This window comes from Indicator indicator, chromosome 6 (assembly GCF_027791375.1).
Source record: "Indicator indicator isolate 239-I01 chromosome 6, UM_Iind_1.1, whole genome shotgun sequence".
Lineage (NCBI taxonomy): Eukaryota > Metazoa > Chordata > Aves > Piciformes > Indicatoridae > Indicator > Indicator indicator.
In genome coordinates, this window is record NC_072015.1 from 9,674,102 (window position 1) to 9,818,280 (window position 144,179).

The 144,179-nt window shown below is 42.5% G+C and overlaps 2 protein-coding genes and 1 non-coding gene across 4 annotated transcripts; 1 reads left to right on the top strand and 2 right to left on the bottom strand.

Moving 5' to 3' along the window:
* Window positions 1-7,682: 7,682 nt before the first annotated feature.
* Window positions 7,683-48,122, bottom strand: GMPR (guanosine monophosphate reductase). 2 transcript variants are annotated; one of them, XM_054381746.1, is made up of 9 exons: window positions 48,036-48,122; window positions 42,896-43,015; window positions 42,177-42,260; window positions 40,342-40,515; window positions 33,701-33,782; window positions 31,336-31,442; window positions 25,822-25,864; window positions 19,231-19,390; window positions 7,683-7,863 (listed from the first exon to the last, which is right to left on the bottom strand). In XM_054381746.1, the coding sequence occupies exons 1-9, from the start codon at window positions 48,120-48,122 to the stop codon at window positions 7,683-7,685; spliced, it is 1,038 nt and encodes a 345-aa protein (XP_054237721.1). The 2 variants fall into 2 exon arrangements, with proteins under 2 accessions (XP_054237721.1, XP_054237722.1); XM_054381747.1 differs by lacking the exon at window positions 42,177-42,260.
* A 27,623-nt stretch (window positions 48,123-75,745) lies between these two features.
* Window positions 75,746-75,818, top strand: TRNAK-CUU (transfer RNA lysine (anticodon CUU)). The gene has a single exon. It is a non-coding gene; the product is annotated as a tRNA-Lys (tRNA).
* Window positions 75,819-97,265: 21,447 nt separating this feature from the next.
* MYLIP (myosin regulatory light chain interacting protein) lies at window positions 97,266-115,945 on the bottom strand. Its single transcript, XM_054381701.1, has 7 exons — window positions 115,859-115,945; window positions 114,590-114,780; window positions 101,711-101,896; window positions 100,783-100,980; window positions 100,279-100,443; window positions 97,989-98,409; window positions 97,266-97,650 (listed from the first exon to the last, which is right to left on the bottom strand). The coding sequence occupies exons 1-7, from the start codon at window positions 115,943-115,945 to the stop codon at window positions 97,561-97,563; spliced, it is 1,338 nt and encodes a 445-aa protein (XP_054237676.1). The 3' UTR covers window positions 97,266-97,560.
* Between the last annotated feature and the right edge of the window lie 28,234 nt (window positions 115,946-144,179).

Genomic DNA, 144,179 nt, shown 5'->3' on the forward strand with positions numbered 1-144,179 from the left:
AAAGGGGAGCTTTGCCTCATCCCTTGGCCTGAGCATCCCTTGCAGCGAATCCCCGCACCTGGGAATTTTCATTCATCCCCAGGCGCACACGAGATCACCACTGGCAGGCATAAATGCTGAGGTGAAGCTGAAGGAGGAGATTGAGCCGCTGCTTCTGCACGGCGTCCACTTTGCAATAGTAACTGACAGTTGTTTTCCTTTTGTCTTTTTTCTTCTCTTGTTTCTTCCTTCCTCTCTCTTACTTTCTCTTTCTTTCTTTCTTTTCTTTTTTTCTTTTTTTTCTTTCTTTTTCTTTCCTTTCTTTCTTCTTTCTTTTTCTTTCTTTCTTTCATTCTCTTTCTTTCTTTCTTTCTCTCTTTCTTTCTCTCTTTCCTTTCTGTCTTTCTTTCTTTCCGTCTTTCTTTCTTTTTGTAGCAGGCCTGTTTAGTTTACAATGAAATGCATACAATCACCAAGAAATTAGTCAGGGCAAAGAAAAATAAAACAAGAACCTCTTTATAGGTATTTCTGAAAAAATATCTATCTATCTAATCTATCTATATATCTATATATATTAAATGACTGTTCCTTATAGTGCTTAACTTAGGCATTGTTTCAGTTTGTTTGGGCCACATCATGGGGAATTTTGAGTTTGATGTCACTTACCTTGAGTCCTCTGGTCAAGACCCAAATCGGAGTCGCTGTTGACCTATTTTACCATTTCATGCGCTGCCCTCGGGCTCGCTTTCCCTCGAAGATGCAGACCTCGGGAGGAGGGGGGTGGGGAACACATGTTCCTGTTTTGATTCCTTTAATTCCTTTGTCCCGCTGTCACTTTGTTTGACCTGTTGTTTCTGTCATTTTCTCACTGTGGGGAAGTGACATCACTACTCTCATTTCCCTTAAATCAAGGAACATTTAGAAACCTTTCACACCTTTTACTCAGGGATGGGGCTGGCATATGTGTGGTACACTGATGTGACCAGAAGCAGCACTTTTACTGCTCCGGAGTAGGGATGTACAATGTTACAGACAAGTTTGGATTTCCTGCATCTCATGGTTTAAACTTTGTAGATCTCACTTAGATTGCAATACAAAAGCAGCAGGCTCAGCGTGAACTGTAGCTGTTGGTTATCATTAAAATTCATTCTGCAGAGATTTATTTTACTTTCAAGTGTGTTGCCAATAGTAAAGAAGAAAGTGAAATTCTGTTAATACTTGCAACTGCTTTAAAAACAAAAAAAAAAAGCCTGTATCAAGGAGAGCAAATCCTCAATATTTTTAAACACTAACAGTGTTATTTCAAAGTGGGGGGCTCTTGGCACAGTGCTCTGTATGTGTCCTGGGGCCCAGTTCTACAAACACTTAAACACACGTGCTTATGTGAGGTCCAGACTGGCCAATGAAGGCTGCTCGGGAGCTTACTGTGAAGCAATGTATAAATCTTTGTGAAATTGAAGCTTGGTTCAGTCAGGGCCAAATCCTGGCCTTAAAAGAGGCAGCTGGAAAAATCTTGGGGTTCATCCAGGCTCACCAGGGTGAAAGACCCAGGTAGGCAGGAGGGATCTGGCCTGTTGAAACACTTCTGCTGTCCCAGGAACTTGACAAGTGGCAAATGGGACACGCACTCATACCAGTAATTTCCATTTCTCCCCTCCCCATCATCACAGGTAACAGGCCTCTGGCCTGTGCTGATGTGAAAAGCAAGGAGAATGAATATATCACCAATTTCCTTTCCTCTGGTTTATCCAAACCTCCCACCCTCCAAATCCTGGAATAAAGAGCAAAATGAGGATTTCTCAATGCAGATAAGTGTATGTGTACACCCCCTTTCCCCCCAGACAGAAGTGTCTGTTTGCACACAACTAAGTATGTGTGAATTTTTTTTACATGTATGCCTACACGTCTGCTTGGATTCCCTGTCCTGAGGACAGCCTTGCTTTGTGTCGATAGGGAAATTCCAAACGCGTTGCACACCTCTACTCCAGAGTTCAATTTCTTTTACATAGACGACCTCGCTTCAAATGTGTTACCTTTACTGATAGGATCTTTTCTTGTAGCACTATACCTTGTGGGAATATTTTTTGATGTAAACCTAATTTGAGAAGCTTATTAAAAATAGAAACTTTTTTTGAAGCACTCACATTGAGGAGTACAGGTAATGTTTTAAACAATTGCACAAAAGAAAAATGAATGTTGGAATGATTCATTCAGTGTTTGAAAAAGAGATGGCTCTGTTTGAACAGTGAGTTTCGTACCTTGTTTGTAAAAAAAAAAAAAGTTTTTAAATACAAAAGCGGAGAAAGGTTGAAAGTTACATGTTTTTTGTATATAGAAAATGTCCTGTCTAGATGACCTGATTTGTATTGGCTTTGGCCAGGAAGAATTACTACTTAAAAGGCTCTTAAAGAACAACTGTGCTTAATTTTCTGTTTGTATCACATGGGTCCCATTTCTAGGGAATGGAGTCAAGCTTCACACTGTTTATTCCTGTGCTGAAAAATACACCTTGGAGCGGCAATTCTCAAGTGCAGCTGCTTGGCACTTCAAAGAGTGGCTACCGTGCAGAACTAGAGTCTCACTCTCCACCTGTATTTTGGCATTAAGTCTCTCCTGCCTGCACCAAGGGAGCCTTGGGCAGCCCACAGGGCATGGCCACTTTTGAGGGAGGCCTCATCCATGCCCTTCACCAGCAGGGCCAGGGTGACCCTGGTATCAGGGCCCTGCAAGGGCCAGGGCTGGCAGCAGCCCTGGAGTGGAGAGCCGATGCCAGCTGAACATAACCTGCTTAGTTCTTGCCTGAAATCTTTCAATCCCTTTTTTTTTTCTTCTTTCTGGGATGCTGTTCCATGTTTTTTCAGCACTTCCTATTCCAGACAAAACCCAAAGAGTATAACCTTGAGCAAGAAGTGCTTTTAACAAAGGATCCTAGCCCAGCGTTAGCAGCAAGAGTGATACTCGAGGCAACTGGGCCTTCCAGCACCTGTCACTGCCCTGATGGTGAGACTGGTATTTTTCAGAAGCCAAAAGGAGAGGATCATGAAGTAGTTTCTGAGGAGAGGGTCCTTTTCCTGTCCAAAGACTGAGCTGGTCAGCCAGGGTGGAACAGGTGAGGTTTTGGGCTGCTTCTGCCTCCCCTCCCAAGAGGTAACCCAGGCTTCAGCTTCCACTGGCACACAGGGCAGAAACACTTGCCCATTCCAAGTGACCCCCCCGGGCACTCAGAAAACCAGCCCCAGTTGTGTTACACTGAAGTGCATTCAGCCAACAGTAGTATTTATACATAACAGTCTCTAAGATTTCTGTAGGGTTTTTTTTTCTTGTCATTAGCTGAAAGGACTCAAGTCTTCCACTGAAGATTTTATGGAGGCTTCATCCAAGATTGTTTCATTTTTATTCATTTCTGGTTTGAGCAGTCAAAGCTCCTGTGCCCTTTCCCTTGACCATGCAGTAGGTATGCATTGGAAGTGTTGTTTGCAGCAAGTGTTAGTCACTCGTTGAAGCTGTCATTGCTGTGCTATGGGATTGCTGATGAGCAGAACTTCAGGCCCCAGATCCTCGGCCAGCATGGAGCCAGTGCGGGACTGCTGGCACCCTGGGCAGTGCTGAGCTGCCCCTTCACACCAGCCAGCCAGGGGATCCTGCCCTGGTGTTCACTCTAAAAATCCAGGACCCACATAATCTCTCTTTAAATGTGCTCTGCAGAACTCCTGTCCAAGTCAGTTGGGTTTGGATCTGTGTAGCTGAGGGCAAAAATGGGCCAGGGGCTGATGAAGGTGGCTTGGTCTGTGTCTTCTGCCTGGCCATCAGGCTGGCCTCTTAGCAAAGATACTAATCTGTTAAAGCATAGATGTGGCTCTTCACGACAGTCAACTAATGTTGAAACTCACTAATATATGTATTTGCCTTTTTTTTTTTTTAATAATATATTAACTTGTTCAACACTGTCCTTTTTACAGTGTTACAAAAGGTGGGGGGGAGGGGGATTTCCCAACCTTTTTCAGTTTGGGTGAGCTACTGAAAATCATTTTGTACTAGCTATGTCACCGCTCCCAGCAGCCCGGCAGGGGCGTGAGGCCATGCCAGGGTAAGATTTAGCCATTCTACAGCAGAACTTTTTAAGGTCTTTGGTTTTGTTTCTGTTTTCTAAATCATTGGGTATTACTGATGAGGGTTGTTGCAAATCACACTTCCAGTTGTAGTTCCTAGTGTAGGCCCAGTAAAAGGGATATTGCAGCTTTGCGTTAGGGAGAAATTGAGCTGACATGGCCAGTACAAAGGAGAAATAGGGAGGGAATAACGTTTTGCACCTTATTGAAAAGAGGAGAAGATTTTAAGTGCATACAGACATAGTTAAGAGCTTTTATTGTGACAGGAGAACTTTTTTCCATATGCGTGCATACTCTCTGTAATTCCAGTGTAAAATATTGTACTTGCACTAGCTTTTTTAAAACAAATATTAAAAAAAAAATGGAAGAATTCATATTCTATTTTCTAATGGTGGTGTGTCTATTTGTAGGATACACTCGCGTCTGTTTATTGAATTTTATGGTCCCTTTCTTTGATGGTGCTTGCAGGTTTTCTAGGTAGAAATTATTTCATTATTATAATAAAACAATGTTTGATTCAAAATTTGAACAAAATTGTTTTAAAGAAATTGTCTGTATACCAGTACAAGTTTATTGTTTCAGTATACTCGTACTAATAAAATAACAGTGCCAATTGCAAATGCTTGTCTTGTCTTTATGAGTTATGGCTGAACAGGAGAGAGTGTTTCTAGGGAAGTCATTTGCCCAATCTAATTTACACACACACCCCAGCAATGTGTTTGAGAGTGTTTGCCTTTATTCACTGCATGCAGAAATACACACGCACCCGTCCATGGCCATAAAAACCTGTCCCAGATCATCGAAGTAAAGCTCACTATTGCATAACAAAATCATTTACAACTTTTGATCATTCTATTGCAAATGATGGTGGTGTTGCACGCACACAGTCGCTGCAGATGAGTGGAGGCAGCACTCATCATCATCACCTCAGCAGGGCTGAGTGGGGCATTGGACGTCAAATGCTCATCAGCACGGTTTTGGCTGATTATGCAGAAATGCTTTACAGTTACCACAGGCAACACCATGGAGTTTTGGACTCTGAATTGTTTATTTACATATGAAAACTTCCACCAGTAAACACTGCATCAAGTAAATGCTGGGGAGGCCTTGCTTAAGCATCTGAATAACCACAAGAGAAATGAAGGCTGCAGGGAGGTGGTCCATGCTGTGTTTAGGAGTGCATCTAATTGAAACATGCTTCAGCCCTCCTCTTCCCAGGCAGCTCCCCACCTGCAGGAAAGTCCACAGAGACTCCCAGCTCCAGCTCAAAGGCAAACAAACTGCTGCTCTTGGGCCTGGCTATTTTTTTTCCTTCTCTCTTCCACACAATCAAGGCCATACCTGGCATTTGGAAAAGCCCTCCTGGCTCCAACAAAGAACTTGTAGTATAAAACTGACATTAGCAACTAAAAAGCAACATTCTGTGATTTCCCAGGTGGAGGAGTGGGAGGCAGCGATGGACAAATACTGTACACACACAGGTAGAAAGCTGTAGCAGCACATCGCTTCAAGACAGTGGAGCTCCAAAAGTATAAACTAGGGACTGCTTTGTTCAGGAAGGCTTAGAACTCTCATTATGTCCAGGGGTTTGGCTAATTGCTGCTGTGTTTCTGGCTTACCTCCCCTCCCAGCCCTTTGCTATTGACTGGAAGGAATACACAGGCACACTTCATGAGGGAAAATACAAGCAGAAGCTTCTCCTGCTCCTGCTTACAACTCTACACTTACAAGGTGGCCCCATCCTACGTTCAATTTCCCACACCCCCCCCACTGTGCTGTAATGTGAGAAGAAAGCTACACAGAACAGCACAGCCAAAGCCCTTGCCCTATGGCCACTGCTGCTAGACACTGTGCAATGAGCAGAGGGGTAAGGCGTAACCCCTTGCTAGTAAAAGGAGACCTGGGTGGCTGGTTTGCATCAGTCAGGATGCTGGCTCAAGACCCCTCCTCTCACAGGCTGGCCTCCCACCTAAGACTTGGTCTATGCTTGCGCTCCCTGCAGCCACCACTCAGACATGAGCAAGGCTGTTGCTGTGCCAGGACCTCCACAATGCTGAAAGTGGTGCAGCAAGACCTCTCCAGAAAATTTTGGGGAGCAGCAATGGTATTTTATGTGTCCTTGCATTTCAAGAAGCCAGAGATGGACATACTCACCAGGGATTGTTTAATGATGTAACGTTGCCCTCTCCAGCATCCCTGCTTGTAGATCTTTGGTATGTTAACCCTCAACATTGCTCTTGGATGCTCAACAGTTTCCTGGCTGAGGAAAGCACTCATAAACTTGACCTACAGCACAATTTACCACACTCACAGAATTTGTCTAGACAGAACAGGATTGCAGCGGTGGGGTTAAAGAAGACCAGGTTGTGCACCATCACCCACCACTAAAACTGACGTTGCCCACAGAAGGACACCAAGATAACCTGGTTAAATGTGCAGGTGAGGTAGATCCACAAATGGCATGTGGTGTTTGTCAGTGGTTTTGGTCTATGCTGGGACCATCTTGCCAGGCATAGCATGCCCTCCTCTCCAGTTCCTTGTGCGAGTGGTGGCAGGCCTGAGCGGGACACGGGACACTGGGGATAAATGAAGCTTAGGGCAACTACTAGAGCAGAGGATTGGGGGTTACATGACTCAAGCTCATCTTTTTTCTTTTTTTTTTTCAGTTTTGCAGAGCTGGACATGTACAGTGCATGGTGAGCACTGACCTAGCTGTGGGTTGTCCCTGAAAAAACCTGCATGTAACTGTGGGTGAGATGCAGACGTGGCACCAGCTCAGCCTTTCTGGAGCTGCTTTCTCTCTCCTGCTCACCAGAGAGAGAAGGAGAAACTGCAATAAAAAGACAACTTACTGCTTATCAAAATGATGGTAAGAACTGCTATTTAGAAAACTAAACAACCTAAGTCAGCTCTTCATCAGTGACTGTTCTTGGTGTCACTGTCATAAGGACATGGACCTGATGGAATGGGTCCACAAGAGGACCACATCCCTGAGAACCAAGAGTGAGAGAGCTCTGTCATTTTTAGCATCACAGTAAGAAGTTACCAGCAGCCAGGCGTCATTCACCACTGCCATTCTGGAGGCTGGAAGCTGTGCCACAAACATATGTATTTTGCCAGGACTAAGATTAAGAAAATTTTTTGCTTTCCCCACACAATTCCCTGCATCTTTTTCTCTCCCAGTCTGCAATGCACTGCCAGAAGTGGTAGCTGACAGGTCAGTCTTACAAAAAGGGAATGTGTGAATGTGCGCAGGCATAACAGCCATGTCTGTACAAGCCAGTTCCTTCTTAATTGAGGTTTCAGCAGCTATTTATCAGAGGGTGGGGCTAAGGAAACAGGTGAAAAAATGTTGATTAAAAAAAAATAGGCACAATAAAAGATGAGGCTATTGCATTTTGAACCAATGGCACTATGTTAATAGCACAACCTTCCCCTTCCAATCCCCAGCCACAGCCCCTCCAATGGCTGACACTGCCATTCTGAGAGAGAGAGGAGAGTTTGCAGCTAACACAGCATGGAGGAGAATGCAAACCAAGACAGCAGCCATACCTGCCCCTCTCCCCCACCCCTCTCCAACCCCCCAGTCCTGGGCTAAGAGAAGACCTGGTTGTGTTGCTGGGTGACTCGAATAAAAGTTGTTCTCCTGCTCAGTTCCTTCAGTTTGGCAGCTCCCACATAGGTGCAGGTAGACCGTAGTCCCCCAAGGATATCCAGGATGGTGAGTTCCACATCCCCTCTGTATGGTACCTCCACAGTTCTGCCCTCTGAAGCCCTGGAGAAGAGATAAGTTATGGAATTTATCTCTAGAAGCAAAATATAACAGTGTGTTTACTGTAGCAATGTGGAGCTTAATACTCTGCATGCTGCAGTTTCCAAATATTTCAAGTTTATTGCTTGCTTACCTGTTGCTGCTTAGTGCTCTCAAGCACTGAAATGCCTCCACTGCAGTAACCACCAATACTGAGAATACTGAGAAGCAGACAAATACTGTAGATGCTCCAATATCCCATGAGCAGGATATTCACAGCTCTGCCTTTCTTCCCCTCCATCTGCCCACCAGCAAGTAACACTTCCACATTTATTTGAAAGGTTATTTTGACCTTGTGACTTGCAAGTTTTACAGTTCAAGGGACAGCCAAGCTCAGGCAACTTAGAGAAATGTCACAGCTGGTTCCCAGTAGGCACCACTCAGCCAAGTTCTAAAGAGGTTTCACAGCCCCTGGACTCTGTCTCATGTCACTGACCAGATGCTGATGGAAATGCTCCAGCTGTCTCCTCCTAGCCTGATTCTCCAGAGCCCAGAAATTAAGTGGAAAGCCTGTTAGGGATACCCATTGCAGAGCTGTCCTCTGAAGCTAAAAGGTGAGCTAGCACAGTCCAGAGCCAGCCAAGTGGCCAGAAAAAAATAGCACACGTCAGCACATGTGGGGGTGACGCAGCAGAAGTTTTTGAGAAAGCAGAGAAAATAATCCAGATTCTTCTGAAGGCTGGGTTCACTGTAAAGCGGAGCAAGGTCAAGGGATCCACAGGAAAGATCCAGTTTCCAGGGCTGAAATGGTAAGATGGGCACCACCAGATTCCAATGGATGTCATTTACAATATTGCTGTTATGTCTCCACCCACCAAAAACAATGAAGCCCAGGCTTTCTTGGGTGTTGTGGGTTTATGCAGGAAGAATAATTTTCAATTGGGCCCTGAGCAGCAACAGGCTTTTGAACAAATCAGATGATTACAGTAGCCCTTGGGCCAGTCCAGACAGGACAAGATGTTACAAATGTGCTCAACACTGCAGCTGGGAAGAATGGTCCTACATGAAGCCTTTGGCAGAAAACATCCAGGGAGAACCAAGGCCTAAGATTCTGGAGTCAAAGCTACAAAGGATTTGAGGCCAACTACACTCTGACTAAAAAAGAGATACTGGCAGCATATGAAAAAGTTTGAGCTGCCTTGGAGGTGACTGGACTGAAACACAGCTCCTCCTGGCACCTACTGGTGCCAGGCTGGATGTTTAAAGGAAGAGTCTCCTCTCCCCATCATGCACCTGATGCCATGTGGATTAAGTCACTCATAACGCAATGTGCTTGAAATGGAGCCCCAGCTGTTTGGAAGTCATCGCAAACTAGGCAGGAGGCAGAGATTTTGGGACGTCACCAGAGGAAGCAGAGGTAATGTGCAGAAGAGGCCCCATCATAAAACAAATTGCCAGATAATGAAAAGCAGCATACCCTCTTCACTGACAGATCTTGTCACATTGTGGGAAAGCACCAAAGGTGGAAGTGTGCAGAAGCTGCTGAAGGAGACGGTGAATCAAATCAGGTCACAGGCATGCAGAGCTGCCAGGTGAGTTAAAACCAGGACAGTGAGACAGTGCATGCCTGGGATTTGGGGAAACCAGTGCAAATTCTACCTACCATATTCTGCCATCTGCATGCTGTATTGGGCAAGAAATGCAGGGTCTACTGCATTCAGTTCATACATCAGAGTCCAATTAATGTGTGTATGAATATCCCATCAGTTCAAACATGAATGCCCTGTTAATTCAAGCTTGGACACCATGCAGGGCAGAAGCTGCAGGGGTTTGATAGCAGAGAGCTGACTGCAAACAAAGGCAGCATCAGTTACAGCGATTCAACCGACCTGCAGAGACTGGAACATTGCTCTGAAGAGTACAAACACCTGGAGGTCCTTTTCTCAGAGCAAAATTACAGAAATGTGGGACACTTACAGCCACTGCCCCGGGGACAAGCCTCTACAGTAGCTATGGTGGTTTTAGGAAGCTGAAGCTTGTGGCATGCCACTTTTGGTTTTGGAGACTAGAACCTACTGAAGTGGTGACTACCCAACATCAGAGCCTCAAAGGTCTGACAGCTAGACAGTTGCTACTGCTCCTCTTGTATCATTTGATAAGCTAGTGGTATGGCCTGTTGATCAAGTAATCTATAGATATTGTACTAGGTGAAGCACACTGGAAGAGAGGTGTGAGATGAGCTCCACAGTAAATACTGAGAGTACAGTTTTGTGTTCATCCTTAACAAAAAGGTGTCAAAAAGGACTGAACGTTCTCCATGCTCTCACCCTACATGTTGGGAATAATGGATATTGTAGAAGGAAAAGGACAAGTACAGGATGGAAGTGGCACAGAAATCTAGAGCTGTGAGTTAAGCAATTGTGCCCACAGCAAAGAGATCAGAGCTCAGTTAACGTTGATAGGGCTGTGGAGCAAGCTTCAAGACAGCAAGAATGTGACCTGTGGTGAACTTAAGGGGGGCTGAGACTGGGTGGGGCAAAGAGATTTAGTTGTCTGGCTTCAGTGGAGTCTGGAAAAGGAGGTGGAAATCCATTTACTTATGTGTTTGTTTGTTTAATTACCCAGCAGTGGATTAAAAAAATGATGTTTCTATTAAATGAAGCTAAGTAAAAAATCCCAAAATTGAGACCATTTTGCCAGCCACAAATGCCTGTGCACAGGACACACATGAATTACAAGGCGTGTCACAAAGCTGGCACACTTGGCAAAGAGCTGCATATACAAGTCAGAAGGAACTGCTGAGGGATTTGCCACTCCAAGACCTCTCCTCAAGTTATGACCTGAAACTAATCCTTTCTCAGAAAAGAATGGTGAAGATAGAGCAACTGGGACTCCCAACAGCTGGGAGAGGTGCTCTGAGGTGACAGTCTACATCTCTCACTAGCCACTGAATTGTGAACAGAAAGGGAGACCTATTTGCTTTACACTTTTTTACATAGGGTCCAGTCTGTGACATGTGCCCCTGTCCATTTCAACACTGGCACAGTGGGTGGGAATCCCGGTAGGATTGATGGGGTGAAGCACAGGTGATGGTGCTTTTCAGACCCACAGCAAAATGTGGGTCAGGCTACCCCAGCATAGGGTAACCTTAAGAGTGGAGCATGTAAGAAATGGCAGGAACTGGGGGAGGGTCTTCCAGGCTATCATTTGGGTTACACAAAGAGACAGGACGCAGCAGCCATTGCTGGTGCTGTGACCCAAATTCCATCTTGGGGTTACTATAAAGTGCCAAAACCCAGCCTAGCAGCAGCTGTGAACTGCTGTGTGACCACTGGAGAACTGCAGCATTCACACAAAACCTGTGAAATCTCAAGGTTAGCAAAAGTAAATTGGCTGTAATGGAACAATACTGTGTGCAGTCTCTGTTCCTGCTTGCCTTATTTATTATCTCCCATAAAAGAAGCTTAATAATTGCCTTTCAGAAATTCCCAGCTTTGATCCATGTTCCTCATGGAAGGAGGTAAAAATAAACCAAAATATAAAAGATAAAAAAGTAATTACACTGGGTAAACATTTCATACAAAATTAAATGGGATCAATTTGATATATTCATTACAAAAATGCTCTCATGACTTCATTCCCTGCTGCAGCCATCTCTCCTTATCTGTCAGTTCGAATTTAACTGTTTGATGGAGGCTCAAGTTCTCCAGCCAAAATGTGTAATTTTGAGAAGATGAAGTGACAAGCAGTCTTATTCTGCAGAGGACTGAGCAAACTGAGCTCCCCAACACATGAAAAAACAACATTGAGTGTCTTTTAAAGACAAAACAGCTACAGACTTACAGCTGGGCTTTGTAGAAGCATATAAAGAAGCTGTACTGATTTGACCTGTTTGGGGCATCCAGCATTTAAAATGCTGGCTTAGAACCCTTTTAGTTTAAGTTTGCCATAAGCTAAACTAGTAAGTGACTAACCTTCTTGTAACTTTTCCTGTAAGTGCAAAGCCTTGCCCTGTTTCCAATCATCCCCTCAAGGTCCAGCACATTTACAGTGATGGATACATAACAGTTGCTATTTTTAAACCATGGTGACGCTCACAGTGGGATAGGCCAAGCAAGATCGAGACCAAGGCTGGTATGGATAGCCAGCTCTGCATTGTGTTGCAACGTGAACAAGAAGAGAACTGGCTCCACAGTCAACAGCCAAGGATTACACATTTAATATTTGGCACTGGTGTAGCTAGCAGAAGACCAGGGGACTCCTTTTATGCTACCTATTAATGGCACAAAAAGGCAGTATCTCAATAGAAATGAAAGATTTCAGATTGTGCTTTTTCTCCCTTGTTGCTGAGAAGGTCTCAGATCTTGATCCCCAGGCAGCTCTAAAATCAGGACACAAATCAAGATACAGCCCTGGATCAAGCAGAATTTATGTAGTATTCCCCACAAGGAACCAAAAAGGCCTATCTAGGCTGTCCCAAATACAGCACTTTTCTGCACATCCTTTACTCCTACAACACATGGTGTTTGCATTTAATCTCATTCTTAAGGGGGACAGGATCACACACACACCTCCCTGGGCAGAACAGAACTTGACAGCTGCCTCAGTCCTTTGGCCCATGGGTACAAGCAGCTTTCCCAGACTTTTCCTGTGACTTTGACCAGCTCTGTGGTGGCCAGGGCCTAAAAGACTACACTCCTCTGAGATCCATGCAGCATGCTTGGGCTGCTCTGTGATCTCTCAGGGAGCTGCCATTAACTACCAGCATCAGGCCTTTCCCACACTCCAGCTGACACAAGCACAGGGTAGCAAAGGACAGTAAATTACTGTAGTTCAGATAAAAATTTGCCAGCATCTCTGTCTAAATGGCAGCTGCCAGTTTTAAATTGTGAGATAACGCCTATTGCTGATACATATGATCTCCTTAAACTACAGCAGTCACTGGTTATTTTTGCTTGTTAAGAAAGGCTGGTTTTTTGCTTCCTGACAAAAAAAAAAAAAAAAAAAAAAAGCCCTTGGAACTTTCTCAAACTCATCAGAGGCTTTTTGCCCTTGAAAAACTCTTCACCATTACGTCTTATCCCTATGTCCAACTGATTTTCTTCTCTTCAGAAGTCTTTGTCAGAAAGTAGTACTGAACTACACTGTGTCTAGTAGGCACATGCTCTCAGTTAAGAAGCATCCACAAGCTCTGCATGTCCCCTTTTTCACACAGGTTTTGCTTTCAATAAGCCTGAGTTTTCTGCCAGACCAGGAAAGCTAATGACTTCATTTGTCTCCAGCTCTCTCCTGCAACTTAGTCTCCCTTATTATTGCAGACTAGGAGCTCATTACAATTTCATTATCTTCATCAGTGACATAGAGAGCATGATCAACTGCACCCTCAGCAAGTTTGCAGATGACACCAGCCTGAGTGGTGTGGTTGACAAGCCTGAAGGACAGGATTTCATCCAGAGAAACCTGGACAAACCTGAGATGTGGTCCCATGTGAATCTCATGAGGTTCAACAAGGCCAAGTGCACCTAGGTTGGTGCAATCCTCAGTACCAGTCTAGGCTGGGGGATAAAGGGATGGAGAGCAGCCCTGCAGAGAAGGAATTGTAGGTACAGGTGGATGAGAATCACAGAAACATTCAGGTTGGAAAAGACCCTCAGGATCACCAAGTCCAACCTAGACCCCTAGACCATATCCCCAAGCACCACATCCAAACGACCTTTAAACACATCCAGGGTTGGTGACTCAACCACCTTCCTGGGCAGCCCATTCCAATGCCACTGTTTCTGTGAAATTTTTTTCCTAATGTCCAGTCTAAACCTACCCAGTCATAGCTTGAGGCCATTCCCTCTTGTTCTATCACTAATTACCTGGGAGAAGAGACCAGCACCAGCCTCTCCACAATGTCCTTTCAGGTAGTTGTACAGAGCAATGAGGTCTCCTCTCAGCCTCCTCTTTTCCAAACTAAACAGCCCCAGCTCCTTCACAGTCACTCTTTGCAAGACTTACTTTCCAGACACTTCCCCAGATTTGTTGCCCTCCTCTGCACTCACTCCAGCACCTTAACAGCTCTTCTGTACTGATCTGTACCGAAGTGCCTAAAAGTGGACACAGTACTTGAGGTGTGGCCTCACCAGAGTGGAGTACAAAGGGACAAGCACCTCCCTACTCCTGCTGGACACAGTATTTCTGATACAAGCCTGGATGCTTTCTTGGCCACCTGGGAACACTGCTTGCTCATATTCAGCTGCTTGTCAAATAGGACCCCAGGGTACCTTTCTGCCAGACAGCTTTCCAGCCACATTTCCCCAAGCCTGCAGCGTTACTTGGGGTGGTTGGGACCCAAGTGCAGGACCTGGCATTTGGCCTTGTTGAAGCTCATCCCATTAATGTTGGCCATTGATCCAATCTATCCAAGTCCCACTGTAGAGCCTCCCTACCCTTGTGCAGTCAACACTCCCACCTAACCTGGCATCATCTGCAAACTTACTGATGACACACTCTATGCCTTCATCAAGGTCATCCATAAAGATGTTAAACAGAAGTGGTCCCAACACTGAGCCCTGAGGAGCACCCCTTGTGACCATCCACCAGCTGGATTTAACTCCATTGACCATCACTCTTTGGGCCTGTTCACCCAGCCAGTGCTCTATTCAGCAGAGCCTGTGCTCACCCAAGCCATGAGCAGCCAGTTTGTCCATGAGAATTCTGTGGGAAACAGTACCAAAGGCTATTTGGAAGTCTAGACAGACAATATCCACAGCCTTTCCCTCATCCAACAGTCGGGTCACCCTGTCATAGGAGATCAGGTTGGTCAGGCAGGACCTGCTCTTCATAAACCCATGCTGACTGGGCCTGATCCTCTGGTAGTTGTCTATGTGGCCTGTAACGGTGCTGAGATGATCTGTTCCATGACCTTCGCTATTACCGAGGTCAGACTGACAGGTCTGTGTTTTCCCAGATCCTCCTTTCTTCCTTTCCTGTAGATGGGTGTTACATTTGCTACTCTCCAGTCCATTGGGACCTCCCCAGTTAGTCAGGACTCCAGGTAAATGATGGGAAGTGGCTTGGTGAGCACATCTGCCAACTCCCTCGGCACCCTTGGGTGTAGCCCATCCGGACCCATAGACTTGTGTGTGTCTAAGCAGTGTAGTAGGTCAGTGACACTTCCTTGTTTATTGTGATGATCTCATTCTGATTCCCTGCCCCGACTCCTCGTTCACGAGGCTGGGTATCCAGGGAACTGCTGGATCCACCCCTAAAAACCGAGGCAAAGTAGGCATTAAGCACCTCAGCCTTCTCCTCATCCTTAGTCACTATGTTTCTCTCTGCATCCCACAAAGGATGGAGATTTTCCCTAGTTCTCCTTTTGTCATTAATGAATTTATAGAAACATTTTTTATTACCCTTAATGGCTGTAGCTAGGTTGAGCTCTAGCTGTGCTTTGGCTCTCCTAATTTTTTCCCTGCGTAGCTTTACTACATCTTTATAGTCCTCATGAGAGACCTGTCCCCTCTTCCAAAGGCCATAGGCTCTCCTTTTGTCCTTGAGGTCCAGCCAAAGGTCCCTATTCAGCCAGGCTGGATACCTTCCATTTTTCAGCACACAGGGACAGCTGCTCCTGTGCCTTTAAGACTTCCCTCTTGAAGTATGTCCAACCTTCCGGGACTCCTATATCCTTCAGGATGGCCTCCCAAGGGACTTTGTCAATCAGTCTCCTGAACAGGCCAAAGCTTGCCCTAGAGAAGCTCAAGGTGGCAGTTTTACTAACCCCTCTCCTTGTTTCCCCAAGGATAGAGAGCTCAATCATCTCATGATTGCTGAGCCCTAGACGCTCTCCAACCTTTACTTCCCCCACAAGTTCTTCCATGTTCACAAGCAGCAGGTCCAGGAGGGCACCTTCCTTGGTTGGCTCCCTCACCAGTTGTGTCAGAAGTTATCCTCCACACACTCCAGGAACCTCCAGGACTGCTGTCTCCCTGCTGAGAGACAACAATTGTATTCCCAGCAGACATCCAGGAAGTTGAAGTCTCCCACGAAAAAAAGGAGAAAGTGATTGTGAAACCTCTCTCAACTGCTTATAAAAAAATTAATCTACCTCTTCATCCTGGTTGGGTGGTCTGTAACAGATTCCCACCACAGTATCACTGTTGCTGGCCTTACTCTTGGTTCTTACCCATAAGGACTCAACCCTATCTTCACCTTCATTAATTTGCATAGTTTTATGTTTCCCTAACAGAGGGCCACTCCACCACTTCTTTTTCCTTGCCTCTCCCTTCTGAAAAGTTGGTACCCATCAATTGCAGTACTCCAGTTGTGGGAGTCATCCCACCAGGTTTCTGTGATGGCTGCTACATCATAGCTTCCCTGCAGCACAATGGCCTCCAGCTCCTCCTGTTTATTGCCCATGCTGTGTGCATTGGTATGTAAACTCTTCAGGGGTGGAGTTGAGTATCTAGTTTTCAACCTTGAGGTGGGGTAGACCTTCTGGTTATCTAAGATGACAGCACACTGCTCCACCAGCATTGGGCTACTACACCCAGAGTTCTTGGTAGCAAGGCCAGCTACATCCCCGTCCCCCTTTAAAACTAGTTTAAGGCCTTGTCAATGAGCCCAGCCAACTCATGTGCAAGGATTCTTGTCCCCTTATGGGACAGATGAACTCCATCTGTCACCAGCAGACCCAGTGCCAAGAAAACCTCCCTATGGTCAAAACCCCCAAAGTTCTGTTGGTGGCACCAACCTCTACGCCATGTGTTAATTACATGGATTTTTTTTTTCTTTCCTTCAGTATTACTTCCTGTCACTAGAGGGATTGAGAACACCGTTTGTGCTCCTGAGCCCTTAAGTAATCTCCCCAAAGCCATGAAGTCTTTTTTAAGTGCTTTTATACTCCTATGCATTGCCTCATCACTCCCAATCTGTACAACCAGCAGTGGGTAATAGTCTGATGGCCACACTAGACCAGAGAGTCTCTTAGAAACATCCCTAACCCATGCCCCAGGCAGGCAGCAGACCTCCCTATGGGATGGATCTGGCCTGCAGATCAGGCCCCCAGTTTCCCCGAGAAGGGGGAACTACTACTTACTTACTACTACCACCTTTTTTTTTTTCTTCTTTGCACTAGTCCTAAGTCATGGGGCTGGCTTACAAGTCCTGAGTGGCTGCATGCGTGGACATTCATCTCTGTCCTTGTTTGTCTGGCCCTCTGTTTCAAGAGCCCCATACCTGTTGTGTGTGGGCAACTGGGAAGACTGGGGGGATTGGGAGGGGAGTCACCTGCCTCTCCTGCCTCACCAGAGAGGGACCCACTTCCATTCCTCCCCATCTCTTAGGTTTCTTCCTTGTTCCCCGTGACAAGAAGGCATAGGATCCCCCGCTTCTTGTGCCACCCACACCTGCTGACCCTCCCCCAGGGATGCCAGAGTCCAACTCCCCAAGGCTATCTCCCCTCCACATCCCCTTATAGTCCTTGCCTCGCAACGTCTTGCTTGAGCTCAGCCACCAGGGTGAGCAGATTGTTCACCTGCTCACATCTAATACGTGTGTTGTCTCTGCAACCCTCCACTGCAAGTGCCAGGCTCCAGCACTCACCACAGCCAGGGGCCTGGACACCTACATGGCTGCTCATAACCTCTGTCTGGGTACCCACAGTTCTACTAACAGCCCTCAGCCTGGCTGTAGCCATGGCTGGATCTCTACCTATTGACTTCACAGGCTGCTGGGACACACCCAGGTAACTTACCTTGCTTGTTGAATGTCCTTGCTCAGTGTCCAGGGGTCACAAACCCCAAGGAGCTACAAACAGCTGCAGCATCCCCTGGGGCAGCCACAATCACAGCTTGATCACCCTGTGCCGTGTGAGCTAGAGGGTCGCTCCCAGAGACTTCTTATCACCCGATCAACGATGGGTGGCACGGGTTCCACCCACGCAGGTGGGCGGTGCTGCTCTCTGCAGCAGCTGGCCCTTCGCTGTGTCAATGCCTCCTTTAGATTTACCGGGAGGTGTTGGTTCTGCCCGCTCTAGCTCAGCAGCCTGCCCACAAGCTGCCAGCCCTCAGCACAATAAAGCTACTTTTCCCAGCTTCAAAAAGCCCTAAAAAGAGCTTTTCAATGGCTCTTTTGGCTACAGATCCCCTGCCCAGCACAGCCTTACCTGCACTGAAGCTGATCTCTGCAGCAGAAGCTGGCCATGAGCCAGTAATGTGCACTTATAGCCCTGAAACCAGCTGCATCCTGGACTGCATCAAAAACAGCAGGGCCTGCAGGCTGAGGGAGGTGATTCTCCTGCTCTGTGGAAATCCAGTGCTGTGTTCCTTTCCCCAGCAAAGGAAAGACATGACCTTGTTGAAATGTGTCCAAAGCAGGCCAACGAAATTATCAGAGATCTAGGATACCTCTCCTCTGAAGAATGGCTGAGAGAGTTGGGGTTGTTCAGCACAGAGAAGAAAAGGCTCCAGAGAGACCTTTTTGTGCCATTTCAGTACTTACAGAAAAGATGAGGACAGACTTTTTTAGCAGGGCCTGTTGTGACAGGACAAGGGGTGATGGTTTTAAACAAAAAGAGGGGAGATTTAGACTAGATATAAGAAAGATATTTTTTACATTGAGGGTGGTTAACCACTGGCTCAGGTTGCCCAGAGAGGTGGTAGACGTCCCATCCCTGGAAACATTCCAGGTCAGGTTGGATGAGGCACTGAGCAGCCTGATCTATTTGAAGATGTCTGTGCTCACTGCAGGGGAGTTAGACTAGATGACCTTAAAAGATTCCTTCCAGCCAAACATTCTATGGTTCTAAGTAAGGTATGCCAAAGAAGACAGGTGTAAATGCTCTGAAGTAGCCTGTGTCTTACCACTTTGTAAAGTGCTACTAGTAAGTAAGTGCTAGTAAGTGCTTACCACTTTGTAAAGTGAACTTAGTGCACATTTTTATGGTGCATTTTAACTTTTCAGTAGTGGCAGACAAAAAATAGTGCAAGAGACAATGTCAGGGTAGAGGACAGGAGGTGGGATTGAAGATGGTTTCTACATAGCATGATGGCTGAGATTATCATCATGTCTCTTTTCAAAGTGTGAAATCTGTTCTGAGCTGTAAATCAGAACTGTGGCTAATGACTTCCCAGACCACACAGGTAGAGCTGCAGTGACAGTACACTGCACTGGCTGCAATGTACTGCTCTTAGCTGGCCACTGGCTGCTCTTAGCTAGCCACTTCCAGCTCCTTTTCTCCTTCTCCCCCTTCATGTCATCCCTTTCCCAGATCTCCTGCCTAAGTAGTTTTTAACAGCCTTCTGAACAGGCGTGGGCCTGCTTCCAACAGATGCCTTTTACACAATTCCACTCCATAAGTTACTGGAGAACTGGCTCACTGCAATTACTCCTGTGTGGAATTCATACCTGTATTCAGCAACCCCTCCTGCATGCTTCTTCATAGCTGTATCAGAGCTCATTCCATAGAAGAGTTTCACCTTCTTGCCATTCTTTTCTATAATCTCTCCAGCACACTGGTCATGGCCTGCAAACATTCCTCCAAGCATGACAAAATCAGCACCAGCTCCTGTGATCAACAAAGTAACACATAAGGAAGCAAGGAAGAGAGAAATTGGTGAAAGACAAAGCAAGAACACTGTGGCCTCCAAAAACAATAGCCAGCCCCAAGCAGTTTGGTACAGAGAGTCCTGTCCTGTAGTGGATGTGGCAAACTTGGAAGAAACACTTTGCTGCAGACCTTACACACTGAATTTTATCTCCCTGATATTATAAATGGAAATAATCCTTTTCTGTTGTTATGACAAAAATACAGATTATTCGACTCCACCCCACACTCTTTTGTTTTCAAATTCAGTGTTAGCTGTTTACTTCATAGCAGTATATAAGTACACTTCCTTATTAGCTACTGTTGTGACTACAATGCTCAGAAGCCCTAATCATAGAGCTGGGACCTGCTGAACTCCATGCTGTACAGAGAAGAGGACAGCTCCTACTTCAAGACCCTCCTAGGCTACAAACTCTGAGCGGGAATGTATCCTGAAGGAAGGCACCCTCATGGTTATAATCTACTCCTCCCAACATGGACATGAAACGAGCAGATTTGTCAATGAAATTCAAGTTCATCAGCTATATGTGTGTTCAGAGTAGGTCTGGGTGATCCCTTGCCAAAGAGATCTGCATGGGTCTGCATTTGATCCTCTTGTTTAAAAATGTTGGGCCAAGAATCCCCGGGGTCTGTGGCTCTCAGCATGCACTACAAAGGAGGTCTAACCCACAGCTACAACTCCTAAATATGTTCCAGATACTGAACAACAACACTGAATATTCAGTCATGCCTGTTCAGACTGTCCATCTTCCCTGCCTCTGCAATTCGTTAAATCAGTTCCACTGGGAAAAGATTAGGAAGAAGGTTTTTGGAGTCACTCTTGGTACCTCACTGTGATTTCCAATAGTCTGGAGAAGAGAAGGCTGAGAGGACACCTTATCAAAGTCTATAAATATCTGAAGGGTGGCTGTCAGGAGGATTGCACCAGTTTCTTTTCAGTGAAACCCAGTGACAGGACAAGGGGCAATGGGTGTAAACCCAATCACAGGAAATTCCATCTCAACATCTCGTTATGAATGTGTTCAAACTCTGGGGAGATCTCAGGTTAGGTAAGTCTGGCATTAGAATTTGCTGTGATCTCTGTTGCTATCCAAACAATGGCACTAGACTTTGAAATCTAAAGAGTGAGTGAAATAATTATCAATCTGCTCAGCTTCTGCCATCTGTTTAAAAGCTCTGTAGACAAACCTGAATTTGGGAATATATTCATCTTAAAAAACATTACAACTGTGGAGTGTGCACTGATTTATAAAAGGCTGTTCCCTTCCTCTACCCCTTTGCCCAAGAGCAGACCTAGCAGCACTGTCTGGGAGCAGAGCACCCACCTGTCTGCTGACCTGCCCTCCCTTTGCCTAGTTGTTGTTTGAAAGGAACAGTATGTCCATGGTAAAAAGATATTAAAAATGAGGCTTGTGTAACATGCTGAGCACATCACAAGCAATATTTAGAACCACCACCCATCCTGGTGTCCTATCATGCCAACTACCAGGCACATTTTTCCTGAGCTCTTGTTTCAGGTGGCTGAGTTTTAAAGCCTCGGTTTGACTTGTGTAATACCACTATTAACGTGCCAAAATCAAAGGGAATGCTCATGATTTAAGACATTTTAAATTACTGCTCCTGTTGCTCCCTGGCACTATCTTGCTCCACCTTTAAGAAATAAGTACCCTGAGAAATCTACTTGGTATCAGTCTTCTTCATGGATGGAAGAAAACAACAGGAGGGAGGAGGTACAGATTTGAGGTCAAGGTTTCAAAGAGAGTGTTTAAAAAAGTCAAAGGCCTGCCAAAAGACACTCCAGGCTCTTTGCCTTGTTAATACTATCCCCTGATCCCCAGTTCTAGTCCTGTTTCTGGCTGTGCATCTCACAGCCTCCAAGATATTAATGCAAAAGAGTCACATGAAATCTGCACTTCAGAATCACAGAACCTTGGTTCTTGTGCTCCTAAGTATCCACTTTTTTGACTGTTTATTTTGGAAGGAAAGCAAATGTTTGAATTACATGATTGAAACTTATCCAACTTGAGTAACTTTTGCAAACTATAGTGTAATTCATCAAGCTCTTCCAGAAGAGAGGAGCCATGTAATGGCAGGTGCAACCCATCTAAACACTGGAATGACATATGTTCACTGCCCTGCAGCTCCAGCAATGACATGCCCATATTAAATACATTTTTCTAATGCTCTCCAGAACTTTCAACACTGCGTCAGTGTTGCAAAGATGTCTGAAAATATAAAGTCTGTTTAACTACTTTATACTGGTTAACATCCAACCAGGAGGCTGTAGTTTTCAGTATGGTCTTTCTTTGCTTAAGTATGGGGTTTTTTTGTATGACCAGAAGCATTGGTGATGTTTGCAACACCCAGCTGTAGTCTTTAATTTTCAAGTACAGATAGACAGCCTGCTGTTATTTTAGGTTGTGGAGAACTGGCAACATCTGGCAACAACCCTCCAGATAACAGAGGATGTGATGGGTATATCACATACAAGCATTCTGGTAACTTGCCCAGATTTTACTAGACTTGCCCTGTTTCCACACAAAGCCACTTCCACGCATTGATGCTGGAAAGAATCTTCCCCTTGAGCCCTACACTGCATCTAGGCTGATTTTGCCCCTTCACATTTCACAGTGCCTTTCAAGCCGTTACAGAATACGCGTGCTGATGCCAGTGCACTCACACAATTCTGCTGGATCTGGATGGAGTCCTTCAGATGTCTTTTGCATTCCTGATAATTAAAATTACAGATAGCTAGAATTGCTCTGCAATAATTCAGCTAGAGTCAGCCTGGATCTGTAGCCTGGGCAGCCCTCCAGATGGATGAAGCATAAGTTTGCCTGGACCACAGCTGGCCCTGGAAACAACATTCACCTGTGCTCCAGCTGAGCCAGAGAGCCTTTGTAACATAGGTATACACACACAGCTACTTAAAATAGAAAAAAAAGCCACTATGGTCTGTCAGGTGTATTTTGGAGCCAGGATATGTCCCCAGTTGACTTTTCCACATGATTTTTCCTTCCTTTTCCTTCCTTGCTCCTACATCTCATCTCACCACTGCTGTAAGGAACAGCAGTATTGTGTTAAAGATGCTGGCATAGAATTCAAAACGCACATTCTGTTCCTGGCTGTGTCACAAAAATATATGTGACCTCAGGCAACAGAACTCAGCACTTGTGTGCTTTGACTTCTCATCTTTAAAAAAAGGAGACATTAGTGCTTCCCCGGGGCATTCTGAGAAATGTATTTATGTTATCAGCCTTTCCAAGGGTGCAGTTATGTGAACCATCTGAGAGCCTAATACAAAGTTCTTTCATGTTTTCTCTCACTTCTGGATTAAAACACCTCTTCCTCATAAACCCACATAATTTCCATTAGCATCTCCAATATCCATGTGGCAGCGACATTTTCAGTTTCCCAAATCCTTACAAGATTCCCATCCAGCAGTATCAGAATTTGAGCACTCTCTCCCAAAGTATCTGTCCCTCCCAAGATTCTTGACCCTCAACTTCAGTGCTTTTCTGTTCCTCCTTTCTTTTTTTCAATAGGCTACTACCTTGTTTCCTTTATGTGAAAATGCCCAGTCTGCTTCTGATTCCTGACACCAGTCAACAGTGATACCTTCCACTTGCAAAGCCTGTCAGCATCTTCCCTGTGGTTCTTTTCACTTGCACTATATCCACTCTACCCCTGTTCCCATGAACTTGCCTCCTCCAGTCACAGCTATTTTTCCATGCTGGTCTTCACATCTGGGACTCCCTGTCTCACACTTTTTGTGACTCAAATGGCTACTTTGTCACTGCTTTATGATGACTACCTCAACGTCCCTTTCGTCATGGGTTGAGTTGAATCTGCTGATGTGTATTCACTACCATGCTGCCATCATGTCAGCTTCAAAAATGAGGAGCAAAGTATCATAGGGCTTGAAGTTCACATTGTAACATTGAGAGGCTTCCTGTTCAGGTTTCTGCTTCTGTTTTCCAGGTTTGAGGTGTTGGTCTTTTCTGCTGTGCTGGCTGCTGCTTGCTTGGGTGGGGGGAACCATTTTAGTGCTGGCTTCTGTTGCTGCTTTTGCTGGGGTAACTGTATAGCATATCATCTAAGTGAACTTTTTATCTCAACCCAGATGGTTTTTGTTACTTTCCTTCCCATCTTGGTGGGGTAGAGGTTTGCTTATGAGAGCAGGCTGTGTTAACCCAGGATACCTTTCATGAAGACTACAATGATCTGCCAAAAAGTGACAGCATGATCTCTTTAACCAAAAGTCCTCTTTGTGTGTCTCATCCATGCTTTTTCCAGGCCTCCATCCACAGGTGAAAGTGCACATCTGTGTAACAACCAGTATTTGCTATCCCACGTATTTATGTAACTCCTCCCCACCCAAGAGGCTCTCAGCAAGTGTAGAGTTTTGTGCTAGACAATTCAGTATCAAAGCTTTGTAAAGGCTGGGCATGGAGATACCTATTACGTGGCTCACGCAGCCAATCACCTCAATAGTATTCAATAAACACTTGATACTGATAACATTATCTAGAAGCTCATTTCACCACCCACCTTTGACAAATGCAGATTTGGCTCCAGCTAGTCAGATGTCCACAGTATGTCTGCTTTAAGTTATACATAACCATATATGGTAAGTTTATTGCCTCAGGGTAATCTCCGTCAGGTTCAGCCATGTATCTGTGACACACAGGTCAGACCAACCTGTCTGGCTTACTATCATAGTAGAACTATTGCTTCTATAATCCAAGTTTTCTGATGCTTGTCTGTTACAGAGACTATCCATGGTAGTTTTCACATACCACGGTGAATTTCCTGATAACCAGCAAGGACAAAAATCTGCCCTTTCACTGGTTTTAAGTAAGTTTCTGTTCAGGTTGCTGAAGAGACTAAAAGGACCCTTCAGACTTACTATAAACATCACAAAGGAAAACCTTTTAAACAGTTTGAAGCTGCTTCCTGTTGTTCTAACTTCTGGAGATGCTGTTATTGAAAAAAGACCTTTTCCACAGGCTGGGTTTCTGTGCAGGCAGCTGGGAAGGCGCTCAGGTCACAATCCCAGTTCACTAGCTCCCAGTGACAACGCCAGCAAGAGCTGGGCGAGCTGTGCAGCCACAGAAAGGCAGAACAAAGGCCTCACTGCAGGTGGTATGAAGTTAGAGTGGGCTGGGCTGAGGAGAGGTCGGGTAATCTTTTAATACAGTCTTGTCAAAGAGGGTGGATGCCACAGTTCAGCTATGTCATAATCACCCAACTGAAAGTATCTATTCCCTATGTCACTCACCCACTTGGTAACACAAGGGTGCTGTGAAATCCTGTGACTGAGCATATTCCTTGCTGGTACTGATCTTTCCACAGCTGTGCTTAAAATTATCCAATTAAGTCATCTGACCTATCTAAAAACTGGAAAACAGGAGCTGTCTGCAAACTTAGAAGACAGATTTTGGTTTCAACCTTTCCAGGAGGCCTTAAATTTTTCTTGGCAGGTCTGTTTGAGACTGTCCTGCTTTCCATACTCGCAAAGCTTCCTGCCATGCAGGCATGCTGTATCATAATGTCCTATCATACCACCAAGAAATCCCAGTGAGAGACTGTGCTGTCTCACTGTATTCTAGGTTTTACCAGACTGTGACATCTCCAAAGGGTCTGGCATTTTGGGGGTAGGGAAGTGTCTTTAAACGTCCTGTCAGCCTAAGATGCATTTGGTGCCTGGTTTACATACACTGCTGCAACAAGATTATGGCTAAATGACAATCCTGACCTTGACTCCCCACACCAATGTAACATTCATGCTCAACAGAAAATACTCAGAGATTAAATTCTCTGTTCTATCAGCAAGAGCTGGTGCAATTCACCAAAGCTAATGGCAGGACAGCAAAATCTGTTAATAATTAACTTAGATGTTTTAGACATCTGTTCAGCTCTAGGACATAGAGTATAAATAAAACCTTGTCTTTTCAAGCAGACAGCTGATCCCAAGAACATCTCCAGGGATCTCGCCTGCCTTTTTGTTTTGATCTTCTGTCCAACTCACATTCCACTCACTCTTTGTCCATTCAAGGCCAGATCTGGCAAAGTTACAGGCATCTCTGAATCCCACTCAAAAGAAACTCATAGCAGTTTTCTTTGTATTACTGTCCCGGCGGATGTGTCCCATACACACCTGGCAGACAGTTTCTAAATAGGACTTCGACCACTGTATGTTTTGTGCTGCATCATTTGTACTGGTGCAAAGAGCAAATTCGTGTCTGGTGTATTAATTTCGCAGGAGTTACGCTGAGGGAGGAAGGTAACCCCCTGCTGATGACACACTGCGGGTCAGCCTGACTCCTGCACCACGGGTGGAGTGCTGGGGACGCGGGGGCCTAACGGGCGGCACGAGGCGCTGCGCTTACCAAACGCTTTGGCGACATCTCCTGGACAGCTGCATCCTCCGTCCTGCACAAAGAGAAGCAGACGGTAAGTGGCAGCCGGCTCACGCAGGGACCCAGAGAGCACTGGAGCTTTACGACCTGCAGCAGAGTGGCCCCTGTTCAGGAACAGGGTGTCAAGAGGTGACTGTGCACCACCGGTATATACTATTTTGGCTGAGCTTTTAGACCGTTCATATGATCCTTTCTATTGCTTTCCTTCTTTAGGCTCATTTACTCTACTGTTCTGTTATTACCACTTGTAACAGTACCAATGCAAATTCCTGTCTGAAATTTCCTAAATCACAGACACTAGAAACAAGACCTCCTTTGATGCCCTGAATCACTCCCTGACATTTTAATAAAAGGTTGTGTGATGCAGAGGTACCCCAACCCCCCACCTTAAACCACCAAAAACATTTAAAATAACTTTCTAAGCAGTTTACAATACAAGGTTACAGTGGGAGGGGTGAGGAAATAAACCATGAGCTATGTTGGATTTTGATCTGATAATCTCTAGCAAGTTGGGTAATCTAGTCTTACTCAAGTGAAAATGAATCATCTTACTCCTCACTGTTGGCCAAGGGTTTGGTATGGAAACAAGCACTTTGAGATCTTTAGCATTTTAGACCTAGGTGTTTCAGTTTCCCTGCAAAGAAATGGCTGATGAAGGTGTTTTGATTGTGGGAATTTATGTATGTATGGGCTGTAAAAAAGGAATGGCACATAGCACAGCTCATCATATGCTGCAGTTCCTTAGGTTTTGTAAAGGTCTGAGCATCAGGTGAAAGGTCCTCCTACTCTGCAGTCACTGTACCAAGAGAGCTCCCTGTTCCTTTGAGGACCAGGGTCCACTGTAGACTGCTGACAGCTTTCCTGCTTTTGAAGCTACTCTGCAGACTGAATGGTTGTTTCATTTTGTTTCACTTCCCCACTGGCAGAAATGCACACCTATGAAACCTGCAGTGGAGCACAGCCAGACATCCCCACCAGCAGCCATTTTAGAGCTGGCTGTCACAGGTAGCTGGCAGTGTGGCTGAGTGTTAGAACCTATCCGTGTGCAGAATTCAAGACACAAACTGAGAAGGTGGGTCCGAAAGTGAGTGACTTTTCAAAGGGCACCCACTGCAAACAGTGCCTGGTACAGCTTGAAAGGCTTTTATTCCATTTGCTGATAACCTCTAGCATATTACTCCTTTTGTTGAGCTAGACACTCTTGCTGTCAGCTCTAGAAAGGAGTGCTGCACTGACAGCTGAATCTCTCTCTCCTGTTAAGGGCTCTGCTTGTGCAATTCTTTCCCTCTGACAAGTCTGTCAGAGCCTGGAGGAGGGTGCAAGTGTGTGTGCATGTGTCAGTGGAAGAAGAGTCAAAGGAAAGAGGGGGTCTAATAATCTTCAAAGAGCAATGTCAGGAAGTTTCGTGACACTGACTGAGACAGGCTGGCTATGAATGCTCTCTGGCAGAAGGGTTTCAGTCTATTCTTACTGAGTAGCTCAGTTTCTGATTTTTATAATTAACCCACTAGTAGCAGTGATGGAGGCTTTATGCTTTCAGAAGTACCATGAGGATAGGAGCCTTAGTGTGCAATCATTAATCATGTGCTTCAAAAAATATCACTTTGAATGTCACTAAATTACAAAATCCTGTGCAGATTAAGAGACTCTTCAAAGAGCTCATGAGTTACCATTTAAGATAAAAGGAACTGATGATGATGAGTCACAGCAGTTCTTTATCTGGAGATGCCTCCACTTCTTCACATAAACAGGTAAATGTAGTGATTCACAGAAAGGGGAACAAAAATGGGACATAATAAGCAGTTATGCTAGAGGATGTCATATAATAAATCTATACATTCGTTCATGTGAAAAATCAAATGCTCTGTTGAGCAAGTAAGACTGGGATTCTGCTGCATTGTCAAAACAACTTGTAGAACCTGCAGTCATGGAGCTTGTTGCAGGCTCAGCCTCTACCTCAGAGCTTTGAGGAAATGTATCAGTACAAATACGCCTGTGAAATTCACAACAACTGGCATTATTCTGAAGTAAGCCTACTGTGAAGAGTAGCCATTGGGGCCTGTAGAAAGCATGAGTATGAGACAACTGGATGCTGATATGAAGGAGAGGGCAGAACAACTTTCCACTCAACAGAATTGTTTTAACATGGTTAAAAGAATGTTATTTTCCACAATCTTCTCCAAACAGATAAAGCATTTTACAACAACAAAATCTGGCCTGAGGAAATGAAAATACAGTATAGAAAAAACAGTATGAACTGGTTGAATATTTAATACTACATGCCATGTTTATGATGACGATTTGTATGTTCCAAGCAGCCTTTATAATAAACTGTCTACCTAGCACTTCACAGTATCAGCAAACAGACAGCTATTTATTATGCAGAAGATATATAAAGTATGTGGCATGTACAGCAGCAGAAACAATACATATGGTGCTTTATTCTGAACCACATATGCTGGGCATTTTTCTGTGTGGAGGAAGAGATGGTATGGCAGAGGCAGTGTAAAGAACCCCTTAGTCATTCTTTTCACTGAACTCTGGTGGCCCATCACTCAAGCAGGGTGAAAGGGAAATAGAGATCTCTATCAAAAGATAGCCAAGAGAGGTCACATGCAAGGTTGCTTTCCATTCCTCACATAGCTGGCTTACTAGACTATGTGACTGCCTCTCTGTCCAGCAGAGCAGTTCTCTGACCTACAAGAGACAGAAACTTTATCTCAAGTAGGACATTTCTGAAGGAGCTCTCCTGCTAAATGGCCCCTCCACTGTAACTCACTGCTGCATTTTCTCAAGGCCAATGAATTAGCAAGAATGAAAATTGAGACCATTGGCTCTCAGACAAACAGCAAGGGACAGAAATAGTGTTTGTATCTTTGATAGGGTTTCCACTCTTCTTTCAGTGAGTCATGAAAGATTAATTTCTAATGTGAGCTTTGAGTTCAAGATAATTTAGCATGAGAAAAGCAAATGGTGCAATTTTGCCTTCTCCCTTCTCTGAGTAAATGACTCTATAGAGACAACAGGTGTTCACTTGGAATACCATGTTTGCCTAAAAATTGCCACATTCTTTGTTGCTAATATCAGCTCCAAAAATCATACATCATCACTTCAGCAGTACAAATATTTTAGATCCCAGTTTGTGCTGCCATTCCAGCAGAGCTACTACAGAATGAGCTTCAGCTGTGCCATGCTCCTCACAGTGCCTGTACTGCTCTCAGCACCATCATTTTCTGATTCTGTGAGTGGGACTCCTTTCCCTTCATAATGTAACAAGAAAGAGGAGCAGTTTGATCAAAGTACAGGACAAGCCAGAAATAGATGCAAGAAGGCACCCCAATGCTCTAACCCATATTATACTATCAACTATAACTTGCATGAGTATAGATGGTAGGCTTTGAATCTTTTCACATCTCTCCTGCTACTTCCATATCAATAAAACAAAAAGTCCTCCAAATTTTCCTGCTGAATTGACATAAACAGCTGTGGTAGTACTCTAACTGTAGAGGTCTCCTTTGGTTCAGGCTGGGTGTGCCCCCTCCTGAATCTATGTAATGACAGTAGTGAGACATTGTAAGGGATGCCATCTATACTTGTTGCCACTAGACCAAATCATATACTTAGGCTTGCTCCCATATGGTGTTTTTCCCTAAGGAAGATACCTCTCTTTTGTGATACCCTTGTCAGAGCTCTGGCAATGACCATGCAGTTCAGTCTTTTCTTTTCCCAATAAACTCACCAATATGCATCTGAATGTTGCAGAATTCAGGCATAATGTCCTCACCCTTGCTTTAGTCTCCTGAGCCTGGGTGACAAGAGTTGAGTTGCTTGGGTGACAAGAGTTGAGTTGCTTGGGTGACAAGAGTTGAGTTGCTTGGGTGACAAGAGTTGAGTTGCAGTGGTGCTAGAGACCCCAGTAACAGCTGAAGGTAATCCTCTTTGCCCAGGTGTTGTAGCAGGGAGGTATTAAATTGCCCTCCCCTAATGGCTAGGGGATTGATAGCTGAAGCCAACATGATCTAAGCAGGTTAGAAACTGATCCATATCCAAAGCAGGAAATGAGAGGAGGAATAAATACAGAATCATCACCTTTTTCAACAGTCTAAATATACACTCCGTGTTTTCTTGTAAAATCAGGGTAACAACATTCTTCTAAAGGTTTCTTGCAGAAAATAATTATGGCAAAATTAGGATGGGTTTCTGAACCACTGCTAAGATGACACCTATAGTTATCCAGCCCTCATAGTAATTAACCAGTCTTTCATGCTCTATTACTCACACGTGCTGTGTCTGTAATAGACAAACATTGGTAATACTACCCAAGTAATAAAGTGCAAGACTGTTTTTCCATGGAGAGGAGAGAATGCATGTGTATTGACAATGAAGAGCAAGAATGATATGACTGTAACATATACTTGTTTTCTTGCTCCATTATACCCACAGCTCCAAGAAATACAGTCAAGCCCTCCTCTCCCCTCCATCCCTAACAACACAGCACACACCCTTCCTCAGATGGATACTAGCCACAACTAAGTCAAACAACTCTGGGCTTTGCAGTGATTTCACTTGGCAGTAGATCTAAAAATACAGTGTGTGGCCTCTTCCAGGGTTGTCTGTGAGGGTACCTGTGAGCACAGAATGATGGATAGTCCCTATGCCTTCCAGATTACCAGCTGCCTTACAGCCAGCCTGCAGAGCCTCATGCAAGCCTGACACAGCCACTGTGTCACAGTGACTGGGCTGGGCATGCATAAGTAACACAGAACTTTTGGGTGCTGAAGGCTGTGGTCTAGCTCAGTCTGAGGCCGTGCTTACAGATTTACTTTTTCTGTGAGGTAAATCTGGTCTTGCTGGTAATGGAAGCTACCATTAGCTGGCAACAGAAATACATGCACTGTTTATATCTACAGACTTGCTATTCCCCTAAAGCTTTGTGAGAACTTAAGTGGCTCATGTGCCTGTTTTGCTCCACAGAGCCACCTCTGAAGCACCCCTGCCCCTGCACAGACAGCTCTGCAAGGATGCTATCTGAATCAGTCCAGTTACTAGAGCACAGACAGACTCATATTTTATCTTGTACTCCCCTCTGCTGCCTGCCTGTTCCTCAGTTCCTCTCCCTGGGGAAGGCCCTGTTTTCATGTCACTCATTTTTCAGAAATCTTTTATAGCAATTGTTTGCTTCAATGTGAAAATGCTGTCAAGCTTCCTTTTCTGTTCACGTAACAGCTTACTGCATTCAGGGAGCAAGAAGCAGCTTTCCAAAAGCACACACAGGAGCAAGGCACTCAAGTCTTTCTAAACATGAGAAGGAGTTGGTTTCTTTACATTTAAATTTCTACTGACCACCCTAGGAGCAAGCACAGGCGCCAACTGGAGACGTGGCAGAAGGACAGCCTTTAACATGCAGGGTACTGGACTGTTTGATTTTTCTATTCCATAAGGATTTGCACAGCAGGAATCTGAGAGTAGATGATATTTACTTACAGAGATGATATGTCCTTTCAAGCCATGTGCTGAGTCTGCACACTCAATAACAGCACTTAGCTGCGGATAGCCCACCCCTGTCTTAATCCGAGTGGTACATACAGAACCTAGGAAAGAGAACAAAAGAAAAAACCTGTAATCAGAAAAGATACTTCTTTGTCTTCTTTTTCTTATGAAAAAAAAATGCTTCTGTCTGTAATATTTTTTCTCTCTATTGCCCATGTTGGCTTCTCATGGATAAAAGGAACGCCTAGGAACTTGAGTTTTGAAATGCTATCACACCACTTTGTGAGAGCTGTAATTGAGGTGACTAACACCAATCCTTTCTTCTCCAGGACCACAATTCTCAGTTTAGGCAACATCAGTAGTGCTACCTGGTGAGGGAATTACAGCATCACAAGAATACAAATCTGACTGAGGTGCCTGAAGGAAAGAGGGACTAGAGTCACAAGCCATAAGACTTAGCAGCAGCACTGGATGCCCAAGTATTTACTGGAAGCAATATTTCTATCTTTTTTCTACATATGTTTTTGAAAATAATAGGGAAAATCGGGGGAAATGGGGAGGGTGTTGGGGTTTTTTTGTTATTTTACTTGCGGGTTTTTTATGGCAATCTTCCACAAGGGAGAGAAACACGTTTTTTGCTAACATTTATGGTAGAAATACTTGGTTGATTCCAGTAGTTTGGAATATAAGCAAATCAGCACATAGTATTTTAAAAGTTGGATCAGTAATCATCAGAAAGCTGTACAGTGTAGTACTACTGGAAACATGTCAATGTCATCTGATTATTAAACTGTATTACCTATTACTGTACTACACACATACATGGTGCTTGTATGTATCTATATATAAAAATAAAGGTACATACATATATATATAAAAACCCCACTTCAGTTATAGTTCAACATGGTAACACAGCTATAGATCTTTTGAAGTATCTTCCCCATTCTTTTCTTCAAATTAAGAATTAAAATGAGGACTGCTTGTGGCCAGCCCAGGTCTTGTAAGATACAGACCATCCAGAAAAATAATCAATGGCAGTGTAATCTGGATCCCTTCACTCAGCTGATATCCAGGTATACAAGTAAAGTGAAAGTTTCCAAAGATCTTTCAAAGAACTAACTTGGTGAAACCACTCAGAAGTATTTCTGCAATGTAGGAAGAAAATTAGTTTTAGAATTATCTCTTCAGGGTATATATTTGCAATGCTTTATAATCAATCACTGCCGTTTTACACAGGATGCACTGTTATCTGGAAAAGAGATTCAAGATCTTATGTTCTGTGAGGAACTTTACTTGTGGGTTTGTGTGGTCAACTTGTACAGATCTGTTCAGGAAGATCTCTAGGGTGGGTATTTACTCCTAACTTTTTTCACTTCAAAGCTATGAACTACAGTAATTCTTGTATTATACCTGAACATGCCTGTGACAATTTCACCACAACATCTCTGGGTTTTATGCTTCATGTATTTTTCAGTATTTATTGTTTGCTGTCCTCCGGGGCATAACTAAATCATTTGCCCTGCTCAAATTATCCACTCATTGACCAGAACTATTTGCTATTGTAGAGTAAATGTGACTGCACTGCACTGGCTGCTCACAGCTACACTGTCAGTGGCACTTCTGTTATCCACTTTAAAATCTAACCCATACATGGTGACCCCAGATGCAACCTAAGAAGAAAATCCAAGATGAAGGATCACATGAAGAAATGCACAAGGGAAGAAGAAAATTGAAGGCAATATGGTAGTATATGGCAGAAAACATTACTAGGGAAGAGAAAGTAGGGAAAAACCCTAAGAAGGTTAGGGTTTTCCCAAGTATCCATGGGATCGTTATAGTAACAGGTAACACAGAAGTCCATTAATGTAAGTTTTGTCTTCCAGGCAATAGTAACAGTTAGAGGGAATGTTATCCATACTTCACACTCAATGCCATTTCATCTTAAAAGACTTGACAAAATAGGCAAACTCAGCTTAGCAGAACACAACCACAAAGCTACTCAGAAACCTCTATTTCCTTTACAGATGTGGGTACCTGAACACAGTATCATTTGAGCTTTAGCTAGCATGATTCAACTGCTTTTAAACAGGATAGAAAAAGTGTTCCTAAACACTACACATATTAGCAGTGATAATGTCTTCACTGCCAGAAGATGCAATAGGTACACTTTGCAGAACGAAACACTAGCACCCCAGCCTTGTAGTTCTTAAAAACAGTGCAAGGGCACTGTTACTTTATTAACCTTTGTGGGTCTAAGCATCCCAATGGGCAAGCAAACAGCATCACATAGTGGTTTCATCTGAACAACCCTTCCACCACCATCAAATCAGTCACCTTGATTTGATCGGATTTGACTTACCTGGTCCAATACCCACTTTAATAATATCTGCTCCAGAAAGAATAAGTTCTTCTACCATCTCTCCTGTCACCACATTGCCTGCCTAGACAGAAGGAACAGTATCACATATATGGGGGATTTCAAGGCTACTGCAGTAAAGGCTAATAGCAATATAGAGTTTTAGTCAGAGTTTTCATGAGTTGAACTACATAGATTTAGGAAGAATATAGTTCACTCTATTGTTCATTGTGCATGTCAGAGAGATTAAACAAACCACACAGGTACATTCTCAAGTCAAACAACTGTCATGATTGGTGCAGTAAACCCTAATCCTTAAGATCCCATTAGGATAGTGGCTTCATTTTCCATCCTCCTAATCCTCACCCAGATGCTCTCAACCACATCATCTGCAACTGCAACAATTTAAGCCCTGCCATTCTTCACCCAGCAGACTGCGGACTGCTCATCTCACAGCTGGACAACTTGACCAGAAGGAAGCTGTGAGAGACAGTATCAAAAGCCTTATTATTAAAGAAATATTACATCCACCACCTTCCCTTCATCCATTAGGCCAGGTGACCTTATCACAGGTTATTAAAATAAACTGGACTTTCCTTTTGTGACCCCATGTTGATTATGCCTGCATACTGCACTGTTCTTTAAATGTCTTTCAACAGCACTTAGTATGATCTTCTCCACAATTTCTCCTGCTACTGAGGTTAGACTAACAGGTCTCTAGTTACCCAGGTCTTTCCTCACACTCTTCTTGTAAACTCAAATAATGTTGGATAGCTTTCTGTCAGCAGGGACCTCTCCCTTTGGTAGGTGATGGAGAGGGGTCCTGCTGTAACACCTGCTAGCTCTGTCAGTATTCTGGGATGGATCTCATCAGACTCATCATTCTACCAGATATTTGAAAACTAATTATGGTTTGCATTTCAGCTCTGTCACTTGTTTTGTGTCTATAGCATGTTTCTAACTAGAAAAAAAATGCATACAATAAACCTGCATGAAACACATGTCATTACCTGCATCATCCATTCTGCACTTGTCCTGAGATATGGTATTAATTTGTGGGCATCTGAATTTAGGATCTAGAGATGTTCATAAAACCTCTTATGTATGACATTCCTGGATTTAGCAAGTGTTTGTAGTAGTACTGACATGGGCAGAGCAGGAAGCAAATCCTTAATCTTTCCTTATTTTCTATTGAAACAAAACTCCTGCTGAAGGTAACAGCTACCAAGGGAATGTTGGGCAAGACTTATTCTCCACTTACTGATTTTTGCCTTCTATTTTACCATTTATTTATTTTTAATGAATTTTACTTCCCCCTTTTATCAGCCTGAAATAGCTGACAAGCCACCACCTGAGGCCCTTATGAAAACAATGATACCATAAGGCAGCAATTTGTGGTCTGTGACAGAGCACCGCTTACTTTTGCTCAAAACTGCTGATATTGATTAAAAATAAAATAAACCAGAATACAACAGAAAAGTCAGGAAATAAAGAATATAGGATAGGCAGTATTTCCAGCTTACTCGTGCTTCCTTTCTGGCTCAGTGGTAATCTGTTACACTAAGTGCTGTGCACTCCACAGTAAGGTGACAGAGAGTGCACTGCTTACAGTACAGAAGCAGCTGACATTGGGAAAGCAGATGATTACCTGCACAGTATGACATGCAGCACATTACAACTTGGTAAAATACTGCAGTATCTGCAGGAACAAATGGGTGTTAAAGTCAGTGGCTCCATGAGATTTGAGATCAAGTAGGTATTTAACTTAAACAGCAGTGTCTTCTTATTAGCAGAGCATAGCAGGTTGTCAAACTGTCTTTTCAGAAATGCTAACCAGACGTTTAATGTTAAGTTACTACTAGAGAATGTTGGAACTGCATATGTTGATTCAAAATGCTCATCCTAGCGGGGAAAAGCACTTATGTCCCCAGCATACATTTTTTCCTGGAATGCATGTACACACATCAGTGGTTTCTGTCTTTCTCAATCTACAGATTCTTAACACATTTTCAGGGAAAATGTGCAGTTTTACACAGCAGACCTCAACCTGCTGATGACAGGCCTTCTTCTCTTAGGTAATCTTTGCAGACCTCATGAGAGCAGAGAGACATGAGAGGCACAGCTATCTGCATGTGAAGAGACCCTAGTTTCACAGCTGAAGAGCAGGGAAAGCTGTTTTCTCACATCCAGCTGAACTCTACTTCCACTGAAACAAATGTTTGCTTTACCACTGACGTCAGTATGACAGCTGAATAGAGACAAAAGGCCTTTGAAAGCTCCACCTGTAAGGTAAAACCAGAATACTTCAACTATAAAAAAATGTGAAAAGGTGAATATAGGAAGTCTGAGACTACAGAGATGAAACCTCCTTAAAATTAACTCAGAATATAAAATGGAACTTGTACTAAGAAGCCACTACTGACTATACATTTTGGGTTGTATTTGGGCAAGCAGTCAGGGCCCATAGTAACTGGTGGAAGTACTGTATTAGTGAAAACTATGTCCATGTGAATGATGAGCCAGGTACTACTGCATTTATAATCTACTACAGATCTGGCTTTCTTGAAAGAGGTGCAGCCTGGGAATTATCTTACTGCAAACCTAACTGCAACCCCTGGCAGCGAAGTAACAGCATCAGTAACACCTAACCATGCTTTTAGTGTGGTCAGTTATTAGGGGCTACAACATATTACCCTGGCTGTGGGTCTGGCCTTACACATGCAGGGCAACACTCAGCTGTACCATCACTGGGTGTGAGGTTTCCAGTGAGCATCACCCTGGCTCATTCCAGCAGTATCCAGGCAGACTGTGGGTCAGTTCTGAGGGAAATCCTGGCCTCAGAAAATTCAAAGGGAGTTTCACTACTGACTTTAATGGGATCAAGATTTCACCTAACAGGATTATAAAAGGCTACAGCTTCTCAGACAGAGATACAAAAAAAAAAAAAAAAAAAAAAAAATCAGTGAACACAGTAGGGCAGTGCCTCTGAATTTCAGTCAGGCATTTGATACTGCATCTCCTAAAAGCCTGCTATAAATATCGACTTGCACTAAGGCACACTGCTGCACTGATTGAAAGCTGTTGGCAAATGGCAATAGATCAAGCTGGGGAGAAGTGTCTGTGACAACAGTTCTCAAACTTTCTTCTTGTATCCTATGAGGAAAGCACAGTCTGTGCCTCCACACTATCAGGAACACTGCCAGAGGACACTTCCCACCCACCAAAGCAAGGGGTGCTTTACCATAAGACAGAGAGATGATGCCCTTTGCAAGGCTGAGCCATACCAGATGGGTGTTTGCACTCCGTACTGTGACTGACCCAAGACAGCCTTGGCAGTAGCACTGTGTCCTACCCTAGGATCCCAGCTGGTCTCTGCTCTGAGACCTGCCCACCATGGTGGGCATGCCATGACTGGACTGACTCTTGCTGTGTGTTACAGAGAGAAACTGAGATCAGTCTGCATGGCATTCTTTGAATGAATTCTCCCTCTAGTAAGGCCCTTACAAGCTCTGCTGCTGACTTAAAGTGGAGTAATAGTTTCTGGCCCATGCTGTTTACTTAGGCTCCTACTTTATGATTCCACCTGCTTCCCTTTCTGGCCCACATCTTGTGGGTGCTACAGCATCTGCAAGCATGCCCTGCTTTTCACTCCTGCCTTGTTCCTCTCCCTAGGGTTTCTTCTGTACAGTGAACAGAGAACACCATGAAAAGAAAACTTCACAACAAAAACTTGGAAAAGCTTGCTGGCAAAGATAACTGAGCTTGCTAAACAGACTCCCAGTAACATAGAAGAACCATAATGTCTACAATTACACTAACAAATAAGGACTATGCTTACTGCAATACAAAGGCTCTGACCCTCAATCATGAACGTCAACCGAAGTTTTGCTTTAGACTTCAGCAAGCTGGAAAAACCCAAGCACATGATGTCGTGCTACAGTGAAACACCCCACTGGACCATTACTCTTGATTCTGAAAGGCAATGCTGCATTTGTGAGAGGCTTAAATACTGCTTCTCCCTCCATCCTCAATATAATCATTGAAGGCAAGTCATGTTGTGCCTTTATGCTCCTGTTTGCCCACCCTATCCTTTATGTTCCAAAAGATTGATCTTCTTTGTAAATTACTATGAAAGGTAAGAGTGAAAAGAGCTTGTCAGAGTCAGGCAGAACAATATAAGGTAACACAATTATAAGAAAGTATTTTAAAAAGGCAAAAACATGCATTTGAAAGGTCATCACACAAGAGACATCCTCCTTCTGCACTGGAGTATCAGCCACAGAGTACTAGGTTAACCACAGTTGCTTGGTACACTGCCTTTCAGCCTCAGAGCTGAACCCATTCCATGGCCCCTGGGGACACACATTCCTTGAGCCCTGGGGTTAGGTTACTGTTATGTACTGCTCTGCAGCTGACTGTGGAATGAGTCGTCATGCTGAGGAAAGCAAACAAGGCAGCCTGCAAGGTCCTGGAGATCACTTTCAGCTATGAGAAAGCTTCTTTATTTTTATATCTTCTCTTTAACTGCTAACCTTTTTGTTTGAAAGCTGTAACAGCAGACAGCATACTGCAGGCATAGCAGAGAGACATCAAAGAAGACAGAACAAGTAGCAGCAGGACATGTCTTCCAGAGTATCATAAAAAGGAGCCTGCATTTCAGCCAGGAATAGCTGTAAAAGGCCATCTTGGCACAGAGCATAAAGTAAACTCATTTGGAAGTGGGGTAGAAGTGTGTGTCTCTTGTTCAGAGACTTTCAGGGACTGCAGAGACTCTGGAGGCTTTGGAAAACAGAGGGGTTTTGAACACCCCAGGTTTGTTGGCATGCTCTTAGGAATGTAAATCATCCACATGCAGGAGATTAAAAACATGAGCCATAGTAAGCTGCCTTCACAGAAAGGAGCTAGTCAGAAAAGGCAGCTGAAAGGTCAGGGCTGTGTATACGTTCAAGCAGGTGGTGCTGTCAGGACAATGAGACTTGCAGTAACAATAACCTTAGTCACAGAAGCAGATAAACTAAGCAGGTAGCTTAACAGATGTGGGAAGTAGATGAGACGGGCTCTAGAACCTAGGACTAAAACCTGGGCTTAATATGTGACTTTGACATTGACCTCCTGTGCTTTCTGGGCAATTCATCTTGATTGTTTTCCCTCCTCAGTCAGCAAAGTCAGCAGTCTGTGGGGAGGTGGAGGAGTGGAGAACACACAATTTTCTTTCCACTTTTGATACAGAAAATTTTTAATTTTTTTAACTACATGTTTTAAGGTCCTTCCCACAGCTCTTCAAGCCAAAGACACTGGACTAATCATGTCACTAAGGGCAATACTTCAGATTCAAAGTAAGAAAATAATCCTTCCCTTACTGCAGTGAAAAAGGAGCAAGAAGCTCAGAAAGACCACATCTATCACTTCATGCTTCCAAAAGCCTTCTCCAAAGCCATGGGAAACATGGCCATACTAAAAAGGTTCCTAGGTCTGCTGCTAGTTGTGGAAGAATGTCTATTCATCTTAGCCTATGGTAATCTGGGACCCCTAAGGCATCCAACTCATTTCCATTTTCCAATGCCACCATCATTCAGAGGTGAACATCACCTTTCTCCAATATGGAAGGGAAGAAAATAGTCTTCCCTGAGTGGCCTGACCATGCAGTTCCCTATTGAACCAAGCCAGTTTGCATTTCTACTTCACGTTTACTTTGCAGGTGTGAAGCTTTGTGTCTGGCATGAAAAAGTGAGAAAGTGTTGCCTAAACATGATTTTTTGCTACACTGGCTCCAAGAAAGGCTGGTAGCTGCTGCTTGTTTGTCAACTTCTGCTATTATCAGTGAAACAAATTCAGACCCACTTCTTCAAGGGCCCTGGGAAACACACAGGCATAGGGGCTCTGTTGCAAGGAGTCCTATGACAATGCAAACACCCTGCTCTTAGTGCAAAAGGGCTAGAAGAATAATGGCATTAGTGCACTGAGAAGGGATACCAACATCGCAGAGAGGACATAAAAAGCCCCAGCACTGACTGTTTGCTCCCTAATGACCCTGTTCATTGCACAACACTCTATGATACTTATCATAGGCAAGCATTAGCCTATGTTCAGTTGTCTTCACAGTGATCTAATAGATGAAAACAGCTATTGGCCTCAACTAGCCAGAACCATCACTGAATTCACACAGCAGACCTCACCTTGGAATCACCAAAATACACCTACACGCTTTATGCTTAGAGGTCACATCTGGTGTGGCAAGAAGGATATGAGTAGGAAAAATATTTGATCCACTCAGCATGCCCTGCCAACATCAAGCTGCTCTATCAGAGCACACACTGAACATTCCCACAGAAATTATCAGTAATGGAAGACTGAAAAAGCCAACACGTTACTAAACAGCTGTCACTTGGCTCAGAGTTGAAATCTTGGTGAATTGAAAGGGTAGGTGAACAAAGCTGCCCTCTGTATTCCCAGAAGGGTATCTGTCCACTTGTGTGTGTCTGGAAGACAAGAGGTTTGAGTCATACTTTTTCTTTCTGTCTTACATTCCTTTTCTAAAAATTGATGGAGCTACCACAGAGCTTCTGATGCCTACCAGCTAAACTCTGGGGCCTGTTCCTGGACAGAACTCCCACACAGCCCCTCCATCCTGTCTACACACTTACCATAATGGTGTGATGTGGGAACAGCGCACGGACAGACTTCACAAACTTCACGAAGTGCTCAGAATAGCCGTTTGCCACATCCAGGCAGATGTACCTAATGGATGGAATGGCCTCTAGAATACTTGTCAACTTGTCCAAATCAGCTTTTCCACTACCTGAGCTTGCTGCTACATGCTAGAAAGACATGGAGAACAAAAGGGAGCAGGAGTTTGTAAAAACTGGGATAAACACCCACCTTGTGTGTCTTTTTCTGTATAGTTTTGAGAGGACTTGTACTGGGAAACTAGAGAAAATCATATTATTTAACATGAAATAAATACCTTCCTGGGAACATCAGTGTTACTCCTGTTTTGTTTAAAGGTTTTATAACAAAGCGAAATTAGCATTTGATCAGCTCTTCATTCACAAGTGGATTCTCACAGACAAATATAATCATCACCTGAGATGTCTGACAGCTCAGCCATATTCATATTAACACAAATGAAAGAGAAGCCCTAACTTGGCATATTTCCAAGAAGGCAGAGTGGCAAAATTTGGAGCACTGTCAGAGAGTGGGATCTGGGCCTTTAAGTTCAACAGATACTTCCTTGATCTACAGAATCACAGAATAGATGAGCTTGAACGGGACCTCTGGAGACTGTGTAGTACAACCCTCTTGTCAAGCAGGGTCAGCTACCATTGGAAACAAGCAGATTGCTTCCTCCTTTGTCCTCTTGTAAGTTCTTTCCAACAGAAAAATAGTCTCCACAGCTGTTGGCCCACAAAACGTCTGCAGAGATCTAAGGTCACAGAACAAGTCAGTATTTAATCACTAGGAGATCCTACTCCAGTGATTATGAACCACAAATACACAATCTAAGTGCCCAAGTGTCCAGAGACAGGATGTTCCTGGGACCACTTTCTACCCTACAGTGGCATATTAGCACTCCTGATGAACCTACGTGATAGGCTGCTTTCAGACAATCCTGTAATTAATAGACTTTATAATGTAATTCTAAAATGTGCCACAGGTAAACATGCAGTACAGCTTTGTGGTATTCTTTTCTGTACAAAAAAGGTTTCAAAACTGCACAGAACTCCAAAAAGGAAGGGAGACAGCCAGGCATCCTCTTACACCACCTTTCCTAATAGCAGGGGACTGCCAGAAGGACACAGAAGAAATCAGGATACAAAAAAGTCAGCATATAAGTCAGTGTTTGAATTTATGGCCATTCTCTGTAACAGCTCAGGCCAGGACCCTGTGAACAACTGGGGCAGCACAGCTTAGTTGCACAGTGTGAGCTCTAATGCAAGGAGGTAAATGGAGGACAGATACACTCTGACAACTTTCAGTGCTCATTCCTGCTTGGGCCCAGAACCTGGGTCCCTCCAGCCTGAAGGCTCTGCATCCACCTTCACTTCACACCTGATAGCAAAGACTCTGCCTAGCCTGAGGACACGGAGGGCCAGCTTGAGGTTGGGTTACTCAAGGGTATTTTCATGTCTTGGACTTCTCTCTTACCAGGACTACCACAGCTTCTGACAGCAACAGAAGCACAGCAGTTAGACCTATCACCAAGTATATCCTTCTTCTTTGTTCAGGACATTTCTCTGTTTCAATTCCAGGCAAACACAAACTTTCCTTTTTTTGCATCTTAATACAAGCATTTTCATAATGGACTCACATAGCTATTCTTTTTAAACCAGGACAAACCACTTCCCTTGATGCATTTAAGAACAACAAATATCTTCGATCCCCAAAACCTCACTTAACAACAGTATTCACAAGAGACTCCATTGTATATGAGTTCAGAACAAAGCAACAAGCCGTAATAATTTACAGTATGGAAATGTACCTCAAGGCATTCTGGGTGATTGGCAGCAAACAGTTTCCATTCTTCCAGAGAATAATGCTTGTGAATTGCAGTGAACATTGCATGCTAGTAAAAATAAGAAAACTGGTATTACTGTCCAAGTTAGTCATCTTTCCCTCAGCTGTGGAGTAACACGATACTAGAAATTCCCATTTTAAGCATAGTCTTGTCCTGTTTGAAGAAAACAGTAATTAACAGACCAGGTTTGTCAAAGGAAAATTAGTACACTTAGCCAACCTCTCAAGATCAGGTTTCTGATGTGTTTCATGAAGTTATAGTCAATATTCTGAATGTACTGCAAGAACTCAAGGCAAGCCTTGAGGCCAGAGGCGAATTTACTAGTGAGGGCTGGCAGCTGCAGGTTTATCCAGTAATCTGCACTTTCAAAACTGCTGTAAGCTACTAATTTTTTTCTGGAAGAGAGCACAATTAAGACCTCAAAAACTGAGCTCTGGAAGCTTTATCTGAAGCTGAGCTACACCAAAGCTGGAAGCTTCCCAGTGTCTCCATCTTGGAGCCTTGTCTCTGGTAGCTGCATTGCTGTAAAAGCACAGCTGCTTTGCAGTGAAACCACACCTTCTTCTGGATTTTTTAATTCATGCCCCCCTGTTCTCCATCAAACATAGCTAAAAAGTAGAAAAGGCTGCTTACTGTCACCCAGTGGCTTCCCAATTGTTTCAGAAAGGAGAATCGCGACTTACTTTTGCCATAACCACAGCCATTTCAAATGTCCCCACAGTGTCCATGTTTGCCACTATAATGGGAATTCCTGTGTATGTCTGCTTGGAGTTGCGGAAGGTGAAGGTGCGCGTGAGGTCAACCTGCAATGAATAGGGACACATTCTTTTAAGTAACTGATTGCAATCTAACAAGAGTTTTGCCACTGACTTCAGATACAGCAAGCTTGTACATTGCTTCTTAATCTTCCTCTTTTCATTCCACTATTACCTCACTTAATTTTGTACAACTTCTGCCTTCCAAATAAGAAAGAAAAATCTGTAAATAAAATAATGTTTTCTGTGTTGCAGAGTGCTCCTGCTGAAGAAATAAAGAATCAGCTGTGGGTTTTGTTTTTTTTTAATTACCAGGTCAGAAGGGGTTGGAGAGGCAAGAAGGGACAATGAGGACTGTGGATTGTTTTATATAGAAGTAATCCTCAGTTGTTCTTTGACTGCCCGAGAAACCCAAGCTGATATCCTAACTCCACAGAATTCAGAACTGGAACTCAGTCTGCAGAGCACAGAGGGCTTTGTCCCACTCTTTACCGTAAATGACAATATAATAAAGTAAGCTCTTGGCAGACTTGCCAAACAATATGAACCACAAGGCTGCTAGTTTCTAAGCTCATTTCTTACAACTACATCAGCCTTCATCTTCAAAGTTATTTCTCCTCCAGTATCCTCAAATGATCATGGTAACAACAGGCATTTTGTTCCTTGCATTTGCAAGAGGAGGTATCATATTTAGATTGGTTCCCACTGGTCTACTTAGCATCTTACAACAGAGAAAAAAAGAAAACAACTCTAAGAAATGCACAACTCTTGAGGTATTAGGTTAGTCTCTTTAGTAACAGTGAAAATTAAGGATCTTTTATAGCTTTTTCCTTCTTACTTCAGCTTTAATCCAGGAACATTCAGAGACCTGAAATGAACTGAAACCCATCAACACAAAGGAGGTCATGTAAAAAATACAGGACTTCAATTATTTAACAGATTTTGAGCACTGTAGCAGGCTACATTCTAATTGATTATTATAATGGAAGGTTTATTACTTGTAAAGAACTTGGTGCCTCAATGATGCATTGCAAAAGAGCTCCTTATTTTGTGTAAGTTCATAATGAAAGGGTCACTTAGGTGAACAAGCTAAGATACATCTTTAATGGAGACTTACCCCTCTTCCCATTTATTATCAGAGAGGCACAGTTCTCCACCTATCACTGATGACATAGCATTCTTATGGGAATTTCTGCTGCAGCCAACACACAAGGAATGATTCTCACCTCCACTTACTATAGCTTCTCATTGTGTGACTTCCATCCGGATGCACCTCATGCAATTATGTACACAACTGGCAATTCCGTAACAGCAGGCATTTATGAGGGATAATTGTGAGGCTTTCCCTAATGAGGCTTTTGTTTTATAAGAGCAGGAGAAATGGCACACTGGGCTGAAGATGTTTATGTGATGCCCTCCAAACAGCCAGTACCATGTCTGGGAAGGAAACATAAGAACCAGGCAAGTCTTGAAAGACTCTTTCCCTAGCCTACCTTCCCAGGTTGCAAGAAGCTCATGTTTACAGACCTTAAAAGACAGAGGTCTCCTTCAATCCATTGTGCTGAACAGCCATTCACAGACAGAATCTACCTTGCAGTTTTTTTCAATCCTTCACATCTTTAGTCTCTCCAATATCCCATAGCAATAAATTCCACAGATGAATTATACACTGCATAAAAACTACGACCTTTGCCTGACAATAACATTCAGTGCTCCCTATTTCTTGTTTTGTGAGAGACAATCAACAGCCACTTATCAGTTTCACCTTTTCCGTTTCAGTCCTCACTTCATCGACTTCTAGCACGTCCACCACAGCTGCTGCTTCTCCATACAAAACAGTCCTAGTATGTTTACTTTTTCTCTCATGTGGAAACCAGTTAATACTGCTGATTATCCTGGCTGTCATTTTCTCTATCTAATTATGCTGTTCTCATGAAGGGATCACCAGAACTGTGAAGTCAAGGTGAACATAGCAAGGAGTATCACAAAGCTAACTGGTTTTCCTTAGTTGTTCTAGTAAGATTCTGGATCATCTCTTTGTCTCTCTCCTGAGTGGTAACAGCTCATCTATAGCTTATTGTTCTATTCATTATGAGAAAATAACTTCTGACCCTAGGATTGCTCATCATCACTCCACAACTGTAAAAGTTTATTTGGAAAGAAAAATCATAAACCTAGGCATGCAACATAGGAAAGTACTAGGACATTGGCTGTTCTGTCAAAGCTCCCTGGACTTACCTGAATTTACAAATTTTAATTAATGACTAGACTTCCTACGGAACACTTGTGTGGTGAACTAAAAACGGACAGCCTGCAGAAGCAAGTCCAGCAAAGGCAAAAATAGCAGGCTACTGAGACCCCACAGACAGATAATGCTGCTCCCACTCCAACCATTGTTTGAACCAACTTTGAATTCAAGCTTCAAATTTCCTGGTATCTTTCCAAAAAGTGAAAGCAATCATGGGAAATGAAGGCAGCATAAGGAATCAAAAACAAGTACCAACACAGCAAACATACAAGAAGAGCTGTAAACACCCCAAACTGCCTCTCTAAGAAGCTGACTTAATCCTAGTTACTGCATAAAAAGCTATCCTTGCACAAAACGAGGCATTCACAGCAGAGAAGCACACACTTGCTGATACAAGCTTCAAAGCTGCAGCTTGCTGGGTAACAGACACTGTAGTTTGCTGCCTCTGTTCCTCTGCCAGAACTACTTATTTATATTCTTGTTTTGAAGCAGACTGAGGCTGTCCACTTCAGATCTGGCTCTCACAGATATTGTTTATTCCTGTTGCTACAGCCTCAGTGATGGTGTCCAATTTCTTAACCTTCATCGGTTTCCACTGACCTCCCCCCTATGAAATGCACTTTTTCTCATGTGAAACGTTTTTAACAGTTCATCATAGCCACCCGCTACAACCCTGCCCTATCAGCTCATGTTCCTCCTATCACTTTCCCTTCCCAGCAGCCCTTCTTTCCACAGCCTGCACACAGCTAAATATACACAACACTGCATCTGAAGGAGCCATGTGTCATTTGGTGGAGTACAGCTCCACCCGTTTGCCAGGCCACCACAGTGAATTTTAAAAAGGGACCACAGTTTCTCAAGCAAATGGCTGGAAGAGTCGTACAAGCCTTACAGGCAGTAATTTCACACAGTCATAAAATCACAGAATTGGTTTGGCTGTAAAAGACCTTTAAGATCATAGAGTTCAACCATTATCGAACTACCAAGTCTGGTGCTAAACCAGCACCCCATCTGAGTCCTTTAAACACCTCCAGAGATTCAACCAACCTCCCTGGGGAGCCTGTTCTAGTGTTTGATAACTCTTTCAGTGAAGAGGTTTCTTCTAATATTCAGTCTAAACCTCTCCTGATGCAACCTGAGGCCATTACCTCTCATCCTATCACCTGTTACTAGGGAGACCAACCCCCACCTCACCACAATCTCCATTCAGGGAGTTGCAGAGACCAAGGTGGTCTCCCTTGAGCCTCCTTTCCTCCAGACTAAACAATCCCAGTCCCCTCAGCCGCTCCTCAAAAGATCTGTTCTTCAGACCCTTCACAAGCTTCACTGCCCTTCTCCAGATCTACTCCAGCACCTTAGTGTCTGTCTTCTTGTGAGGGCCCCAAAACTGAACACAGTATTCAAAGGTGTGGCCTCATCAGTGCAAAGCACAGGGGAAATAATGAGCAACTATTCAACCAGGACACTGGATTTTGTAAATGAAAGATTACTAGCCCAAGATTACCTTTCTACTGAGAGGGCCTCTGCAACCTTACACCTTCATAACGGCAAAACCATTTTGCTTAGTTGTTGCCCTCAAAATCCCTGGCCATAGACCTGTAATAAACATGGTCACTCTACTTCTCTTTCGAGTCTTGTCTTTCTACCTCACTTGATTTGTCTTGGTCTCACTCTCTTACAACTCTGCTTCCCCTGGAGAAAAGTTTAATCTGTTTTCCATCCCCCAACACAAGGTAATTCCTTCATTAGTCAAACTAAAGCCTTTGTGAACCTTGAGGTTACATGAGGTAAATGAGAAGGTACCTTCAATAATGAGGCAGCCATCTTTTCTGTTTTGCTTTTTTTTCTTTTTGTTTTGTTGTTGTAGAGGCAACCCCCTGGGATTTCACGGGGTCTTGATCCCTACTGAGAAATAAGTACAGCAATATCCTGCTAGCAGTGGCCCACGGCCAGCAGAGACAAAAAGCCCCAGGCAGGATTGCCCGAGGACTATGGCTGGGCTTTCAACACTTAGGAACCTAAGTAGCGGGAGGCAGGTCGCGGGTGGGTGACCTGAACCCGACCGCCCCAGGCAGGATCCCAGCCCGCGGCATTCTATGCCGTGGGAAGCACTCCACAGCATTTTCAGTTTTGTTTGGTTTTGGTTTCGGGTTTTTTTTTTAGTACTATTATTTTTTCAAACCGAGAACGTCAGTTAGTCTGTAAGAGCACTGCCCACAATCCCCAGAGCTGAGGTAAAAAGATGCCATCCGGCCCCGCACCCACCGTCGTTCTGCCGGACCAAGCTGCGGAGCGCGTAAGAAGGCACCCTCCCACGCCACCCCCCGCAGCGCCGGAGAGCGCTGTCAGTTCCTTGCTGCCCCTATACGCCAGGAAGCCCTCACGGAAACCGGAGGCCACCCCCCACTTTCAGCTGCTGAAATCCGCAGAGGCACCTGTTAGGAGGAAAAAATCCTCCTACCCCCCGCGTTTTTTTTTTTTTTTTTTTTTTTTTTTTTTTTTTTTTTTTTTTGCAAAGGAGCAGGGGAGGACGACGCGGCACCGGTTTGCGGTGCCCACCGCCTCCTGCTCAGCCGGGTTTCGCCTCTCCAAGGCGGGGGGGCTTGAGGGGTGGGCACGCCGCAGGCTCTGTAACCCCAGCCCCGTCCTCCCCTCCTCCGCGGAGCAGCGGCATCTGCCCCGCCACGTAAGAGCGTTTCGATCGGGGAGGGCATTGTTACGTTAGACTGAGGAACAAAAATGAAGCAGGGAGGGAAGGAGGGTTAAGGAAGTCAGGCGCTGAAAGCGAAGAAAAAGCATGCTGGGTTTGAGTGCCCCCACCTCTGATCTGCTTTTGAGGCTGCTTCTTTTAGGTCTGAGAAGGACATCTTTAAAGTCCAGTTTGAGGTCTGCGTCTACCCGGGGCATCTTGCTGGGGTGCGGGGACTGGGACTCTCCTGGCGGCAGCAGTGGCGGTCCCGCTGCTCTCGCTCCGCTCCACTGCACCGCGCCGCCTGCAGAGCCGCGCCGGCCAAAGCCCGTGGGCCGCGCACAAAGACTATTTATAGGGCGCAGGGATCGCGACGCCGCGGCCCGTGCCCCATCGCTTTATTAGGCGAGGGTTTAGCTGAGTAGCCGGTCCCCACCTACCCCTTCTCCCGCCGCAGCGACCACTGCCCCTCCATCGGCCTGGTCGTTCTGTGTGGCTGAGGGGAGGAGGGAGAAGACGCGGCGCCCGTCTGCAGCCGCCCGTGCGAGGCGAGGCGCGGCGCGGCGCGGGCACGGCCACCGCTGGCTGCATAGCAGCCTTAAGGGCAAAGCAAGGGCAGCGGAAAATGGCGCCTCCGTGTGAACGAGGGGGAGGCTGCCGCCGGTGTGGGAGCCTGGCGCTGTCGGGTAGCCGCTGCGGGGCTGAGCTGATGTTTCTTGTCCCTCTCTCGCTTCTCTCTTCCTCCGCCACCGGCAACGGTTGTGACCCGCGGAGACGGCTCTGATGCGACCACACTGGCAGGGGCTGGAGACACTCCACAGAATTTGTCAGGCGGCTGTGGCATGGTCCAAACCGTTGTGTCTCTAACCCTATAGAAGGCCCTGCTTTGGTCTCCATGGGCTCGAGTGGCAATAAGACTTTATGAGGTGCTGAGCCCAGTCCTTTCCCATCGTCCTCTGTTAAAACCAAGAGTTGACCAGCTCCAAGAATCCTCCTAGCTGGTTCCCCGTCTGCAGAGCAAAGGGCTGGCATGTGTCTTTGGAGTTACAAACATTGAGAAATGTGCAGCTGCTTGGCCAAAGGAGAGCAGTCACAGCACCAGCCACCTGAAAACTGCCTCTGCACAATCATTTCCAATTTTAGTACATGTAGAAAAGCAACAGGAAGCTTGTTGGGTTTGTTGGGTTTTTTTGGTGGGTTTTTTTTCCCTCCATAGCATAGCAGAGCCCTATGTGTTACTTCATTTGATCTGTTTTCAATGGCTAGTCACAAAACTCCCATAGCAGCAGGGTTACACACACTGGGTCCATCTCCATCTGTTGGCACAGGGGTCAGTACAGGGTTACCAGGCTTCGTATAAGATGACTCACAGGAGCTTTGAGCCTTAAAGTCTCTTTAATTATGAAGTCAGTGGGTTTTAAAATTTGAACTTCTTTGGAAGACACGTAAGTGTTGTCAGTGACTGGAAGCTGAAGCACAGGATCATGGCTGGCTTCCCTTCCTCAGACACATTGTAGGATGAGGCAGTACTCTCTTTATCTAAAAGCTGCACGTCTGGTCAACACCCTGCCTCCAGCAGAGCTCTTTTACACCTTTTTGTCCAAGACTCCAAGATAATTCAATATGACCAAGCACGAGGCCTAGGCTTTACGCAGCCAGAAGGGCATGTGAGTATTTGCAGTTTTGAATGTCCAGGTTGAAAGTCCTTGAACCTGGTCTTCAGAAAGCCTTGCCACCATGGGCATTTCTCACAGGGATACTCAGGTGGAATTTATAATTACTCTCACCTGCTTGACAGAGGCCATTCTATTGGTGGTTTCTCCACCAGCTTCAACCATATAACAGAATCTTCCATCATTTACTATTCAGTAATAGATGAACATTTTGTTCAGCAGCAGTGATTACTGATGAGAATGGGTTCTATGAAAGTGGCACGTCTGTAGCAGAGAACTGGGAATGGAATAAAAACAAATGCCTTCTGTCTGTGCCTGGTACCGTGTCTTCTCTTTGCCCTCATGGCAGGCACGTGATGCTGAGAAGGAAGGAAGAAAGAAGCAACTACACTGTGAATGCAAAAGGTCAGCCCTGTTGTGGGGAGCAGGAGATGGAGGCTAACATACTTGTATGTCTCAGAAAATCCTACTTGATGCTGTTTTTCCTTTTAGGTGCTTTTCATTTTAGTTTCCTCTCACAGAACTCCCTGTGCTGTTTTTTTCTGTACATTATGGTATCTGCTAATACCCAGTATTTTCCCTGTGTGCATATACCAACAAACTAGTTGGATTTCTCAGATCAGCTCTAGTAGTCTTGAAAATTTACAAAATCCTCCAGTTTCTTACTTCAAGATATATTTTCTGTAATGAGTATTCTGGTTTCTTGCTGAACCAGCTCTGTCTTTCCTTTCTGAAGTATAGACAGCAAAAAGGACATGATCAGTAATCACATTAATATCATAGTGAGAAAGGAAGATGGCACAATCACAGTCACAGAATGGTAGGGGTTCTGGAGATCTCTTTGGAGATCATCTAGTCTGGCCCCTCTGCTAAAGAAAATTTACCAAGAGCAGGTTTCCAGTGATCACGTCCAGGTGGGTTTTTAACATCTCCATAGAAGGAGGCTTCCCAACCTGTCTGGGCAGACTGTTCCAGTGCTCTGCCATCCTCACAGGAAAAAAGTTTTTCCTCAAGTCCAGTTAGACCTTCCTCTGTTCTAGTTTGTACCTATTGCCCCTAGTCCTGTCATGGAACACCACTGAAAAGTGCCCAGCTCCATCCTCCTGATGTTCAGCCTGTAGATATTGGTAACCATTAATAAAATAATAAGATCCTTTAAGTCTTCTCTAAGGTAAATAGCTGAAATCTCTCATCATTACCTTATCAGAGATATGCTCCAGCCTCCTTATCATCTTTGTAGCCCTCCCCTGGACTCTATCCAGTAGCTCCCTGCCTCTTTTGAAATGGGGAGCTCATAACTGGACACAATACTTCAGATGTGGCCTCACTAGGGCAGAGTAGAGGGGGAGAAGAACCTCCCTTTACATGCTAGCTATGCTCTTCTTAATGCACCCCAGAACACCGTTGGCCTTCATGGTCACAGGAGAACATTGCTGGCTCATGATTAACTTGTTATCCACCAGGACTCCAGGAGCCTTCTCTGCAGAGCTGCTTCCCAGTAGGTCAACCCCTTACCTGTACTGGTGCATGGGGTTTTTCCTCCCTAGGTGCAGGACCCTACACTTGCCCCTGTTGAACTTCATTAGATTCCTCTCCACCCAAGAATCTTGTGTGTCCAGGGCTCACTGAATGGCAGGACAGACTTGTGGTGTTCCCAGCCACTCCTCCCAGTTTTGAATAATCAGCAAACTTGCTTACACTCTGTCCCTTTTTCTAGGTCACTGAGGCTGATTGCCTTGCTATGTATCTTTGCTATTTCTCTTTATACCTGCAGTGATCCCAGAGTATCTCTTTGTGCTATGGAAGAAAGAGTGGTTCAACCAGGCTGTATGTTTAGTATTTATCCGTTAAGTGCAGATGAGCTATCACTGATTTCAGAAATTAACACATGTAAATTATTACAGCTACTTTCCTTCAGAACTGTTCTTTTCTCTACTTCATTGGTTTAGATTTTATATTTAAAAGCACATGGAAAAATACACTCAGAATAGAACTTATAAGCCACTATAGCTGAAAAGACCAATGCCAGCATTGCTTCATAGGTCTTCTGGAAGTTTCCTGAATTTTTTTTTTTTTTTTTTTTGAGAAGAGGGAGAAGTGGCCATAATAATGCAAAATGTTGTTACTATGTCTCAGGAAGTATCTATCTGACTTTATCTAGGAGTTATAGTTGTCCTTGTAATTGTAAATGCTGTTGTGTTTCATAACAGAAATTAGTTCACCAATGGATGTGGTGATAAAGGACATGGAAGAGGCAGAGGTGTACTCATTGGTATCTTCACCTTGGTCTTCCCTGGTAATATTTGCCACAGGAACCCCAGGCCTCTGAGACCCGTGGGAAACAGGAGCAGTAAAGACCTACCCTCAGAAGAACGGGATTAGTTTTGGAGAAGAGGGAGAGGGGAGGGCTTCCTGAGGACCATAAAAAGCAAATATTTATCTTTAAGAAGAGCAAGGAAGAAGAAGGATCTGGGTAACTATAAGCCAGTCAGCCTCACTTTGATGCCTAAGAAGGTGATGAAGCAGATAATCCTGGAAACCACATATAACTCAATGAAGGAGAAGAAGATGACTGGAAGTAGTTGTCATGAATTTACAAAGACAAAATCATGCTCAGCTACCCTGATTACCCTCTATGGTGAAATGACTGATTTGGAGGATGTTGTTTATTTTGGCTTTGGCAAGGCTTTTAACAAACTCCCATAATGTCTTCATAGACAGACTAAAGTATGGACTAGCTAAAAGGACAATGAAGTGGATTGAATACTGACTAAACTTCTGGGCTTAAAGGGTTGTGATCAGAACCATGAAAACCAGCTGGAGGTCAGCCATTTGTGGAATACCAGGTTAATTGTATTATGGCATTAAAAACACCCTTTGTTTATCCAAGCTTAGTTTTCTTCTAATTTAAATAAGAACATTTTCCTTACCAACTCCTTGGTGCTGAAAGGCATTCAGTGATAACCTTAAACTATGAGCACTTCTGAGCACCAGATATACCTCTAGGGTGAATGCTTAGTGAGGTTGTCATTATTTATCAACAGAAACTCTGGTCACAGCATATGCACAGCTGAAGGTGCACACTGACTGCTTCACTGTGGTTCCTGGGAAGATGCTATAGCCTCATATAGCTCCATACAGACAGCCTGTAACATAATTAGCATGAGTGTTTAAGGAGTGTGGTGAGCAGTAGTGAAAGCATCACTCAGCTGGCAAATGCTCCTGCAAACTGTGTGTCACAATTTCCCAGTACAATCCCATATCTGGAAAGAAAAACATGCTGCAGGACATGTGATGATCTTTCACTGTTAAGGAGAAGCAGTACATTTGGGAAACGAGCCTTGGTTTTCTTGCAAGAAATTTAAATCACTTTTATTATTCTGTTTGAATTTGGGCCTTGCCTACACTGAATAGCATTTCCCAGTAGAAAGATCAAGAGACCGAACTCAGCAAACACTGCAAATGCAAGCAGAAGATTTCTTTTGGTGGTGGAGATAAGGGGGGTTCTCTCAACTATCATTCGTATTACAGCATCTACACTAGGGCTTTTGCTGGCACTGATAGCCACCAGAAATGGGAGGAGTGGGGCTGACACCCTTTACTTACAGAGCTATGTCAAGCAGACTTTAGCCACATCCATGAAGAGACTCATATGCCATAAGTATTTTCATTAAATTCAAAGGTCTTAGGGTCAACCGCTAAGCATAAGCTGAATCCCAGGCCTATGCTGAATTCAGTAGGATAAATTCTCATTCAAGGTACAATTCCATAGAATCACGTTGGAAAGTATCTTTAATGGTCATCCAGTCCAACACCCCTGCAGTGAGCAGGGATATCTTCAATTACATCAGGTTGCTCACAGCCCCATCCAACCTGACCTTGAATGTTTCCAGAGATGGTGCTTCTACCACCTCTCTGGGCAAGCTGTTCTAGTGTTTCACTACTGTCATTGTAAAATTTACTTAGCACGTTTCAAATGCCAATTGTAGTCACAGCAATAATAATCAATGGGACTCTGACCTCCCTTGGCTTATGAAATACATTTAGAGTCTGTCTGTTTTCATAAATAAAATAGGCCAAGCCCAATCACAGAATGTTAGGGGACCTTGAAAGATCATCTAGCCCAACCCCCATGCAAGAGCAGAAGCCCCTAGAGCAGGTCACACAGAAATGCGTCCAGGCTCAACATGAGCCACCAGTGTACATTTGCAGCCAAGAAAGCCAACTGTATCCTGAGTTACATCAAGAGAAGTGTGGCCAGCAGGTTGAGAGAGGTGATTCTCCCCCTCTACACCACTCTCATGAGACCCCGCCTGGAGTACTGTGTCCAGTTCTAGAGCCCCTATTACGAGAAGGATATGGATGTGCATGTCCAGAGAAGGGCCATGAGGATGATCAGAGAGCTGGAGCACCTCTCCTATGAGGACGGGCTGAGAGAGTTGGAGTTGTTCAGTTTGGAGAAGATAAAGCTCCAAGGAGACCTTATTGGGACCTTCCAGTATCTGAAGGGGGCCTACAAGAAAGGTGGTGAGGGACTTTTTAGGGTGTCAGGTAGTGATAGGACTAGGGAGAATAGAGCAAAACTAGAAATGGGTAGATTCAGATTGGATGTTAGGAAGAAATTCTTCACCATGAGGGTGGTGAGGCACTAGAACAGATTGCCTAGGGAGGTGGTAGAAGCCCCATTCCTGGAGGTTCTGTCCCTGCAAGACAAGAGACAGACTACTGTGCACACATAAAACCCATTTAGATGCCATATGTGAACTTCAAGGCGTTTCACTTCTATTGAATGTTGGAGAAATTCTGATATTGCTCCCTCAACTATCCTCAGACTATCTGTTGGGGTGCTAGCTGATTAATTATGCACCGTTGCATGCACTGGTCATGCACTGGTCCAGTTTGGTTTGATATAGGGCTTTACTGTTATGAAAAAGGTCTGTGGACTTAATTTAAATGGGACAAAATCCATTATATACTACCCATTGTGACCTGATATTTCTCTAAATGATATCCAAGTCCCATATACTGTAAAAGAAAGCAAGATTATCTCCATGGAAATTTTAAGCCATCTCACAAGATGGAACAGGTATTTTGTTGCTGCTACAGAGCTTTGTGTACAGAGCCAGCCACTCCTCAGTGGTGCCCACTAGTAGAATGAAAAGCAATGCATGCAAACTGAAACATGTGAAATTCTACCTGAACCCAAAAGAACCCTGTTTTTAACTGTAAGAGTGGTGGAACACTGGTACATATTGCCCAGGAAGGTTGTGAAGTCCGTTTGAATGGAGACATTCAAAACCTGACTGGACAGAGTCTTGGGCAGCCTGCTTTTCTGCTTCTGCTTGAGCAGGGGTTGAGAGGTCCTTACTAACTTCAGCCATGCTGTGATTCAGTGGTTTTATACATTACTTTCTCATTACAGAGTATTTTCCCTTGCAAGATCTCTAGGGGCTTTAAAAATTCCATAAATAAATACTTTTATCTAATGGTCATGAGCATTGTGAAAACTCATTTATGTAAGAGAAAGACAAATTCAGGGATGAAGCAAAATCCTATCTAAGTTTCATATCAGGGCTCTCATTAGGATCTCACACTGGCTTTATAGCAGTAAACCCCTACTGACTTTGGTGGAGTTGTCCCTACTTGGTAATATTAAAAGGGAGAAATAGGCTATGAACTCATCAGGGACAAGTGATGAAGTGCCATAGCCCACATTAATTTGGCATCTATAGCAAGTTGACTTCAAAGAGCAAATACAGTGGACTCATTCCCATCAGCATTAATAAGATTTTTTTCCCACCAAAGCATGATGAAGTTTGGCCTTCAGTTGTGAAGTCCTCATGGCCAGTCATGCAGAGGGTCATTTTTAGGGTTGGTAGTGTAACTAAAAAGGAATTCTCAACTCTCATCACGGGGTATATTCAGACTGGCACAGCTCCATGTCATACTCTCTGTTCAAGCTCCTCCTCTGCTCTCACAAGGTTTTGTCTTGTATACACATTACCTGAAGGCTCATAAAGTCACTTCTTGGTCATCCTTTTCCTAGCCACCAATATCACAAAACTTAATAGGGAAGGGGCTTTCTGACAGTGGAGTCTATTGTTTATCCTTACATCTCTCAAAAAATCCCTTGATGTGGCATTCATGGTGCCTTTGACTCCTTTTGGCAGGGGTGGGTATTTCTAGGACCTCTAGTATATTTTCCTCCTGGTTTTTACTTTGGCCCTGGAGCCTCATGGATACCATTAGACAGCCTGGCTCCTTGGCCTCCCCATATCAGATTGAGGGAATGGAGGTCTTTTGTCCTGACTGGGCATGAGATGATTACCAGGGTTTTCCAAAAGCTACTAGACCAAACAGCAACACAAGCGAGGTAGCAAGACTCCCTCAGTAAATAAGTATATTTGCAAATAAACATATAATAGCAATAGTACACAACTGCAGAAGTGTTTAGGCTGAGAATAACTCAGCAAAAATTAACTTCTGTTGGTCCCTGTGTACCAGCTGATTATTTTTGTAAGCAAACCACCTACTGTCATGACATTGCATGAGAATTTCACAGTGTTACAAGCCAGACTCTAATGAGTCTGGCCGTGCTCCCTCCTCTCTGCAGTGTTTGCATTCAAACTTGGATGCAAGCTTTGCACCTGAAGTTCATCCATCATTTCCAGTCTAGAAACTCCTAAGAATCCATTGTCAATTTAACTTGCTCATGTAAAGAGAGGATAATGGATTCAAGAAGCAGTTTTGCACAAGTGTTTTTCTGGCCAGCCCCAGAATTTGCAGTATGCAATAGATCAGTCACAGCACTGCTGAGGCAGTACAAATACTAATATTGATGCTTACTTAATTTCTAAAAAAAATTTAATGTACCTGTATGTTGCTTCCTTCATCTTCACCTATTTCTTGTGGAATTAGTGAGTTTGTGCTTGTGCTACTCAGCATCAAGATGGTTAACAAGGAAATGGTTTCTCTTGCACTTAACACCAGTCCCTCAGGCATGTGAAGTCCTGAAAGTCCATTTCCTGCTTATGGAGAAAGGTCAGGACATTGCCTCTCTTAGCCCTGATAATTGTTTTGGGTTTGTTTTTTTTTTGTTTTGGTGCCCAGCGCCTGTTTGAATAAGCACATTGCCATCACTGTATGGAAGAAACTAAAGGCATTTGATTAATTAAAAGAGAGCACAATGCTATGTAACCAAATGGCATTTTCTTTATTTTCTGGGGTTTCCTTGACATTTTTGTGTTGGGTGGAAGTCTTGCTACAAATTTTTAACTGGAAAAATGTTTCTAAACTATGAACATCTGGTAATGACTAGCTTTCAAACACGATTTAATCTTTCCTTAAAGACAAACTTAATAACTTTGCTGCCTTACTGCACCATCTACAGGCAAAAAAAAAAAAATCTCCATGTTGATACTACAAAATGTTAGAACTGCGTTAAGCATTTTCTTTAATCATTGCAATTCACAAATAAAAGTGGAATTTTCCAGTTTTTTATCTCAATGAGCATGAGGGTTTATGCCTTTTGTGTTTAAAATTACATTTCCCACGACTTCTAATACCTTGTACACTTTGGCTAGGAAGTTTTCTTTTCCTTCTGCAGAATTTGCGTTAATCTGCATTTTATCATGGGGAAATATAAAACAAGATTGGCTTGGACTTCTATTGTATTTTAATAAGAGTTTAATGGGATGTAGATAAAAGCTGCTGCATTTATCAGCTGTCACATACCTTTTCATAAATACACCTTCCTAGGGATTATGATTAACATCACATCAGTTGTCATCACTATGCCTTTTCAACCCGTAATTCCTCACTGCCTAAAGTTATTCTTAAAATGACCTAGAAAAATGCTGCCTCTCTTTCCCACAGCAAACAAAAGCTTGCTAGATATTCTCATATATCATTATGATAAAATGGGAAGGGAAAATTTAACACCTGATCTTGTAAAATATGCATTAGTTTTGCAAGGCTGTTTAGAGAGTGAAGATTATGAGCATGTGAGGCCACAGTAGCTGCACATCTGTAGCTATTGCTTTATGTCTAACATGCGGTTTGGGTGTCGTAATATTTCAGTAGTCAAATAGGACAAATATGACATGAAACTGAGGGAGCAAATCTCATTAATTGCCTGCCTCCTTTTTTAAGGAAGAAAGCAGATCACCTTTAGCTGTTCTTTCCTTCCTGCGAATACATGTGTTTAAAAATATACCCGGGGTAAACTAAAATGAAATACAGTCCTTAGAAGTGGTAGATAGATACATGCGTTCTGTCACAAAAATTCAAAGGAATTTAAGAGTTTTTGTTCTGGTAGGCTAACAAGGGTCTAAATTCAAGCTGATTTATTTACTTGGATTTTAGTCTTGTGTTATAGTGCCTTTGCTGGGAAACTCTGTGGAGCAAGAATGTTACTTGATGCAGCACGTATGCAGCACCCAGAGTCAGTAAGGCGTGGATCCTGCTTACAGTCTTTTCCTGCCAGTATAATGAAGACTTCTAAAAATACTGCATATTTTTTGTCTATTATTCCACTTCTTTGCCTAGCAAATTATTATTTTGCATTTTGATTCGTGCCTACCTGTCTCTCCCTTTTTCCTGAGCAGCCGTGCAGCACTGCTGGTTTCTGATGTTAAAAGAGTTGGCATGTTTCACCCTTGTCGTCCATATTTCAGCAAAGGCAGAAGTCGCTTCCATATGCGGTTTGCAGAGTGCTTTGGGATCCTTCAGGATGAAAGGTGTGATATAAATATAAGATACCATCCATTCCCTTTTCTCTGCAGCACACAGAGTGCTAATAGGTTTTGCTTTCATCTTGAGCTCCCCTGACTAAATTGTCAAACATTTCAGTAATACCATGAATGTTTGCTTTAGGCACAATCATAATCACTGTTCTGTTAGCTCCATCCTTACAAAAGGATGGCTATTCTCCAGGCACACAATTGACTCTCCTACTACCAAATGCTTCTTCTTGTTGTCCTTAATAGCTTCTGTAACAATTTCCCTTGAGTTTTCTTGCTTCGGTCTAATCCTTTGTATCTCATTCAGGTCCCATTCCCATTTGTCGTGTCAGTTTACCTGCAGTATATTGTAAAGTCTGTGCTGATTCTGTACCCTGAGCAAAAGGGACCAGCACAGGGGTATATTTCTTTGGACTTCTGATTCTTGTGTCTTTCTCCTTTCCACTGTGTTTAGATGGCAAAAGCACTTCCTCTGTAGGCTGTGAGGAAAGCAACAGCTTCTCCAGGCTACCTAAGCAGCACCTCATTCTCAGAAAGAGGCAAAACAAAATAGCTTTTCTAAGCCCTACTGCCCAGCGCTGTGGGAAAGGGAATAATTTGCCTCATTAGGTTACAGGGCCAGCAGCCCCTTGCCTTCCCTGCACTCCCCTTACTTGACCCCACTGTATTAGAGCTGCAGTGAGGACACAGCAAATACAGCTGATCAGACCAGCCACTTCCAGCTGTGGCCACACCGCTGCTCCCTGACCTTTCTCATGTACTGCTGTGGCACTCACCCAAGGCCACACAATTGGCCCTTAGAGAGCTCAGATAGTAAATGCAGAACATGCTGGGGCATTTCTTCATACTCCCCCTTCTTCATTCCTCATTATATTAGCTCAATTAACTTGGCTTCCATGTTTCTGGATTCTCTTGCATTCAGCTTTAGGCTATTTCTTTTCACCCTGATGCACTGCTGTCAGGTGGCAATATATAGCTCACTAGAGCAAGAATTTGTCAGGAAAATTGATAAAAAGGAGTATCCTTTTGGGACCAGGCCAAGAAATATTGTGGAAATTGTTACACAAGCTGTGTGGGGCTACACTGTCATGTGGGGAAAAGGATAGGAATAAACAAACAGCTATAAATGCTTGATTTCCTGATATTTTAAACTGATGCATTTGAATTACTATATCTGGTGCTAAATTTGGCCAAAAGACATCTTTCTCTACTCCTGATGATTGCTTTCTTAAGCCTACATTTGGCTGTGGTATAGCATGGAATAGAACTTCCCCCACTTACTTAAGTGTGAACTGGGACTATGTCTATAGGAGGCAGTGATAGTGTCATCATGTAAAATTTGTGTCTGTGATCAAAAGGAGTCCTTTTTTTTATTTTTTCTTTTCTGACAACTCAGAACAGAGCTCAGAAATGCAGAACCATTTTCATACTTAAAAAACGTTTGATATTTAATCAGAACAGAAATGTGGCATGTGAAGAACATTAGCATATATCTGAGCTGAGCTTTGGGAGTATTAATAATGAATTATGCTGATAAAGAACAGCTGTATTCTTACATCACAAACCATGGGGACAAATAATTAATTTGCTTTCATTAATTTCACAATTCTTTCTTGGCAAGAAGTCCAGAAATGCTTAAGCTACAGATCTAATTGCCACAACAAGAGTGTATGCATTAAGAAATTGTATCAATTATTGGGCCATCAGACATTATTATGAAAGCTGATTTCTGCTTCTGCAAAGTTAAGATGCTCCCCTCACTTCCCCTTTGCCTCCAGTCTTTTTTGTTGTTGTTTTTGTTGGCTACTAACAGGATGTTTGGAGAAAATAGTGTGATAAAATGATGGTAATTTTCTTATTTAATAGAGAGGAGCCTGAGTCATAGAATGATAGAATGATAGAATCGTAGAATCATAGAATCAACCAGGTTGGAAGAGACCTCCAAGATCATCCAGTCCAACTGATCACTCCACCACCTCCCTGGGCAGCCCATTCCAATGGCCAACCACTCTCTCTGTGAAGAACTTTCTCCTCACCTCCAGCCTATACCTCCCCTGGCACAACTTGAGACTGTGTCCTCTTGTTCTGGTGCTGGTTGCTTGGGAGAAGAGACCAACCCCCTCCTGGCTACAACCTCCCTTCAGGTAGTTGTAGACAGCAATGAGGTCACCCCTGAGCCTCCTCTTCTCCAGGCTAAACAACCCCAGCTCCCTCAGCCTCTCCTCATAGGGTTTGTGTTCCAGGCCCCTCACCAGCTTCATTGCCCTTCTCTGGTCACGTTCCAGTACCTCAACATCTCTCCTGAATTGAGGAGCCCAGAACTGGACACAGGACTCAAGGTGTGGCCTGACCAGGGCTGAGTACAGGGGAAGAATAACCTCCCTTGTCCTGCTGGCTCCCTTGACCTGCTGAGTCTGAGTAGGGCTGCATATAGCTGTGAGGTGGAAGTGGGGAAACTGGGCAAAATGTTAATTGCCTCTTGAATGACAGCAATATGGAGGCCACAGCTTCTTTGTTCCCCTGATCACTCTAGACTATATAAAAAAAGTAATCCCTAGGTTTAAATTTGCTGGCTCAGGTGTGGTTTACACCAGGAAAATAAGGAAAATCAAACCAGTCGATGAGATGAATGTGGGAGTTGAGTTGGGTGGCAGAGGAGAAGGGTAGTAGAGGGGTGATGAACTAAATTACTTTTAAAGGTCTCTTCCAACCTATTCTATGCCTCTATGAACTGGTTTTGAAAGGGTGATGCAGATTCCAATTACCATGCTGGAGAGGAGTGCTCTGCCCCTGCTACTATGGGAAGTGCCAGCTGGAGGGCAAGGAGAATGCCATGACACACTTGCCATATCATTCAGCAACCCCTTACAGGAGGGGCTTTGCCACTGGCTTCTCTGCCCAGCAGTGGCCTGTGATAGCATTGCAGGATGTGATGGGATATGTGGTGATGGGCTTGGCTGGAGGCCAGATACATCCAAGACTTTGTCTAGCTTTTCCATGCAACGGATGGAGCCTTCCTCCCTCTCATGCCTCTGATGCCAGAGCATAATGTGGGTTTGAATTTGTGTTTTAGAGAGCAAGGGGAACACTGGCATACACTGAGTACATACATATATGAAACTATACATCACAAACACTCCTATTGCAGCAAGCCTACAGACAGGAAATTGTTAAGAGACTGGCAGATATTCAACAGACAGAATAGGACTCCAATTCCTGGGAAATACTGGCTAAATCTCAGGGTACAACTCTTCTTATATTTATCTATTTATAATTGATGAAGTGCCTTTGAATAAGTCAAATTTTATTTCAGCGTCAGGCAGATCAGAAATCTTGGCATTGGTGGGGTTTTTTGTTTTTGGGTTTTTTTTTGTTCTGTTTGTTTTTTTGGGTTTTTTTTTTTTTGTCATGAAGCAATCTTGACATATATGGCAGCTACTTAAAAATTCCTATTGCATCTTTGGAACCCTTCCAGTTATCACTTAATCAAGTGAAGGAGATCTTAGCTCACTCCTTGTTCTCATTCAGGTTTGCCAATTATAGCTTGTCTAGAAATTTCGTTTCCTTTTACTTGCAAACATCTCTTTGATTCTTGCTAATTTCTGTGGCTAGACTGAGTGATTAGAACCAAAGTTTTTGGAATGCATGGTGTTTGCTCTCTCTCCCTGAGCACCATGCTGGTGAGCTCTGTGAGCCCTCCAGCCTGGCTGGATGTAGGTTTGGTATTTTGTTTAGCATGGGCCAGGAGGGCTTAAGAGGTAAGAGTGTATGGCTGCATGTCACTCCTTTGTTACATGGTGCAGGTTTCACATCATGTACCAGGTAGTGCTAGGAGGAATGCTAGCTGTGTAGCTTCCCTACAAAATCTGTGCTCATGGAATGACTTGTGGAAGCTATTTATGTGAGTTTATAAAATTGCTTTTTTACTGGAGGCTCTTTATGCATAGCCAGTAGTTGAACTGCAATTCATTTTGGGTATCTGCTGCTGTTTTTCTCCCATATTAGACTGGAATCTGAAGCATTGGAGAGACCAGTGTGCTCTGACAGGGGAGATGCCTGAGATGCTTAATTTCAGGCAATAAGGTGGCTGCTACCCCAGAACAGATTTATCAGAGAGAGCTTGTTGAGCGTGAAAATTATCTCATAAAAGTCCTTGTAGTTAATAGAGCAGGCACTATATTGTTTTGGTCACCCAGTTTTACAGCCTGAGGCTGCAGAGAGCTGACAACACTGACTCTGGTGAGAAAGATGGGTGGAGATCTGGGATGCTGATTGTTCCATGCTCCTTCTCTTAAGGGAGATTCAGCAGTGCTGAAAATTCTGCATGAAGTCTCTTCATGGTTGAGGGAGTTATGTACCGCATCTGTGACACACTACACTAGGGTATGCTCCTGAAGAGGTGACCTTCAGGAACATGGAAACTTGAGGGAGGCATTGCTGCTTCTAGATCTTAAGCAGCTCAAAGGAGAACATCAAAGAGAAGGCTTAAATGTTTAAAAGCCATCTGGACTCACTCCTGGGCAAACTGCTGTGCTGCTTGACGAGCAGAAGGTTGGACCAGATGCCCTCCAGAGGTCCTTTCCAACCTTAATCATTTGTTTTTCTGTGACATACCCATGCAAATGGACTCCATACCTTGACATGCAAGACCTGGAGAAGATCTTCAAATATTGTCAATACCTGTGGACCTCAGAGCTTATGGGAATGAGCATCTGATTCTTTCAGGGCAATTCAGTAAGCACCCACTAGGAAAAGCTCACCAAGAGGTGACATGAGAGTCTCACATAATGTAGAGGCATCAAATGAGCAGTGGTCAAGTCTGTGATGCCATAGCTGTGGCTTCAGGAGTTTTGACAAGTGGGTGATACTGCTGGTGACATTGAGCTTGTAGGCTTTGTTGTTAAAAAATAGTCCTATGTGCAGTGTGGCAGCAAGTCCAGTCCTTGCTTGTCCATGCCGTTGTGACGGTCCTCCTCCCTTTCTCCTTCCTCCATGCTTCCCCACACGCCTCTCATTGCAGAAGTCCTTCTGTGCCTCTGTGCAACAACTGCATTAGGAGTTTTACTCAGCTTGAAAGGTAATTCCCTCATTTGCTTTCATATGTGGTAACATGAAGGGCTGGGCCAAAGTTTCAGTGAGAAGACAGAGGCACTGGTGCAAGCAGAGGTGTAAGTGCCTTGGAAAAACATACATGGCAGCATCTCTGGGAACTGTGGGAGTGCTGGAGGGTTCAGAAGGGGTTGCAAATATTAGATGAGTGAGGTGGTATTAGACAGGTTGGGAAGTAGGGTGTCAGTGAGTTAGAGGATAGGCTGTCAGTGAGTTAGAGGACTGTACATTGTGTTTTCCTCAGCCAAGGAATTGCTAATTGCTTTTAGTCAGTCTGCACTGAGGTGAGGAAGATTTAGCATCACCTCTGCAGCTAGGAGCAGCTGAGCCACTGCCATTCTGGAGGTTGCATAAACCAAAAGGAGAAGGGGGGAAAAGTCACTTTCAAACCATTGGAGAAATGCCCTCTGTAAGTTGGAAGCTCCACACCCCTGTCTTCAGCACCTAGTACTGGAACACAAAGGCATGAGCACTTGCAGCTCCCTGGCTCTGTTTGCTGCCACCTGCCTGCTGCCCCCTGCTCAGAGGACACAGGACTCAGAGGTGTGTGAGCCAGATGCCCACCTCAGACTGCAGGCTGGGCAGGCTGAGAGCCCATGCCTGTGTTTGGCCTTGCCTCTGAGCTGTCATTTGAATGCATGGAGGGAGGGATCATCACATACTGGAAAATGGTGTTAGCATATTTTCCAGATTCCTTTTTGGTGGGTTTTAAATTCTTTTTCTTTCCAGCTGAGATATTCTGTTAACAACATAGTAAGGAGCTATTTGTTCCCTGTATCTGTGAAGGCCTTTAGATGCTGTGACTTGATTTATTGTGTGTGACAGTAACCTGCAGAGGGCAGCTTTACTCTTGCATCATAGGCCTCTGCCGCTTGCTTTGTGTCATCACCGCTCAGAGCAGTGCTGCTTGCTTGCTTTTCCCACGAGACAAAACAACAATTTACATCATGTAATTTTTCTCTGTGTCTTTTTTTTTCCCTCGCCTTGTGAGACACGGAGTCACCCAATCCATTATAATCTGTTTGGCTAAATAACACACAGTTCATTTGCATGGCATGTGATTACAAGGTTCTGGAGGATGCTAATTAGGAAGAAATTCTGGGGAAAGAATAGAGATTAGGAAGTATCCATCATTCAGATGCCTGTCAGCCAGCAGAATAATAATAATAATTAATCATGATTAACAATACGTTCAGTGTCAGTAGTGCATCTTATCTGAGGACTGTACAAGCATTTTGTATTCAATCTCTGCATCTCCTTCTGAGGGGAATAGGCATGATAAAATATTTAGAACTAAATTTGCAAATGGCACTTCTGAGATGAGACCCTTAAGGCAGCTGTAAGCAAGTGCCAAAATAAAGTGCCTGGTTTTCAGATGTGCTGAGCATCTGCAAACCCCAGAGTTTGTGTGCTGGTATTAACTTTGATGTCTTTCAGCACAGAGAACACAAGTAGTGCCTGTTTTGTGGTGAAGGGCATCAGTGTTTCAAGTGACAGGCAGGCTGTGCTGGGAAATGCAGGTCTGACCCTGTGGTCATGACTGGGTTTACCTCTCATCTATACTGTTTGCATGCAAGTATGCACTCTGCAAGGAAAGAGCCTGATCACATATGCAGTAGCAAGTTCTTAATGTGTGAGCTGCGCAGAGGTTGGGGATGTGCAAGGCCAAGCATGCCACAGGTCAGCTGAGCTGCAAATATTCCAGTTCCAGCTCTTCTTAACTGTGGTATGAGTGCTTTGAATACATCTGGGACACTGCCAGCAATGATGGAAAATATGCTGTTTTTACAGGACTCTGTGTACTTATTCTTGCTAAATCAGCTCTCAAATTATTGTGCAGACATTGTCCAAGGCACTGAGAAGAGTTCTGGTAAACAAAACACTAAGTTGCCTTACAAGTCAAACTTCTGAGTCATAACCAAAACAATAATGATGAGAAACAAACTTCAAGCAGTTTTGTGAAATCTCTTTTGATTTATATCTACACATTTTTTTCAGTGTTTTTCCACTCAGACAGGATCTCAGGATGTGTAATGCTAGTTTTAGTAGCACTGGGACAAAAAATACACACAAAAAAATTCCAGATTTTTGAGTTCACATATACAATGCTTTGTTGCCACATTTCCCACACACAGATTTCTGACACTTTCATAATAAGCAACCCTAAGTCAGAAGTGTTACTCTGTTAAAGCTCACCTTCTCCACCTCTACAGGCTCACTGGAGAGATACGTGCCATTTCAGAGGAAAAGTGTTTGTTTTGTCCAGCTAACTGTGGTTAGTCACTTAATTGGATCCTACCTCACCTCTTGCAGACCTGGCAATTTTTTGCTAACACAAGTTAACTGAGTAAAGGCAAATAAGCCTATGCCACAAATTACTCTCCATGACCCCAGCATATATAGCCTTTCCTGCCTTGTGTTCAGCCTTTCTTGTCAGCCTTTCTTGTCCTTTCCTCCCCCCGCCCCCCCCCGTCCTCATTGTAACAAAGAACTGCTATATGCTGTATGGAGGGAAGGCTAAATTCAAAAATGTGATCTCCTATGTCTGTAGCACAGTGGTAGAAGTCTTCCATGTTCTGTAACGAATGCAGATTAGTTAGAAAATCCCTCTTTAGAATTAACTATGGAAAGAAAAAAGTACATCCAGCATTGCAGCTTTACTGCTACTAAAAAAATTCCTTTTTTTCCCTTTTTCTTTTTTTCTTTTTTTTTCCCCTAGTTCTCAGATTTTTCTCTTTCTGCTCTGCTGCAGTGCTGTTGAACTGGAGTAACATAAACTCCAAGAAAATGATGGATATAGGACAAAAGGTTAGGAGTTCTGGCAGCGGACCAAGCAGCCGCTTCTAGGTTCGCAATGTCCTTTTTGAGTCTCAGAGTTATCACCACTTTGTAAACAAATGGGCAAGCTTCACAATCCTCCTAGCTATTGTTTCAAGCTGCTTGGGAACACAGGCAGAGGATTCCACACCAGTTACAACCTCATACCGAAGTCAGTAATAATCACTACCATGAGGCACAATGCATTTCCTCTGTCTCTAAAGTTCTGCTATTCTCTTCTATATGACACATAAAAATCTTGTTTGTAGATTTGACAATGTGGTTTCTGGGGGTGTTGAGAGCCCACTGTGACTTTTCTCTGATGCTCAGCTGGAGAGATGTCTGAGCTCCTGCAGAAATCTTTCTTTGAATTTTATGTAGAATGGTCTTTTTATTTCCACAGATGTTACTGTCTTTTCCACCCTATAGGTAGTCTCAGCTGTGCTGTGACTAAATCCTCTTAAACTGCAGTTACTCCTGTGCTTGTGGAGGACAGAATCACTTGGGGCAGGAAGTGAAAGTTCATCCCTTAGGAAAGAGCTTGCCATGATTTTGCACGGCACAGCAGTAACCTGGTAACCGACATATCCGTTCCTGTAACATTTTCTAGGTCAGCATGAATCATTCTTAAGGAAGCAGACTTAAACAGGCAAGTTGAGAAGACTGTAACTATCCTGCATTCTCCCTTCCCAGCTAGTACTGCCCAAGGTGGTGTTTGTGCTTTCAGGGCAATGCAGTCCTCATCCCCTCCCCATCCTCTTGGGGCACTACACATCCCTAATTTGCTATTGACAGTGAGGTTAACAATGATTCTGATGCCAAGGATCCTGTCCCTGGCATCCTACTGAAAAAATGCAAAATAAAGTGAGAGAATGAAGCAATTTCAGTCAGTTAGGAGACAGGAGGTGTACATGCCAGGGTTCAAGGAACCTGTGGGAAGACGCTGCTCGAAATGAGAGGCACATTCCAAACCAAGGTACCAGGCAGAAAGACAGTTGTGGTATGCCTGAGTCCAGCCCTGTATCAGACTTGAGAATAAATCCATGAGCTTGGAAATAGTAATGGTTACCTAACTACACACATTCAAGTATAGGGACATGTGTATGAAAACAGTTTGCTTTCATATGCTGTGAACAGCATCATCAGCAGTTGACACATGCCTCCACTTTACCCTGGTGAATAATGCTTTCCTGCAAGACAGCAGTGTAGAACATGTAAATTTGACCATGCTGTAATATTTCTTTGTTATCTCTGAAGATACTGTGGGACAGAGTCTTGACTGTTTTAAAACCTGAACCTCTTGTGCCATAAAGCTAAAAAATGTGCTGACAGGAATTACAGACTGCAGTGATTTGGGCTGGTGACCAATAGGGTATGACAGAATCACAGAATGTTAGGGGCTGGAAGGGACCTAGAGAGATCATCTAGTCCACCCCCCCTGCCAGAGCAGGATCACCTATACCAGACCACACAGGAACTCATCCAGGTGGGTCTTGATTATCTCCAGAGAGGGAGACTCCACAAGCCCCCTGGGCAGCCTTCTCCAGTGTTCTGTCACCCTCACAGCAAAATAATTCTTCCTCCTGTTTCCATGGAACTTCCAATGCCTCAGTTTCCACCCATTGCCCCTTCTCCTGTCATTTGGCATCACCAAGAAGAGCCTGGCTCCATCCTTTTGGCACTCACCCTTTATGTACATTACACATTAATGAGGTCACCCTCTTCTCCAAGCTGAAGAGCTCCAGCTCCCTCAGTCTCTCCTCATAAGGATGGTGTTCCACTCCCTTAATCATTTTTGTGGCTCTCTTCTGCACTTTCTCAAGCAGTTCCCTGTCCTTCTTGAACCAAGGGGCCCAGAACTGGACACAGTATTCCAGATGTGGTCTCACCAGGGCAGAGTAGAGAGGGAAGAGAACCTCTCTCAACCTACTGACCACACCCCTTCTAATATAACCCAAGATACCATTGGCCTTCTTGGGCAAAGGGCATCTCTCAGCAGGAATAAACCATGAAAAACACAGAACACATTATCAGTTATGTGTATTTCTTATCCCAGAATTATTAGGCAAATTCTTTTCTCTTGTGATTAGCTTCTTTTTCGACCTTTCAAAAGATACTCCACTTCCTTGTGCCTCAGTTTCCACACAGGGACTAAAAACATTCCTTTAACTTGCAGAGATGTGCTGATTAATTAATGCCTAGCTGCACTTTTTAGACTCTCAAGATGAAAAATGCAGTGTATGTATTTACATTTAAAACTATTTTACTATCTTGCTGAAAAAGACATCATTTGATCCATTGCCAGTGTGGGGAGAGAACAGTTCTCAGCAGACACAGGAAATCAGAACTAAGCATATCTTGTGTACCCCCCAAATCCTGCTCTTCCAGGACTTGCTCAGTGCTCACTGCAAGACCAGAATGTCTGCAAATTACTTGCTGTCTCTATACAGGTTTAATTTTGGCTAAATATTATTCAGGGAACAAACTGTGACAGCTGCTGTTCATACACAATGTGCCTTCTGTTGATGTCAGTAGTTGTAGGAGAGACAAATTTGACTCTCTGTCCCATTTTAATGACTACAAGAGTGTATGTATCTCCTGTGTGTAACACTGAGTGTTAAAGCAGGTCAGGATTTGGTTTAAATTCCTCAGTCTCTAGGGTTCTCTTTCTTCCTGCTGAAGAAATCAGCTCTACAGCAAAATGTATGTCACTGCAGCAGAATCAAGGGTGCCATCTCCAGCTAGAAAGCTGGAGTCCACAAAATTATGCCTTTGCTGATTCTTTTGTTTTCAGTAACTGCATGGCATCCCCTTGTGTAGCCTCTTGAATGTGGGCCTTCCTTTTGAAAAAGAGGTCATGTTTTTTTCCTGTCAGAGCAGCACTTGCCGTTTCTGAGGCTGCTGCACAGGGTAAGGTGAATATGGTTTTGTTTTGAATCCACCTGTGCAACAATGCCAAAAAGGGTGTGACAGGGAGAAACACTCCAATGTGCACAGGACAGCAGGCTCTAGTGGAAATTTTTAGATACAAAGTAAGTGTGGGGTGAATGAATAACTGAGCAACATCTGAGAAGCTGTAGAAATCAGAGTTTTCCTAGATCTAAGAGGTTTAACTTTTCCAGTGGAGACTGACTGTGGCCTGTTGTAACAAAGCTGAATGGGTTTGTGGACTGTGTATAAATCCTTGATTTTGGCAAGTAACGGCTGACTAGGAAGCTGGAAGCCATGTGCTGTGCATGCAGTCTGTAAGCCTTTTGTCATTCTGAATGTTGGTTCAAGTAATCTTTCTTTGACAGCTCATTTGCATCTAAGCTATCCCCAAAGAGTCTGAGAGTTTGGAAATAATAGAGATGACATTTGGGTAAGTGTTTAAAAATGCACAGCAGCAGCATGCTCGGAGACTTGCATTAACAAGCAGAAACAAATCCTGAAAGTGAGCTATATATTTAAAAAAAAAAAAAAAAGATGTAGAGAATCTGTCTGAATGAAGTCAGCTTCACTGGGCACTTGATGACTAAGTAGGAAATGTTTTGTGCCAAAACTTGGGAAGGTAAGCATTAGTCACAAGATGACAGCGCCAAAAAAGAAACCAACACCAGTGAGGCTTATGGCTAGAATGCAGTATTGAGCACAGTGTACTCCCAACCTCTCTGAAGTGCTCCATTGAGAAAACCACTTGCAAATCAGGCTGAATGGCAATGGAAAAACAGGGCAACAGCACGGTTTCAATGAGCCAAAAAAATGATGTGATTTTAAATGTTCCTGTCCTCTAGCACAGGCACAGTGCCAGCAAATCTGTTCGAGCAAGCTTTGAGGATTAGGGGGATGCAGCTTTGCGAGTTCCCAGGCAGTTGATGTCATGTGCAACTCTGGAGATGTTGCTGAGTAGCAGTTGGGTGTATCCTGACAGAAAAAGAGCTGGTGGCTAGTGGGTTTGGAAGAAAACTGCTTATGCCAGGATGGGTACCTTAAAACTGTCTAGTGTGGCTTTGTGCAAGCAACAGAATTGTAGGCAACAGTATCATCGAAGTTAATGAATTGGATTTACCATTGGTGGTTCCATGTTGTGCAAATGTTCTGATTTTTACTCTTATTACTATTGTAATAGCTCATGAAGGCAGCAGTTCAGCTCAGGACCTGATTTTTACAAACACTTAATTAGTGTTTGCTTTTGCCTGAAAGCTTTTTAGTCCAAATGAGGTGAAACAAAGAAAGAATTGAATAAAAACAACAAAAAAGGCAAGGGGAGGAATTACCCTGAAGTAATAAGACAAATTAGGGTGAAGCCAGGACTTCCATGTTCAGCACAGTGGGTATGAGCCACAACTGTATTAGGACCAGCGCTTTATACTCGTTTTACAAAGCATTATTGTCTTCATAAGGGAAGGCAATGTGATATGTCAGGCCCTCCAAAGAAAAAGGACAGAAGCACTCAGGAAGTTAGCTCTAAAATGGATATTTTGGGCTCTGGAATGTTCCAAAAGTGTATTCATTTTCTGTAGAAGAATGGAGGTCAAGTTCAGGCTGCTTACAAATTCAGGACCTAGCTAGGAGCACAAAGGCCTGATCCTGCACAGGATTTACATGGTGGTCACTAGAGCTTTGAATCATGGCTTGCTCCTGCCCAAACTCCTGCCTGCCACCATCTATTCTTAACAAAACACAACACAACAGGAGCTGCTGAGCACTGGGAATAATTTTTAAAGGTCATTGATTTCAGCCATTTATTCTTCCCTCTCTTCCACATGCTGGATTATGTGGTCTTACCTGGAGTGTTTTTTGAGCTTTCCTTTCTGTGGTATAAAATGTCAGTCTGCAGTCTGATCTCGTTTGCCCACCAGTGTCATGGTCAAGAGCACACAAGAGCCAGAAAGACACATAGGAATTACCTGCAAAGAAAGATGAAAGGCAATGAGCTAGTGTTGACTGTTTCCATTTATTTCAGTGAGCAGCTGTAGTGCAGCAGAGCTCCTGCTGAATGCGAGGGTAGCCTGCCCTATTTCCCTCAGACTTCTCACCCCAAAGAGTGCCTGTTCAGATGTATTGCTGGCTTCTTTTAGATCCAGTGGAAACACCTGAATTATAAGGAGGTAATAGTGTGCTGCAGTGATATATGAGCAAGAGTTTGTTCTACCTGTGTGCCTGCCTGCAAAGCCAACTGGCTCACTCAAGTCTAGGTGCAAGCCATAAGCCAGAAGGTAAGCAGCATGGGCAATAAGGAGTTTGGGCTGAGCATGACAGAGACCCCAAGCCAACACAAGAGCACAGACAAAATCTTTCTATAAATGTTTGTTTTGCAGAAGTCAGTTAGCCATTACAAGAAATTCTTAGAATCTCCAATAAACAGCTGAGAATGGAACAGGATTTTCTATGTGATGAGAAAGATGGAGATTTTGAGAACGCATCTGCTTCCTCTTATTCTGGAACAAAATCTCAGGAGTTTTTTGTATAGCACCTGCTGCCTTCCTCTGTTTCTTGGCCGGGCTTATTCCCTTTCCAAGTGGGCTGCATGGGGAAGCAGGCAGGTGAGGAACCACTGATTCACTGCTCAGACACTTAAGTGAGCAGCAAGCTGAGGAAACACTTTGAATTTGATAGTGGTGTTTAAAAAAAACCCAAAACTTTTATGTCCCAAGAATCTCTAATTCCCACAGAGAATATAATAAAGATCCCAACTCAGAATTTAAAAAATCCTGTAACACCCAACTGCCATTCTGGGATGGAATACAAGTAAAAATGTGGTGGAAGACTAAGATAAAATTGTTTTCTTGTTAAAAAGTTTTCTTGTTAAACAAATAAAGGTTTTAACAATACAGACGTGAGGGAAAAGTAACACACAAAAACTTGGGGTTGAGCTAAAGAGATAAGAGTTTACTGAATAAATGAGGTAACATAAATGCACAATTATTTTAGCTAATAATCTAATAATACAATGCATGACTATCTTAGTTCAGCATGTTTGCAGAAGAAGTGCAGTGAAATGCAGAAAACAACAGCATAAAAGAAGACCAGAGTGCTACCCCACTCCCACTCATCTCACTGCCATCTCTGCAGAAAAGAGCCAACACACAAAACCCCCAAAACCTAGAAGCAGCAACCTGAACAGGAAGCCTCTCATGTTGCAATCTGAACTTCAAGCCCCATAGTACTTTGCTCCAGCCAGCACTTTCATTCTGAAGCTGGCATGAGGCAGGATGGTATGAATAGCAGCAGTAAATATTCAACTTAACCCCTGACAAGTGAGAACACAGAAAAAAATAAACAGCAGAAGACAACAGGAGTGGTCCTCCCTATAGAAACCACTGCTCAAAAATAAGAACAGAAGTAGCTGGACAGTTCAGAGGCACTTCTGGATTTTGTCAAGGAGTAGCGAGCAAGAGAATTATTTATTTTGAAACCTTGGTCAGGAAATAAGGAGACAGAGAAATGACTCACAAGATCCTAGACCTACTGAATAAAATCTGTTTGAAATGACAGCCCACTGAAGAGTACAGTATTTGTTGAATCATTTGAGAGTCTCAGTGTGCAACTTCTGTGATCACAAAAATACCTTAAACACTTTTTTTTTTATTTCCTTAGTGCATCAACTATAGGTTCTGGACACTCCCAAACAGAAGAAAACCGGTGACTTGCTCTAGCTTTTTCTTCTGGACTAATGTGAGAAGCATGCTATATCTTTATTTTAAGAATAAAATTGATCCATATCCTATCTAAGAAAGTCCCTGTGCTGTTTAGGAACAGGCAGCTGTGACATGCTTTGAACAGAGTTTTGCAAAGGAAGGAAATATCCCATTCATGTACCTCTTTCATGTACATTTCATGTACTCTCTTTCCCTTTAGAGACTTCTCACAAACAGGCTCCACCCTGTAAAACAATACAATTCACAAAGTCCATTAATATTCGTGAACTACAAGAAGCTCTGGAGAGATTCTTGAATGCTTTATGACTAAGGTGGTTTCTGTGCTTTTTCTAGATTTTATTCCTTCAGATGTCTCCACAGTATTTCCAAATCACTCATGCCATGGATGTGTTTATTCCTCCCAGACAACATCTCCAAAGAGGGCAATAATATTTCTGAGCTTTTTTGTTTGTTTGTTTTTGTTTTATTTGCTCTTGTTTCAGATAGATAAGGCTGAACAATGTGATCACGTACATGGTTATTATGTATGGTTATTATATATGGTTAGTAATATGAAATGTCGTATCTGTGGCTGCATCTGCAGCTGCATTTTGATTTGGTACAGCACTGTGGTATTGAAATGAACCCTCTGGTCATTCCCATTTGTGGTACAAAAAATTACTTGGCATATGGGAACTGGTCTTCTGTTGAAAGAAACTGCACCAAAAGCTCTCCTCCAGATAGGCATCAAACGTACCCCAGCTCCCTGTGATGATATAACCTAATACCTATCCATCAGAGAGCTTCAAACCACCTGCCTGGGGATGATGAGGTGGCACACTGTGTGAAACCATATGAATTCAAGCTCTAGATGTGCCTTGTGCAAAAGGCAGAAGGAAAAAATACAGCCTGGACTGTCAAATCAAGTCAGACAAGTAAATCCAATAGCATTGGTGCAGATCACTGTCTTCCCTGGAGGTAGTTGCTGTGTGTCAGTCAGTCTTGCTGACTGAATGATTCCCTCTTTCTCTGTCTACATTTAGCCCATATCCATGGCTGAACTAGAGCAGTTGCTTTATCACCCTGCCATAGACAAACCCACTTCTTCACCTAAATGTTTTGTGGTCTAAACTGTTTGGTAAAACTAAATTATTTAGTTACTGTTTACATGGCTTTGCTGACAGCATTTTGTCACATTTTTCCTATACTGCTCCAATTTTTTGGAGAAGGCTGACTGTAAGCAGCTCTTACTTGCTGTTAAATTGCATGTGTTAAATGTTGTATTTCTCTTTGAAAAGCAGTGATAGTAACTGTCCTGCCCCTTGCACATGCTCCATTCCCCAAATATTTTAGGAGGCCAGAGCACTCCTGGTGAGCTGAGTACTGTGCTGGGTATACTCAGAACCTCAGTGTTTCCCAAACTCTGCTGTAGAAGACCAGGGGGATTTATTTGCCTTTGTATGCTTTATGATTGCTCTCTGCTTCATGCATCAGAACTTCTCCTGTCTTCTTGTTATTATTCTGAACACAGAATACACTGGGCAGGCACATCCTGCACACTGGTGATACTTCAGGCCAAGTGGTCAAGGTGAGCAAGTGTCTGGACCTGACAGCTAGAGGTATGACAGCACCATGTTGAATTGCTTTTGGTTCACTGCCTTGAGTCCCATATGGGACAGCCATAAGATTTGAGCCAGACCTTGGGACCTATAGCAGAAGTCTGGGTGACTGCACCAGCAGGCTGTGGCATGGGTCTAGTGTCATTCTAGATTGCACAAACCATTAAACCAGCAAATCTCAGCAAATCAGTATTATCCTTCTTCTAGTTCTTGTTGGTTTCTCAAGGAAATAAGGGCTGCCAGTGACACCCATCACTTTTTAATACAATCAAACATCTAATACATCTAATACATCGATAATCTCCTTTTGAATCTCTTCTGTTTGTTCTCACAAGAATGTAAATAGGACTTCAAACCTTCAGGTCTTGTTCCATACTCATCAGATGACAATCACGCATGAGGCACTGGGGCTCTGGGTTGTCTGCTGCAGGCTGGTCCTCTAGGTAAGATGGCAGATCAAAAATTTCCTGATCCATCCAAAAATCACTAAACTGAAATCCTGTCCATGAAAAATAGACTCCAAGAAAAGGACAAAAACATAGCTATAAATTTTTCTGATCTATTTCAGCTACAGTGTTTCTCTCACATTCAGCTACGTTAAGAGCTAGCTGGACAGCTTTTACCTCTGCGAATTGACTGGATTCTCCTTCTCCATCTCTCGCTTCTGCAACTCTGCGCGCTGGGCTCCACACTGCAGATTTCCATCTCCGCTTGTTCCCAACAAGACGACAGGAACCGTCTGTGAACAAAGCATATCTCTTGTCATCATCAGACAGATCACTGTAAGGAGGAGCTTCCTCTGCACGAGTTACTCTCTCCTCTGCAGGTTTAGCACAGCTTGTGCCTTCTGGCCAGTTTGTGATCACCTCCACCAAACCAGGCCTTTCGAGATTTCCCATTCAAGCTCTCTGTGTTATCAGAGCCATCCATTTAGACCAGGTAGCATCTGTTGCATGATGTGGTGAAGAACCTTTGCCTTTGAACATCCAATTCAGAACTGGCAATCTAGGAGCTAGAAGAAGTTGTGACTCAGTTCCAATCACTTCAGAAGCAGCTTTCACTCCTTCATAAGCAGCTAAAATCTCTTTCTCTGTTGGAGTGTAGTTTGCCTCTGAGCCTCTGTAGCCACGACCCCAGAAACCAAGAGGACGTCCTCGTGTCTCCGACGTCCTCGTGTCTCCCCTGGAGCTCTTTGCCATAAGCACCAGGTTGGGCCATTGTCACTCGCGGCCGTGTACAGAATGTTCTTAATGTCTGGACCAGCCTGGATAGTTCAGTCGGTAGAGCATGAGACTCTTAATCCCAGGGTCGTGGGTTTGAGCCCCACGTTGGGCGCCAAAAATAAAAATGTGTGTCAGTGTGAGCTGAAATTCCCCCTCCCACTGACAATAACCAGGCTAGCTCAGTCTGGAAGCAAATGAAGGCTGTATTTACAAAGTAGAATCTACAATCTACGATGAAATGCAATGAATATGTACAAATATACAAAATTCACAACATTTACAAATATATACAATCAACAGAAAAGCACAACCGATCTCCCTTTGCTTCCCCCCAAAGGGGACCCTTCCCAAAGGGGCCTCCCTCTCCCAGGCCTTCTCCCAGGAGAAGCTCTCTCCCAGGAGTTTCTCCCCCCAGACCCGCCTTGGACAGAAAGCAGAGTTAGTTAAAGCAGAATGTTGTTAACTTAGCTGCCAAGGTCAGTGTGTTATCTTCAGCCAGAAAAGAAAAAGAAACAGCAGCCAGACAGCCCAGCAACTGCCCCCACTGCAGAATGCAGAATGTGCAGAGTGCCTACTTTGTTTTGGGTAATAGTTCTTAAACATTTCTATCTATCCAATGGAAGTGTTTAGAACAATCAGTATTTTGCTTTCTTACACCCAATAGTGACTTATTTACATTCTTTCACTTTCTCTGTTCTGAACTTTGCAAGGAAAAATTAAAAAGACAGTTTCAAACCATCACAGTGTTAAATACAGTGAAACATTTGTAAAGCATGAATAATCATTATAGTCTTATTTGCCTTTCTGCTATATGGAGGAATTAAGCTCCTAGAAAAATTTAAGAACAATGTAGACACAGTGCATTGGAAACAGTTATGAAGGCAAAAGAACCTGAGGTGCAGCATCAAGTACCTTTGATTTTTTAATTTCCTCTCCTTTTATTTCTTTTTAAATGGCTTTACTGACATCATTATGTCACTTTTTTTCTAGATAAATGTGTTAATTTTGTAAGATGTCTTTTTCCTTTCTTCAAAGCTGATGATAAGATGAATTAATCAAGGCATACTATTGTTCTGCAGTTCATATCGACCTCCTGATGTAATCAGTTGACATGGATATATTCTTTGTACATGGATATACTTTTTGTTTTTTTCTATATAAAAATCAAATGAGAATCAAAATAGCAAAACAAGAAGACATACACTGTGAGCGGACAGTCAGGCAAAGCAAGCCACCAGGCTGGTACCAGTAAGGATTATTGATATATTTACAAAAAGAATCCTCCATTTCCATCTCAATGTACACTTGATTTGAATGTCATTATGAAATTCATTGCTCAGTGTTGGGAAAGAGCTCCTGTTAATTATAAATAAACAATTAGTTTTTGATTTTTTGCATTGCTTAGCATAAAATTAGAGCACAGATAAACCAGCACACACAAAAGCCTTGCTCTTTTGGCTGACCTAAGTCAGCACCTGTGTCTGAGGCACTACTGATGAGCAGAGATCTGTAATTGTTGCATTCATACCTGTTTCAGGGAGTCAGCTTAGATGGTGGATCTCATTTCTTAAGAGAAAAAAAAAATGCTGTTACTAATTGGCCAGCAGATCAAGAGAGGTGATTCTGCCCTTCTACTCTGCTCTGGTGAGATACCTGGAATACTGCATCTAGCTCTGAGGCCCTCAACACAAGAAAGACATGGACCTGATTGTGTGGGTCCAGAGGAGGGCCACAAAAATTATCAGAGGGCTGGAGCACCTCTCCTATGAAGGACAGGCTGAGAGAGTTGGGGTTGTTCAGCCTGGAGAAGAGAAGGCTATGGGGAGACCTTATTGTGGCCTTCCAGTACCTGAGGGATGCCTACAAGAAAGCTGGGGAGGGACTACTTACAAAGGCATGTAGCAACAGGACAAGGGGCAACAGTTTTAAACTATAGAAAGGTAGATTTAGATTGGACATTAGGAAGAAGTTCCTTATTATGAGGGTGGCGGGACACTGGAACAGGCTGCCCAGAGCAGTGGTGAAGGCCCCATGCCTGGAGACATTCAAAGTCAGGCACGATGGGACCAAGCAACCTGATCTAGCTGGTGATGTCCCTGCTTACTACAGGGCTTTGTACTGGATGAGTTCTAGAAGTCCCTTCCAACCCAGCGCATTCTATAATTCTGTAATTATTTTCTGACCAACAAGTGGAACTTAATGCTTGGGTCAGGCTTTTGTCAGGAACTTGCTTGCATACATGTAGTTTTTGACATGAGCTCTGTCTGCCACACACAGGCAGGAGAACAACAAACAGGAAAAAATACATGAAGCATTTTTCTTCTGCAGACTCTGAGAAATTTCTTTTTAAAGAGGGTATTACAGCATTGGCATATCCAGGTAAATTTACCACGTAGGAAACTAAAAGCCTTTATTTTCACACAGAATCACAGAATCCCCCCCTACCAGAAGGGAGCTCGAAAGATCATCCAGTCTAACCCCCCTACCAGAGCAGGATCACCTATACCAGATCACACAGGAATGCATCCAGGTGGGTCTTGAATCCAGAGAGGGAGATTCCACAACCCCCCTGGGCAGAGGGTTTCACCCTCACAGTGAAAAAATTTTTCCTCATGTTTCCATGGAACTTCCTATGCCTCAATTTCCACCAACTGCCCTTTGTTCTGTCACTGGGCATCGCTGAGAAAAGCCTGGCTCCATCCTCTTGGCACTCATCCTTTACATCTTTATAAACATTAAAGAGCTCACCCCTTAGTCCCCTCCTCTCCAAATTAAAGAGCACCAGCTCCTTGAGTCTCTCCTCGTAAAGAAGATGTTCCACTCCCTTAATCATTTTTGTGGCTCTGCACTGGACTTTGTCAAGCAGTTTTGACACTTAAGAATCTCTGAACTCCATGTTCAGCTGCCTAACAAGTATGGTCTGTGTTCAGCCAAAGGACCACGGAGATTCTCCTTCAGCATACATGGAAAGGACTTGCATCTTTGTATCAGGAGCCTGTAGGCCATCTCCAGATATCCATGGCCATTGGTGCAGTTTTATCTGCTGAGATATTAAAGCCAAGGCGATAGTTCAGGATATATTTCATAGTGGGGAGGTAACATAAAGAGGCATTATGACAGGTTTCCATGTGGTACTGCCTCTTCACTGAGCAAAAGACTCTGCATGCAAGTTGGCTATACACAACTGTTGGCTTCTTCCAGAAACACAGCTGGTGATTAAAGTGACTCTGTTCTTTTTTGTTGACATTGTTAAACTGAGAGATAAGGCAAGTGTTTGTGGGTATTTAGGAAGGAAGGCAAGTAAAAGAGAAAACAGAAATCCAGAAGAGGCAAATTCATACAACACAGCATGACAGCACTCACAGAAGTAGGCTGTGTGTCCCTGCACTGTTTTAATTTGCCTTTCACCTCACCAAAGTGTGTGGGACAATAGGCCTCATAATGTGCTGAAAGAGGTGGGCTCCTGTTCATGTCCCTCCAGGGACTATAACTTACTGACACTGCCCTTAATTATTGGGATTGAAACGACAGTCAGAGAAGGGCTTGAATAGGGATGCTGGTAATCTTCCTTGTGTCCACAGAAGCAAGAAAAATACCTCAGGCCAAGGTTGTTTCCCCAGAGATAGGTTTGTTCATTTAGCTAACAGACCTTGCAGTTGGCAACACCTATATTTAATTACAACTTCTGTGTCATGGTAATGAAAAACTGCTTTTCCTCTGCCCTCAGACTCTTAGATGTCAGGCTCATCTGCTGCTTATTTCCCACTCCCTGATGGAGCTGCAGTGAATAACAAGCTGGTGCTTCCGGATGCACTGTGCATAACTACTCCAGGAAGCTACCTAGAACATACCCTCCAGGAAAATTCCAGAGACACTCCTGATGATTCACACAGCACTAGTGAACCACCTAACTGGATGTGAGCACTCACCCTGTGGAAGGGGCTTAATCTAATAAGCAAAACAGGAGACTGCCTCCCAGCCCTTTTTATTTTTTCTCTTCTTTCAAAGCCATCTGCTCCTCCGACCTATTTCAGAACATGCAAATTCACAAGTGAGGTGAAATTTCCCATTGACCAGTAGCCTGTGAAATATAATTACTATGCTAATTTTAAATTCCAAGTGGTCAGCACAGACTAGGAATGCTCACTCAGCAAAACCATTAGCACAGTTAGGACCAATATTAAAAAGATTTGGCAATGACTCTGGAAAATGACAGGTATCTTTTCTAGGGTCAGAAAGCAGGCAACAAAATGCCTGACAAATGTGTTGTTTTTATGTATTACACAGATGCATTCACAACAGAAATAGTGGAAGGCAAAAGGAAGTGATGGTGAGAGAGCATTGCATACAGGCTGCTTACCCAGCAATGCTCAGAAAATGACAGGCTGTTATGAAACCTCTGCTCTCTTGTGAGGTCTTTGCTACCTTGCATGACCTCTGTCAAGTTATGTGCTCATTCAGCACTGCAGCCTGTCCATAACAGGGGCTAATGACACTAAGCCTGCTGGATAAATCCATGTGGGATTTATGGCTGTGGAGTGCACAGCATTTCAAGGTATACAGTATGTCAATTTGACAGCATCAGTGACAGGGGTAAGGCTGTGAAGCTGTTTCAAAAAATCTTAGAAAAATCCTGCTTATGAGACAATTTTCCCATTGCTTCACAATGAAATCAAAGAGAGAGATTTAATACTGCATTTGAATGGAAAGGATTTTGCTGCTTTCAGTAAAGACAGTACATGGCTTTTCATGGCTTTTTTTTTTTTTTTTTAATCTTTCAGGAACACCTTTGGGATTGATCTAATATTAAAGAGTGTGTTTTGATGGTGACAGTAGATGCTGCATGAGCTAAACTCGAGTAAATTGTACTAACATAGGCTCACCAATGTAACTGGGAACATCAATTTTGCCCATTAGCATTTCTAATGCCAGTGGTGGGATCCATGCTATGATGCTTGGTAGAGAGAGCTCAGCTTGGCAAAGGTGGGTGTTTACCCAGCTCTCTTCTGAGGAAGCAACACTCCTCCACCTGCTGTGCTGCTTACCTTGCTGATGTGCTCATAGCACTTAGGATGTGCTCATACCTGAGGGAATCAAGGTACTAACCACTTTGCACACTGTCTTAATTTACTGGGAAGACATATGTACATGGTGTGCATGGAGTGGAAAGGGAGTATGCCTTCCTGCATGTGAGACCTATTTCAATCCATTGTAGTACAGACAGACAGACAAATCAGAGACTTCAGCAGAAAATATACAGAAGACATTCCAAATGCAAAGACAAGATGAAATGTACTGATGAGGAGGGAGGAAATCCACTTTGGCAGTACATACTTAAATCAAACAGGCAAATGATTAGAGTACTGCTTCAGATGTAATCTGACTTCGCTTAGATCTGACTGAAAATCCAGTTACAAAAGGTCATTTCTCTCTCCCCTTGGCACTGCCCCTCTGTGGAGCAACATCTGGGGCACAGAAGATCTAGGGGTGCTGCTAGATCGAAGTTCCAGGCAGCACAGTGTTGGCCTGCTGCAGGTACTCATGGGAGAGCATAGATGATGTCCTGCAGGTTCAGGACAGCAGTCTGCAGTGTAAATATGTTTTAACAGCCATGGGGGGTGTGGTGGTTTGAAACTGTCTTTTTAATTTTTCCTTGCAAAGTTCAGAACAGAGAAAGTGAAAGAATGTAAATAAGTCACTATTGGGTGTAAGAAAGCAAAATAACGATTGTTCTAAACACTTCCATTGGATAGATAGAAATGTTTAAGAACTATTACCCAAAACAAAGTAGGCACTCTGCACATTCTGCGTTCGGCAGTGGGGGCAGTTGCTGGGCTGTCTGGCTGCTGTTTCTTCTTCTCTTCTGGCTGAAGATAACACACTGACCTTGGCAGCTAAGTTAACAACTTTCTGCTCTAACTAAACTCTGCTTCTCTGTCCAGGGGGGCCTGGGGGGGAAGCTCCTGGGAGAGGGAGGCCCCCTTTGGGAGGGTCCCCTTGGGGGGAAGCAAAGGGAGATCGGTTGTGCTTTTTCTGTTAATTGTATATATTTGTGAATGTTGTGAATTTTTGTATATTTGTACATATTCATTGCATTTCATGGTAGATTTTAGACTCTGCTTGTAAATACAGCTTTTCATTTGCTTCCAGACTGGGCTAGCCTGGTTATTGTTGGTGGGGGGGGGAATTTCAGCTCACACCGACACACTTTTTATTTTTGGCGCTCCAACTCGGGGCTCAATTGCTTGTATGATTTATTCCTGCTCAGATTAGGAAGCAAAATGAAGCTGTTTTGGATTTTGAGTAATTTTATTTCCTCTGTTATCAGTGTGATTGTCTACAGATGGGCTGTTTCCTGCATGATAGACAAGATTGTGAGATATGTGGCATATAAGTCGTTTCTTTGGGTTAAGAACAAGTTACTGAATGCTGTTGAATTCTGTTGTGGTCTTATTGGGCTTAGAAGATATGGTAACTCAACTATGAATCTGCTAGCAGACACATTTGAGTTTGTTACTCCTCTTACAACTACAGAGGGTCTTTGGAACCAGTGGTACCCTAGATATCTTGTGCTAGCCTTAATTTTGTTGTTTCTTGGAATAATCATATGGCTGCTGATAGCACTGTGTCAAGAAAGACGTAAGGCTACTCACTCTTCCGACCTGCGTAGATGTAAGAGGAAACATAGAAAAGCTCAGAGAGGTTCGGAATTGGTTTCTGATCTGATTACGGTGACCAGGAAATCACAGTTCAGGTTTGTGAGAAAGCTGCCGATAGTTTTGACTCAGAGCCAGCAGCAGTAGCTGCGGGACCTTTGCCAGAATCTGAGATAACAGACTCGGGTACACAGGCAGACATAGTTACACAGACAGACTCGGCGACACAGACAGACTCGATTACACAGGCAGAGAGGGGTGCACGGGCAGACAGGGGTACACAAACAGACACAGCTGCACAGAGAGAAATGGTTGCGCAGACAGACATGGTTACACAGAGAGAAATGGTTGTGCAGACAGACATAGTTACACAGAGAGAAATGGATGCGCAGACAGACATAGTTACACAGAGAGAAATGGTTGTGCAGACAGACATAGTTACACAGAGAGAAATGGTTGTCCAGGCAGACATAGTTACACAGAGAGAAATGGATGCGCAGACAGACATGGTTACACAGAGAGAAATGGTTGTGCAGACAGACATAGTTACACAGAGAGAAATGGTTGTCCAGGCAGACATAGTTACACAGAGAGAAATGGCTGCGCAGACAGACATAGTTACACAGAGAGAAATGGTTGTGCAGACAGACATAGTTACACAGAGAGAAATGGTTGTGCAGACAGACATGGTTACACAGAGAGAAATGGTTGTCCAGGCAGACATAGTTACACAGAGAGAAATGGCTGCGCAGACAGACATAGCTGTGCAGGCAGACGCCATTAACGAGGCACAGTCTCCTCCTCCTCCCTCTGCTGCCCAGATGGACGCAGCAGTGGCTGCAGGATCTCAAAGCACACCTCCTGCCAACCCTGCACAGACTCCCTCTGCTCCTGCTAACCCTGCACAAAATTCCTCTACTCCCTCCAACTCTGCTGTGAATGTGAAAGCCAATCCAGTAAATTTGGTGGCCACTGTAAGCAGAAAGCGTAAAGGAGCTGCAGGAGGAGATGCAGATGCTGCAGGAGATGGTGCAGATGGAGATGAGGGTCCTTCTACTCAGGGTCCCTCTGTTAAGAAAGATCCTTCTGGTGAGGAAGAGAAGGTTAGCCTTAAAACTCTGGCAGACCTTTTGAGACCCCACATGGATGATGGAGATGTAGACCCTGCTGAATTAGCAACTGCAGGCAGTGCCTCTGAACTCAAGGAAATTCAACGGAGGATTAAAATAGGATTATGGGGACAGCGACCTCAGGATGATGATGATGATGAGGATGACATACAGTCAGCTAATGCACCCAGACAGGAAATTAGACATGTGAGGAAGGATTACATCAGAGGAGATAATGAGCCTGTCCTGTCTTGGCTAGCCAGGTGTTTTGATATGGGAGCCCCAGCATTGGTGGTAGGTGACAAGTCGGCCTCTCAGTTGGGGATGCTCTCAAAGGATACTGGCATAGACAGGCATCTAGGCAAGTGCATTGGTAAAGCTTCTCTGTGGGCACGCCTCCTACTGGCAGTCTCACTGAGGTACCCCAGCAGAGATGATTTACCATGGAACCCTAAGCCTTGGACCACAATAGATGAGGGAATCAAGCGTCTGAGAGAGTTTGCTGTGAGAGAAGTAATGTATGGAGATCATAAGACTCTGAATCCTGATGAAATTCCTGTTGGAACAGGCCTTGCCAAAAAGCTCATTAAGCTTGCTCCTCCTAATTATGCTACTATTCTGGCAAGCAGGATTGTGGCAAGAAATTATGGTGGAGTGCCTCCCACTGTTGGCCATTTCACTGACCAAATGAGGCAGTTGGAGGATAGTCTTGCACGTACTTCTTTGGTTTCAGCCATTGAAACTTTGTCTGGAGAGATAAAGAATTGCATGAAAGAGCTGAAGGAGGAACTTAAAACCTCCATATCCAACTTGATGAAGGGGGATGATTCTAATTCCTCTTCCTCCAGATGGATACAAGTTTCAGCTGTTAGGAACAGACGTGCTCCAAGGAGGCCATTCCAGAATAGGTCAAACCAAAACAGACAGCAGAGGCAATCACGTGGCAGTATCTGGATAACTCTGCGTGATCAGTTTGGTGAGAACATGAACAGATGGGATGGTCAACCAACTTCTGATCTTTTCAAGAGGTTACGGGAGCTGCAGAGGGGCAGATCCCGAGGTAGCAATACCAGGAGGGTAGCTGTCGCTTCCTCAGTTTCCCAGAACAACTCTGATAGCTCCAACAGTGATCCTAATTCTGGTGCTGGACGTTGTGCCAGCTGTACATGTGGAGGTAATCCCCACCATTAGGGGTGCCCTGCCTTCCGCCAGGGGGAGGTAAGGGATAATGGAGATAACAGAATCTATTGGGATGTGTACATCCAGTGGCCTGGCACTTCAAAATTTCAGAAGTACAGGGCCTTGGTTGACACAGGAGCTCAGTGCACCATAATACCATCAAATTATCAAGGGGGAGAATCTATAACTATTCAGGGAGTCACTGGTGGATCTCAAGAGTTGTTTAAGATAGAGGTTGATATAAGTTTAACTGGGAAGCAGTGGAAGAAACATACTATTGTAACAGGTCCTAATGCACCTTGTATTTTGGGAATTGACTTTCTGAGAGAAGGGCGTTTTAAAGACCCTAAGGGTTACAAATGGGCTTTTGGAATAGCAACTGTAGAAATTGATGGAGGAAAATTGAAGTTGTCCATTAGACCTGAGCTTTCAGATGAATCTGCAGTTGTGGGACAACATGAGATAGAGGATGTAAAGCTGCCGGTTGCTTCTCAAACTGTGCATCACAGACAATACAGAACCAACCGTGACTCTTTGGTGCCCATTCAAAACTTGATTCGTCAGTTGGAGAGTCAGAAGGTCATCAGCAAAACTCATTCACCTTTCAACAGTCCAATCTGGCCTGTGAGAAAGCAGAATGGAGAGTGGCGTCTGACAGTTGATTTCCGTGCCTTGAATGAAGTAACTCCACCCATGAGTGCAGCTGTACCAGACATGATGGAACTCCAATATGAGCTGGAATCCAAGCAGGCCAAATGGTATGCTACCATAGACATTGCTAATGCTTTCTTCTCTATTCCCATAGCAGAGGAATGCAGGCCTCAGTTTGCTTTCACCTGGAGAGGCATTCAGTACACATTCAATCGTTTGCCCCAGGGGTGGATTCACAGTTCAACCATCTGCCATGCAGTGATCCATGATGCTTTGGAGAAAGGTGGAGCTCCAGAACAGGGGGAAAGCATCCTACATCACATGTCTGGCATCATGTGGGAACTCCAGCTCTCCAGTGCTGAGAATTGCTGCTTAAGCATAAAGAAGTTTTTCTCCTCTCTTCCCAGCACTAATGTGTTCTCCAAATCAAAGCCATTTGAATGAGGCAGGGCAGGAAGGAAAATAACCACAAATGAATAAAATACATATCTCTATATGCACAGATACATAGATATATGCAATGACATGTATCTAAATGATCTGGATGGTACATGAACAAGGGGTTTGCATAGGGAAGAATGTTTAGGATGGCAAAACAACATACTTTTCCTCAGCATCATTTCTAGTTGAGGTTTAAAAAACCCTCCATCAGTCTGAAGCAGATAGGCAACACAGCAAAATAAGTTTTGAGTGCTGCAAATTGGCATTTATTTGAATAGAGAGGTAGACATAATATTTTTTCCTGCATGCCTATATTAAAATGTTTCTGCTATTCAAAATCTCCCGAGTTGCAACTCAAGTAGCTGTCTGAGCTTCTTTCCTGTTTATGGTAAAACAATACTGAACATTTTGCTGTCCTGTTGGGTCACTGGACAAACATAATGATAAGCTAATGAAAAAGCACAGGCAAACAAAAACAAGGTGTTACCATATAAGATGTCTGGTATTATATCTGACTGGAAATGATTCCAAAAGTCAACATATGCAAGAAGTTAAACGTGGCTTATATTTTCCCTTTGGTCCCAGGCTCTGACTTCCTTAACGGCAAACACTCACAAACACACCATCTGTTGTTGAAGAGTGAGCAGTTTAATGAGGAGGATCAGATTCTTTCCATAGCACTTAGTCCTTGGTGCTTGCTCCATTTTCTGGGCAGCTGTCATCTGCAAGTAATACAAAGTTTCTGTCGGTTTCCTTGAGCTGTTGATCCAGCTCTTAACTCATCAGATTGGTGATTTGGGATGCAATCAAGGATGTCAAATACTTTTTACGATTTCTAAATAATCTGCTTTTAAAATACCTGATGAAATCACTCAAATATTTGTCGGAGTGGCTGTACAGTTGTATTTTAAAACACAGGACCTGCAAGAGGGTCATATATGCATGCACCTGTGCATATGCATCTCTGTAGTCACTTCATCTTGATTTTCACTGATCTGCAATAAAGCTACAAAGGGAGGTGGTACTGGTATCTCTGTGTCCTTCCTCATTGGGATTGTTTTTTACTGAGCTTTCGAACTGGATGGGATCCACCCAAGGTTAGTAAAAGGCTGGCAGAAGTGCTCACCAAGCCATTCTCCACTATTTATTGACAGTCCTGGCTAACTGGGGAGGTCCCAGTTGGCTGGAGGCTAGCAAACGTGATGCCCATCTACAAGAAGGGCCAGAAGGAACGATCCATCTGGCCTGTCCATCTGACCTCAGTGCCAGAGGTTACTGAGCAGGTCATCCTGAGTGCCATCACACAGCACACACAAGACAACCAGGCAATCAGGCCCAGTCATCATGGGTTTATGAAAGACAGGTCCTGCCTAACCAACCTGATCTCTTTCTACAACAAGGTGACCTGCCTGGTGCATAAGGAAAGGGCTGTGGACTTTGTCTGCCTGGACTTTAGTAAAGTCTTTGACACTGCCTCCCACAGCATTCTCCTTCAGAAACTTATGGTGCAAGGCTTGGATTAAGTGCAATCTGCACTGGCTAAAAAACTGGCAGGATGGCCAGGCCCAGAGAGTGGTGGGAATGGAATTAAGTCACTAGACCCATGCCACAGCCTGCTGGTGCAGTCACACAGACTTCTGTTATACGCCCTGAGGTCTGGCTCAAATTTCATGGCTGGCCCATATGGAACTCAAGGCAGTGAGTCGGCTCCTGCAGTCAGGTCACAACTCCATGGTAAGCTACAGACCTGGGGATCTGTGGTTGGAAAGCTGACACTCAGAAAGCAACCTGGGGGTATTGTTTCCTACTCAACTGAGCAAGCAGTGTGCTCAGGTGGCCAAGGAGGCCAATGGCATCCCAGCTTGTATTAGAAACACTGTGGCCAGTAGGAACAGGGAGGTGATTGTCTCCTTGTACTTGGCACTATCAAGGCCACACTTGGAATATTGTGTTCAGTTCTGGGCCCTTCACCATAGGAAGAATATTGAGGTGCTGGAGTGTGTCCAGAGAAGGGCAACAAGGCTGGTGAAGGGCTTGGAGCACAGGACATGAGGAGCATTTGAGGGAGCTGGGATTGTTCAGTCTGGAGGAGGCTGAGGGGAGACCTCATCACTCTCTACAACTACCTGAAAGGAGGATGGGGCAAGAAGGGGGCCAGCCTCTTCTCCCTGGTGGCAAGTAACAAGACTAGAGGGTACATGCGGTAGTAGGGCAGGTTTAGACAGGATAGTAGGAAATATTTCTTCACTGAAAGGGTTATAAAACATTGGAATACTCTGCCCAGGGCAATGGTGGAGTCATCATCCCTGGAGCTGTTTAAATGGCATGTGGTCCTGATGCTTAGGGACATGGTTTACTGTTGATTTTGCAGTGCTGGGTTGAAGGTTGGACTGGATGATCTTGAAGGTCTCTTCTAACTGAATACATTCTGTGATTCTGTGTGGTATATCTTGCACAGCACATTCCCCTCACTGAGCTGGTGCACTCATCTCATGTAGGCCTTTTCCAAATGCCCTGGTTTTGCCTCCATTTGGCAAAAGGCTCCAGGTCCTTTCCCTTAAGTTTCTCAGCACTTCTTTCCCACTGCAAACCTGCCAGGAAGAGAAGCAGGACCATTTGCTCCAGGAAGATGATGATTCTTGCTCAAGCTTTACCCAACTGAGAGCCACATTAGCAACCAGCAAGAAGCCTGTGAGTTACCTGAGGCTTAATTTTCATAAGCCTGAGTAATTTATTCCTGTAATCCCATTGCACAGCTAAAGAAGGCTGACTGGCCAGGTGGAGCAGCAGAGGCTGACACATTCCATCTCTGCCAGCTACTCCCTGTGGCTGTTTAGCATGATGCTGCATTTGTGCCAAGAAAAACGCCATCAGGGCCCAGATGAAGGTCTTGTTATGCTGCTGTCACCATGCAATAGGACCTCAATATGTTCCTTTCACACAGTCCTGCTGGTTTAACAGTGCTGTGGAGAAACCAGGAGTCCAGTTGGTCATAGAACAGGCTGAAATCTGCTTTAGGCTAATTCACAGCAAAGGGAAGCAAAGGTTTAGGAGGATTAAACAATTATCAATTCATTTTTGGAGACTGTGTAGGTAACGTAGTAAATTCTTGTCTGGGATGAGTTAGCTACAGACATGCTTTTTTCTCAAAACCAGAACATCACTAGCAAAATATCAGCATTACTGATAGCAGTTTAGGTTCCTCTTTTTCCTCAAAAAGATATAGCAGCATCACCATTTTTGGACTGCACATCTCAAGGCCAGTTGTCTTGTGCTTCTTTTGATACTCAGATCATCACAGATGCAAGTGTCCATGTTTTAAAAAACACAAGGAAGGGAACAAGGAAACTACTGCAAAGAAATTGGTAGCTGTGGAGGGCAGAGGATCATGGTGAAACTGTAACATTGTATTTTCAGATGTGAAGCTACAACATCTGCCAAGGAGATGAGGTAACAAAACACACTGCAGAAACCGTAACTCAGAGTAGAAGAGCTTTACATTGGATGCTGTGTGGAAGCTGAATGGGAAGTTTCAGTCTGGTGATAGAATTACCATTGAATTTGCAGAACAGTTTCCCTAATACCTGCTTGTTTCACAACCTGTAGAACTTTCTGGAAAGGTCTTTTCCTGCAACTGAAACTTTTTGTGTTTGTTTTGAGGGTAAGGCATCATTCTTAAGACAATTCTCATAGGTTGGCCAGAGCTACGAAGAAAGATATTGTTTCACTAAGATATCCATCTTTTTTTCCTTTGAATAATTTTACTGCAATAAAACATCCTCCCACGGTAAAATTTCACAGGCAAATTAACCTTAGGAGAAATGTATTTTGATAAGACTGCATTGAACAAAGAAAAGGGAGTTTGCAACCATATGGGGTGATAGTCCTAATAGGGAAAAATTCCTAGAGACTGAAATACCAGCTTGTGTATAGGTAATACTTGTTGGTAGGTATCCAGTAAGGTGGCAGTGAAGCTGCAGGGTGTTTCACACAATGGTGCCATATCCCTTTCAAAAACAGGCTCCAGGAAACGATATGCTCCATTGCATTTGTAAAGGAACAGAAATTCAGAGCGACAAGACTGGGCTGAGGATTAGCTGTGAGGGTTGTATCTGCACTACCAAAAGCAATGCTGTTTCTCTGTGGCTGTGACTCATATTAGATAAAGAAAGTTTTGTCAGCCTGGGGTTGTTACTTTAACATTTGCATAGCCAAGAGTGGGAAAAGAAACACATGACATGGTGCCATTTATTATTAAAAAACATAGCAGTGTATCTGGGTTTGGGGAGTTGCCCTTGATCTTCCTGTGACTTGTTCCTTACCCTTGTTGGTTCCTTGTTCCATAGTCACATGTTCCCCTCTAGCTCAAGGACATGATTTTTGGGACGACTTACAATTATGCTGCCAATTGTTTATCCATTAGACCGCACTCTTTTTCTGGTGTTAGTCTCCCTCTTTCCATTGCTACAGAACTTCCTGTCACACTGAGAAATTGTCATTTGCAGTAGTGAGCCTGGCTTGCAGGACATGACAATTGATTTGGAGGGAAATGCTTCTGGTAGGAAGAAGACTTGAGGGGGAAATGCCAGCACTTGGGCACCTACCCAAGCCTACCCAAGATCCACAGCATTATAGGGAATATCCAAAGCATCCATTGTGGCAATACATTTGTGTCTCTCTTTTTTTCTTCAAGCAGCTTTTCCACTCTTACTATTCTGACGGGACTGAAAATTATTCTTAAAACCAGAAAAAAATCTTCTCTATATCATTAATAAAAAAAAAAGATCATGGAAGAAAGACATGGTTCTCTTTTTCCTATTGCAGCAGAGGGAAAGTTCACTCAGGGAACTATCCCCCTGCTGCAACAGGAAGTGAATGAACTCCAGACATTTACCTCTTCAGCCCCAGGGGAGGTTCAAATGGATGCATCCCCCAGGGCAGGACGGCTCTAGAGACAAGGAGGCAAGGAACCACTCTCAGTGTACTAAATATGAAGACTCTGCAACTGCCCTTTAAGAGCAACACGTGTGCTCTCAGCACATTTCCCAGACACAGTGCTCTCAGGATACTTTGGTATTGCTTCACTTTGTGGAGAGGAGAGGTGAAGGAGGAGGTCAGCTGCTTAAACCACAGCAGAGCTGAAGGTGTTTTTAAAAATTCTAGTTCAAACAATGACATAGGCAAACAGCTTTAAGGTCAAACACAGACACCTGGCATATCAGTGTATCTTCAGGGCTAGTTTGCTGCTGCTTTTGGAACTTCAACTTCTGAAGCAAGAATTGGGTTGGCTTTGGAGTGACGTCCAATCTTTGGCTCTGTCTCCATGCCTGGTTTACTTCAATGATCAATACTGTTTGAATGAGAGTCCTCTACTGACTATTTATAGTGCTAAACAAGGAAAACAAATACTGTCTCTTCACAGATGAGCTGCCAACGTCTCTGCAATTCCCACAGTTGGAGTATTACGATTGGAATTTGGTGCCAGATGCCTGGATTCCTCAGACAAACAGCTTTCTGGCAGGATAGAGTATGATCTGGCTCAGGCAAGCCTGTTTGTGTATAAAGTTGTCATGTTACCATCTATCATTACCTGCACTGATTTGCTGTGAAGCAGAGAAGCTAGACATCAACAAGTGGGTAAAAATAGAGATGGCAAACACCTTCACACCTAGTAAATCCCATTATAAACACTAAGGTTAGCTATAGCCAAACATTTTTGATAAGGCACCCTACTGGTAAGAGGAAACATTAATTGATGCTTATTTTTCTCTTGCTGCTGCAGATGGAGATGATGCCCTTTGCAGATCCTCACTGAACAGTGCTGGCCAAAGAAAGCCAGACTCTTTCCCAGAGGGGAGCTTACATGGCCAGCTGCTAGCAGGTTGGCTACAGAGCCTGGATCCCAGAAACCACTTGTGAGAGAACAGAAGTCTGCAGGAATAAGGAAGGGTCAGGAAATAGCATACAGGCTAAATCAGGTCACTCAGGAGAAGGTCAAAATTAAGACAGAGAAAAGCATCACGTTTTAGGAGCACATTGATTGCCCTCTCACTCATGTTTCACCCTCCTGCAACTTCCAAGCAGCTGAAAAGGATTCTGCATTCTAGCTGATGAGAAATCTGAAAGTGAACTGTTGTTAAGCTCTAGGCAGGCTGACGTGGTTTTCTTGCTTGACCTTTTTTCCCCAGGAACTTGGCATATGCATGAGTGCTATCACAGCTAGCTGCTGGTCAGCCTGCACCAGTTCCTCCATCCTGGCAGGAACTGGAGGTCATTCTTAACCTTGTTCACCACCTCTGAGTACAGGAGAAGCAACAGCTGCATTAATCTTCTGGATCCCTCACATCCTGCTCTCACAAAGGGAGGAATCACAATTCTCACTAAGTTTTCAAAGTTGTCACAGTTTGTGTTTTCCCACTGCTGCACAAACCAGATAGGGTTCTGAGAGTCCTTCCTCAGTGTTACTCCTGGAGCCTCTTCCTAGCCCCCTCAACCCTTTAGAAGAAACTGGAAGATTCTGAGACTGTGATAGCTTTTACCACTTAGTACTGCTCAAGGTCATGTTGAACCAAAGGGCTCAAGCTAGTTTACCTTGAAGTTGTTTGATATTATGAGCTCCATGAAGACAGGGAAGCTCAGCTGTGGCCTGCTTGGGGTGTGCTCCAGTGGGAGTTTCTCTGAAAGTTACCATCCTAGCAGTGGCTTGCCCACCCCAGCATGCCTTAGCACCTGCCTGGGGCCTGTTCTGTCTCTTCCAAACTGCTTCCCACTCACTCCTCATGCTGAGGCCCAGCAGCAACCGTCCTAGGAGCACCCGTAATTGTGGATCCTGCATCAGGAACCACCCCAGGAACTCCCTGCACAGGCCTCTTCCAGCAAACCTATGCTCAAGCTGTAGCCCACCTTTCTTCTGGCAGTTGTGGTTTTCCCCTTCACAATTTTACTGAGATCTTACTTTTAAACCCATTTGTCAGTTGCTACTTTCAGTTTGAACAAGCTCCTGCTGGCTAAATCCATGGGCACAAAGGCAGCCAAATCCTTTATATGGCACTATTACATATTTTCAGAGCAGGGGGTTTTCAAGAGTAGTATTTGACCAGGAATTACTGAAGCTAGGATTTATCAATCCACAATTTGAACACTCCATGGAAAGTTTGTTGTTTAAAACCATACATGGGAAATGTGAGCTGTAATTTTCCAGTCTTTGATCAACACACCAGTGTGCTGCTGTGCAGTGAAAGTGTCGTCTGACAGATGAGAGTTTTCCCCCAAGGGCACTGCATTAGAAAAGCAACAGTGCTGATTTAGCAAGGAAATGTATCTTGAACTAGATGAATGCTGCTGTGTATGTGCTTTTATAGCTCTTGAGGAAGAAATAAAAATAATTTTAAAATACAGAAGCCTTCATTGTACAGTTTCTTCTTTAGTGTTTTAACATTTGTATATACCTTGAAATGAGGAAATACATGGTGGAAGACAGCTCTGTTTTTTAACAGCATAACTTGAAACATCTCAACATCCTGTCTTTGTAGTCCTCCCCATAAGCAGATCTTGATGGGGCAGGGATAAGATGAAAGCAAAGCAGGTACCAGTGGAGGGCTGGGAGTTGCTAATCCCCCAGCTTGTTTATTAATTACATTTAAGTGTAACAGTATTTTGGTAAGAATGAACTGTAAGAGAGAAACTCACCACCCTCTCTCCACATGGCCACTTCTGAATGCTCTTCTACCATCAGGAGGTCCAAAGAACTAACAGGGCTCCTGCTCTCAAAATTACCCAGCAAGACATAACATCTCTGAAGGTAAGATTTTCTAATATAGGTACTAGTAGAAGAAACAGAAGCCCTTAAAAACTACATTGCAAACAGCCAATGGGATTACAGCAGCTGCATCACAACTTTGAACATAAATGAGAACTGAATTTTCATGAGTTTTCTTGTCAAGTTGTACTAGCTTTGGGTAGTAAATTGCAGTACAGGAACTGACTTCATTACAAGTACGCACAGACACACTGACATGAGGTGTGAGAGGCACCAAAGGAAGCTTTGTTATCAGCCCTCCTGCTCCTGAGGAAGAATGTAAAGTGACACAAACACCAGTTTTTCCCCCAAACTATTTGCAAACTATTTGGTTTTTGTTGTTGTTGGTTTTGGCGTTTTTTTTTCCCACTGCAACATTCAAATTAAGTTTCTTAAGGATCATAGAATCATAATTGTTTAGGTTGGAAAAGACCTTTAAGATTGAGTCCAGTTGTTAATCCAGCACTACCAGATCACACCAATCCCTGTCTCAGGACCACATCTTACACACCTTTAAAATACCACAAGGGATGGTGACTTCACCACTTCCCTGGGCAGCCTGTTTCAGAACATGACAACCCTTTCACAGAATGTCCAACCTAAGCCTCCCCCCCTTCCTCTTGTCCTATCACTTCTTACTTGGACGAACAAATCAACCAACCCCCACCTTGCTACCACCTCTCAGGTAGAAAGCAAGATGGTCTCCCCTCAGATTCCTGTTCTCCAGGCTAAACAGCCCCAGTTCCTTCAGCCACTCCTCCTTAGGCTTTAGACCCTTCTCACCAGCTTTGCTGCTCTTCTTTGGATAAGCACCAGCACTTCAATGTCCTTCTTGTAGTGAGGGACCCAAAACTGATCACAGTATTCAAGGTGTAGCCTCACATATGCAAAGTACAGGGGTATAACCACTTCCCTGGTCCTGCTGGCCACACTATTTCTGATACAGGGCAGAATGCTGTTGGCCTTGGCCATCTGAGTGCACTGCTGGCTCATATTTAGTCAGCTGTCAACCAACACACCCAGGTCCTTTTCTGCCAAGCAGCTTTCCAGCCATTCTCCCCCAGGCCTGCAGCACTGCTTGGGGTGGTTGCAACCCAAGAGCACTTTGGCAAACAAGAGCGAACTCTTTCTGCACTATGGATATGTGGCATGTGGAGTTCAAGATTTCCTCCTGTTTCTTTTACACTACTCACACAGCACTTGGCAGCTCACATTAGACTCAGCACTTACTATAAAAGACAGCGTAGTGGAACTGCAAACATTGAGCAACACACACAACAGTCATTTTGGACAGTTAGTATAGAACAAATCAACTCTATTCCAAATAATGCTTCTAAAGACAGCTGTCTGAACAAATCAAAGCTACTCTTACATTGCTTTGTATCCAATCAATCTCACATATAAACTAAGCAAGGCTTTTAGTGACTTGCAGCACTCAAAAGAGTTACCCAGTGCTCAGTTCTCAGAGTAAGTAATAGCATTTCATTAAAACCACACTAGCTGGGGAGCATGCTGACCAGCTGTCCTTTCCCCCCCAGTCTGAAGAAAATCATGAGCCTCTTTTCGTACTGAGTGCTCTTCTTTGCCAGTTCAAAACTGGGATCCCAACAGTCTCAGGTGCAACCAGGACTTGCCAGACTTGTCTCAACCTGCACCTCAACTTCTGCCCCATTCTCTCTGAAAAGCTTTTCAAGACTAGGGAGAATACTTTGACAAAAGTTGCAGCCTTTGCCTGAATTCCACTGATGCCATAAAACATGTCAAACCCCACCCTGATTAGAGTTCTAACTACTGGAATTATTTTTATTAGGGATGTCTAATTACAGAGCCAATTTAGTTAGACAGACCTGAAGTTAATGCTTGTCAATTTTAACAGCTTGATCTTGTTGAATGCTTTAAATCAGATGCCCATATTAACATCTATTTGTATTAATTTACAATCCATTTCATCCAGCTACTGTGAAATGATGGATTGTTACTAACTCAACTCAGTGCAGAACAAAGTGATCCTGAGAAGCAGGGGAAGGTTTGCTTTAGCACTACTGTATGCTGGCACAGCAGCTGGATGGTCTTCTCTGAAAACACTTGTTTACCCATTCTGTCCTTGTAAAGGGCATACAGGTTGTCAAAACAACTTTTTAAATTACTTCAGTTGACACTTGCCAGAGTAGATTCCCAAGGATTCCAGAGAGCTTTGGTCTGATCCCAGCGTGTCTGTCTTACATCCTTCAGCTTACTGGTGGGGCGGTATGCCCGAGACCACACTGGAAGTGCTCAAGCACCATCTCTTCAAGAAAAGTAGAGTCCTAAGTTAGTAAATATGAATAGCTTCAGACAAAAAACACACCAGCACATCCGTAATTCAGAACTTTCTACTCTTTCTACTCCAGCTCTCAAGTGACAATATTCATGTCTCTCATCTCACTGGAATATACCCCATATATGTGGAGCAACTTACTGCAGGAAGTTCTTCATAAAGTTAATTCCAAAGACTGTTTTACAGTTGGCATATGTTAGCTATTTCAGGTAAAGGGCCTGAACAAAGGTGGTTATACCATGCTGTTTCCTTCTCTCTCTGGAAATTTGTACACTGAGTGAACATCATTACCTCTTAAACCAGGACACAACATTCAATACTGTAAACATTATACTACTTCATACTGTATTTCAGTTCAGAAATGCCTCAGATTAGTTTCAGAACAATATTAGTCTTATTGATAACACAAAAGTAGATTTTTAAAGTCCTTTATTAACCTGAATATAAAAAGACAGAAGTTGCCTACGATATAGGACAAAGCTCTTGCTTCATGAGGAAACAAAATTTTCTTAACAAAGTGAAAAAATAAATACCCTCTTCGAGTAAGGTTTATATGCTAATGTGTCATAAAAAAGTAGAGTTTTAATATTTTGACAAAATGTCTGTGCAAAGAAACAGATGCATAAACACACATTACTGCTACATTAAGGCAATATGAAAGTATAGTCAGAAAATCTCAGTAAAGTGACAGTGTACTTTTTTAGCTTTGATTAAGCCAGTATTGCACCCAAACACAGCCTCTAGTTCTTTCTGTACCCTGGAGAATACACTAGGAAACCAGAGCCCAAAATGCCCAAGTAGGAGGAGGTGGAGATCAAGAAGTTTTAGCAGGAAATGACATACCCAATAAAGATGTTAACCGAAGAAAGCATTTAAAACTATACACAACCCTTATTTTAGAAATTAATGGTACAAGTTTAACAGTTTAAAATCAGTCTTCAAAAATAAAACCAACTGAAAGGGCAGCTGACTGCAGCTCCCAAGATGATGAGATAAGCCAGATGCTTGAAACATGGGAATGCACTGCCCATCAAGAGCTTCACTGTGAGTGAACTCATGTTAGCACTGCCACAGGACGTTGCCAGCCAGACTTTCCTGACCCACCCTCCACGCTGAGATTACACTTTCCCACTCTTCCAAAGCTATTATGCCAGAATTATTTTCTCCTTAATAGAATTCTGAGTTAAAACACAGCTGCTTGATGAAGCCTTGTAACTTTAATTTAAGAACCATTTTTTAAAAGAAGTTCTCTCCTCTTTAAAGCAGTTTACTAAAAGCAGAAACTATGAGGCATACTAAACTGATATTTGTAAAAGCCAGTCTCACCATTAAAATAAATGGAATGCCAGTACTAGAAAAGGATTTTCAGAGTGTAAAACAGAAGGCTGCATTGCTCTCACTGGGTATATTGATGTGCGTGCACCACATTTCTCCAGGTTACCAAGCTTTGTGGCAATGCTGCCTTGCTACAAACTTACACATCCTTCTCCTAAGTAACATGAATTGATTACGCTTCTGCTCTCAAAAGATGCCCCAAACCATTTTGGACATGCTGAAGGAAGAATATTTATGTGAAGAAATGCAGTGGTTTTGCTTTTGATTGTGGGTAGGTGCCAGAGCGAATGCCTTCTTCACAATCAATGGTTGCATTTCATATTAGTGCAGTTTAAAGAGTACATGATGGTTTTAAAGTAGATCGTAGATCATATCACAGTCAGATTGAGAAGACTGGTGTGGGTTGGCAAGTACACGTGCTGGACATGCTCTACACGAGATCTGCAAACAGGACATGACTGGAAAGGAAAAACATTAGGAAATTAGCTTACTTGGTATTTTGTGTGTCTACACTTTTTGGAGACTTCCCTCCATGTACATGTAACAGCAATTTTCCATCGTCTCCATACTTTAATGGTGGCTGTTGTCAGAAACATGCAGCTAATTCTTACCCTCACATCAGTAAAGTTAGCACAGCTAAAGCTCACCTTTTCCAACATCATCTGAACAGATTGTTTTTAAAAAATGTTTCACTAGAATATCAACATAAATGTATTAATCCATGACTCTTAGATATTCAGAAAATCAAAACTTCCAGGTGTTTGGTTAAGTCACATCTCAATAGCATGGCAATTACCTGTAATTGGGCAGCGCAGGTCTTGCAGCATACTGTGTGGCCACACGGACAAAAGGTTGAATTGATTTCTTCTTCACAACACACCATACAAAGCATGGACTCCTTCAGCTTCCGCAACTTCTCTTGCAGAGCTTTTGTTTGCTGGCAGCTAAGACCCTCACAATTGTCGCAGTTCATGCTACTTTCTGAAGACTTAAGGGGGGAACTTGGTGGGGTTTGGTCACTTCTTGAAACAAGATCCACAATGCCAGCATTGTAAAGAGCTCGCCTTGCATGATCATAAACTTCTTTTGATGTTCTTTTAATGTCAAAGACATATTTTTTACCAAGATTAATGTTTTCATTCAGGAATAGAGATGCTAGGTGGCCCTTTAAGTCTCTGCTATACTGCATCATGACAGCACTGGTGACAGTGTCACACCTATAAAACAAGAGGACAAATGCAAGCTTGGTTAGTTAATACCAGTAAAACTATCCCTACAATAATTTTTTCCCAAAGTTAAAAGTAACAGCACTGAAATTCAACCAAACTAAGCTCTTAAATATTGTTTGTGTGACAACTCTTTGAAAAGTATAAAGTGAAAAACTGACAGTTATTTTAAGAGCTGCCCATGAAAAGGGCCTTAACACATTATATAAAGAAACAACACTTGCTTAATCTAGAGTTCAGATTTGCAACACCTCTTTTACATGGCAATTTCCAAACACTGCATTAAAGAATTCCAACGATTAATCTTTGGCCTAACAGCTCTTTCTTTAGACATGCTCTAAAGAATTTAGCACATAGTCAAGTAACGTCTTTAACTAAATTTCCTCTCAGTACTTTACATACTAGTATTATATCATCTGAAGGGAACCAGTGTGAATGCAGTACAGAGAATTAATCCATTAGTATTTGCTGCTGCGTATTTCAGCCACCCCAACCATGCCTATTACATATTTCTGTGACACTTAAAATCCACAGAAAGCCTATTAAGGCAAGTAATTTCCCTAGACAACGTAGAAAACCAAATACAAACACCCAACAGGGCCTCACAGGGTCTAAGATCAAAGATCTAAGCTTATAGCCAAACGCTATTGCCTAACCAAAATTATGCTACAAATAAAATCAGAAACTGCAAAGGACAGCAGAAGTTAGAAGCAGAGCCAAAGACCAAAAAGTTAAGACTGATTTAAGAAGTTATGTTTGTTTGAGTAGCCTGGAAAAAAGTATGAAGAGTGCAAAGCAGCAGAGGAATGGCATGTAATTACAGAGCAGAACAAGACATGCTTAACATCAGACCCAAAAAATAAGCAGTGGTTAGAAAGACAGCTGGTTGATGTTAATTGCTGTAACTATTGAAATGATCTAATTTGAAAAGCTGGAGAGATCTTTGCCTAGTGAATGTATCCTCTGCTTTAAGTCCATTTCTTCTCTTGAAGTAATTGAAACCAGTATGTGGTAGTTAAGAGAGAAAACACCAAGTGTCTTTGGCTAAGCAATCCTATAAATGAATATTAAAAAAGGAAAGGTTAGTTAGCTTTTAAGGATAAAGGCACTTTCCATAAACTGCTACATTGCACTTTCATCAAAGTTAAAATGATCTCCAGGTGTCTGTAATGATGCGCTGAAGGTGCTTCCTCAAAAAATACATACAAAAACTGAGTGTCTTTACTACTTAGTTCTACTTATCAATGTTGGACCTGAGTAGGAATGAAAAGAGATTTACAAAAGTCAGCAAACAACAAATGAGTCTAGCGCTCCAAAGAACAACAGGATTAAAAAGAATGAACGGATAGCTTCTGGCACGAAACAAAGTCCTGTGCATATGGGCAACGACAGTGGAACTGTAGGAAGATTTAAATATGTGGGATGGGAAGGTGGCATACAAATAACTTCTATCAACTGGAGGAGAAAAAGGAGAAAAAGCATATGTGCATAAGAGCTGCATCTACAGATTCTGGACAGGATCTTTGATCTCCTTTGCGCTCTCGTTCTCCCTCTTGCACGGGGACAAAAATTGTACATCTTGTTTATGAAGTATCAAAAAACGCTGTAAGTTTATATTCTGAAGAGCTGTTATTTATTGCACTAGACTGAGAAATTTTGCTTACTTGTCTTGCATTCCCATGCCACAAAATGGAAAGCGGCAAAGACCTGTTCAGCTTCTCGACTTAAGAGGAAAGTAGACTGCAAAGAATGAAATTTTGCAAAAGAACCGAGATGCAGGCAGGCTGCTGGATGCTTAAGCACTTAATTCAAATACTGCAGTAAAAAGCAGCAGCAGTTGCCTCTAGTGGCAATACTGACCTGTAAAATGCATGTGTCTCTGTAATTGCTCTGTAGAGTCCACTTGCTGCCCTTGTACTAATCATCTTAAACAAGAGAACTACACTATTACCAGACTCCTTGGTAATAGTCAGATAGACATTCTTCCCAGACTGAGTTGCCATTTGAACAACAGGATAAGCAATTCTGTAAATGAATATATAAAAAAGAAAGGTTATTTAGCTTTTAAGGATAAAGGCATTTTCCACAAACTGCTACAGAGCAGTTTCATCAGAAGTTACAATGATCTCCAGTTGTTGTCTGCAATGCTGGATTGAATATGCCGCCTCAAAAGCGCATACAAATAAAATCAAGAGCATTAAGGCCAGCTGTCATCTCAATTATAAGCAGATAGTGACCTCAGACCCTACATTCTAACAGCTCCTTTTAGTAAATCAGAGAGCAGTTTTGTGTATTTATGTAAAAACTACAAGCATGCTCAGCAAATCAGAAAAGCAGATGAAAATGGTTCCACAAAACACTTACCTGTTGATAGGACTGAAGTCATCTTTACAGATGGCTATGCCTTCAGGTCCAACACCAATAAGGAGTTTTTGCCCTTCACTATCTCTCACTGAATGCCACTCTACCCCGTAGTTCTCCAGCGTTGTAACAATCTGTAGAACTTGGTATTCAGCAGAAGCTTGACTGAGACCTTCTAGCTCCTTGTGCTTTGCAATAATGCTGTTGATAAAAAGATTGAAAATAGGTGAATGCCATTATTGTTAGCAGCTTGTTGTAACTTTGTTTTTCCAATGACCTAGTTAAATTAAGTGCTCCTGACCTGCTTTTTACCTGGCTACACATTTCCAGTAATCACAAACCAGAGAGAACTGAGAATTACCCAAACATCCCAAGAACGTTCACTGAAAGACACTGATGTGTATTTGCTTTGAAATGAAAAAGCTACATGTAATCAAAGCTTTCCAACTAAGACTCCCCACAACATAATTACTTAAACAACCACTACGTTCATAACTAAAACAAACAAACAAAAAACCAACAGAAATTATGACACACAAGTTTCTTGATGTTCAGAACTGATCTGTAACGATGTTTCAGGAACTCTGTTTACTTCTCAGTTTAAGGGTACTGAGCCAAATAAATTTCTTTTTACTTTCTTTCACAAGTGTAGGCATACTTGCAATTTGATTACCCTGCTCACAAGTATTTAGGTATCTGTATTTCCCCAGGTACTTTTTTGCTTTTCACAAAAAATACTCACAATTGAGCTTAAAACTAAACTGAAATTAGAACATTAGTTCAAAACACAACCTGAATGTTTATCTCCAAAGTTATCTATCATTACCTCTGACAACACAAGATACACTATAGCATCAGCAATTAAAGGTTTAAGAAAGATCTTAAGTTTTTGGTCTCAAAAAAGGAGGTTGTATCATTGTACTCATTTTACCTCTCCAAAATGGCAGTGGTGAGCTCTTTTGCACACAACTCTTCATAATTGTACTTGGCAGTGTTCTGGTTATAATCTCCAAACTTCATCTGTGCCAACAACGCACTAAGTTCAATTGCATTCTCTGAAGAACACTGAAGATTACCAGCAAGAAGATCTTCTTTTACATGCAAGAAAAACATATGCCTGCAATAGAATCAGAAATGTTTGCTTACACAAAATGTTACAAGATGTTTGTAACCAAGACACAAATCAAGTAATGTATCAGATGTTTGGTAATCAAGATTTTGCAATAAATGTACCAAATAGAGAAAGTCTGGCACAAGGAAAAGAAAAGAGCCTCCATCTTATTATTCACTTACCTTCATTTATAGCCCCATCTTTGTAACATCTAAAAGCACTGTTAAAAGAAACGAGCACTTTAATATCATTTTCTTAAAAGTAAGAACTACTTAACTACTAAGGCCACCTAGTAATTTCAATTCAATGAGTAAGGTATCAATAAAATGTATTTGGATTAGTTTCAAATGTTTAAATTTTCTTGGTTGCCATTGACAAGTTATCCTGCAGAAAAGCAAATTTGTGAAGAAACCAGAATGCAGACATTCGTCATGCCACAGAAACCTGTTTTCTCTACACAGCTGAAACCTCTGCCACCAAAAGAAGATGATGGTTTGGCCAGCAACATGATTAACAGCATTAAACACCTGAAAACACATTGTAAGATAAACCACAAAAACATCTATAGTGTAAGCATATTTGTCAGACAAACCTTTCTTTACTCTTGGGATGCAGGCAGTTTTGACATCTAGTTGGAAAATTCACCAATCTGCTCTTAATTATCTAATAGATCAGGTAATTAGACAACTCGAAATTTCCTCCAACACTTAACAGCAGGCTGATAATTTCCCCTGCAATCTACCTTAAATTTTGTAACTTCGTCTGTATCTTGCCTCAAGGAAGACAATAAAAATTAGCATTTGTTCTTAAACCTTAACATATTTATGAAAACCAGATGAGTGGCTATGTATCACTGAAAAAAAAAATCTTTTAGTAAATGAAGCCTATTGCCCACAGGAACATGTGTCGTGGCATCCACGGTAATGGAACATTGACATTTTACTTTTCTAATAAAGCGTAGCCTACTTTTCTTAAAGAGCTGTATTGAATCACTCATCAGTGTGGTGGGTTGAAATTCAAGATGCTAGTAAGTGATTAGCTTTCCTTCCAACAGCAATTTTTCAGTGTCTTACACACATCCTGTTGCAGCTCCTTGCAATTCCATGCGCGGCAGAACAAACAGAGCTACTTCTTCACTACCATGAACAACTACATAGCTTGCAAAATTTTTGTTTACTTTTAGCCCTATGGTAAATGCTGCAGCTATGAAAATACTCTCCCCTGAAAGATGCCCCACATCCAGAACTTTTGAAATCAGGAAAAAAATAGGTATTAAATTACCCCAAATGCTGCCCTACAACTCATTTCCTGCAGCAAGTCACAGCTCCAATGCCTCCCTTTGCAAGCAGTTTGAGACATGCTAGAGCTTCAGTGGCAAGAGGACCGTAACTTCAGACAGAACAGTTGTCTCCACTGTTAAGGTTCTTGTTTCTTGGAGAAAGTCCCAAACCTCTGCTCTGATCCCTTTATCTGACCTAACTCTTAACTCTTTTCTGCATGGCTTGGGCCTCAGAAAGGCCTGCCTGTGGCTTTTAAAACGCCTAAGATGTGCACTCCTTTTGGGGCTCAGTCCATAAATCTAAAGTATTCAATGAATAACTAAAGCACTGTCCAAAAAAACTCAAACAGTGGGCATTTGCCTAAATACCAATCAACACTTCATAAAATAAATGACTCTCTTCATGCACCTTTGATCCTCTGCTAATATCAGACCAGGTTTTCCAGTCATCGTAACTATGTACTAATTACACACACAGTACTTCAAAGAAACATCTGACGATTTTATTCTCATTAGCTGACACACATTTACAACTACCACAACTAAATGCTTGTAGTTTATTTTATGCATATGACAGCACAAACTACAGAGGAAAAAAAATCAGCCTTCTCCCCTTGCTGGGAAGACCTTATTGACAGCAAGAGAGGAGCTGAAAAAAAGATCACTCCTGCAAATACAGATGTATTACAGAAACAACTGCAGCACAGATATGGCTTTGTCACATCCCAGTACTAAAAGGCCAGCAATGGCACAGGGAGACAAAGGAGTTTAAGGTACAGCATGCAGTAACTTCTCAGAAGTGGCTCCTATCACCTAAGGTAAGATATCTCAGAAACTAAGCCACCTTGCATTTTTCTGACACTGGGGCCAAAGGTACGGCACATATATGGCACAGTCAGAGCAAAGTAACTAAAGCTATGCAAGTTGATGTCCTAGCTTGCACTACGGCAAGCTATTTTTTTAAGTCAGAAAACAGACAAAACCGTATGTACTTAACAGTCCATTTCAAAGTAATTGGTCTGCACCTAAGAAAACCATTGCTGGCCCAAGTCCATTGCCTAAACCCCACCTGTAATAGGTCTGAAACTATTTAACAGAACTCTCCAGTGAAACGAGTTAGTGACTGACAGGGTGTCATGGGTTGAGTTGATGATATTCTATACCATGCTGCTGTCATGCCAGTCTCACAATGGAAGTGCTGGCTGGAGCAAAAGTATTATGGGGCTTGAAGTTCAGACTTCAAGGTGACATGAAAGGCTTCATCTTTCAGTTGATGGTTCCAGTGTCTGGGTGTTTAGGGTATTGGGTCTTTTCTGCTTGGCTGGCTTCTGCTGCTGCTTCTGCATTTTTGTTACATTTTTCTGCCAACAGGCTAAGGTAATTGTGGCACTGTATAATTTCCAGTAAAACTCTTTATTTCAACCTAGAAGGGGTCTTTCCCTCCCATCTGTGCGGGGAGAGAGGGAGTCTCATGAGAGCAGGCTGTATTAATCCAGGACAGTCCATATTTGGCACCCAATGTGGGGCCTGGGCCCGAGAGTCAAGTTGACATACCAAGAGAATTCAATTCTGCTAGAGCAAATTTGTTCACCCTGTATCTGCTTTGGTATGTTTCCCTTCATGTCAAGGCATTTATTTTACTGGCTGTGTTGCCTTCCTTGATTACACTACGCAAGCTCTTACACATTTTTCCAACTTGTTCTCCCTATGGTTATCTTCCATGGTACTCTTTGTCACCTTGGAGAAACACAGTTAGTGACATGTTTGATGTTATGACTGGATTATTTCACTGCTTCTTCAGTTAAGAGGGGTTCTGCATGCAGTACTATCATTTATCAGTAATCTCACACAGCTGACAAATTAAATAGAACACTTGTTCACCTTTTGAGGGTTTCGAATATCCTTGGGACACCAACACCAGACTGCTTCTGTTGTCACATCTCTTAAATGTGTGCCTGGTCTTGACCACAGTAATACAGACCTTTTCCAATAATACCATTTGGAGACCTGCCCTGAGGCTAGATAATTATGAGAGGCAGAATACGTGAGAGCATTGGCAAGTGCTAAGATGGTGGTCACCTCTGGTGGTTTGGAATTTCACCCAAAACCCTGACAAGCTGGTGAAATGTTTGGAAAAAGTCTGTTGTCAGCTCGGAAGTTCCCAAGAGACAAAAATCACTGTGACATGTTGGGGTCTGGCCCATGCCTATTAAGGCCTTCTCATCACTGTTCAGAGTGCTGAGGCAAGAGGTGGTCTCTGGACATACAGGCAGACCAATAGGCATGGCAGCTGCACCAGAGAACCAGCCAGTACCAGCTGCCCCTGTACAGAAAAAGAAACCAGCTCCTCTGGTAAAGGATGGGGATCAGTCAAGGTCATCACGGGAAGGTGAGGAAGAACAAGTGGTGGTCAGTCTTTGTACCTCTGGCCCAGGACAAAGAGTGGATGATGTGACTAGGAGGGTCTGGCAATACAAGGGAAGTCTCTCTTCCTCTGTCCAAGCCCGTGTTTCACCTGTGAAGGAACTGTCCGACATGACTGGGCAAATCCAAGAGAGCACTTTATGCTCCCCACTGGTATAGCCTCATGTTTCAGCCATGAGGAGCAGGTGCTTTCCTGTCCATTGGGGAGAATCTGTGAGGTACGTGCCACAGCATACCCTTCGGTTTTACTTACATGACAATGGGGAAAGCGTGAGGAAGTATACAAGAATTGCATGAAAATTCTCCCCAGAAGAATGCTGCTCCAGTTTCCAGTGGAAAACAGTAGACAAGCTGATACTACTTCTGATCTGCCTGGACTCCCAAAACACCTTCACAAGATGCAAGTGATTCCAGTCAGAACTAGAGGGACCCTGCCTCCAACCAGATGGAGGAGAGGGACAACTAGTTTTTTCAGACCATACAGATCTGATGGATTGGCAAGCTGAACCCACAAGAATAAAAACCTTTAGGAGATACAAGCACACAATGGAGTCTGGTGCCAAACTACAAAGGGTGGAACCTGTTTGTGTTTCTGGTGTGACATGTGAGTCCTAACACCTGGATGTGTCAGAAGCAGAGCACCACAATGCAAGCCACAATTTGCTTTCACTTGGATAGGTTGAAGGAATCACTAGAATTGACTGCCCCAAGGGATGGAAATAGACCATTTGGACTGGTCACAGACCCACTGGATCAGGGTGGAACTCCGGAGCATCAGGAGGGAGAAGTATTCTGTGCACTGTGTAAGACCTCATTTTGAGTATGAAGAGACAGTGAAATGATGTATGATGTACATTGTTTGATGTTAATCGCTGCTGGGCATGACATAGATGGTATAAAATAAGGGGTGAAGAATGCCATGGCTTGAGTCAAGTCTGTGGATGATATTCAATACCCTGCTGCCATCCTGCCAGTTTCAAAAAGAAAGCACTGGCTGCAGCAAAAGTATCATGGGGCTTGAAGTTCAGATTGTAACAAGAGGGTTCCTGTTCTGGTTGCTCCTTCCAGTTTCTGGGGTTTTGGGGTGCTGGACTTTTCTGCTGGGCTGGCTTCTATGTGCTTGAATGGAGGGAACCATTCTATCATTGGCCTATGCTGCTTCTGCATTTTTGTTGTGCATGTCTTCAAACAGACTAAAGTAATTGTATATTGTATCATTTCCAGTAAAAATCTTTATCTGAACCCAGAGTTGTGGGACTTTTTGTGTTGCTTTCCCTGCTGTGTGGGGGGAGAGAGAAGGGCTTGTGAAAGCAGGCCCTGTTAACCCAGGACACAGGGGATGACTGCATACTGAAGTGCTACAGCAGCTGCCCTGAGCCAAAGCTGAGGTAGCAAGTTCATTGCTGTTTGTGTTTTGTTGTTTTGCAGCTTGGTTTTTTGTTTGTTTTGCTGTTACTTACCTTTGTTTGTGTTTAGTTGTCTTTTTTTTTCCTTTTTTCATTTTGAATCCTTAAGGGTGTTTGAGGAAAGAAAAGCATCTAGAAATTGAAAGACAGTGAGGGCTGCAGACATTTTGTACATCTGAAAAAGTCATTGTGATTTATCCATCCAGCCTAAGATTGCACTTCTCAAAAGTTATAATATTTATTGCAAAATCATTCCTCCTCCGGGTTCAAAACATGGCACACCCAGAACCTGATTATGGAAGCAAATTTCTTTTTTTGACAACACTGTAAAAAGGTTTTTTGATCCATAAACAGAAAGACAGAAGATACATTTACGCTAAATACCGTCATGCAAAAGTACATTACTGGGAGTCTTGAGGTAGTTCCTTGTCTGACTCTGCAGAGTCTAAAAGACCCAATAAATCATCTGTAATAAAACTGGTCATGTGACAAATTCAATTAGTTACCAGAAAGTACTCATATAAGTTTCTGTAAATTAGATAGTTTCCTAATCACTTAATGGCACTCAATCCAGAGTCTCTCCCCTATAGGAATTCTCTAGACAATTAAAAGAACCCGATCTGTTAAAGCTTTTCCCACCTCTAACAATGTTCAGGTTGTACAATAAAAGGCACTCAGTTTTCCAAGGACTTTTCAGTGTTAGACTTTTACACTTAATGGAACTTTTCACCAAGTTTGAAAACAAGAAGCTGCTTTAAAAATAAAAACCAACTGTTTAAGTCCTCCAAAAGTTACATTTTTCAATAATGCTAGCAGAATGTCCATTTGATCACCATATAAGAAACTAGTTTCTTCCTGCATCATTCAGCAGTTGAGAAGCAAGTCAAGTCAGACCAACAGTATGTTTCCTACCTCTCACCCCAATATTCTCTTAACATTCTGCAGCTTTTAACTCCTCTTGCCAAAGTTGCATTTCTTAGATTTACAGACTGCATTGGGTTGGAAGAGATCCTCAAAGGTCATCTCATCCAACCTCAAAGGTCATCTTGTCCAACAGCATTGCTGTCAGCAGGGACACCTCCAACTAGATCAGGCTGCCCAAGGCCACATAAGTCTGATGTTGAATGTCTCCAGGGCTGGGGCATCCACCACATCCCATATCAACTAAGTTGGTTTTAGTGGGGCTTATAATCTGGAATGTGAAAATCAGTTACTAGAAAACAAAATGTCTGGGACCTGACCTGACTAGGAGTAAGATGTTTCTAATTCCCTTCTCTCCCCTCTTTCTCCCAGAATCTCAATTTTTCTGGTGAAACCAACACTGCTAGCAATGAACATGCCAAAAGCAAAGACTTCAATAAAATCACCCTAAAATTAACATGTCAGTAGCACCTCGCACTTCCAGAACCAGACTTGAATGTGCAGACACCTCTAGCTTTTGAGAAACCAAAGGGAGGAGGGAATTGCATAGATTCATAGAATGGGTTAGGTTGGAAGGGAGCTAAAGAAATCATCTAGTTCCAATGCCCTGCCATAGGCAGAGACACCTTTCACTAGCCCAGCTTGCTCAAGGCCTCATCCAACCCAGCCTTAAACACCACCAGGCTTTAAATATGCACAAAAAAAAAAAAATCTTTGCAGCTCTGAACTTTACCAATCATCAATGGTCATGGCTCCCATCTTAAAACCTGCCAAACATTTTGGGACACTGAACAACTAGTGACAGCTTTAAGAACAAGCAGAACTTTCCATTTCACTTGTAGTCTGAGTTGTACACATGACAGCATTAGTACAAAAGACAGTCTATATAATCTAAACCAGCCCCATAGTTCTCCCTCCTCACTCATGCTAACTGAATATTCCTGTATATTCAATTACAGAACATTTCCTTTGAGTTTGATAGTTCAAAACAGCACACAAAAACTTGATTCAAGGAGAAAACGTGAAGTTTGCCAAAGCTAGACTTCTTTAGTCACTGCCCAGTCAGAATTTTTTCCTTTCCAAAAGAAAAAGGATTTTTAGAATTAGAATAGGATGACATGCTTTCTTCAGATACACTGGTAATTTCATATTCATTTTGTATCCTCATTTTTGTCTCAGTGCTTTTCATACAGTTTAAGTTTTGTGCCTATTAAATCCCTCAGTAAAATCAAAAGTACGTTGTGATTAGTGTATTTCAGTTGCACAAATAATTTGAAAGAAATGCTGCAAAAAGAGGAAGCTGCAAGGAGATTTCATCAGACAGTCCATTTCACAAAAAACTATGCCAGTAAAGTCACAAACCTAGACATCACCTCAGTTGCTTTTTGCCTTTCTCTGAAACCATTTATGCAGGTTGACTATACTGAACACCACTACCAGAAATAGACATCTGTATTTCACTACAATGAAATCACTACAGGACACAAATCACTTCATTATTGCAAATGGAATTGTAAGTGCTATGAAAAGTGTACAATATAGGATTAATTTCTTTCTTGGCTCACTGAAGACAACTCTGTGCATCAGGATTCAAAGTTGTGCACTGAAAGCTTTGTTTCTACTACATTCTAGGAAAGGAAAACAGGGCAGTTAGATATCTAAAGACTATATTAAAAGTTTTAAGCTCTAAACTTTGCTGCCACTGAAAACAGTGACAAATCCCAACCCTTTAGCCATAAAGTTCCTGTATACAACTCATAATTCCTTAACTAGAAATAGAGCCAAAAGAACCCATTCTCTTGCTAGACTACCAGCATGAAATCTTAGTATACATCCCAAAGAAACATCTGTTCTCTTTGGGTATGACATCCCTTACACCACAGCTTAAGGCTCTTGCCTACTGTGAAGTAAATTTTCAACTCTAGAGTCTAAGGGAATTGTAATTGTACACATATATTGGTAAAGGTACCTTAGCAACATAATACAATGCTCTTTAAAGCAGGTAAGACCACTCCATAAGAAAAAGCAAAGCCATCACAGTTACAAAATTGTTTTTCAGGATCTTATTTGTTCTCAACTAAGTGGGTGAAAGGTTACCAGCTGCAATTCAGCCCTAATTTAAACAAACAGATCCATTAAACTCATCCTGGTGCCTGTTACAGCAGATTGTTTTACTGCATTGTAACACAAACCACAACACTGCTGCATTGGCTAACCAGTAAGATAACAGCATGTTTCTCTGATTTTCTACATACTACACATCTAACTGCTTCAACCATTTTACAAGACAGTTCTTAATTATAATTACTAGACCTGAACAATGATGCAAACCCAGAGTACTTTGTAAATACATACTAGCAAACATCACACAACTTTTCAACAGCTTCCAAAATGATTGCCCATCTCAAGACTGGCAAAATACAGCTCTTTTGAACACTTGGTGAAACTGTATGATTTGTTAGAAACTGAGATGTTAAATTGTCATGGCTTATATAGGAATATTGGATTTTCAGTGATATTACACAAGTAACTTAGCCCATTTTGAAGTACATTTGGATAAATGTTACATTACTCAAAAATTACTTGCTTCTGAATTTTTTGTCCAGTTACTGCAATGTCATCTTTATCTGCCACACTGAAAAACACAGTTCTCCTGGATGAGGATTTGGCACAATTCGCCTCTTCTGCAGCTCGGCACACACTCTCGTGACGGTGGATGCAAGTTTCAAGACCTCTCAGCTCCGTGTTTCACAAAGATAGCTTTTAGGCCAAGCAAAGCTTTCTGCCCGAGACGGTGCGAGCCAATGGGGAGCTGCACTCCCCGACCTGCAGCGGCCTGCTGCAGCCGCTGATTAACAGAGCTGAGGTTACTGCCGGTCTCTGACCTGGGGTTACACCGCTCCGCACCCCGCGGTAAGTCCCCTTTTCTCCCCCTATCACAAAGTCTCCCGAGCAGTGAAAGATAATCATTTCTAAGTCCCAGCTCCTCGCTGGAAAAGTCAACACAAAAACCAAAACACAGAACGCCCATAAATCACTGACAAAACAACCTGCTCTTTTTTTGTTTGTGGTTTTGATTTTTTTTTTTTTACTAACTGTTGCATGACCTAGTTTGGGAGCCCTCACTACAAGAAAAGACATTGACATGTTTGAGCAGGTCGAGAAAAGAGCAAGGAAGATGAAGGGTTTGGAGAAAGGGTCTTGTGAGGAGCAGCTGAGGGAAGTAGAATTGTTTAGCCTGAAAGAAAGCAGGCTTAGGGGAGACCTCACTCTCTGTAACTACCTGAAAGGAGGCTATAGCAAGGGGGGGGTTGGTTCATTCTCCCAAGCAACAAGCAAGAGAAAATGGCCTCAAGTTGCAGTTGCAAATCGCAGCTGCAGTTTAATTTGGATATTAGGAAAAATCTCTTCACTGAAAGGGTTGTCAAGCCCTGGAAAAGAGCCAGGAAAAGGGGTACAGGTATTTAAAAGACAGATGTGATGTCCAACCAAAACAATTCTATGATTCTAACAAGAAACAGTGCAAACAAACATGACATAAGGAAAAGTTTATAGAATCATAGAATTATTGAGGCTTTAGTATCACCAAATCCAAATAGTCTAGATCTTGGATGATCACATCTATCTTTTAAGTAGAATGATATCAGTCCTTTTCAAGTCAATGTAATTTTCAAGTCAATGCAATTTTCCAGTCAAAAAAACAGTGAGGTTGTTCCAACTCCTTTAAAAAAGCATATCATTCACATTTCAGACTTGTTTGTACACCTCTACTTGACAACAGCATATTAAATTTGAAAAGCATTCTTCCACTGAAGCACTTCGATTCCACTGAAAGCAATTCCAATCTACAAAAATTCAGCACCGTGCAGTTAAACTAAAAACTGAAACTGAGATCCAAAGAACAATAGAAATAAACCAGTTACAACCCTGTAAAAGAAAAGAAAGTGTAGTAGGAAGGTTTTTTCCTTCCATGAATTCTCCCATTCACAAAGGACCTGGTGAAAGTAGATTGTTGCTACAGCAGTCAAAAGTACAATAACCTGCTGTCTTTGCTCTCAGTAATAAGAGAACTTCCTTTGTGTAAGATTAAAACACACACCAATGAAAGGTAACTGATGATGCTGAGTTGGCTAGATAGCTTTTCACATAGGCCATAGAAACCTGAATGTTAAATTGCTACAAACATACTCCTGAGTCAAACTGAGGTGCAAGGCAAGGATTTCTATTGAAGCAATTGGACTGAGGTTTACAAAGCTTCCTAAGTATAGACAAAACAACTCAGTCACAACATCCACTATAATCATTATGAAGCATAACAAAACTTGGAATTACTTGCAGCTTCCCAGATTCCAAAAGCAGTCTCGACATGCATCTGATTTTTATCTAAAAACAACGCCAGAGGCAGCAAGACAAATTTCCCCAGTGTTCTACACACAAGGGACCAGAAGGCAACAACTGCCAGAAACACCCTCTACATGAGTTGTGCACGTAACTGCTGAAAGCAACCAAGGATACCCATCATGGTTTGTCAACCAGTACACTGATTTTCTAAGATAAGACAGAAGGTGTCAGTGCTCCAGTTGTGCAGCTAATCCTTACAAGTCTATGACATAACTATTGATGTGAAGTTCAGTGACAGGTTTAACAAGTTTTTCAGCTTCTTGTTACCACACATGCTTAAATGCAACCAATGTGAAGACAGTTATGTGTATATGCAAATCCTCAAGCATACCCCAGCATAAAAAATTTAATCTACTAAAACTGTCAGCAGCACAGAAATACACATTGATCACAAGCACTATGGAATTCTAGGTCTGCAACCCACAGACTACTGGGCATATACAACTAGAAGCCAGTTACTGCAAACTGGTTTGCAACTTGTATTTCTATCAGGAAAGCTAAAAATTCTCAGGATGTAGACTGAACAGCTTAGCTGAGGCCTCAGGACTATTCATGTTTTCAAAACAGAATGATGTTAAATTCTAGTTTCAATGCCAGTTACTTTACAAAATAAGTATTTCCAGAGTAGATTTTTAACAGCTCTTCTGATGATTGTGCCTCAGTACTAAAACATTAGATTTAGGACATTCACATTTCATACATAAAAGAAAGCTTATCCCACTTACCATCTTTACAGTGGACAAGCACTTGCTCCTTTGATGTACACACACAAGCTGTTGTTCTCCCTACACAACCTGTCTTTTAGGCCCCTGGGGTATGTTTCACCAATTCAAGCCCTCTATTAACTTGCACAACCTGCCAAGTCCTGCACTGACAGTGTTGAAGGCAGGAACACAGGTGTCTGCAAAAACCTGGTAAACATTCATCAAGGATAGCATAAAAATGCCAATCATGTCAGCTCTAGGTTTTCTCAAATTCATTCTGATTTAGAGCATGGAGACAGACACAAATATGCTCAGCGCAATCTCTGCTGCATCATCAGTTATAAAATTATTTTGCTCCCTTTGTTCTACATAGAAAGACTTTGTTATCTGGGTTTATACTTATCCTCACTAAGAATATTTCAAGGAGTATAAATTAATTTAAGGAAAATACTCAGAGCCCAAAGATATGCTACAGAAAATTCATCTTGCAAAAAAATAAGGTACCTCCAAACTGGAATTTGCATCTGCCTATAAAGCTATTATATAGGACACCTAGGGGCTAACTCCACAAAATCCCAAAAACTTCAATCAGATTGATGAGCTGAAGCCACTGCTCTCCAGAAGCCTCTCCCCTGCACATCAGTTCAAGAAACATGTGCATGGTCCTAACTCAAAACTTTTTTCCTACAAACACTAAATCGTGCTGTCAAACTGAACAAATTCTTTAGACAAATACTCTGTGCAGAGCAGCCACATTGTATCCATGGTCTTAATTCCAAAAGTACCAAATTAAGGTGGTAGTGAAAACATATTTTGTCACTATCATATAGACACTAATTTCAGTCTGCCCCACTTACATTAACTGTACTATATACAACTAACAGGAAAAATCCACTGAAAGGTGAGGATAAAACAGGTATGTGCTCTGCTTTCTTTAAGGATAGCTCAGTTGCAATTCACATGGCAATCAAACTCAAGGAGTAAAAGCAAGTACTATTAATCTTACAAAACCAATTCTTACAACTGGCTAACAGCAAAGCAATGTAGTTAAGACTGTTCACAGAAGTGAAACAGCTGTTTCTTTTGTAGCCTCAAAAGGCCCATAGCCATTTGAAAGTTAGTGTAACATAATACCAGACAAAAAGGAACTCAGTAAGTTTTTTTGCTCTGTGGGAGGAATTGTTTCCTGCCTTTCTGTACCAGTGGTTTCAAACGACCTGGAGTAACACCACTGAAGGGGTTACTGTCGGACACGCAAATACCATATAAATAATTCGCCACTGGTAGCTTAGTTTCTTTCACTTTCAGCATTAAGTGCTCATGGAATTACCTATACTCATTACTTACTGGTAGCTACATGACATCTACAATATTACCAGCTTTATTATTTTAGAAAATGAAAAAGGAATAATACATTTAAATAACACTAAGATTTCAAAACTATACAGAAACATCAAGCAAGATGACCAGTGGAATAAATACAACAAATGTGTAATCGCTTTCATAAGTTATAGAAACTGAAAACAAAGTAACTTGAATATACTTACAACTATCTTTAACTTACCTTGTCTGTTCTTGTAAAATAAGATGTGGCTCTACAAAAAACTTGACTCTTAATTTCAATCGATAAGGGGCTAAACCATCCATCTGCTGGGAGATCCTGTTCCTCAAATTAAGCCACAAATTCTCCCCTTTGCTGCCAGTGAACTGCAGTCCAAAATAATCAACTTCTATTATTCCCAACCTTCTGCAAACCTGAAATAAGAGGTTCTTTATTGCGAGGCTACAAGACAATGATATCAAGTATTATCTGAACCAAGTACCGTTTCAGACTACCAAAAAAAAAATACATCATTCTGTAAGCACCTTTTTATAAAAGATTTCTTAACTGGATGTTAAGTTGCACACAGACGAATACTAAGAATAAACTGGAATTTCTCTACTACCTGAAAGCTACATGGAATTCCACAGTCAAATTCCGTTTCCCCTTCTCACCCCCCAGGCCGGGAACTTAAGAGAGCGCATTTCCAGAAGAAGAGAGTCAACATCACAGCCAATAGCACCTTCTAGGCCAGAATTAGAAAAAAGTACAACCCACAAGTTTTATTTAGATGCCACCAACAGGCTGGGCTGCTCTGTTTTGGCTCTCTCCAGCATCCTCACGGCAGCCGCTGCAGCCACATCGAGGCGATGGTAACAGAAGGACAAGAGCACCTGGACTGCAGCTTGGGCCAGCACGGTCCCAGCAGGCCACGGAGACCATTCGGGCACCGCCTGTGCGGCATCACCCCGGCCAGGCAGGTCCCACCCGTGCCCCCCACCTTAGGGACGGAACGGGTTGTAGCAGGGAGGCCGAAGCCCGCCCTCTCAAAACGCGCTGTAAAGCGGAAGGGCCGGAGAGCACTCGCGGCGGGGGGGATGCAGCAACCTCAGCATTCATAATGAAGGGCGGGGGGGGGGGGGGGGCGGAAAAAGGACACTCAAAGAAAAAAAAAACACGAAAAAAAAGAACCCAGAGAACAGCAGGGAGACTGCGGCGGCAGCAGCTCCCCGCCCCCACCGCGGCGGCCGCCCCCACACGGCCCTGCCTCGCGCCACGGCCGCCCTCAACGGCCGGAGAGCGCGCCGGCGGTGCCGCGAGCTGCCGAGGCCCCGCTCTTCGCGCCCCTCTTGCTCTCTGTCCGACAAAGCCGCTGCGTGCCTGTCAGGGACCAACGCTCCCCGCTGCCCGGCGGTCACAATTAACCCCACATACGCCACTGCCACACACACACCGAGCTCTTGCAACCCAGGAAGGCAGCAGGACGGCGGGGAGGAGAGCGCAACCCCTCACCTGGTTGAGGCAGTCCTCGCCGTTTGCTTTCGCCTCTACCTCTACCTCCATCACCACCGCGTCCGGCCTGGTCACATAACACAGCATGGCTGGGGACAGCCAGCGCCGCCGCCGCCGCCGTCACGGATACCCGGAGCAGCTGCTGCGGCCGGCGGAGAATCGCAGCTGACGATACAGGCTCAGGCAGGCACGCGTACCCCGGCCACCGCCCGCCCACGCCCGGACTAACAGCCACCGCCTAGCACACTACCCTCACTGCTTACGCTCCGCCGGCTCTGCTCCCTCTACATATACCCTCCGTCTCCCCCTTCCCACCCCGAGCGGCACCTGCGGACCAATGACGAAGCGCCGCTCATCGCTGCGGGCCGCCGACGCCACCAATCAGCGCCGCTGACATCCCCGGCAAACGGCGGCGGACGGGAGGGTGTTTGTTGTTGTCGCTCTCTGGCGCTCCCTACCGGGTCTCAGGGCCTCAGGCCGCCGACGGACTGCCCCGAACACCCCCGGTCCTGCCGGCGCGAGCGGCCGCGCCGCGGGCTTTGCCTGACCAAATTAGCTTCATTCGCCGCCACTTGCAACAGCCCAGTATTTTTTTACCCTGGAATTATGTCCACTTAAATAGTAGACTCGTAGAATCGTAATTGTTTTGGTTAGAAAAGACCTTTAAGTTCACTGAGTCCAACCATTAATTCAACGTTGCCAGGTCACCATTAAACCATGTCACTGAGCACCACATCTACACGGTTTTTAAATATGTCCAGGGATCATGACTCTGAGACTGCCCTGGACAGCCTGTACTAGGGCTTGACAACTCCTTCAGTGAAAAAATTTTCCTAACGTCCAATCTAAACCTCCCCTGGTGCAACTTGAAGCTGTTTCCTCTTGTCTCATCTCTTGTTACTTGGGAAAAGACACCAACGCTCATCTTGCTACAACCTCCTTGCAGATAGTTGTAGAGAGTGAGAAGGTCTCCCGTCAGAATCCTTTCCTCCAGGTTAAACAACCCCAGTTCCCTCAGCTGCTTCTCAGAAGGTTTGTGCTCTAGACCCTGCACCAAGTTTGTTGCCCTTCCTTGTTGCCCACACCTTAGTGCCTCTTCTCAATGAAAGTGGAGACCAAACTAATTTGGTGGGGACTGTGCACGAAATTAATTCGAGAGTATGTGGCTGACCAGATTAATGCTCTTTCATACTCTTTGGCCTTAGTCCAGCTTTGTATTATGCAGCACTCAAAACAGCGGAAATGTGGAAATTTTAAGAAGGACCAGTCAAGTGATACTGCAGCCTTGATGCACTGTTGTGCTAATGAATGATAGGGCTTTCACAATTGTTGAACTTTGTATGAAGCTTCTAAGTAATTTTTGGCCAGGGAAGGAACACCTGCACCAGGTGAGGCCTTAGAAATATCTGACAAACTTACCCAAGGTACATAAAGTGCAGTTGATGCTTTAACAATGCAAATTGAAACAACAGAGAGAATTACCTACAAATTGAGCAATGAGCAGGTTCCCTGAAAGACGTGCAGATCAAAGAAGTATTGGGTAGTGCAGTAGTGAGGAACAAGTAGGCTGTCAGGGGAAGAACTAAGAGACGCAATGCGGATTTGAAAACGTAGTGAAGGATGATAGAAAGAAGCACTAATGCAAGGTCACCGCTGGGGTGAACATTAGCTTGTTCCCATGTGGATGGGTCTCTTGCTTCCAGTTGGATATTTCTGCTGTGCTTATCAGGGTTGTTGGTGTTTTTAATTTGTGTTTAAAGAACTCTAAGAACAGATGCTCATTCTGCTGGCAACTCTGTAAACATAGTATATGGAACTCTGTCCATTTAGTTCATGTGAACTCTGTACTTAGAAGTTTGCTATGTTCTGAACAGTGGGAGATGAGTCAGGACATGACATGTCAAACCTGAATGATGCTGCATTTCATCTGTATGCTTACCAGCTCAGGTTTCCATGCCCAGGTTTTCATGCCCAGGTATTTTTCATGCCTAATGTTTTAAGTTGAAGATCTCAGAGTTTTAAAAGACTAGACTCATAAAGTAAAGGGTAGAAAAAGGGAAATAGCTTGAGAGAGAGATTAATGAAATTGAAAAATTATATTAAATATGTGGTTTTATGGGGAGTGGGGAAAACCCATCTCTTTGGGAGGGTATTAATTATGAGAGCATTAAGCTCTAACAGAAAAAAATCACAGAATATTTTAATATAGAAAAGAGCCTGGATTATCCACTTGTTCTTTAGTTTCTGTTGGAGAAGATGCAGAAAATAAAATGTAACTTTGCTTTTGATTTTACTTCTACATATTGTGATGTTACTGTATTTTGTGTGATTTCAATGTTTCTGCCATAATCAAAAGAGTTCTAGAGTTGTTATGAAGAACACAAAAACTGCCATGATGACTCATGCCATTAGTATTCTGATATCCTCTCCCTGACAGTAGCTCTGATCAGATGCTACAGAGGAAGGTGCAAGAAATCTTTATGTAATTGTGAGATAATGTGCTGCTTATATTTTCTCTAGTACTAAGTAGTTAAAGCTGGCTTATACCTAATGGATTCACCTTTCCTTATTTATCCATGTTACTTGTGCAGTAGGAATCAGTTCATCTTGTGCTAGGCATTGTCCAGACAGACAGTTCTTGTCCCAGCAATCTTACTTTTTCTATATATATTCATATCCAGTCTGTGTTTTCCTTTTATCTGAATTAATATAAATGTAGGTGTTCTTATTCTGTCTGTAAAAGCGTTATCCTGCTTTGAAATCTGCTAAACTGTAAGCCACAAAAATAGCTTGTGGCAATAAACTGTATAAATTGGTTAAGCCCTGTGTAAAACAAGCATTCCTTTTCAAGGGTGTCATCTGGACACCATTGTCATAGAAATACATTCTATTTCACAGTCTCCCTGTGATATTTTATTCATGTGATACAGGAAAGAGTAAAGGGCTGAGTCCTGCATTAACACACAGGAGACAGCTCTTGTGACAAGTCCCTGTTGCAACCCTTTGGGCTCTATCTGAGACCAAAAAGTGAAACATCTTACAGTCTCTTGCTTGGTCTCTTTGATGAAATAACAACACTGAGGTAAACTACTCGGAGCATGGATGCTCACCCTTTGTGTATCATAAAAGAACATTGCATGCTAATGTGTCAACTCCAGGCTGCAAGTCATGAAATGCTTTATACTATACAGCAGTAGCATCTTATGATAGGTCAGTCTTTTGCTATTGTGTCAATCTGTGCATAAGTAATTAATTTTTATACATTAATATATTTAAATTTCCTTGTCTAACACTGGTTGATTATTTTTCCTTGACGTAATCCTTCTACAAGGTTCATTTCTGGTCATGTCCTACTTTATTGTTGTCTGACAATTGAATGGAAAGCCTGTGATGTTAGACCCCAGCATGGCGGTATTGCCCCTTGTTTCCAGTAAAAGCTAATGCCTCTCCTTGTGAAGATTTTTGTTCACTAGGTTTCCCTGGTGACCTTTGAGGGTCCCTTCCAACCCAATGCAATCTGTGAATCTATGAAAGAAATTGCTTACAATGAAGGTGGTGAAACACTGGCACAAGTTGCCCAGGGAGGTGGTATATTCCCCATCCATGGAAACATTCCAGATCAGGTTGTATTAGGTGATGTTTAAAGGTCCCTTCCAACCAAAACCATTCTATGATTCTAGAAAATGCTCATCTCCCACATGTGCTCAGAATGAGGCTTCATCAAGTATTTAGAAGTACCTATCATTTATCTTTACTCTCCATTGGTGGCAGTCACATTAAAAGCATGCATAGAAGTACTGCCTTATCACAGGTGGTGGTGCTAAGGGTGTGCTCTGCAGAGTGTGAGGGAGATGATAACCCAGACAAATTATGAACTTCTGTAGCCCTGTGTAAAATGGCATCTTGCCCTTCTCTAGGAAAGATGAACACCAACAGACTTGTCACAGTGCTGGTTGTGGTGCCTTTTGTTCTAGAAAGAATGAATGGCTGAATGACAAAATATTTTGAATTGTAATCCCAGTTTACATAATAGTCAGAGACAATATGAGGTTGTAGACCCTGGCTTCATATTTCCCTATTCTTGTACCTTGTATATGCTCTTCTCTTGTTCTACTTTCTTGCTTTCTCGTTTTGTTTGGCCTAAATAAGAGATATTAAATAGGTTTCAATGGATGCAGCTTGTAAGGCTGATTGTTGGGTTACCCCCCCACACACTCATCACAGGAAAGCCATGACAAGCCCATCTTCATAAGCCAGAGGAGCACAGGGGGCACAATGTCAGGCAAGAGCCCAAATTAAATGCTAAGAGGAAAGAAAACCCTATTTTGTTCCCTCCTGGGATAGTCCCTGCAGAGCCTCAGCTCCAGTATCCGGGAATGCAACCCATCACCATGAACCATGGGGAGCAGCCCTCCAGGTCACCTCTTGGACTAAAGGGGATTGCCAGTTGGAGGTGTGGGATACATAAGGGGATACAGGGCAAGAGTGTTTGAGGGTTGCACAGGATTTATTATGGGATGTACACGGGAGGAGCCCAAAGCAGGACAAAGGAAGGATTTAGGAGATTTGAGTAGTAACAAGTGTGGGATAAGGGACTAAAAGGGTTCATCTGTGTAAAGAGTTGGCTGACTAGGATGCTTATCTGGTGATGCCCTGCACATGACCAGCACATTCTGTTCTGTCTCCTTACTAAACTCCATTTTCAACTGTTTTCCAGTAAGAGGCTCTTTACTTTGTGTGTGTCTGAGGAGTGTCTGTGGTGCAGCAAATGGAGTGAGTGTGATTGTGATTACTAGCACAGATCATACCAGACAAGCCAGTGGTAAAGTGGTAGGTAAAGTGGGCTAGGGGCCAGGATGGGTTTGGAGGTCTCTGAGGGCCACCTCTAAGTATAAGAGTGGCTGCATGTCTGTAGGGGTGAGAGCACAAGAGGGTTGCTACTGAGACCAGGGGAGTCCTAGGCACCACTGGGTCTGTGTGTTATGGTCTGTCTGAAGCAGCTGAAGTGGACCTGTGGCCTTGAGAATTTTCATGAGCAGGTGGCAGCAACGGGGGAGCCTGTGATACAGGAGCAACTACTAGACAGACTGTCTAAGCCCTACTACAGGAGAGCCCTACCTTGTAGATAGACATATATATACATATATAGATGTATATATAAAGATATAGATATATAGATATATTCCCAGTTATGGACCTCCACCCTGCTCAGCGAGAGCAAAGAGAAGGATGAGGCTGGTGGTGCTGTTAGTGTTGGTGTGAGTACTCTGTGTGTCTGTGATTTCTATAGCCAGCAGTATATGTTTGTATATTTGTGGTGTGTACAAGTGCTGTGTGCATGCATCTACTGGGAACACATCTTCAGCCTCAGTACTTGTTGGACCTAGGGGCACGGAGTGGCAGCAGCCTTGCTTCTCTCAAGCTGCCAGATTAGGTATATTTTCCACTCACGCAAATCCTTTAAGAAAAGCACTGAAAAGCACATACTACACCATTTTACTTTAGTTATCCTTTCCTTTTTTCTTATTTTCTGTCTCTTGTATTCTGTATCAAACTGAGTAACCAAGGATCAGATCAGCACAAATGCATTTTAGGATGATTTGAAGTGAAACTGAGTGGGATCACAGAGTTGTAGTCAGTCTCTTCTCTTGTCTCCTCGCTGGGTGAAATTGCTTTGTGCATGAACACAACAGTAGTGTCTAGCTTCTTTCTTGTCACTGTCAAGGCTGCTGGTCGTGTTGCAAACACACATCACTCACACGGATAATGATCTTCCAACTGAGAAGCATGGAGGAGGACATAAAATTGAGGAACTATTCTGACAGTGATGGTCACTTGGGAGAAACACCATCATCCATCCATAAACACACACACTTTGTTTTTTACCTGAAGGATTCTTTTAGTGTTCTTATATATATATATATATATATATATATATACATATATATCATGCCTCTGCCTGAACTTTCTGCAAAACATTCCTCTGCTCCATGCTGTTCTCAGTGCGTAATCAGCTTCTAGAGAAAAAAAAGGTGTGTGTCACTGACTGACATGCTTCCTTTAGCTAAATAATGAACACAGAACAATGTGCTGTGATTGTCCTTGCAGCTAACAGGCCATAAGGTGACTGCTTTAGGGAGCATTATCTGCTCCTCATCCTCCAGACTCTTGAGAAAATATAAACCCGAAAGTTAGAGATATCAGTTCAGTCTTGAAGTATCTGGCCTGGGTCATTTTAAGAACATAAAAACAATCCTACCAGATCAGACCAAGGATTTACATAGCTCTGAATCTTGTTTCTTGGGGGCTTAGTCCAATGGCAGAATCCATGCAACAAGAGGTACTTGTTGATGCCTACATGCTGCAAAGTGCCCGAGGCCAACACTTCACAGTACCTCAAAAAGTATGAGAAGAAACTCTTATTCTTACTCCATAGAATTCTCTCCAAGCTTCTACTGATTCACAACTCAGGGACTGCCAGTTTATTTTTGTGTTAGATAAATAATTTCATCCAGTAGAATTGCTCCTAACATCAAATCACTTTTGAATTTGAGCTTGTTTTCCAAGTTATTGTCTCCATTTCTGAGCATTTTACTCCCTTTAGTGCTTGTAGAATGGAGTCATCATTGATTATTTTCATGGTCTTAAAATGTGATCTTGTGGTCTAGAATCAAGGCTGTCACAAATTAAATTCTCACTAATGTTCGTTCCTACTACTGTCAATATAACCTCATACACTAAAGTCATTTCCCCTTCCTTAAGCCACTTTCACAACTGTCAGGACGTTGAGAAAAATGTGTTGAAATTTAAATGGATTAAAATATGATGAAAGACATAGTTATAATAGCTATTGGTATGTGTCAAACAGCCAGTAACCACAATTTAAGAAATTTAGGTATATCTAGGAAGGTTTTACATTTTCATCATAATAAAAGTCAGTTTTACAAAATACAAAAGACTACCAAAAAAAATAAGCATATCCAAGGTATTTTTAAAATTCTGCATTATTACAGCTGTCAAACATTGACTTTATAAATTTTGTAGTATAACTGTTATGTTTTTAACTCTGTCAATCAACCAGTAGAACCTTTTTAATGTGCTTTTGTTACAAGTAGAACCTAAAAAAGAGACCTGACAGAATAGCTATTTCTTTGCTTTTGGTTGATTTCATCTGTGTATATGACCTAACTTTGCCTGTACTCATTTCCCCTGTTTCTCTAGTGCAAACACGTCAGTTTGTCTGAAGGCAGCACACTGTCACTGATGGAAAAACTGAAATAAACCAAATAGTGTCCTTATGGCTTGATATGATAATGGAGACTAGAAAATAGTAAAATAATTTAATTTCTCATAGTCAATTCTTCTGCTTTGTTTCTGTTTTAGTTTGATTTAGGGTTTTGTTTGTTTGTTTGTTTGTTTTTTCCAAGTTTGATCTTTAATCTCCATGTTTTTTTCAGCAATAAAGCATAGGACTTTTAGCAGCAGTTGAGTTTTTGCAAGATTTGATCTCATGGGATGGAACTTCATTTTAAAAACTAAGTCAGACCTACTTTCAGTATGACTTTTCCTACGAGGCGTAAGACTGAAGAGGTATTTGTACCTTTGTAGTGAAGCACTTTCTAATATGCTAGATATTGATGACCACTGACATTTTAATTCTTAAGTGCTGAACATATATTTCTAAGTAAATTAAGCATCAGTTGAAGTGCTTAATCACCTTTGCATTGTCTTTTTTATTTTGCATGATGAAATACTTCTCCAACGCTAGTGAAATGAGATTGATCTGTTTTTCTTTCTCACATACTTCCATGCACTAATAGCCACAAAACACATTGGCAATGGGTTTTGATGTGAGAACTGCCCTTCCTTACTAATACAACTTACGGGCTTCAGCTTCATTCAGTATAATTCCACTAAATTAAGACTACCATACTTGTCTTGCTTATTTAGTCATTACTTACTTATGGGATGAGGGTGTTGGCTATGACTTTATGCTAACTTGCAAATCTGAGTTTCACTTACATGCATAACAAATGAAATGAAATGAAATAAATAAAATAAAATAAAATAAAATAAAATAAAACCAAACCAAACCAAACCAAACCAAACCAAACCAAACCAAACCAAACCAAACCAAACCAAAAAACCTACCCCATCACAATTCCAAAAAAATGTAGTAAGTGTGAATAATAAATTTCTGTAACAGCTGTAACAGAGGAACATAGAGTATCTTTTCCTTCATTTCACAAACCCTGTACACCAGTGTGTGTTCCTGGAGAAGAGAAGGTTCTGAAGGGACCTTATGGCACCTTCTCAGCACTTAAAGGGTGCCTATAAGAAAGATGTGGCTATCTTTTTAGTAGGTCCTGTTGTGACAGGGGTGACGGTTGGAAACTACCAAAAGGGAGATTTAGTCTAGGTAGCAGGAAGACAATTTTTACAATGAGGGTGGTGAAAGCCTGGCAGAGGTTGCCCAGAGAGGTGGTAGATGGCCCATCCCTGGAAACATTCCAGGTCAGGATAGATAGGACTCTGAGCAACCTCATCTAATTAGATATGTCCCTGCCAACTGCAGGGGAATTGGATTAGATGAGCTTTAAAGGCCCCTTCCGACCCCGACCCAAACCATCCTATGATTCTATGATCCTATGATCCTGAGCTCAGATTCATCCTCACTTAGGTATCTGTCTGGGTAATCAAAACCATGAATGATAAAGCACATGTACATGCAGGATGAATAGGAATGGGAAAGATGATCTTAATTAATATTTGGAATCCATGGCTTTGAAAATGCAGTAACTATGTAAGAATTCATATAGTAATAATTTATTTTTTTTTCATTTAAAATTAAAAATCTCCTCTCTGCCTCTTTACCTTCTTTCCCTTGCTATATTTTGTTTCATCAAATAGCCTCAGTGTGATATTCTTAAGCACTACTGAAACATGATCTCCACCACACTGGCCTAACTGAAAGTAACAAAATTATTAATAGCAGTAGTATTTTATTTAAAAAAAGAAATAATGTTTTCCTTTTACAGCAAATACAGGCTTCTGAGACTACTCAGTAGTCAAATGATGTCACACTGGTTGTTTGCTTACAGTACCTGAAATTACATGAGGTGAATTCCTCCAGAATTTTGATTGGACGAAAGGATCTGTTTTGGATTCTGTTGTCCAGTAACAACAGAATGTTCTTCGGATTTCAGAGCTATTTGTCAGACTTCATGGATCCACGTGCAGATCAAAAAATTTAATAGTGAGTTTTTAAAAGTAATCTATCTTATGAGTCATTCACAAAAAGTCGGAAAGACAAGTGGCTATTTTCTGCCAAGAGCTTCAACAATTAAGTTTGCCTTTGGCTTCTTTTAAGTATTAATTCTGAGGAAAAGAGTATTATGGTTACTATTACTAATTAGGTTTATATTTTTAATTTAATTTAGAATTTATAGAAACACAATTTTTTAACCTATTTTTTTTTAATGATTAACATCTCCAGAATATTTTATTATATTATTTTATTCTACTTCCTAATTTCTCAGTTACAATTAGTATACATTTAATTCACACCATTCTTAATGGCAATTGAATACATAATTTGCTTATACACCGAAAGGGAAAAATAAGAAATAGCTGGGTTAATATATCTCTGTGTCTTTTGATTTACTCTGAGCAATACCATTTGCCACTAAATATCATGTCTCTCAAGTACTGTTATTATTAAAATAGCTTGTTTCTGAAGATAGCAGTTGATAGTAATCAGTGGTATTTACTTCAAAAAATGTAGTCTCTAGGAATTAAACTCCCAGTATTTAGCAAATGGAATGTCTGAAACAAAAGTGCTTGAACACGAAATTATTTGATTGCACAATTTTATACACGTATCTAGTTGAGTAGAAATACAATGAGCAAATTAAGACAGGTCAGAAACTTTCAACTCTGCCATAAAAGGGAAGTAAACCTTTTACAGAGATGATTACACCTTTCTGTGAAAAACCTTACTTTTTCCTAAGAAAAGTCAAAGTAAGCAACCGTAGATAGAGCAGGTTTGGAGAAGTTAATGCAGTGTATGTTGGTTCTCCTTTTGTACCATATTTAGGGAGAATTTAGGTCAAAGCCAGTGATTTTGTCACTTGACGGATCCAGTACATATCATTTGTGCAAAAAAGGCAAGATTTAAGTGACACAGAATTCTGCCACTGTGGTGGCATGGAGCGTTTTTTCTGGGCTGAGGTATGGAGTAGGCAATGGCTTCTTTCACAGCCCTGAAGGAAAATTAACTGACAGATTAACTGCTTAGCCTGTGTGCTTATATCAAAGACATAGTGTAGGGGTAGGGAAAGCAAACCCAAAAAGCTACTTTCTCATTTAGTTAGAGAAAAAAATGGTTCCTGCTAAAAATATACACATGTATATGCACGTATATGTGTCCCTGTACTTTGATTACTCCAAGGTAGTACAAATGGTTATCTTGCATTGTAATTGTTTCCCCAAATGGGTGATACCAACTGTTTCATAAAGTCAATGCAAAAAATGGCCAGTTTTAAGAAACAGATAAAGTGTGACAACTGATTTTCTAAAACACTTGTCTCACAGTTAGGTGACACACTCTTAGCAGGATCAGGAACTTGTTAAGATAGGAGGCAAAGCTCATGATGCTATGTTCTGAATGGATTTGTTTGCATGAATTGGATTTCCAAGATGACACTTGCTTAGTGTATTCTTGAATACAAAAGAAAAACAGTAATAATTTTCTGAAAGGCATGAGCTGACAGGTAGACCGCTTATTACAAATATTTTTAATAACCTTATGAAAAAAGATATATTTTTCTTAGATCTCCCCCAAACTTAGTTGTAGCTGCCTTTACAGCAGATAATGAAACTTCTAACAGAGCTGGTAGAAATAAGTTTGCATGTTATTTGATTAAACTAGTACAGTAAATAATCCAAGCAGAAGTCACAAATGTTGTACATACATCTTTAAAGACACATAGCTAATATATGTGAGCAGCTCCATGAGCTACATGGGCAGCTTACAAGCACTGCAGTGGTTCTGTGGTACAGGTATGAATCTGCTATGGAGCATGAAAAGAATAAAAATGAAGATACAAGGCGAGCAAGTATTTGGGCAGGTGTGTTTGTATGAGGCAGATCGTATGAGATTTAAAAGGACCAAGTGCCGGGTCCTGCACTTTGGTCACAACAACCTCATGCAATGCTCTAGAACTGGGGAAGAATGGCTGGAAACTGCCGAGCAGGGAGGGACCTGAGGGTGTTGTTTGACAGCCAGCTGAATATGGGCCAGCAGTGTGCCCAGGTGGCCAAGAAGGCCAGTAGCATCCTGACCTATATTATGAATAGTGTGACAAGCAGGACCAGGAAAGTATGCCTCTGTAACACTGCACTGGTGAGGCTGCACCAGTGAGGCTGCACCTCAAATACCATGTTCAGTTCTGGGATTCTCACTCCAAGAAAGACTTTGAGGTCCTGGAGGGGGTCCAGGAAAGAGCAAGGAGGCTGATGATGGGGCTGGAGAACAGGTCCTCTGAGGAGCAGCTAAAGGAACTGGGATTGTTTAGCCTGAAGAGAAGGAGGCTCAGGGGAATCTTTCTCTATACAACTCCCTCAAAGGAGGTTGTAGCTGGGTAGAGAATCAGTTTCTCTTCTCACCAGTAACAAGTGATAGGACAAGAAGAAATGGCTTCAAGTTACATCAGGGAAGGTTCAAGCTGGATATTAGAGGAAACTTTTTCTCCATTTGCCATCTTTTGTATCTGATGAGTGTTTGAGAATGCCTTTCTGAAGGTAGTAGAATATTTTTAGAGCCTTTACTGCCACAAGTGAAAATGCGTAAGATCAGTCAGAGGGATTGAGATAAAATCCGAAGAAAGTGAGCCAGAATATTGCTTTTAACCTTAGAAACCAAAAAATGTTCACATCTCAAAAGGTGAAATGAATATGCAGAAATAGGTATTCCTGTTTGAAAATATTTTGAATGTTATGGTTGATTAACAGTTGACCATAGCTGGGAAGAGGAAGAAAAGAAAGTTGTAGGGATTTCTATAAAATATATGCTACAAAAGTTGAAGTCAGATAAATTATCCACATTCTCAGAGGCTACTTTGTATGTTCTACAGCTTAGCAAGAAAAACAATAATTTCCATAGACTGTTTCTGCATCTGCAGTTTTTGTGGGAGAACTGTATTGCTCTGAAAGAATTCCAGTGTGTTTTGTTGTAGTCTGCATGAGTCATGTGCAAGTTATTAAAGTCAGAGCCTGTCCATTGTAAACTCACCATTATTGTGTGGGCCAAAGTTAAAAAGAAAATGTCTAGTTTATGATTCAACTTACTCTTCTAGCTCTTTATCAGTTCTCGGAATCAGGGGGAAAAAAAAGAGTTTGAGAACTGACAATTCTTTGCAATTTCCAAAACCTCAGTTCAACATCCATTAGACAGCATTTCTTTGAAGACTCGCTTGGCTAAAATATTGTGTTTGTACTTGGCAGCTCTCACAAAAGTTTAAAGAAAACAAGGAGGTGTGGCTACAAAAGAATACATGCATAACTCTAACTTTCAAAACAGAAACTGCCATTTCTCTGTTTCTGCAGAAGGTCTAAAAGATTCAGAAATTCCATTTACAAAAAGGATTATATATTCTTTATATTAATTACTATTTTAGTCTGAGGAGAAAACAAAACCAAACTAGAAAAAAAAGAAGGGTGATGTGCCCATGAAAGAGAACAGGACCATATCTCTTGCTTGAGGAGACCTATTTTTCATGTGCCATCAACACAGGCTCTTTCACTTGACTTGCTCTGTATTTTTCACAGAGCTCTAACAACGACTTTAATGTCAGCATTCATTTAAGGGCAGTATAAAACCATCTGTCTCTTTCCATAGCTTTTTCAATCCCTAAATGACCTCCAGATAGTTTTAAAAAGTTTTTTAATTTTCTCTGTAGTGCCAATGCCTTTAAGTATTTCCCTCCTCTTACTACTGAGGCCTTCCTATTAACTAGTGGCTGGAAATACAGTGTCCTGTGCATTAGTCTTAATTTCTGTTGTGGTAACTCATGCTCTGCTAGTCAAAACCTACATTTTGTAATAACTCAGTTCCCTTTTTAATCTGTCAGCTTGCAGGTAACATAGGCCTCAATCATGTCCTGCTATCGTTTTAGCAGATATTCAGAAAGGTTGTAGTTGTTGTTTAAACATCAAACCATTCCTGGTTTTGTATTCAATTTGCAAATCCTACTGCGAGCCTGTTTTTTGCTATGGCAGGAAGTCATCAAGGGGCAGTTTCAGTGGGTGCTGGCATCCCACAAATAACAACTACTTCCATCAGGATCAAAACTAATGAAGTCTATGGATTTATCTAGTGGTTGAATTCCCAGCTGCTTAATAACCTACTGCATCTCACTGAGGCTTTTCCTTTGTCTGGAACATTCATAACGTCTCTCTCACACGGTTTCTCTGGTGTCCAATAAAGGCTGAGTTCATGCTGCAATCTTTCCTCAGTGAAGAGACTAATACTGCCTCTCTTCTTTACACAGGTACCCAGTTTCACAAAACTTATATAATAACTTGATATTCTTGAGACAGTTGCCTCACTGTCAGACTTAGCTGAGACTATTCAACAGTTTCAGAAGTTACTGGCTTAGGAATCAGAAAAGAGTGTGATACATGTATGATATTTATTTAGGAACCAGGCTCAGCTTTCTGTTTTGTTTAGTTTGTTTTGTTTTGGTTTTCATATCTAGAAACTGAGGCCATGCTTTTTGTATCTACTTGTTTATGCACGTCTATCAGTTTTGCCAGTAAAGAATAAGTTATGATTATAAGAAGAGACTGTTGGTAAGTTTCCTGAATCCCCTGTGTCCATTTCGCAAAGGGCAGACCCTGTAAGTACCCTTCAGTGTCATAAATTCCATTAAATTTTCTGTTCCAGGCATCTTGCAGTACTGGCTGCCTGACAGAGCACTGCCCTCAGATCGCTTGTGCAGGAAAACTAGGTTAGGCAGGAGTTTTTCTACAGCAATTGCTTTTTTGATGACTACGTGTACCCCTTCTCTATTGGAAAGAATTATCAATGAAGACCAATACCTCAGGGAAAATCCATACATGCTGTGACAATTCTAGCATGCTAATTCTGTTATCATATATTGACATTTGTGTTGGTTCAGCCCTGGTCCTGCAATCACGTCGTTACTCAAATTTGTATTTGAGTGTTTTCAGATGGTCTGTCTTAGATCAAAGCCAACCTCTATGCAAACTTCCCTAGACTACATCAAACCCTATCTCTGGCACTTTGCGGTGAAATATCTTATGCCAAATGAAACAAATTTGGCAATGTTTGGCAAACATTTTATAAAACAAGTATTGAAGTGTATACTGATATGCACTCTGTTTTGCCAAAAGAACTTGACAGAACCCTGCAGATACAGAAAAAGAGAAAAAATATTTGGCATAATTTCATCCAGAATTTCTTTCTTTGTAAACAGTAGAAAGTAGATATTTTAGATATTTACTTATTTTTGCTATGTGAGGTACTACTCCAGTGAAGTGTTTAATCTTTTCTTTACATTTCCCCTATTTGTCCCATTTCTCTGTGAGAAAAAAGCATTTCAAACATTATTTTATCTCTGCTAGTACTCGCAAATTCTTGCAAAGTGATACAGTTCACTGAAGTTCCTCTATCTTATGTTATGACTAACAAGGCAAGCTTAGCTTGTGATTTTTTACCACAACATGTGTTGCTTTTTTTGCAGGCTTATTTTGACCTCCACATGTCTTCCTGCCTCAAGCTTTGCTTATCAGAACTGCATCATCTGAACATTGTCTATTCTCTAAAACTGTTCTGGACAAAATAATTCCTTGTTGGGAGATTATGGTTCTTTTGTTATGGACTAATTTTAGCCTGCCTATTGCACTTGTGTTCTCACATCTCTCCATTATCATTTGGTCTTTAATAAGTTCTGTATTGCCTCCTCAAATAATCAGTTTGTCCCTTCTCCTTTTGATGCAGGCTCTATTGCTCTAAAGTCTTTGTGTACTCAAATATTGCATCAGGTTGGAAGGGACTTTCAAAGGTCATCTTGACCAATCCCCCTGCAGAGAGCAGGGACACCTCCAACTAGATCAGGCCGCCCAGGGTCACATCCAGTCTGATCTTCAGTGTCTCCAGGGATGGGACCTCAACCACATCCTTGGGCAAGCTGTTCCAGTATTTTACCACTCTCACTGTAAAGAACTTCTTCCTTACGCCTAACTTAAATCTACCCTGTTCTGGTTTAAACATTGCCCCTCGTCCTGTCACTACAAGCCCTTCCAAACAGTCCTTCTCCAGTTTTCCTGTAAAATCATCCAGATTTTAAAATGTAGCTATGAGGTATCCCCAGAACTTTCTCTTCTCCAGGCTGAATGGCCCCAATTCTTTCAGCCTGTCTTCATAGGAGAGGTGCTCCAGCTCTCTGATCATCTTTGTGGCCCTCCTCTAGACCCACTCCAACAGGTCCATGTCTCTCTTGTGCTGGGGGCCCCAGAGCTGGACACAATACTCCAGCTGAAGTCTCACCAGAGCAGAACAGAGTGGCAGAATCACCTCTCTTGACCTACTGGATACACTTTTTTGATGCAGCCCAGAATGCAATTTGCCTTCTGGGCTTCCAGTGTGCATTGCTGGCTCATGTCCAGCTTATTGTCCACCAGTACCCTCAAGTCCTTTTCTGCAGGGCTGCTCTCAATTTCATCATCCAGCAGTCTTTATTGGTATTGAGGATTGCCCTGACCTAGATGCCTGTACCTTGCACTTTGCCTTATTGAACCTCATGAGTTTGTCCTCAGCCAACCTCTCCAGCCTGTCCAGGTCCCTCTGGATGCCATCCTGTCCTTCAGTCTTGTCATACACCACACTCAGCTTGGTATCATCTGCAAGTTTACTCTTTCATAGATATTTAACATACCTTTAGATAACTCAGAAGGTTCATCTCCTACGGTTTCCTGTGTAGTCAGTGAAGAGCGAAAGGAAATGCTTATAAGGACAATTGCAGCATTTATACTGGGCTCTGAATTATGCTTTAAGAAGCCTCCCACTCCCAACCCATCCCTTCTTCTCTTGTTCTATTAATAATCTATGAAGACTGTCCCTCTAATTAAGCTACCTGACACATAAGACTAAATTTAAGGAGTTTGAGTACTCCTAAATACTAATGTATTTTAATGTGTTTTATTTCTAGATGTTATAATGTTACTTTTCTACAAAGTTTTATAGTTCACATTTTCTGCTTGAGCTAACTGGAAACTATGGAGTCATGCAGTACTGTAACCCAAAATAAAGCTACCTTCTGTTAATCATCCTGTTTTGCTGGCATCCATTGATTTAACCTCCCCCAGTTGTCCTCCGCACTCTACCTCGCCTGCTGAGCTTTTAACTGCTCCATTCCTTTACTGAAGTGATTTTTTTCATTTGTTCCACTACTCCTCCTTACTTAAAAAAAAGTCATTCAGAGCCAAATACCTGACAGAGCCCTGCTTCATCCAGCATCTTACTTTGATCAGCATGGTGTGTCATATATCTGAGTAATCCGTGTCCACTTGCAGCTGGCTCATGTCCCAGCTTCTTAAAAACATAGCTATTCAGAAGTATTCTCCAAAACATTGGTATTATATATCCAAATATATTCTTCAGATCAAATCTACAGAAAGGTCCAGAACATAAAAGTCACAGACTTTGAAGCCTGTTCCAACCCTGGCATCCCAGTTTCTGATGGCATTAGTCTCCAGTCAGCCACAACTAATAACCAAAATGAGAGAGAAAGAGTAGCGTAGGGTGAACTCTGCAAAGCAGATTCCTAAAGCACTTTTGGCAGATGGCTGCACTAATCCATAAAGATTAATTTACAAAACAAGACAAAGATGTTCCAATGTTAAGAAATAAATTGTAAATAGGGGTACTAGATCATGATGTGATTTTATTGAAAGTTATGTAGAATTTCATGAAGTTATTTTCTGTGCTCTAAAAGATGTAGAAATAACACCTATTTACTCTAGCATTACATGTGCAATTTCATTTTTTTCAATCGTTCATACTCAGGGCAAGTATTTGTTGAACAGGGAGCGGGGGATTTTGACTGTGGAGTCTTATGCTTACATCTTGCAGACAGTGTATTGAATAAAATAATATTTTTCAAATTTGAATAATTTGGTAGGAATCCAACATGCAGTACAACCTACAGATTTAAAAGTACCTAGTACTATTTTTTTTTTGTTAAAGTACTAAAATATCAAGGTATCTGCAGCATGGATTGGAGTCTTGATGTTTTAGGCACTCCAACAGATGGGATGTACATATTCTACTTTTCATATTTGTATAAAAGCTGTGATTGAGTACTCTGTAACAAGAATTGCTTTCACCATGTATTGAAACAGGTCAGTATCAATCTAAGAACAGGAGGTATTCTTTTATATAGGTATCACAAACCTGTCAAATCATCCATTTAAATAGAAACTTGAATCACAGATATCCACAAAAATGTACAACACAGCATCAGTCCTTTATTTGAGACTTTGATGAAGTTTGGGGTAAAGCTTATCACTGCTTCCACTCCTGGAAAGTGCAGAGTGCTTTACTGATGGTATCATTTTGAAACAGATTCTGAGTTATTCAGCTATGTTGATATAATGTGGGTTGTTGCTGTTATTGGCTAGTAGATTCATCAGTATCTTATGCTATCATGGCCCTAAATAATAATGATATGTTCTAGGTCTGGAGGTGGATACACCTCAGTGTGAAAACACAAAGTGCTGATAATGAGGAACTAAAGGATAAACAAATATTTTACATTCAGTGGTATTTATAGGCCTAAGTGGCTTTTAAACCTTCACCAGAATTAACTAAAGCAGAATTAAGTAAAATGTTAATTAAAAGAACACCATAACCTAGGAAATAACAGAGGAAAATCTATCATATGGAATCTGCCTGCAGGTTACAGGATCACAGGATGTTAGGGGTTGGAAGGGACCTCTGGAGATCTTTGAGTCCGACTTCCTGCCAGAGCAGGACCATATAATCTAGCACAGGTTGCACAAGAACTCATCCAGACAGGTCTTGAAAATATCCAGAGAAGGAGACTCCACAACCTCTCTTGGGAGCCTGTTCCAGTGCTCTGTGATCCTTGCAGTAAGGAAGATTTTCCTCCTGTTGAGGTGGAACTTCCTGTCCTCTGGTTTACATCCATGAAGGTCCAACTATCAGCAAGAACAGATGATGCAGGGCATCATCCTGGGCAAACCTGCTTTCCGTGGGGCATTCTTTGGAAGTTTTGATGCTATTAGCTAGATGATTTTGTACACCGATCGTAACAACTGTAATTATCTATGAACCCTGCATAGGCCTTACAGAGGATCATCTTCATACTCTCTTTTCTTAGAATAGCCATGAAAAGTCTGCAGGGCATTACAGTTTGTGCTATGGAAGAAATAAAGTGATACATAGAGCTCCCCCCAAAAAACAATTAAGAAAAGCTTGACAAGGGCAAAATACATTAATTATGGTTAAAGAAAAAAAAAGGACTAGACCACATCTGTGGATTATGCAGCAAAACAAAGGAAACACAGGGTGAGCAATAGGTAAGTATCCTGTATTATCTCAAGGGATGAGAGTTTCTATTGTACTTCGCCATGACTGTAGACTTATTCATCTTGATTGCAACACAGCAGCAGGATTGAAAGCCGCATTTGAGCTTCTAAAAGGTTTTACACTGCTTGAGAGGACTGTTCACAAACAATGATTTCAACCTCCTCTGGGCATTTGTCTTGTTTATATCATGTACATAGAAATAAGAAAATTAAATAAGACTTCTCAATAAGACATTAATCCAAATAAATCTATAATTGTTTTGAATTAAAAGTGTCTATGAGATCCTGAATATGATACTTCATCTTTACAAACTATAATACAAAGTTTGACAAGCAATTAGGAAACTCAAGATAGAAAGCACTATCTAAGTCCATGGTATTCTTATTATTAATCATTGTCCAGCTCCCCACTGCTGTAAATCGACATCAGTACAGTGAAGTCAACGAAGTAATTGAAGCAACATTGATTTTTCACAAGCTGCAAAGCTAGCCCGAAGCATTTCAGTTTCAGTCAGGCTTTTTTTAAAGCAATATAGTTATATTTTTTCTCCCTTTTTGTAAGTTGAAGAAACTAAAGACCAAAGCTAACATTAATTAAGTGTTTAGAGTTGAGCATGAGAGGATTAAGAAGGTATATTAAGGTTTTTTTTTCAGCCTTGTATGTATATAATGTTGCTATTCCTGTTTCTGAACCAGGTTGCAATTTCAGTTATGGCAATGAAGTTATGGAGCCTTGCTAATGAAATACAGTGCTATTATGGAGATAAACATCTGACTTGATAATATTTTATGTGCACTCCAGTGATAAATTTGCATTGTAGTAATTTTTCATTTGGTAAACATTTGCTAGAATTCGTTACTAAGATGTATGTGTAGTCATAGAATGGGTTGGTTGGAAGGGAGCTTAGAGATTTTGTAGATCCAACCATCCTGCCACGGGCAGAGACACTTTCCACCAGACCAGCCCTGTCCAGTCTGGCCTTGAACATTTCCAGGGAGGGAGCATCCACAGCTTCCTGGGCAACCTGTTCCAGTGTCTCACCACCCTCACAGTAAAGAATTTCTTCCTAATATCTAATCTAAATCTTCCCTTTTTCAGTCAAAAAATATTACCCCTCTTTCTATCACTATGCTGTCTGATAAAGATCTTCTTCCCAGCTTTCCTGTAGATCCCTTTTAACGACTGGAAGGCTGCTACGTCTATGTTTGCTTCTTATTAGACTGAAAAATAGATGCAATGAACTAATGAGAGCAAGGGAAGTTCTCACATAAACCAAATCAAATACCATACTTGCTGAAAACAGACTTTTGTCTGCTTGACTTATTTTGAGCTGTCACATTTCCAAAAGCTAGAAAGGTGGAGCAGGGGAGAGAGGAGACTATCCCTGAAGCAACACTAGAAGGTATGAGTGAAGAGCAATGCTGTGCATGCTTGTCCTTCCATACCTGCACCTGCTCTCAAGGTGGCAAGGACAAAGACTGTCCTTAATTAACCCCAGCAACCTTTGATGCTGTGTTCCCCCTCCTCCCATCATATCCCCATCTCCTAGAGAACTTCTTCTCATAAGTCTCCTTTCTGGCTTGGAGTTCTCCATATCTTGCATGTCTTATGCCTCCTCCTCAGGACCCCAGGAAGCCCTGGTACATGTCATGTCAGCACAGTCTCCTTCAGCTCTTTCCAGTCAGCTCCCATGGCTACCAACACACACTGAATTCCCTCCTGATTTCAGCACCTTCCCTAAAAACTCTTGCTAGTGGCATATGAAAAAATCCAGGTTCGGGTTTTATTTACCAAAATTCCACTTATATGGGACTCTCGATCATATAAAAAAAAGTAAGACATGATAAGAAGAAAACCCTACAAATGTATCTTGTCCCTAATAACATATCAAATTTAGCATTGCATTGTTTGAACTTGGTGTTAAATAATTACAGATTCTGTTATGCAATGTCTCACATCACAGAGAATACAGTGCACCATGAATTTATCACATCTGACATGCAATAACCTCAAGCAATAGGTCAAAATGAAAGCACTTTTTTGATTCTTACTCACAGTCAGGCCCAATTACCCCATTAATGATGTGCAGTTTTGAAGTCTGTAGAATGGCAGTTAGAAATCTGTGTTGGGTGCTTTGTTAGATCTATATTTGCACAAGCCTTGTCAAACTGCCCTTAAACAGATGTTGTCAATAACTCATCTTGAGTCACGTTGGTTTATTGCTAAATAAATGAACCGAGGAGACGAAGAAACGGAAGAACAGAAAGGTTTCATGGATTAACGCAGCCCACTCTCAGAAGCACCACTTCTCCACCCACACAGATGGGAGGGAAAGCAACACAAAAAAAACTACGGGTTGAGATAAAGAGAGTTTAATGAGATGATAAGATGCACAATTAATTTAGCCTGTTTGCAGAAAAGCATAGCAAAAAGCAGAAGCAGCAGCAGAAGCCAGCGACCTGCTCTCCACCCCCCTGCAGCCAATCTCATCCTGGGCTGCATCAAAAGAAGCATGGCCAGCAGGTCAAGAGAGGTGATTCTGCCACTTCGCTCTGGTGAGACCTCACCTGGAGTACTGCATCCAGGGCTGGAGCCCTCAATACATGAACCTGATGGAGTGGGAGGGCAGAGGATAGGGCTGTGGGCAACCTCATGTATTGAGGATGATGCCCCTGCTTACTGCAGAGAGGGTTGGACTAGATGACTTTTGGAGGTCCCTTCCAACCCAGACCATTCTATAAGTCTATGACCCGCAGCCAGCCCAGGGGAAAAGACGAATGCCCCAAACCTGGAAAAACAGAAGCAGCAACAGGACCAGGAGTCCTCTCCTGTTACAATCTGAACTTCAAGCCCTATAATAGTTTGCTCCAGCCAGCACTTTCATTTTGAATCTGTCATGATGGCAGCATGGAGCCCTCAATATAGGAAGGACATGGAGCTGATGGAGCAGGTCCAGATCACGGGGTGGGAGCACCTCTGTTACAAGGACAGGCTGAGGGAGCTGGGGTTGTTCAGCATGAAAAAGAGGAGGCTCCAGGGAGACCAAATAGTGGCCTTCCAGTACCTGAAAGGGGGTCTACAATAAGGATGAAGAGAGACTGTTTATAAAAGCCTGTGGTTATAGGACAAGGGGCGATGGCTTCAAACTAGAGAGGAGCAGATTTAGATTGGATATCAGGAACAGGTTCTTTACCATGAAGGTGGTGGAACACTGGAACAGGATGCCAAGGGAGGTGGTTGGGGCCCCATCCCTGGAGATATTCAAGGTCAGGCTTGACAGGACTCTGGGCACCCTCATCTAGTTGAGGATGCTCCTGCTTACTACAGAGGAGATTGGACTAGATGAACTTTGGAGGTCCCTTCCAACCCAGACCATTCTACGATTCTATGATTCTACAGTTAGGAACTTTGTACATTTAAAAATCACATTTCTAAATTAATAACTACAGTTTCTATAATTGTATTTCTGTATTGGACTATCACATTGCATAACTAAAATGTAATGTCTGCTAAGACATGTGATTTTCATATACACATGAGTATGAAAGCAAGTATGTAGAGAAAAGAGCCATGGGAGTAATTTGTAGCATCAGCTTTCAAGCAGATTGGTTGAATCATGAGAGAAATTAGTTTTTGAGTCAGCAAGCTGGTAAGCTTAGCAGATTCTATTATTTCCATGATAGTCTCTCAGAAAGACTGAAAGAAGAGGAGAAAGAGAGACATGATACATCGTCAGATCTTGCTGTGCTGCTGATCAAAATGATACCAGAAAGCTTACCCTGAACTTGGATGCCATCTGTCTCTCCTTCTTAGAAGATCCAAGTTCTGCAGTGCTGGACAAAGAGATGGGAGGGCTCTGGATAACCCAGCCAGCCCCAGCAATTCATGGCTGCTCCTGATCTAGAAATAAAAGATTTAACTCATCTTTCATTTGCATGCCTGTTTGAGGCACAGAAAGGAGGGTTTTGCTTAGGGTGATTTCCACAGAGCTGATCAAATACAGTGCTAGGAGGGGAGCATTACTTTGCTAGGTGTGCTGGAGATGGCAAAGCAGTAACTGTGATATACAGTGCAAGCTATATGGGATATGCTTATGATGCCAACATCTGTCTTCAAAAATCAACCACTTATTGGTGAAGGATGTCCCTGGACCATAAAAGTAAATTAGGCAAGACTGGGAAGTCAGGAAAGTGTTGGTTTTTGTTTTTTTTTTGGTTTTTTTTTTCAATTAAGAATGTAAGTAGCAATTAGTTAGGCAAATTGTAGTTGGAATTTGGCCAGTAAAAATTTTGCTTTTATGACAAGCAGCTCAGGATCCTTAAGAGCTGTCATGGACTGAGTTGAACCTGCTGCTGTTATTCATACCATGCTGCAGTCATGCCAGTTTCAAAAAGTGAAAGTGCTAACTGGAGCAAAGTATTATGGGGTTTGAAATTCAGATTGCAACATGTGAGGCTTCCTGTTCTGATTGCTGCTTCTAGGTTCCAGCTTCTTGGGTGTTGGCTCTTTCCTGCAGGCATGGTGGCAGAAAGACTAGGGGTCGGGTAGCTGCTGGGTTTATTTTTCTGTTTTATGCAGGTTTTTTCCCCCTGTGTATTTCACTGTGCTTCTTCTGCAAATAGGCTAAGCTAAGGTAATCATGTATTGTATTATTAGAATAATTAGATTATTCACAGAATTGTTAGGGTTGGAAGGAACCTCAAGGATCATCCAGTTCAACTCCCCCCTGCCATGGGCAGGGACACCTCACTCTAGATCAGGTTGCTCAGAGCCACATCCAGCTTGGCCTTAAAAACTTCCAGGGATGGGGCTTCCACCACCTCTCCGGGCAACCTGTTCAAGCATCTCACCACCCTCATGGTGAAGAACTTTTTCCTAACATCCAATGTGAATCTACTCATTTCTAGTTTTACTCCATTCCCCCTCGTTCTATCATTACCAACATCCTAAAAAATCCCTCACCAGCTTTCTTGTAGGCCCCCTTCAGACACTGGAAAGCCACAAGCTAATTACGCATTGTGCTTATGATATCCTATGTCACATTAAACTCTTATCTCTTTATCTTAGCCCTGAGCTGTGTGTGTTACTCTTCCCCTCACTTTTGTGTTGGGGGAGCAGGCAGGTTAGCCCTTGTGCTAAACCACTACAAGAGCACAAGTCTAATCCAAAAAAAGGAGAGGTGATGGAATAACTGCCCTTTTTGTCTTGTCTTAGTAAGGTTTTTTCATTTCATTACTTAATTATATTCTCTATTCATAAACATTCTATGATACAGTTCCCTGGAAGTCTAATCCTACAATTGTTATTGTAAATTAACAGAAATATGATTTGAAGAGCTATGTATTCAGAATAAAACATCAGAAGAAATCCCTTGATTGGGAAATTAAACATACTTTAATGAACTGAGTACAGGTCTCAGAATAAAAGCACATCTAATATAAATGTGGAAACTCTAAATATGAATCTGGGGAATAGTTTAATTTTTACATCTGAATCAGACACTTTTTGTTTCTCTTATGGTTACAAAAGCCAGAGAATGTGCAGGTGCCATATTGTCAGGTGACACAGATGTACATTTGTGTTATTATTTTTCATTTGTTTGCAGAGCAAATTTTTGTTGCAGGGAAAGTAGGCAAATTTTTAAGCAAAATGAAGAGCAAGGCACAGGCATAACAAGCAGTGTTCTCTCAACCTGATAGGGCCATGTTTTGTTAGAAAAACCCCTACAATAATAAAACACTGCACAGGCAGATAAAGGTTTGTTGTGATTTTTGAACTGTACATATAAATATATGTGTGTATGTTACTGAGAATTAAGGGAAATTACTCCTTTAGATGGCTTTACAAAGAAAAGAGCTACAAGAGGCAATTTTAATTTTTCTTTTGTAATCTAGATAGTGTAAAATTATTCTGTCTTCACAACCTCAAGGCAAAGAAGACAGTCTGCTTCTCCAGCTATAAAAAACAATCTGTCAGATTTTTTTTTTTAAGGAAATCACAACTGATTTCTCCTAAAATAAAAAGCAGGAGGATTAGAGCTTTGTGGTGACAATGAAATCTGCTCAAAACTTTTACAGCGAAACCCAGAGCTCCACTGAGGTCCTGCTTGAGGCATTGATCCTGCAATAAATATCTTTTAGATTCTGGACATTCAGGGCTTGTCTTAGGTTAAAAGGGAGCAAGACAGCCTCTTTTAGTCTTATCAAAGGAATTAAAGAAAACTCCACACAGAGGATTGGATAGAAATACAGAATATACTGGAAGATTAAATGGAAGTGCTATGCATAACTACAATCTACAATGCAAAGCATAAAATACATAAAATCAATAGTCCGAGTTTAACTCAGAACTCTATCAGGCCAAAACCTTCCCCAAACCTCCACCAATCAGGCCAAAAATTCATGCCTCAAATACGCCACCCATACAAACCCTCTCTGCATCCCCATTACTGAACCCTTGTGATGCAGTTAAAATTCAGTTTAACAGCTTCAGGCTCCTGCCAAGGCCATGCACAGCCTTACTCCCCCACATTGCAATGATAAGGGAGCATTATCAGGAAGGGAGAGAGGGGGAAAGGGTAAAAGGGGAAATGGGAGAAGAGAAAGAGAAAGAGAAGGGCCAGACACTGACTCTGCAGCCAATTTTGTATTGGAGATGCAGGGTGTTATGGGAATGAAATAACATAATTTCCTGTGTCCACCCACTGGGTTAGACTCTGCCTCTTGTAAGACTTCTCTATGGTTTCTTAAAGACACCCATGTCTCAAACCATGGCAGGGCTTGAACTGCCAAACATTTAGACCTCCTTATTCATCCATATTTAAATTTTTGCAAAAATTCCTATATTTGAATAGATCTGAAAGTTAACAAAATTAAAACAACCTGCCACATACAAGGCCCACACCTACTGCATCTAAAGAATCCTTGTCTTCCCCTTAGAAAAGCATTTGCAAGGCAAGTGGAAAAATATTTTTCTGAAAATACAGTTCTAAATAAACCGTGTCATGTAAATTGTTGACTTTGCTAGTCTGCCATATTATGTGTAACTATGTCCAACTGGCATTTTTTTTGCATACTACTGATTTGTTGTAACAGCTATTTTTTGCTCAGTTGTTTCTGTTTTGTGGATTTGAATATGATTATTGTCTCCCCAAAGCTGTCAAGAGGCCCAATATGAAGTTATTGGACTACCTTCTATGAAAAGAAATGTTCTTCTCTGCATCTAAAGCCCACTCTAGTGCCTGTGAAAAGACTCAAATGAGCTTTTTGCAGTTGGAGTAGAGTTGAAGGAACTGAGGTGAGAATCCAGATTTTCTGCTTAAACCCTTTTTGCAAAGGCTGGATCATAGTCTTACTTGTGCAAGCAGGGCAGCCTTCCAGTACTGTTCAGGCTGTTTGCCAAAACAAAACAGAATCTGTCTCCAAATTAGCAAGTACTTAAAATCAGGAATGTTACATCTGTATTTGTCTCTTTAGTAGTTAGTGTACTGTGGAAGGTGTGCAAACAATCAGTCCCAAACCTCCTGAATTCAGGCAATTCCCTCATCTATGTCATTAAGTCCAGGATAGTCTTTAATATACTAGTTTAGAGAGTTTAGAAAGACTGAAATTGTGTTAGGTGTTGACTACCTGAGAGCCAGCCCAGGTCTAGTGCAGATAAGAAAGAGTCACAGCTTTTCCTGATAGGTAGGGATAGATTTTAAAGAACAAACAATAGAGCAGTCTACAAATAATTAAAAGACAGTTACAAAGATGATGGAACTAAATTCTTCCTGGTAGTTACAGACTATACAAAAAAGAGGACATCAACACAGAGGTTTGGGTTGGGTATTACGGAAAATACATAAACCACGGTGGAACCCCTGTCCTTGGAGGTTTTGAGATCTGGGCCAGACAAAGCCATGGCTGGTAGTAGTTCTGCTTCAAGGGGACTTCCAGACTAGCAACTAGCATTTATGTGAGATGATAATGTCAGACATCAATTTTCTGTAGGCTCAATTACGTGCTGTTGTGCTTTTAGAAATACCTAATTTAACAGGATTGTAACCTTCACACTGGATGTACGAGAGTGGAGAAGGAAGAAGAAGCAACAACTGCGCTTACCTTGATTGATATTTTCCAAATCTGAGGAAAAAAATCAAGTAGGTGTTTTGTTACTGACGGAAAATGTGGCATTCACATAACCCCCAAAGAGATCACATTCAACACTTTTAACTGAATTGTATTTGGATTTTGTGTAGGCATACACAAACCTCAAAATTCAGCATAGGAGAAATCTAAGGGACAGAACCTGGTTGCATAGAACAGATTGGCATTTGACAAAAAGTGTATTTTCCAGATAGATGCACTGGGCAGAAACTACTAACAACATTCAGTTAGATACAACATGTCCATCTTCCCTGAGCAAGTAAGAGCAGAGTTTGGTCCTGGAGCAATACATTTGTATTGTATGTATGTGGCATTTGCCTTTTGCTTATTTTAATGGAATCTTCAAATTCAGCTTTGCTAATACCCATGTTATATTTAGAGAGGAATATGCTTTCATCAAAGAGGAGTTTACACCTCATCAGGAAGACTGTGATAATTCTCGAAGCCCAGGCATGCAACCTGTCTTCATCTTGAAGCCAGGTCTTTGAAAACAAGCACACATTTTCAGTTACTTTAGGAAGCTTTGGGTTAGGAAAAGGAACAATACTGGAAGCTGACTTATTTTGCTTGCAGTCAAGTGGAAGAAGTCTCCCCTTATATTACTGTAATAGAAGCATGGCGAAGGAATGAGAGATGTAGAAACCTGCAAAGTTGCCTGGAGGCCAGATCTGAGTTTATGGCAAGCTGCTCACCTCTGATCACAACAGACTTTGTAGCAATGGAAAAATGCAAGCATTGATACCAGACCAATCCAAACACTACACCTATTTACAAAGAATAACGTTGAGAGCAAATTTCTTCAGAAAATGCCTTATTAGTCGTGGTGGTTTAAAGGCTTCCTGCACAACTTAAGACAAAAAAGGAAGAGAGTATTTTACAGCAGAACTAGGAATTCACCTACCACACTACTTAACATTCCACCAAAACTTTAAAAAGTATTCAGCTGTTTCATAAAATGATGGCTTGTGCAACATTAATTCTTGCCTAGGAAAGGAGTTGTTATTTATAAAAAGTGGAAAGACTGAGGAAGCACATGGCAAGATCTCCTGTCACAAACTGCAGATCAGATTCCTCATTTATAATTTATAATTTCTTGAGGCCATTCACTGTGTAATTTCTTTTCTTCCATTTTCTGTCACCGAGATGTGAGAACAAAGACAGAAATAATGAGTCATAGAGAACATTTTGACTCTAGAAATACCTTCCACTGAAACTAGAAACCATATTATGAATTTATCCACTAAAGTAGAATGAGTTAATTTAGGAAGTTAAACCATAAAAGGACTTTGTAGCTTCACTTTTTATACACACACGTTTCTATATGTGTCATATATTTTCCAAACTGTGTATCTACCTGAAGTGCATGTCACCGTCACCCACCAGAGCTGCGTTCTGGAACATCAGTGAGTTCTCCCAGCTCTGCAGCCTTGTGGTAGTTCCATAGAAGGACTGCCTACCCATGTTCACTGAAAAGGAGACATGACAATTTTCTTTCTACAGATGAACCAGAGGGAGCTCAAGCTTCCTTAAGCATGTCTGC

Bases quoted from the DNA above. Each gene is read 5' to 3' on its own strand.
- GMPR (XM_054381746.1), bottom strand. From the start codon at position 48,122: ATGCCCCGGGTAGACGCAGACCTCAAACTGGACTTTAAAGATGTCCTT. The intron at 40,516-42,176 runs GTACATTTCCAT...ATGTCTTTCTAG, and splicing joins ATCACCCAGAATGCCTTGAG to CATGTAGCAGCAAGCTCAGG. The intron at 33,783-40,341 runs GTAAGTGTGTAG...CCTTCTGTCTAG, and splicing joins TCCCACATCACACCATTATG to GCAGGCAATGTGGTGACAGG.
- MYLIP (XM_054381701.1), bottom strand. From the start codon at position 115,945: ATGCTGTGTTATGTGACCAGGCCGGACGCGGTGGTGATGGAGGTAGAG. The intron at 100,981-101,710 runs GTAAAATGAGTA...TTTTATCAACAG, and splicing joins ACCACTGCCATTTTGGAGAG to CATTATTGCAAAGCACAAGG. The intron at 100,444-100,782 runs GTAAGTGTTTTG...ATTCATTTACAG, and splicing joins GACTTCAGTCCTATCAACAG to AATTGCTTATCCTGTTGTTC.